Source organism: Sciurus carolinensis, chromosome 2 (genome assembly GCF_902686445.1).
Source record: "Sciurus carolinensis chromosome 2, mSciCar1.2, whole genome shotgun sequence".
Taxonomy (NCBI): Eukaryota; Metazoa; Chordata; class Mammalia; order Rodentia; family Sciuridae; genus Sciurus; species Sciurus carolinensis.
The window spans coordinates 7,831,964-7,976,142 of record NC_062214.1 but is presented as its reverse complement, the minus strand read 5'-3'; the positions used below and the strand labels follow the sequence as shown (position 1 = coordinate 7,976,142).

The window sequence follows — 144,179 nt, the reverse complement described above, 5'->3', positions numbered from 1 at the left end:
GGCACAGACACACAGGGTCTCCAGTTCTTAGTCGCATGTGGAAGCCAAAAGGTTGATCTCAGAAATGGAAGACGTTGATCAACAGAGGTTGGGCAGGGGTGGCGGAGCAGGAGGGAGGGGTTGGCAACCAGGTCCAGAGCCAGGAGGAATGAGTTCCAGGGTCCCACATGGCACAGCAGGTGACTGCAGCTCAGAGTCATTTCCTGTGTGCATATTCCCAAGCGGTGCGAGAAGAGATTTTGACCTTTGCCCCCACAGGAAATGATAAACGAGGTGATGGATATGCTAACTACCTCGTTCTGATCATCACGCACGGAATGCATGTACTGAAATCACACCATAATGCCTAAGTGTCTACAAACGCCATGTGCCAACTAAAAATAAAAACTGAAGAAGAGTTTTCTGCTGGAATGCGTGTGCCACAGCGGCGTCTCCCACTCCATGTCGCTTGGTGAAGATTTGCAGTCCCAGCACGTGTGGGCTTGGGGACTCCCTGACTGTGGGCTCATCCCTTGGCCAAGGTGAGGGCAGTGTTTCCAATGGGCACTACTGAAGAGGCTCCTGAAGGTGCATGGGGACCCCCAAATCAGGGTGCTGTGCCCGCCAGAGGGGGCGCGGGACACCCCCCCCCCCGCCCTTGCTCACCTCCCCAGGGAGGCAGGAAGTGGAAACTCCCTTCGGTCCTGCTGGTCTTTGCTCCCACTTTTGGGGGCTCATCCTTGCTCACAGGGTGCCCAGTGCACTGGGGGGCACCTGGCAGGCCCCTTGCAAGCTGGTGCAGGATGGATTGGCAAACGGGAAAGGAAGAGCAGCCCAAGCACTTAACAGTTGCTTCTAGGTAGTCATGGGACACGGAGGCCCTCTCCAGCCACCTTCCCTGAGTGGGTGCCAGGAGGAGGTCTACTCAAGAGCCCTTCTTCTGCCCAAGTTCTGACAATGAGAAATGAGATGGAAGAGCAAGCCTCGGCTGCTGACATGTGCAGACAGGTCAGGCCACCGGGCTTCCCAGCTTGGACCCAGACTCACGCAACCCCCCAGCTCCCGTGAACAGAGATGCTGGTTCCCAGGGTACCACCCTCCCGGGAGGATGAAGAGGATGCAGGAAGCAGGTGGCAGCTTGTCCCCTTCCTCCTTCCTGGCCCACCACCCAGACCGAATAGCTCCTCCTTGCCCAGAGTACCTGGTTAGGGCAGAGGCTAAAGTTTTAGGAGCTGGGTCGTCTCCATGGGGAAGGAGACACCCGGTGGGGGCACCCTCTCCCCCATCCCAGTGGGCCCCCGGGGCTGGGCCATGCAGAGGAGTGTCGCCCCAGCTGATAAGCATCAGTGCTGCCTTGTGCTGGTTCTCAGTGCGGCTATCTGCTGAATGCTTTTTCACAGCTTGTGACTAGAAAAATTTCCATCACCTGAGACGTGACATCAAAACACCTGGTTTTGAAAAGTGGAAAATTTTGTCAAATGGCTGTTTGTGAGAGTCTCTTAAAATAAAAAGCTCAAAGCCCCCAGCAAAGCCAGGTATAATAATATATTTTATCATCCAGCCTGTGACAGCCGAAGGCTAGCGGAGCTGATGCTGGGGACGGAAAGACTGGCTGGCCGGGAGAGCTGACAGCTTTGGAGTCCCATGCTCCTGCTCTGCTCCTTGCTAGCCGTGCAGAATGAGGCTGCTCTGACCCTCCCGGACCCTGTTTCCTCAGCGGTGGAAGGAGGAGGCTAGCAGCATCCCTTGTGCGAGAGTTTTGGTGAGAATTTACAGAGGAGATGGCTTCAGATGTGCAGGCCAATGTCTGGCACGTGGGAGCGCTTCATGAATATTAGTAAACCCTGTTGGGATTTTTGTCACTAGTGGTGGTGCCCAGGGTCCCTGTGTGACCCTGAAATAAGGATTTGTCCACTGGCATATCACAAAATAAATCAAGATCCACCTGAAATGCATATCACTTCCTTCCTCAGTGTTGGTACCTGGGATGCCTCGGAGCTTCACAGGGAGCAAGTGGGCCAGACAGCTGAGCCGTTAGCAGTCACATGGCCTCAGACAGCCACTTGGCACCAGTGTGGCCTCCGGTGGGGGGCTGACCTTGTTAGGATCCAGGAGCCTTGCCTGTGAAACGGGATGATGGTATCGGTAGAGACCACACGTGGGAGGAGCTGACGGGATTCATAGCCTATGGACTGTATGATCCGACCCGAGGTTTCAGGGCTGACTTCTGTCACTTTGACGTTGAGGCATCACTGTGGTCTCTGGAGAGAACCCCTGCCTCTCAGGGGTGGCTATGCTCAGGAGCTCTGACGAATGCGGGCGGACCCTGAGGTCTGAGTTCACCTGATGCCGCCTGGACATGGGGACTGGAATGCGCCCCAGGAAACTTTAGCTCTACTCTAGACCCCAGCCCTTTTTCTTTTTTCACTTTGAGACAGGGTCTTGCCAAGTTACTGATGCTGGCCTTGAACTTGTCATCCTCCTGCCTCAGACTCCCAGTGGCTGCGGTCACAGGTACTTGCCAACGTGCCCCACCCACCATCCTCACGTTTTGATAGTTGTCGTCCCAGGGGGCGTGGACGGGGCCTCGTTGTGGCTTAGCGGTCATTCTTTTGATCTCTCCAAAGCCAGTGACCCGCTACCGGTTCTTCTCTCCCCAGCGGATGCGGCTCTTACCTTCCAGCTGCTATCACAGCCGTCCTCATGCGTGTTGAACCCGGCCTTGCGGAGTAAGCTGGGAGTTGGCCGCTACGGCCCTAGGATGCAGGCCAGATCCGGCGCTGCTCGTTTTTACGCAGTTAAACAGCTAAAAATGGCTGTTGCACTTTAACTGGCCCAGTGTGTACAATCAGAAAAATGAGAAACTATACTTCACTTACGTACGATTTATCAAAATGTATAAATGCATGCTACTGTCATGTACAACTAATTAGAACAAATAAAAATAATCTAAAAAATCAGAGGAAGAATAATATTTGGTGAAATGTAAAAGCCATATGAAATTCAGATTTCCGTGTCCATAAGTAGTCTTAAAGGACTGGGTCACGCCTGGACATCAGTGGTCGCCTATGGTGCCTTTGTACTTGGAAGGCAAGGGAGGGTAGCTGCGAGGGGGACCCTATGACTGGTAGAGCCTGAAAGAGTCAGGAGGGGGCCTTTACAGAGCCAGTTTCCTGAACCCCACCCTGGACCTGAACGCAGGGACAATATTGTCCTTTCTCCACAGTACCTGACTATTGGGAACTAATTAATACATGGTCCTAATGGTTGGTCCTCTCTCCAAACTAACTCCAGACACAAAAATAAATCTGAGATGGATCAGAGAACTAAATGGAAAAACTAGAAATAGAATCTTCTAGAAGAAAACAGAGAAGGCTATCAATTGCAAACATGGGTTAGGCAGACATTTGGGACAAAAGAGGCACTTAATCATAACACAAAATAAATGAATGGGTCAACATGTAAACTTTCAATTTCTGATGATCCAAGGATCTTACTAAAATGAGTTCACAAGCCACATTGGGGAGAGATATTTTGCAGTGCCTTTAAGTGATCATCTGTACAAAGAATATACAAAGAACTACAAATAATAATAAAAAGACAAACGAACTTTTAAAATGGGCTGAGAGACTCAGAAGTGCAATTAAACACCACAAGAAGATACAATTTCTTGTTCATTAGAATGGCAAAAAAAAAAAAAAAAAGCCAAAAAACTCAAACAAAACAAAACAAAACAAAACAAAAAACCAACAAATGTTGGTGAGATTGAAGAGGAACTAGGAGCGGGGACATTCACTGTTGAGGAATGACTGTTTGGCGGTTTCTTCTAAATTCCACTCCTAGGTATCAGCCAAGAGAAAGGAAAACTTGTCCCCAACACAGATTTAGACATGAATGTGCTCAGCATCTTTCTTTATAAAAGCCACAAACAGAAACAACCCTGATGGTATTATCAGCAAAACAGATTTTTTTAAAAAATGAGAAGCATCTGCCCATCTGTGGAATGTTAGCACTAATGGATAGAAAGGACCACCCATGTACAGGTGGGCCTCCGTGTACAGGTGGACCTCCGTGTACAGGTGGACCTCCTTATACAGGTGGGCCTCCAACTTGCACATAGTGAGAGGCAGACACGAAGGTGCACAGGCTGTGGGACTCCACTGTTATGAAGCTGTGGAAAAGACACGTTTGATAGACAGCAGATCCTTAGCTGTGAGGGGTGGGCAGCATCGCTCAGGCAAGGGCCTGGGGTGCTTTCTGGGGTCCTGAACGCGTCCATAACTTGCATTGGGCGAACATTAGTTACAGGGGTGCATACAGTTGTCAAAACTCAGAACTAAACACTAGAATCTGTAAATTATTCCTTCATCTAAATCAAGAGGGAGGGCCAGCTGTCCTTGGAAGGTGAGAAACATCCTCTGTCACAGACGGTCAGCAAGCGCCAGCCCCTCCTGCTGCCCGCCCTGAGGCCCTCGGACCTGTAAAGGAAGAGGAGAAACCACAGTGCCCTGGTGTCTGCCGGCTGTGAATGAAATGGTGACAAATCGCATTTCCTGTTTCCTATGAAGGAAAAAACAGCCTCGCTCTGTGGGCCCTGGGACTGCGCGTCTGGAAGGCCATTTCCTGGCCTCAGACAACGACAGCACTGCCGACTCAGTTGGGAACTAGTCATTCAGGCTTGTTGAGGACTCATCAGAAGCCCGCTGCCTCCCCAGGCTTGAGAGGACCCTCAAGTAGCCTCAGGGGTCCCCAGCATGGCAGGGGAGGAGCAATGAGGCCTCTGGTTTAACTTTTGGAAGGTGAGTGAGTCAAAGCTGCCTCCAGAGGCAAGTTGTCCTGACCTCCGCCTCCTCCTAGATCTGAGGCCATCTCTCAATCTGGCCTCACTGTATGAGTTTCTATGGCTGCTATAACAAATAGCCTCAGGTAATGGTTGACTTCAAACGATGCAGCTTCACTCTTACAGTTCTGGTGCTCAGAAGTCCAGCATGCGTTTCACTGAAATACAGGCGTTGGCAGGCCCGTCCTCCCTGAAGGAGCCGGGGGAAAGGCCGGCACTTCACCTCTCCAGTTGCAGAGGCCAACCACGTCCCCTGGCTCACGGCTCCTTCCTTCGTTTCAGACCCTGGGATCTCTCTGCGCCTTTCTTCTGTGACCTCGGCTCCTTCGGCTTCCTCCTCTAATTTAAGGACACTGGAGATAAACCAAGCTAAACTTTTCAAGGTCGTCTGGTGATAATCTTCATTCTGTCTCCAACCTTACTTCCCCCCGTCACGGAGGGTAGCAGATTCACAGGTTCTTGGGACGCAGATGTGGTCACCTTTGGAGAGCCCTCCTGCTACACGCGCCCCTGTTCAGGTCTGACTTAACTCACCACCCCGGCACTCTCCTGAAAGGGACCTGGATTGCGAATTTGGTTCCAAGACTTACCAGTTGTGTGGAGAGTGGTAATAGCGATGGCAAGGATTATGGAGACCTGCCCTGAGGGCGTGGTCACACCCGGCACAGAGGACGCCCATCGCGTTTGATGCTATAGGATCCCTGGGAGAAGAGGTCATCAACCCTCCTGCAGGTAGGAGAACGAAGTCTCGGGCAGCGTGCACGACCAGCCCCAGGTTGCCAACTTTTAAAGGGCAGATGCAAGATCGGAACTCGAGCTTGTCTGACTTCAGAGTCTTTAGTCTTGACAGCAAATGACTTATGGCAAACCTCTACCATGTCTCTGAGTCAAACTTCCTCTGAGCAGAGACTTTATATAAGGATTCAAGATGAGGTCTGTCCAATGCTCAGTGTGGGAGAAGTGAAGACAAGGAACTTTTCTAGGTTTTAGTGCCTCTTCATGCCTCTCTTCTTCCTCCCTCCCTTCTCCCTTCCTCTCTCCCTCCCTCCCTCCCTTCCTTCCTTCTTCCTTCTCTCTTTCCTTCCATCCATCTTTCCTTCCTCCCGAGGTATCTGTTAAAGTGGGTGCAAAGTGGCATAATTGTTAAAATCAAGGCTCCAATTCAGGCTCCTGGGGTTCAACCTCTATCACCACATCAGCTGCTTCCAGACGGGCCACATTGCTGTGAGCCTCCTAGGCCTCCGGCTCCTCCTCCTCTGTAAAACCTGGCGTGTAATTCCGCCTACTTCACTAGCATTGGGCGGGTTAGAAACCATCCTGCATGCACAGCACGAGGTGAATCATCACAAATCCCCTCCTTACGGTCCACCCCTGCATGTCCACTACCAGCGCCGGTGGCAGGCCAAAGGGGAGAACGCAGGTGCTTTGCTCAGGAGGACTGCTGTCTCCTCTGTCACACACGCCAATCTGACATGAAGTGTGAAGTCGGAAAGGATTGAAAGCTGGCAGCCAAGACCGTCCAGAGCAGGGTCTAGTTTGTGGCTGAGTAACGCGTGGAGGGGTAGGGTCCACCGTACTCGGGGAAAGGAAGGATCTGCTGGTGAAGACGGAGGAGCCAGTCTGGCCGTCTGCTGCGGCCGGTCGGGCGCCGATCACTTTGCTGGCTATTTCAGTCGCCAGATGTAGCCCACCGGTGTCTCCCGCCGCCACTCACATATGAACGCCAGGCTTACGCCATATCAGTCACCGCCCTGGATAGTATTTACTTAATAGTTTTCTTTAAATCAATCCATTATTTATACTTGGCAGCATTTATATGAAAAGGGAAGTTACGTGGCTACAGTCATTGGGAAGCAGATTTCCTTTTCACGATGGAAAGAAACTGAAAATAAATACACAACTATTAAAAGGAATCACTAATTTTATCCACACCGCCCGAGGTCATCCGCATCCCACCAGCGCTCTGCAGAACACCCTCAGGGCTCACCATTGCAGCCCACAGCCCTAGGACCCTGTGTCTTGGTTCCTTGATGCTTGACTTTCCTGCTCCCGCTTCCTAGGACGGGGGCAGTGGCGTTAATAAAATCACCCACCCTTCTTGCGGAATGAGTGAGCTGAGCACTTTTCCCCCAGGGTCAGTCTTCTCAAAAAGTTCCCCAGTGGGGTTGATGTTTTAGCTCTGAAGAAACCAAGGCACAGAGAGGGGAGTGGTATTGCTGTGTCACACAGCTCCTGCTCGGGAGCACTGCACCGTGAACCCAAGTCCATGGGAACACAAAGCCTTGTTCTCCTGCAGAGCTGCCTCCCTCCTCAGCACCTCATCATCTGATGTGGAGGGGGCGCCCCGGGGGCAGGGAGAAGCGGGCGGCCGTTCACTGGGTGCTCAGCGTGGTCCTGAGACTCTTGCACATACTTTCTCTGAATGCCTCGTCTCCTCCTCACAGATGTGGGATTGCAGGCTTATCAATATTGCCATTTGACAAATGAGCTGTAGGAGTGCAAACCTTTCAGATTAACTTGCTGCTCGTCAGCGGAGGACCTGGCCTGGAACCCAGTGGCTCTGACTCCAGAGCCATGACCCCTCACCTGACACAGAAAGCTCAGCCGCTTACATCACCTACCGGGAACAATTCCACCTCTGCAACGGAACATTTATCAGTGAGCCCCAGGTTCTTCTCTGGACCCTGCCTGGCCACGCCTTGTTTTATTTCTTGTTTAAGATGGTATTAGATGACCTTGGCCCTCTAAGAAAGTGACCTCTGGCTGGGAAAGTGCTATGCATTCGTTCAGCTCTGCGGCGTCCACACTAGGTTAGGCACTGTGCTACTGACACACAGGACACAGGACGGCTGCTCTGTGGCCTGGTGACATCGAGTGGCCAGCACCAGAGGTTCACAGTAGCACCAGCACTCGCAGGCTGTGAGACCAGCTTTCCCTCCTCCTCGCCCCAAGCGTCAGTCTCTTCATCTGTCGAGGAAGGTTCTCCGCCAGTTGACGACTTCTCTCCTCCGCGGGGGAACTTCCTGGGTGAATCCTTCCTTTATTTATACCTCCTAGTTCACCGTCCTCTGTCGAGTAGGGAAATACCATGATTTTCACATCTTTTTTTCCATCTGTGAAAATGATACAGACTCATAATTCTATATCCTAAAAACTATGGACCAAAAAACTCATTTTTTTTTCAGAGTCTAGATGTGTTTTGTTTATATCAGTGTCAAATAACACAGTGATGCTTCTTCAGAGATGTGAATGGGTGTTCACACCATCTGAGAGCATTAAGGACCGCAGGTAAACCCAGAAGGGCCCTGAGTTTGCTGTCAAATGTCTGTGGGCGAAGGAGTATGAGTTGGTGTTGCATAAGCTTATGGTAGAAATTTTGGAAAACCACAGTGAAGAATTAAAAATAAAATAATCCTATTAACCAGAAAGAACAACTGGACTCTCCATAGGTCATGTCTAATTCATTGGGCTTCTCGGCAATATCACTGAACGCTTATATATGTTCGAGGCTAGTGGGTTTCAGCTGGGCAGTCTGGTCCCTCGAGGGACATTTGGCAGTATCTGGAGACGTTTAGCTTGTCACAGCTGGAGCCAGGTGTAGTGGCCTCTAGTGAGGAGACTGCACAATACAGCTCTCGTGATAAAGAAACACCCTCCTCCAGATGTCAGCATGCAAGCTCGAGGAATCCTGGTCCGGGTTCTGGGCACAGAGCAACGAGCAAAAGCATAGAACAGTAACTATCTACGTCACATTTGTAAAATACGTGTTTTATAGACCCCTGTACAGGCAAACGTAAGTGTTTCACAGATTTGGTGTCATTCATAAATACATAGTTTTTACTTAACATGGCTTTATAAATATTTTATAATATCAAAAATTCTAGCCAGGTGCACTGGGGCACAGCTGTAATCCCAGCGACTCAGGAGGCTGAGGCAGGAGGATTAAAAATTCCAAACAAGCCTGGACAATTCAGTAAGACTCTGTCTCGAAATTTAAAAGACATTTTTAAAAAAATAAAATAAAGGGCTGGGGTATGATTGAGTGACAAAGCACCCACCCCTGGGTTCGATACTCAGTAATGGAAAAAAAAAAAAAAAAGAAAGAAAAGAAAACACAGCCTTTTACGCCTAATAATCAGGAAGATTATTTTTAGCTATTCCTTTATGTAAAAATTGACTTTTCCCACTCCTTGAAATACGCCGCGGTGGACATCCGAGCCCCGAACTGATGGCATCTGATTGTTTCACGGGTTCCCAGGCACGGGTCTGTGTTAGCAGTGGGGCGGTCGGGCCAGGGTACGGGCTAGGGAGTCCTGGGTGCTGAAGCTGCTTTGCAGAAATCCTGTCCCTCTTTTCGCTAGTGCAGAAGTTTCCACTGGAAAACCAGAGTCTCCTGGTATCAAAAAACAAGCATAGCTGGAAGGCCGGATAACAAAGAGCGAGCAGCGTCAGTCCCTCCAGCAGCTGGCCATCGCTCCTGGGCACCGGGTGTGTCTCCTCTGGCGGGTCCCAGGGCGCCGGTTGTGTGGTGATCACCCCAGGGTGCAGACAGGTTGGAAATGGTTCAAAGATGGGCAAGCAAACGTCATTGAGAAGGATTAACCTGAGGGAAGAGATGAGAAGAGCGGAGCCAAAGCCAGTCGGCAGAGGACCCTGGAGGAGGCAACCCTGCTCGGAGCACCCGGGGGGGTAAATCCTGGGGAGGATCCCAGGCCCATGGGGTGGACCCAGTGGTGAACTTCCTTGCTGCGGTTCTCTGTAAGAACAACCCCCAGGAAGTGACAGAATCCTTCTGGAGAGTGTCCAGGGGACAAAGCAGGGGCGCAGGAGAATCTGTCTTCCCACCCAGCGGCCTGTGTGAGGAGGGACAAGGAAGTCTCCTTCCTCAGGTGAAGGCGAGCAGTCAGTCCCCTGCCGACCGCGTGGAGTGGAGACCTGCCAGGCAGAGGAAGAAGGCCCACATTTCCTCTTTTTCAGAGGCCAAAGGAGTGGAGGCAGCCTGTGGCTCAGAGCAGGGCTGCCCATTGTGGGAGCCACATGGACAGAGAGTCATTTCTCAGGTGAAAAGTGGGTGTGGCTGCATTTCAAGGAAGCCTCATTTACAAAAGCTGGCAAGTAACCAGGGCCAGGGGTTGCTGACTGCTGAGCTCAAGAAGTGAGCAAGAAACTCAAGAAACTCAACACCAAAAAAACAAATAACCCAGTCGATACATGGGCCCTGGAATCGAGCAGGCACATCACGGAAGAAGAAATACGACTGGTGAACAAACGTGAAAAAATGTTCAACACCCTAGCATTAGAGAAATGCGAATTAAAACTACACTAAGGCACAGGGGTTGTGGCTTACTGCTAGAGTGCTTGCCTAGCATGTGTGAGGCATGGGGTTCCATCCTCAGCACCACCTAAAAATAACCTAAATAAACAAAATAAAGTATTGTGTCTATCTACAACTAAAAATATTTTTAAATAACTACACTAAGATTCCATCTCACTCCAGTTAGAATGCCAATTTTAAAAAATACAAGCCATAATAAATATTGGTGAGAATGTGGGGTAAAAGGTCCACTCATACGTTGCTGGTGGGACTGCAGATTGGTACAACCCCTCTGGAAAGCAGGATGGAGATTCCTCAGACAAGTTGGATGCAACCCAACATTTGACCCAGCTAGCCCTCTCCTCGGTTTATACCCAAAGGACTTAAAATCAGCACTACAGTGACACAGTCATATCAATGTTTATAGCAGTTCAATTCACAATAGCTGAACTATGGAACCAACCTAGATGCCCTTCAACAGATGAATGGATAAAGAAAATGTGGTATATATATATACGCAATGGAATATTACTCAACTGTAAAGAAGAATGAAATTGCGGTATTTGCTGGTAAATGGATGGAATTGGAGACTATGATGCTAAGTGAAATAAGTCAATCCCCCCAAAACAAAGACTGAATGCTCTTTCTGATTTGTGGACACTAACACACAATAAGGGGCGGGTGGGAAGGAAGAATAGAAGTTCATTGGATTAGACAAAGGGGAGTGAGGGGAAGGGAGGGGGGATGGGAATAGGAAAGACAGCAGAATGAATTGGGCAGCTGCGTCATGGCCATGTGACCCTAGACGAGTCAATCGACTGCTTTGGACACCAGCGTTCTGGTAAACAGGGGTTCGCGGAGGTGCTCAACGGTCTGCTCTCAAATCAAGCAGAACATCGCCTGACCGGCGTTCATCACAAGCCAGGCTCAGGAAGCGCTAGCGTAGGAGAGGGGAAGAGAGCACGTGCATCTTGCTGTAGTCCTTACCCTCTTTAATTCGGGTCTGGTAACTCCTTCTCCCATCACCAGGCGCTCCTGGACTTCCGGAACCAGGTCTTGGGCTGGGGGGAACCGCTCAGTGATAGAGCGCGGGCTTAGCACGTGTGCGTCCCTGGGTCCGTGTCCAGCCTGGCAAAAAACAAGCAACAGAACCTCACCACGTCTCCAGCACCTTTCACTTTGACACATGGAGGGTGGCCTCTGGCGAGGTTCGAGAGCTGGACTGGGACGGAGACGGCGGCAGTCACGAAGGGAGGGCGGGCTCCCAGGGAAGGGACTGAAGGGGTTGGGTGAGGGGGTTTCCTCACCCATAGCCTAGGGTCAGCCTGTCCCCTTTGGGGCCTGCACTGCCCCACATCCCGGCCCCCGACCCTCTGCCCTGTATTGCACCACCCTGCAGCCTCAGTCTCACCCTGGAAGGCGCTGGCCTCTCACACCCCTGCACAGTCAGCTGCCAGCTGCAGCTGTCCCTGTGGATCGGCTCCCGTTCTGCTAACAAGAGTGGCTGGGAGCTGTTGGCTGACAAGGCAGCGGGGAAGCTGCTCTCCTGGCCGGGAGATGGGGACCTGGCAGCTTCTGCCGCGGAGCCCAGTCCCAGCTTGTTCCATAAAAGCCCACGTGGTCTAAACTTAGGCTCTCAGCTAGTTTGTAGGAACAGGGAGAAGGGCAGAGCCAGCACAGATGAATCGTCACCTGTCACCCCAAGTTGTTCAGGGACGGCGAGGACTTTGAGTCAAGACTGGCAATGCTCGCATTTGTCAGCGACAGGAAGTGGCTTCTTTTCCATTAGCCTGTGGGTGTTTCCTTCGCCTGGAGGTGTGAGTAGCATCGCCCAGGTGAGGTGGCTGGGATCCTGGGCTGTGCCTGGCAGGCCTATGAGAGTGTCCCTGTGACTTCTGCCTGGCTTCTAACCTTTAGCAGCAGTGGGACCAAGTCCTAGATCCGCCGCTCCAGCCAAGCCACCTTCAGCCAGCTACTGAGAGTCGCTGGGTCTCACTTCCTTATCTGGAAAACAGAGAACAGTTTCCCGATTCATGGGTTTTTCTGAGGATCAGACTTAATACTTATAAATTATTCAGGATAGTGCCTCGAATCTGCTGAAGGCTCAGTTTCGAACCATGATCATTTTATTTTATTTACCGTTGTTGTTTTGTTGTATTTGAGAAACAGCATCGTCTAGGTAATATTTCTCAATTGTCCCTTGCATATTACTTTGGCTTTTTGCCATATCTGTGGCCACCTGACCTATTACTTAAGATACATTAATGACTCTTAAAAATTTTAAATGCAACACAATGAACTTGCAAATGAGACCAGTGCAGTAGTGGTTCTGGGCGGCTGATGCTTGGTGTGCGGGGAGTTTGCTGTCATGAGAGACGTCACCGTCATCACCCACGGTAACACTGAATGACTCTCAGTGTCCTAGCCCACCCGGGAACTCACTGGCCTGCTTCATTCCTTCTTTCAGAACCAAGTCTGTTGCTGTCTCTACCGTGAGGTCCCGGCTTAGCTTCTGCCTGAATGAACCATGCATTCTTAGGGTGGCTCTTCTGGCTAGGAAGTCTGTGCCTAACGTTCAAGGGATTTTTATTTTTTCTCTGTGAAATAACTTGGGGCCCTGACAGATGACGAGGAAGTGGTTACTCAGAGCTGAGTGCTCAAAGCCGAGTTGGGGGAGTAGTGGAAATTCCCCTTCCTCGCTAAAATAACTGGAACCGGAGCAACAGTGCGAGCCTTGTCCAGGCTTGAAACAATATCCGTCCAAGTGCGTTTCGTATGGAAATTCTTACCAACGTACGGCGGCAGTTCTCCCTGACAGACTAGAGAAAGATTAGTCATTCTGTGTTCCAAAGCTAAAAGGGTCATTGTTAGTCACAATGAGTCTCAGGGGAGTGAAATGGAAGCATGTGGACGGTCACCTTGGGCTGACTTCTCCCTGCCTCTTATCCCATTTGATTTCTTTACTATCACAAGAATCTAATCCCGGAAATGACTGCTCTCGTTTATTTGATTATTTTTTATTGCATGCTTGTTCACGGCTACCTTCCCCTGGACACTCCCGGGCCAGTTCGGAGGAAATGAGAGATGGAAATGTTCAGATCCTTCTAGGAGAGCGGAGTGCAGAGGAGCAGCCTCAGCTGTGTGTCTGTGGGTTCAATTCCACAGCAGGTTTTAATCCTGTGCTTTGAGCTGGGTCACAGTTTGAGCAAGGGCAGGTGTGTGTCCTTCATCCGGCTCAGGATGTTTCCATCTGGAATTTAGTTTGGATCAAAATCCTAACACTTAAATGGATATTCTGACTATTGGAGACTTTGAAAAAATAAAGACCGAGCAAGATCTTGTGAAGTGCTTTGCTCTGTTTTAAAAACAATTTCATTTATTATCTGAAGAGAATTTAAGGCTAGGAGGAAAGGGGTGGGAGTAAAAGTGGGAAGCCATAAATAAACTTACGGTGTGTGTTTTGGTAAGCCCAAGAAATTCTGTTAATGCTGTTCCTTTTAACCCAGATGTGCTTCTCAGTTCTCTGACACTGTAACAAAATGCCTGAGATAGTGAACTTGAAGAGAGAAGAGGTTCATTTTGTCTCATAGCTTGGGAGATTCCAGTTCATGATCAGCTGGGCTCATTGGTTTGGGCCTGTGGTGAGGCAGAACATCATGGTTGGGGCAGGGGTGGCAGAGCAAAATGGTCCACCTCATGGTCAGGGAGGAGAGAGAGAGACACAGAGAGAGAAAATGAGAGAGGGGAAGGAGCCTACCATCCCCTTGAAGGGCTTAGCTCCAGTGACCTTAAGACGTCCCCTAAGGCCCCACCTTTAAAGGCTCCATCACCTTCCCGTAGTGCCACCCGGCGCCCTGGCCTTTAACACACGGACCTTTGTGGCACATTCAGCCTGTTGCACGTGATTTATTAAGGAGCATTTATTAATAAGAATGTATTAATTTCATGCCGGGAAATTTCCTTCTACAGGAAGAAGAGGGAGAGTGTAAAGGTCATTTTGACTTCCCTCCTGGCTCAGAGCTCTCGCGATTGGCACCCCACGTGACCGGCCTCCTCCTGGGGAGAGTCTCCCTCACCCACCAGCCTTAGAGCGTCAGGGGCAAAACGCTGGGCAGGGATCTCCTCCGCCCACCAGGTGAAGCTGGCCTCTCTGCTCTCTCTCTGGTCCCGCCCACCAGGGCCGAGCGTCCCTCAGCTCTGCGATCTCACGCTTGGCCACAGGCGATGGCAGCGGGACGAGTAACAACACGGTGGCGCTGGCCAGGGCTCGCACGCGGCGTCGGGGCGCTGTTCTTCCCTGAGGAGGGCGAGGCCTCTTGCTCCCGAGCGTGGGCGCACTGCTGACAGAGGCCCAGTCACCTCCGTGCTGCACAGCACCGCTCACGGGGAGGCCCAAGGAGGCCCGAGGGAACGGACCCCAAGACCGCGTGCCCCGGTGAGCGACAGCAAGCGGAGGAAAGGCGGGCGGAGGGTCGGGGCTCGGGGCGGGGCCTGCGCTCGGCAGCCAGGGAGACGCCCGCCTGGGAATTTGGTTAGAGTGATGGTGACGAGCAGGTGGTTGTCATTCACATGGGAGCGCCTACCTGGAAGTCACTCCAACGTGGACAGGAGGGCCCAGAAGTGAAGAGGGGCACGGTCCTGGTGGTCTGTGCACTTCCCAGATCTGGCTGCGCTACAGTGAGTGGTAAAGGTGGACACTCGCGCTGGACAAAGAGGTAAATTCCTGGGGGTGGGACCTAGGACCGCGTGTGCCAAGCCAGCGCTGGGCTGAACTGCACCCCAGCCCTCCTTCCTATCGCCCAGACCATCACTTGCAACTGAAGTGGTGCCTCTGTCACATCCCCCTCGTTCTGATCCGTACTCCAAGGTAGAGACTTCTTTTGGTCCTTTGAGGCTCACCCGTCTCAAGGTTGGACCCACGGGAGACACTGGCCTTCCATCTCAATTTGCCCAGGGTCTTCCAGTTGCATCCAAATAGCTATTTGTGGCTTAACCAGGGATCAGTCAGCACTTCAGTGTGGAGATCTGTGCTGAGCATAAGGATTCCTTTAACCACCTTTCCTTCATGACAGAAGTGCACACTCGCTCCCGAGTCACTGCTTGGCTAATAGTTCTTTTCCCTCTATGTTGGCTCTTCACCCACATTTTGAGTTCATGACAACACACACTCCTAAATATCCGGCCTTAATGAGCCTCTGGGTAATGCCCTGGCAGGTGGGATGTCACCCTGTCATGCAGGAGCCCAGGTACAACCAGGCACCACTTCCTAGGGCCGCCCACTGAGTGAGTGGCGATTTCATCATCAGAGGCCTGGGTCTTGGACGTGTCTTTGCCGTAGAGATGTTTCACGCCAAGTCATCCACAGAACAGCGTGCAACCGGGGACTGGGCCGAGCTGTCTAGAGAGGCAAGGGAAAGTTCTGTAAGCCCATTGCATAACATCACGCCCTGCTGGAGCCTGTGCCTCAGACCCATATTCCTCTCCCCACTCTCCCAAGGGTGGCAAGGGCAGTGGGGACCCATCTCCTGGAAAGCAGACACCAAACAGGTGCGGAGACTGGAGAGTTTGGGGCCAGGTCCACTCACGAGGCTCCCAGAAGCTCAAGAAATAAAAATGAAGAGACGTCAAAACAAAGGTTACCAAACATTAGGGAGTATCTTCAATGTTCAAACTGAACAAAATAAGAGCCAACTGCCCGCACAGACATCGCGTTACTGTGCGCTGGGGTGAGGCTGTGCGGAGCGCAGGAGCGGAGGACTTCTAAAGTCCTGTCCCAGCATGGGCAGGTGGCCCCTCGGCTTCGCCCCAGTGCAGTGTGAAGCTGCTTCGTTGCTGTGAATGTGTGTGATCCTTTAGGAGATGACAGCAGAAGACCAACGGGAGGCTTAGGCCAGAGGCCACCCACTCCATGACATTAAATTTAAAAAAATTAAACCTTAAGATGTGATTAGATTGAGTCTCATGCCTCCTCTCTGCTTAGGTCTGAAAGAGAAGGGCCATGTGTCAGAAGGACCCATCACTTACTTGGTGGGGCCCCAAGGGAATTCAATGTTTGCTTTGTGGTTTTGCCCCAACTTGCTGTGTGAATTTGGGGAAGTCACTCGCCCTCTCTGGATTTCCCCTTCTATAAAAGGTCCTGCTGGACAAAGGCCTTGTATTTTCCTTCTAAAACTTTGTGATTTCACCAGTTGCATTTGAGTGGTCAGGTATTAGGGGTACAGAGATGAACCCACCCTACACCAATCCAGACCCTAGTGCAGGAACTTACACCCTATGCACAGGTGAGACCCAGGACAGGAAGCGGGTATCCAGGTGTATGTTGATCATCAGCAGAAGTATCAGCTCTGCACAGTCAGAGGGTAAGTGCTGCAGAGACGACAGAGCAAGAAAGGCCTCTGGCCTTGGTGGTTCCCTCGCGCTTCAAGACACTAATGAGGGGTGTTCCATAGAGGGGCTGGAGGACCCGTGAGCAGAAGGGTCACTGAAGGACTAAAGGATACAGGAAGTGACTCTGTGGTGAGTCAAGACTGGGAGAAGACATCCCAGGAGCACCTGTGAGCAGGCAGGTCCGGGACGGAATCTCCACTCTCACCTTTGCCTGCCGTGTGGCCTGGAGTCCACTTCCTCTCTGACCCTCAACCTCTTCATCTGTAGGAAGGGACTAAGAAGAAGCTCTGTTGTGTAGGGAGGAAGGGACTAGGATCACTAGAGTGCTTGGAACAGACCGGCACAGGAATAAAAGCCCTGTCCAAAATCAGGAGAGGGCTTGCTAATATTTGTGGAGCATCGGCCGATATTAGTCAGTCATCCTTTCTGTAGGTGACCTCCTCCCCTCCCCTCACGCGCCCATGAGGCGGGCAGGTCATGACACCTCACTGTGAGTCAGGTAAGTGGTTTCGTCACAGCCTGGGTGTTCTTCATCGTGACGTGTCCTCTGGCAGCGCCACGGCGGGTGAGGTGACCCAGACGCTTAGCAAGAACGTCAGCTGAGACAGGCACCAGCTGCTGAGCGGCTGGGTTTTCCTGGAGGAGGAAAACGAAGGAACATCGCGTGGGACAGACGTGCATCCCTGCGCGCCCGCACCCCCTGACTGCAACCACACTCACGGTGCTGTGCCAGCGTCCGTCCTGAGTTCTGATGTGTCTGTGCGCCCTTGACTGTCCCCACAGCAAGGCACCCTGGCTCGCTCTCTGGCCTTAGCATTTGTCTTTTCTAGATTCCCTGCGGATCATAGCCTCCTCCCACAGAGCAGGCTGCTCCCGACGTGCCTGCGGGTTCTTGGTCTCAGGCAGGCCTTCAGGCCCTGGAGCTGCGCCATGGTTTAGCCAGCCACTCATCTGTCCAGGGACATTTGGGCTCTTTTTAGTCATTCACTGTGAATAAAACTGCTGTGAATGTTTGAGAAAAAATTTTCATGTGGACATATTTTCCCCCCTGGATAATACCTGGGAGTGGGCTTGCTGGGTCATATGCTAAATGTATATTTCTCTTTAGGAGACACCAAACTGTTTGACAAAATGTCCGGGTCATGTTGCATTCCCACCAGCACGGAATGAAAGTTTCCAGTTGTTCCAGGTCTTCACCAATGTCCGGTATTACCAACCTCTTAAAAATGAGCTATTCTAGTGTGTGTATGCAAATAACTCATTGTGGGTTTTAATTTGCATTTCCCCAATGACTAGAACTGGGTGCATATACTTATTTGGTATCCTAATAACTGCTTTCATAGGACGGTCTGTTCGAGTGTTTTGCCCATTAAAAAATTGTCTTCTTGCTAGGCGTGGAGGTGCACACCTGTAATCCCAGCAACTTGGGAGGCTGAGGCAGGAGGATTGCAAACTTGAGGCTAGATTCAGGAATTTAGTGAGACCCTAAGAAACTTAGCAGGACCTAGTCTTAAAATAAAAAATAAAAAGGGCTGGGGATGTAATTCAGTAGTTAAGGACCCCTGGTACCCCCCAAACTGTCTTCTTATTGCATTGTAAGGAGTTCTTTATAGGTATTTCATGCAAAGTCTTTTGATTGGTAAGTATTTTCTCTAATCCTTGGTTTGCCTTTTCATTTTCTTAACAGTGCCTTCTTAAAATATTAGAGCTTTATAGTGATACACAATAGTTGGTTCATCACGACGAACTCCTGCATGCAGGGAATTTGATTTCAGCTCATGATCCCCCGTCTCCTTCCCCCTTTCTGTCCTCCTGCCTCCCTCTCCCACTCTCCTTCCTCTCCTCTACCAGACTTCCCTTCGCTCGTCTGTTTATTATATGTGATCGGTTCTTTCTACCTGGCATAGGGTGGAGTTCCCTGTGGCACATGTGCGTCTGCACACAACATGTTCTTCTAAGAATTCATTCTGCATGGCCTCCCCCACCCACCCCTCCACTCCACCTCTCCATTTCCTTCTACATTACCGATCTTCTCTTTATATTATCCAACCCCTCTCTCCCCTTTTCTTTTATTTTCCTCTAGCTTCTGCATAAGAGAGAAAACATTTGACTTTTGACTTTCTGAGCTTGACTTATTTCACTTACCATAATATTCTCCATTTCCATTCATTAACCTGCAAATACCACAATTTCAGTCTTTTTATGGCTGAGTAGAACTCCATTATACAAATATACCACAATTTCTTAATCTATTCATCTATTCATCTATTGATGGGTTGATTCCATAATTTAGCTATTGTAAATTGTGCTGCTATAAACACTGAGGTAACTGTATCACTGTCGTATGCCAATTTTAAATCTTTTGGGAAATACTAAGGAGTGGTTTAGCTGGGTCATAAGATGTCTCCAACTCTAGTTTTTAAAAGAATCTCCATACTGCTTTCCAGAGTAGTTGTACCAATCTGCAGTTTCCACCAACAATGTACACGTGTTCCTTTCTCCCCACAATCTCACCAGTATTTATTATTATTTGCAGTCTTGATCATTGCCATTCTGAGTGGAATGAGATGAAATCTTAGTGTAGTTTTGATTAACATTTCCCTGAATGTGATGCAAGTTTTGTTCAACATACAGAAATCAATAAACAAAATTTGTTACATCAATAGACTTAAAGACAAGCATCACACAATTATCTTAGTAGATGCAGTAAAAGCGTTTGACAAAATACAGCATTCATTTATGTTCAAAACACTAGAAAAACTAGGGATAGTAGGAACATACCTCAACATTATAAAAGCTGTTGACCCAAAGTCAACATTCTAAATGGAGAAAAATTGAAAGCATTCCCTCTAAAAACTTGAACAAGACAAGGATGCCCTCTTTCACTACTTCTATTCAGTATAATCCTGGAAACATTAGCCAGAGCAATTAGACAGAAGAAAGAAATTAAAGGGATAAGAATAGGAAAAGAGGAACCCAAACTATCCCCCTTTGCCAACTCCATGATTCTTTATTTAGGAGACCCAAAAAAACCCCACCAGAAAACTTCTAGAACTCATAAATGAATTCAGCAAAGTAGCAGAATATAAAAAGTAAAACCCTTAAATCAATCATATTCCTATACATAGTGATGAATCTTCTGAAAGAAAAATTAGAAACACTATTCAATTCATAAAAGCCTCAAAAAATTGGAAATAAATCTAACGAAAGAGGGAAAGAATTCTACAATGAAAACTACAGAACACTGAAGAAATAAATTGAAGAAGACCTTATAAGATGGAATGAGCTCCCATGTTTTTGAATAGGCAGAATTAATATTGTCAAAATGGCCACACTACCAAAAGTACTACACAGATTTAATGCAATTCCTGTTAAAATTCCAACGGGGTTCTCCATAGACATAGAAAAAGTAGCCATGAAATTCGTGTGAAAAAATAAGAGGCCCAGAATAGCCAAAGCAATCCTCAGCAAGAAAAGTGAAGTAGGAGGCATCACAACATACCAAACCTTAAATTATACTACAGACAGAGCTACAGCATGGTATGGGCATCCAAACAGACACGTAGACCAATGGTACACAATAGAGGACACAGAGACAAACTCACATACAAACAGTTATCTCGTCCTAGACAAAGATGCTATAAACATACATTGGAGAAAAGATAGCCTCGTCAACAAATGGTGCTGGGAAAACTGGAAATCCATCCGTAACAAAATAAGATTAAACTCCTATCTCTCACCCTGCACAAAACTCAACTCAAAGTGGATCAAGAACCTAGGTATTAGACCGTAGATCCTGAACCTACTAGAAGAAAAAATAGGCTCAGCTCTCCATCTTGTTGACTTGGGAACTGAATTCCTCCACCAGACTCCTTAAGCAAGAAGTGAAATCAAGAATCAAAAAATGGAATGGTGTCAAACTAAAAAGCTTCTTTACAGAAAAGGAAACAAGAATGTGAAGAAAGAGCCTACAGAATGGGAGAAAATCTTTGCCACCTGCACCTCAAATAGAGTATTAATCTTCAGGATATATAAAGAACTAAAAAAATTTAACACCAAGAAACCCAAATAACCCAATCAATAAATGGGCAAAAGAACATAGCAGACACTTCCCAGAAGAAATATGATCTGTCAACAAATATACGAAAACATGTTCAACATCTCTAGCAATTAGAGAAATGTAAATTAAAACTATACTGAGATTTCATCTCAGTCCAGTCAGAATGGCAATTATCAAGAATACAAGCAACAATAAATATTGGTGAGGATGTGGGGGAAAAGGTACACTCATAGATTGATGTAACCCCTCCGGAAAGCAGTATGGAGATTCTTCAGACAAGTTGGAACGCAACCACCATTTGACCCAGTTATTCCACTCCTCAGCATATTCCCAAAGGACTTAAAATCAGCATACTACAGTGACGCAGTCACATCAATGTTTATAACAACTCAGTTCATAATAGCTAAGTTATGGAACCAATCTAGGTACCTTTCAACAGATGAATGGATAAAGAAAATGTGGTATATATACACAATGGAATATTACTCAGCCATAAAGAAGAATGGAATTACAGTATTTGCTAGTAAATGGATGGAACTGAAGACTATGATGCTAAGTGAAATAAGCCAATCCCCCAAAACTAAAGGCTGAATGTTCTCTCTGATATGTGGATGCTATCCCACAATAAGGGGGCAGGGATAGTAGTTCATTGGATTAGACAAAGGGTAGTGAAGAAAAGGGAGGGAAGATGGGAACAGGAAAGAGAAAGAATTGGACATAACTTTCCTATGTATGAGTACACAACCAGTGTAACTCCACTTCGTGCACAACCACAGGAATGAGTAGTTATCTTCCATGCGTGTATAATATGTCAAAATACAGTCCACTGTCATGTGTAACTAAAAAGAACAAATTAAAAAATTTTAAAAAACCATTTCCCTATTGCTGGAGATGTTGAACATTTTTTCATACATTTGTTGGTCATTTGTGTTTCTTCTTCTAAGAAGTTTGTTTAGTTCTCTTGTCCATTTATTGATTAGTTTGTCTTTTTTGGTGTTAAGTTTTTTGAGTTCTTTAGATATTCTGGATATTAATTCCCTATTGGAGGGGTTGATGGCCAAGATTTTCTCCCATTCTGTAGACACTCTCTTCATGCTCTTAATTATTTCCTTTGCTATGCAGAAGTTTTTTAGTTTGATGACATCCCACTTACTGATTCTTGGTTTATTTCTTGTGCTTCGGGGGTCTTGTTAAGGAAGTCAGTGCTAGCATCTCTTAATAGTGCCTTTTTTTTTTAATGTATTTTTTTGAAATTTTTTTTAGATGTTGATGGACCATTATTTTATTCACTTATTTACATGTGGTGCTGAGAATCAAACCCAGTGCCTCATATATGCGAGGCAAATGATCTACCACTGAGCCACAACCCCAGCCCTTAATAGTGCCTTTTGAAGATGAAGGTTTTAATTTTTATGGGGACCAACCTTCCGTTTTTGTGGTTAAAAAGAATCTTGTGTTCTAAGAAATAGATGCCTGATCTAAGTTCAGAGAGATTTTTCTCCAGTGGTTTCTTTTAAGGAGTTTATAAATTTACCTTCCACATTTAGGCCCGTTAGCTCTATAACCCATTTCAAGTTAATGTTGTACTAGGATTGAGTTTCGTTATTTTTGCAGATGGATTTCCAACTTTTACAGCATCATTTGTTGAAAAGACTCCATTGACCATTTTTATTAAATTAACTTGGTGCCTTTTTATAAAATCGATCGACTGTATTTGTGTGAGTGTATTTGTGGATGTTCCATTGATCTGTGTATCTCTCCTTGTGCTAGTGACAGACATTCTTGTCCCCTGCAGATTTACACCAGACCTTGAACTCAGGTAGTTATTAAAAATCTTCTGATCTTTGTTCTTCATTCCATAACATTTATGGAATGCCGGCTATGTGTTCAGCTTGGCTCATTTATTCAGTGATTCATTAAGGAAATATGGAGCATGTCTATGTGCCAGCCTCGGCTTTGGGTGCTGGAACACAGTGGCGATAAAATTGTTTAGACTCTTGGCCCCATGGAAGTTTCCCAGGGGTGCAGTGGGCGGGGTTGGAAAGGCGATCAGAATATATGTTTACATGTATGTTGTATTTGTCAGATAAGCACTCTGTGTGTGTGTGGCCAGACAGTAATCAGCTCCATGAAGACAGGCCAAGTAAAGAAAGGGCAGACGAGTGGTCAGGAGGGCACGTGCCGAGGAGATCAGTGGAGCCTCCGCCCAGGGCAGGCAGGGCTGCTTGAGCCACACAGCACTGAGTTCCACGGCCGGGAGCTGCTCAGCCTGGCTCCTGCCCCGAGGGAGCTATATTTGTGTGGAAGAAATAAAAAATTCCACTTAATTGTCATTTTTTTGTGGACAAAACAGAGAGGGAGACAGCCCAGCAGACCGGAGGGAGGAGACAGGCAGCCCTGGAAGCCTGGGGCAGCGCTTTCAGGGAGACCACAGGTGCAGAGGGAGGCTCTGGGGCACCGCAGGGCTTGGTGGGTTCTGGGACAGGAAGGCCACAAGGACAGGAGTCTTCCAGGCGGAGTCCCACAGATGCACTGGCTCCAGGCCGCAGGGCTCAGGTAAAGCTTGGGCTTTATTCTAAAGGTCAGCATACAGCATCTACAGGCTCACCGAGGGGTCGTGACATAAGCCAGTCTTCCTCGGAGGGGTGTGTGTTATGCAGTCAATTCAGTGCTTCAGTGTAGCTCAGAGGCCCAGGCGAAGACTTGGCCTGGATTTCAGAAACTTCTGAAGTCCCGGGAAGACACTGGAGTCTGGTTGCACCATCTGGAAGCTTCCAGAGAGCCCCTGACCTGGGGTAATTCATGAACATGCTCAAAACATGGCTATCGCACTGTCTCGGATGCAAATGGGAGCCCTTAGTTTTGCCACCACGAAGTCGGAGCTGTGGTGTGGCAAGCGCGCTTGGCACTCCTAATGCTGCTGCGTCAGGACGCGCTCTCTGACTTTCCACATTTCAACTGAGTGGACCTCTGTTTGCTGTTTGTACTCTTTCCCCAACTTTTAAAATACTTCTTATCTGAAAATAAGGCCAAAGTTACCAAAAAAGTCACAAAGACAGAAAGAAATATACAGAGATCACCGCACAGCCTCTCCTTCCCGGGAGCTCCTGTTGTAGTGGCCACGTGTCCGATGTGCCTCTGGAGTCGGAAGCTGGAGCTTTCTGTCCTCCAGGACAGTCGTGTTTTGGACAGTCTGGCTGCTCCCCTTCTCCACCCCACCCGTTTGTCTGACCTGCCTTTGTGATTAGGTACAGTCTCTGAGTTCTTGGCTGGAAGACTTGCATACAGGGTACTGGATGCATCTCAGGGTGTTGCATCTGGAGGCTCGTGACACCCATCTGTCTGTCACTGGCGACATTAGGCACCCCCAGACCTTTGCCCAGCATTGGTGCCTGAGATGGAGCGGGGGAGGGGAGGGAGAAAGTTGCAGAGACAGGAAGTCGGGGTGGGACTCAATAGCAGTGCAGATCCTGGGTCATCTGCGCTGCTGACCTGAGGACCCACAGCCAAAAGTGAGGGTGTACTCCCAGGCACACACCACACACACACACACACACACACACAACATGATGCCCGGCACAGACACACAAACAGCACCACTGAAACACACAGCACACTCCCAGCATGCTCTACAAGTACACACACAAACACCCCTGCAACATCCTACCTCTCAGCACACACATACACACAACACATGCGTGCACACAATACACACAACACATGCGTGCACACAACACGCAGAGAACACAGATTCAGTTTCACTTTGTGGTTTTCAGTTTTCTTCAACGTCCCGTTTTAGCACAGAGTGGGTCACTGCAAGAAATGACCTGGAGAGATTTTCGAACTGCGCTTAAACTCCGCTGAGCCTCCCGCTGATTTCTTGGGTTTTCAAGGCCTTGCCGCCTGGTGAGGAGGTCTGATGGCTGATGTGTGCATGGGCATAAGGCTCTGGCCTCTGGCCCTGGCAGGCATCAAGTCCTGCTGGGTGTTTCTAACACCCGTGCTGCACAGACCCATCCGAACCCACTGGACGGGGACTCTGAGACAGGGCTCGGCAGGAGGAGCCGTGCGTGCTGGGCCAGTGGGACCCTCCCGGGAACAGCACCAGCGCACCGCCATGCTGGGCTCCATCCTCACTCCCCGGCGGAGTGCTCCCTGGGTGACTGGCGCACAGTGGGCACTTGCTGGAGCAGCCGTGTGTCACGGGAGTCTGTAGGTTTTGTCTTTGCAGCATCCATTTTCCCTGTGACTTCCCTTGGGCTGTCCGCCACCTCCACTTTCAGCTCGCGAGGTTTTGGAGGCACTGACCTGCTCTCTGGACTTTAGGGGCAGACAGGGATTCCCAGGCTTGGCAAATTGATCAGACTCATACCCAGGACTTTCACTGAGAGGATTGGCAAAAGGGTGTCGTTTGGGGTTTAAAACTGAGAGGATATAAATGTGAAATTGCCAGGGGCTACTACAGAGAAGGCACCTACCCAAGGGTGAAACCAGCAAAGAAGAAAGCAGACAAAGATGAACCCTGGGGGACACGGTTTGAGTCCCTGGATCCATCCATGCCTGAAGCTATCAGTCCTGTATCTTTAAATTACAAGTCAATAAATTCCTATTTACTCAAGTCAGTTTGAATTGAGGTTTCTGTCAATTATAACCCAAAGATTCTTGTCTAAAACATATTTAAAACTTTTTAAAATTTTTACTCTAAGTCTAGGAAGTAGCTCTTGCAAGCATCTTCATTTTGTAGATGTTTTATAGATCTGAGGCTCAGGAGGTTAAACTCTCCAGGTGATTCTTCTGTATACTTAAATTTGAGAATCACTGACACAGGATTGGCTGCCTCTTAAGGATGACGTCACTTCACTGGAGTTTTTCTTCTTCGATTTACTTTAAACTTATTTTCTTTTCCTTTAAAAAGTGAGTCAAGAACCTAGCACAGGTCAAGTAAAGGGGCATTTAAAATTGAGAGAGAGAGAGAGAGAGAGAGAGAGAGGGCGCTTTCCCTTCTCGTGTGGCCGTGGTCCTTGTAGGAAGAAGTGCCCAACACACTCTGCTGCCCTGGGCCATTCCTTGCCTCTGTTTTGGCCAGGGCGCATGTCTTCAAAGACCTCGTCTTCAATGTCCTTGTCATCAAGGGAAAGAGTTTCAGTTTGGGAGGAAGGACGATGAGGAGCCACAGGGGGACTGTAAGTGGGAGGAGGCAATGCACTTGATGTTTTTAAAAAACACCAATCCTGCTCCACCCAGTGGGTCCTAAGGATGAGGGCAGGCAGGGATGCTGAATGGACCCATCATCCTGATGTGCCTGGAACCTGCTACAGAGCCCTTTCAGTAATAAACCAGGACAGTCCCAGACACTGGGGTGAATCGGTTACCTAAAGCAGTCGAGAGAGGAGGCTCCAGCAGGTTGTGACCAGAGAGGTATGGTGAGCGTAGACTGGGAACAGCAGTGGGGTGAGGAGGAGCGACTGGGTTTGAGGTACGCTGTGAAGGTATGAGAGCAGCAGCTGCTGCTGTAAGAAGCAGGTAAGACATTGCAGGTACATGGCTAGAGCTGGAGAATATCATGCGGAGAGAAAGAAGCCACTCCCCCAAACCAAAAGCCGAATGTTTTCTCTGACAAGTGGATGATGATATATAGTGGGGGTGGGAGAGTAGGGGGGAGAGAAGAATGGGGGAACTTTGGATGGTGTAGAGGGAAATGGAACAGGAGCCTGTAGGGGAGGAAAGGTGGTGAACTGAGACAGACGTCATTACCTGTGGGCATGTACGAGGACACGAACGGTGTGAATCTACATGGTGCACAACCATAGAAACAAAATGATGTACTGCATTTGTGTACAATGGATCAAAATGCAGTCTGTAAAAATAAAATTAAAAAAAAAAAGAAGCAGGTAAGACTATAGCCTGGTGTGGCCTTCACAGCGTGCAAGACTGATATCATATTTAGGAGCCTGCATAACATTTGGAAAGACTTTGGGGAGGCTGGTAAAGCAGAGGCAGGGGTATTTATAAAGTGGACTGTTCCATCTTTGACAGTGGCAGGGTCTTCTCTGCTTGGGGCACAAGTGAGCAGGACACGGCGGGATGCTGGGGTTTTACTTGAAAAGTGGCCTTCTGCACTCACTGTGCTGTGTTCCAAGTCCTGCCCGGCCTTAGGCAGGAGACGTGGGGCCTCCGCCTGTGTCCCCTCCCGAGCCCTCACCTGCTGCCCGCTGGGACATTGGTTCTACACCTGTGTCATCGTCTGTCAGTGGTAGATGAGATCCTTCCCATTTGCAAGGCTACCTGAGAGGTCTGCATGTATTGTAAAGACGAGGGGGTCCTCTCCCCAGCCACAAATGAAATTAAAAAGAAAAGAAAATCAATTCACAGTATTTAATTACATTATTTGAAATGACTACAACTTTGTACGCCAAGCTCGAGTGCCTTCTTCCAGGTGTTCTCTTTCTTTAGTGTCAGGAAGGACAACCCCTTCTTGGCTTAGACCTAACGGTAACTCGTGGTGAGTTGAGAAGCCCCCTTCTGACAGCACCCAGGCCAGATTCAGGCTCCTGGTCATCAGTTCAGCCTCCTCAGCAGGAATGGCTCCCAGCTGGCCCTCTCTTAACTTCCAGGCTATCTTATCTAGATACCCATGCTCCTATCTATCTGTCCTCTTTTTTAACTATGTATCGATTTGCCATCTTTCTTTCTTCCTACCAATGTATCTGTTATCTATATCTATCTACCTGTCTATCTATCTATTCATACATGTATGTACGTTTGTATTTACCTATTTATCTATCTGGTCAGTCTATCCATTCATGTGCCTATCTGTCCACCCATCTATGCATGTGTGTACCTATACATTTGCCTGTCTGTCCACTCATGTATCTAACCTTCCATGCAAATATTTATCCAACCATTTATCTACCTGCCATTCATGCATTGACCTATCCTTGTATCTTTCTATCCAGCACCCATGCATCTATCTGCTATCTACCTACCAACCATGTATCTGTCCACCTCTATCTGTCTGTCAGTCTGGTCTCCCATGTCAGGTCCCTCTACTCTGTCTCTCACCTCTGCCTAAACTTCCCCAGGCCTCATGTTAGGTGTTCTGTAGGGTGACCTTATAACTTACTCCAACGAGGACAGGGTGGAGAGCGCATGAGGTGTGGTTAACGCTTAGGCATAAATCAGGGCTGCCTGGGTGCTGGGATGTGAGGTGGAGGTGGTTAGGTGTGCACTGGGTGCCTGGCAAGAGTGCCATAGAGGTGCACTGAGTGTGTTTTGTCCACTGTCTCAGGAGTAGTACAGAGAGATGCTGTAGCACAAAGGAGGACTGAGAACCTCACAGAGAGGTCAAAGGTGAGGGCCAACCCTGTCCTGAGGAATCCGGGTTCAGTAGAGCAGATCTGGCTCCACCAAACATCAGTGCAGGCCGGTGTTATTTATTCCTTAAAGAAGGCCTGGTTATTGCAGAAAAAGAAAAGGCCAGTTGCAGTCAGACCAACTGCCCACTTCCACACACTACTGTGGCGGTGGTATTAGACACAGGCAGGGTTCTTCCCACGGGCGCCAGGCTGCAACACTGGACATCTTCCATCTAGAAGTCCCTTTGGAAAGTGTCCCGGGCATCTTAAGAGGAGGAGTTAAACATTCACTTAGAAAGGAACTTTTCAATCACATAAATATGTCCAGTGCAACAAGACACACAAACAAAACCACCCGGCTCTGAACTTCCCGGGTGCGGCTCTGAACTTCCCCGGTGCGTAAGAACTAGCCACTAGCTGCTTGGCGATGGGTTAGCCCACAAGAGCGCGAGCGGGCGGCGGTCACCTGCGTTGGGACTGAGCCTAGGGGACCAGGAGCGAGGGGCTGCAGAGACCACGCGCGGGGAGAGGGGCCAAGGGGAGAGGGGCTCCCGGGGGCGTGGAGCTGGGGAGGGGGCAACCCAAGCAAGTCGCACTGCGTCTCGGCGCCACCCCCTTTCCAGTCACCACCATTTTGTCGCCAGGCAGCAGGGGAGACGCGAGGCGGTTCGGACCCCGCGCGGAGAGCCCTCTGTCCGGTACGCGCTCCGCCTCGCCAGCGAGCGCAGCGGGCAGTCGCGGCGCAGCGGCGGGAGCGCAGCCCCGACCCCTTCCTAAGAGTTCTGCAAAATGGTGTCGTCCTTGTCGCCGGCGCCGCCCCGCCGCTGCGCCCCAGCGCCGCCCCCTGGGCTTCCCGGGACCTGAGGTTAACAGCGCTTCACGGCTGGTCCCCAGGTGACCAGTAGTTTCTGGCACCTATGATAGCAGCTCACACAAAAAGTGTCCCTGGAAGAAAGAAAAACCCCGAGCGATGGTGTGCACGTTCCCGGCCGGGAATCTTAAGCGCAGCTGCCCTCTGCTGGGGACACGCGAGGGTGGACCCGGCGGCGGATCGCCAGGCCCCTGCCGGATCCCGCATCCTTCCTGGCTGCGGGCCCAGCCCAGCCGTTTTGGGCAAGTCCGGGTGTGTGAAGAACGAAACCGAAAGTGCTGACACGGCAATGGGTCGCTTTGGGTTCACCTGGATTGTTTTCCCACCTGTTGCTGAATGGTTGGATTTGACAGGTGGGAATCAGGAAATAGGCAGGAGACCGCAGACCACCCCTAACTTTTTCAGCAAGACAAAGGGCTTGGGGTCTCAGGGAAGTCTTGGCAAAGACCGTGGCTCAGTGGGTAGAGACAGTGGAACATACGGGACATTTTGAGAGTGGATGATGCAGCAGGAGTGTCCCCCCAAATCAGACTGTCCAGTCCAGCACTGTACAGAGGACTTCCCAGGAAAAGAACGTTCTGTTTCTCCTGTCCAAGACGTAACCACCACCCACGAGTGGCTGTTCAGTGCTTGAAAAGTGGCTTATGCAACTGAAGAAACAAAATTTTTGCTTTGTTTTTGTTTATCTGAATTTGTATTTGAATAGTTACATGTGTCTGGTGGCTCCTGGCTCAGGTGTTGGACAGCAGCGCTCCAGCCATTTTATCCACGGGAACTGAACAGAAGCCTCAGCACAATGGTGGAGGCCCCAGGCAGAGCTTGCTGGGGGAGGCCCTCAATACCACTTATTGAGTGAATAAAAACTCAATAAGCAAAAGGCGCTGGGCTCCACTCCACAGTGGTGGGAATTCAGACCCTTTCTCAGAGACGTGCAGGAACTTCGAGGAGCACAATTTCCCTTTGGGAGCACCAAGAGCCCCAGTGACATTTCTTGTGCAGTGTCCAAGGCTGCCCCGGGATCTTGAGTCACGCTCCTCACCTGCGGCTCTTTCATTGGCAGTAGGAAAGGTCATTCCCAACTTACTTCCTGGGCTTTCCTGGTAGCATTGTGAATGTGGGCTGAGTTTCTGCCTGGACAGAAGAGGCCTCTTTCTTGGGCGTTTCACTAACCACTTTCAAAATTTCTTTAATTGTCTCCTGGTGTTACAGATTTGGCATTTTTGTTTCTAATTATACATTCCCGGGTGATGTCATGAAGTCCCCAAACACCCAGCAGGGCTGTACTGAATAGGGAAAGACAATATGCTAACAAGTTATCTGGAGGTGTCAGAAAGAAATGATGAGAAGCAGTATACTTGGGGGAAATGTTTTCCAGCCTGCTCTCTGGTTTTAGCAACTGCTCTGGAAGAGATAAGACACACATGGCTCTTATAAGGAGGCCCTGGGGTCTCCAGGGGACATGAGGCAGAAGAAAAGAACTGGGCAGAAACGTGCAGTCATCGCATATTCACGGAGAAAGAGATTACAGCTCCGCCAGGGAGGCTCTTCGGGGGCTGCAGCAGGGACCTTTGGGGCAGAGATTCAGTGGCTCTGGGACAACTTGACTTCAACTAGATGGTATTTGAATAATCCGCTAGAGAGAAAACAGATATAGCGCACATTGTCACATTTAGCATTGAAACTCTCGGTTTGACTGTGAGTAATGTGCAGCCATGCCCAGAGGTCAGGGCTACACTCACTCAAAAACAAGTGGGGAATTGAAGCAATTATTCAGATAATCCATAGACACAGGGCTATGGCCAGTGCTGCATCCCTGATTTAGCCCCCAAACAGTAATGCTATTATAAACTGGTAGTGATTTGTGGAGCTATCTTGAATGTATTAAGGAAAGAAGATTACAGAAAAATCCAGAATGTCAATGGAGATGCATTTAGGTTGAGTCATACAAAGTGGGAAACTGAGGGCCTCCCACTCCTGAAAGGAACGTCTTGCTTTCAGCCAAAATGGAAATAAAAATCTGGGTTTGAATGTTGCAGATGGTTGCAGATTTGAGGGTTCCATGTCACTATTTTTGCACGGATAGCTGATAATTTTCATGTTGGACTGTATTTGGCCCAACAGACAGAAAATGGTGAAATAGATCATTAAGAATTTTGAGACACTGTGGATAAAATAATATTATTTACAATTGTTCCTTAAGTAGTATTTTCTGTGATTTTTAATGGAAAGGTCAACAAGGGAAAGGTGTTTCTTTTTCCTTCTTTAGTTGTTCAAAGCAGTTTACCTGCCTAAAATGGAAAACCTAAATTCAAGCAGCTAAGATTTATTTTTTCTATCCAATGGGAAATCCAGAAGTAGGTGGCTGCCAGCGTTGCTGTGGTGTGGGTAATAAGGCCAGACTTGTGGCTTTTCTCTGAGTCACACAGCATCTAGCTTGCAGGAAGGGAGAGACACAAAAAGGATCAGAGACTCTGCAATCCTGCACACTACCCCACCTCCACCTTTTCAGAGCTGTTGGGAAGACCCGCCCAGTGATTGGCCAGTGACTGCTGACATCTCATAGGCCAGGAGTCTGTTAAGTGGCTAGTCTTAGCTGCAAAGGAGGCTGGGAACTGTAGTTTTAAAAACCTCTCACAGAAGAAGGATACTTTGTTATCAAGAAAGAAAAAAAAAGACTGGCTAATAACATCAAGTAGACTACCATGTCCAAGAACTTTGATACAAAAGGAACAAACAGAAAAACTATACTTTTTACCAAGTTTTATAAAAATAAAACCTAACTCAATAATTTATTTCAGGAACTTTTATTTGTAACTAATTACCAGGGAGTGAAACAATTATTATGTATAATAATTAAGTATGTATATCATGGAAAACAGACATGGGGAGTGTGTGTGCATGTGTGTTTCTATGCGTTTTGTCTCTGTGTGTGTGGGCTATCTAAGACTATGGGTGACTTTTTTTTTATTTGGTGTAATTTTCTTTATAGCAGTTATAGGAACTTAATAGGTTTGTGATATTAATATCATTGATGATAACATCACTGAAATTTTCAGAGTATTAAATTATAACTCCACAAAAATTTATCATCTATATTAAAAGGATTTGGTTTCTGTTAGGATAAACATCTCTGACCCAGAAATACTCCCTACCCAAACTCAGCCCGCATCCTCAGCATCAGCATCACACCATGGCCGTTGTAGACATACCATGGAGTACCACCACCACAGCACCTGCTCGTGACCGCCACACCTGTTCTTATTTAACCTAGTTCCTCAAAACTATCATTTCATTAAATGGCATCACATTTTGAAAATTGGGGCAAAACTAGTTCTTTCTATCTTTCATATTTAATAAAGTCTGAAAAAAATACACATAATTTAAAATGTCCATAGGGCAAAACTTTCCTCTGTAATTCCTAATAATATTCTCCCAGGTACAGAACTTGGCAATCATGGGTTCTTGCCTCAGGAGATCAAGACCATCTTCTGCGGCCCCTTACCCTCCAGCCCACTTCCAGCCTCAGGTGAGGGCTCTGGGGTGGGGGATGAATGAGGAGTGTCCTTGGGTCAGCAGCTCCTTAGAGTCTGAGCAGAGTGGGATACTCCTGAGCACCAAATAGAGAGCCTCGGCAGTCGATGCTCAAACCTGAAGTGCACTGTCTAGGGCAAGTTCAACTTCATTAGCAATTTGAGGAGAGATTTATTGAGTCAAGGGAAGACCTGTCTGAATGGAGCGTGTCCACTTTGATTAAAATGACTCCAGCAGCCGTGGCGCTGGGGTGGTGGTGAGGCTCAGGTCTGAAACAATTTCTCTGTGAGTCAGCTCCTATTAGCAGGGGAAGAAAAGATGCAGCCGAAGGAAGGTGGGAACAGAGGCTACGGTGGGGCGGAGGGGCCAGATCTCACAGGGTCTTTTATGTACAGTAACAGGCTGAGTTGTATCCTCCCTACGGACCAGGCATGGGGCATGAGGCTGGCTGGAGTGAGGAAGCAGGAAAGGGGGCTGAACAGCAAGATGGCGAATTCCCACAGCCACCGTCACTGGTCACTGCTCAGCTCCAACTGAGACGGCTGACCCAATGCGTAGCCTGTCAGATTTTGCAGGTGAAGTTTGTTATCTGAATATGCAGGTGGAATCTGATTTGATGAGTTTGGATCAAATTTTATAATGCTGGGTCCAATGCAGATTAAATCTGGCTACATTTGGCAATACTGCTTTTGGCCACCAAAGCTTTCATGAGGCTGTGGGCGGGAGGAGGACGTGGGTGCCTCCTCCTCCTCTTCCTCCTGTCTGTCTCCTCTGATGTGAGGCTCCATCTGGTTTCCATGGTGAGGAGGCTCTAGACTGAGGAAGAGGGCAGCACAGGCAGGTGGGTGAGTACCAACTGATGACCAGTAGGATGTCCTGGTGAGAGGATGGGATTTGGTGAGAAATAGTGAAGATGGACAGGTAGGCTGATTCTGGGAGTTTCTCAGGTGGAATCATAGGCTGTGGGTCTGATGGGACAGGCACGAGTTAAGGAAGGAGGATCTGAGGAAGGGGGTGAATTGAGTGACAGTCTGGCATCCTGGCAGCTGACTTTACCCTGCTGGTGTGTGCTGTTGACCACATGGGATTAACACTTCCGATTTTCATCTCTTATGAAACTGTGAGTCTTTACATTCAGATCCAGCCTTGCGGTTCCTTTTGAAGAAAAGAAAACCTGAGCGCATTAGCCTTGGATCTCAATAAAGCCATAGCTGCTGGAGCTGTGGATGGGTTGAGCTTGAGCAGCCGGGAAGAGGCGCGTGGACTCCTGCGTATTTCTTTGACTGGCCTGGCTCCTACAAGGTATCTGAGTCTCTGACCCCTAAGGGGTCAGGTTGTGCAAGCCATAGGAATCCATGCAACCACTCAGGCAGAGCAAGAAGTTAGGAATTCCAGGGAACAAGTGCATTTCAGGACAGATGGAATTGGGGAAAATGGCAAAGGGGATTTAGAAAATATAATCCGGGAGAGAAGAAAAGCAGGAAGAGGGAGAAGTGGAATAAAAAATGGAAGCGGGAGCCGGCTGTGTAGTGCCGCCCAACATCCCGGTGGCACAAAGATGGAAATAAATTGTCTGTGTCAATTTGCACTGCCACTCGGAGGGGTGGGTGTCGATGCCTAGTCACTGAAAAGGAAAAGGCGCACACTCCCAGCCTGCAGGTGCAACCCTCTGTCTGCCCCAGGGAAATGGAACTCCCACAGGAGCGCACAGAGAGAGCGGGTTAAGGGGCGCCCTTTAGTGCATTACTGTTCGCTACAGTGAAGAACTAGAAACGACCTTTTTATCAGTAGACTTACAGGTCTAATAAGCCATGGTCTAATTGTGCTGTGGAGCCCTGAAGAACAGTTAAAAAGACCAGACACACTGACAAACTTCCAAAGAAAATAAACACAGCGCAGCATGTACACCCCTCACTCATCCGCAATGCCCATCCCTCAGATTCTCCATGTCCTTCTTGAAGGGGAAAGTTTCCCAGATTAGGAATAAGAGGCCAGAAGGGACTTTATTGGCCTTCATGTTTAAATTATTAGTAATTATTTTAACTTGGAGCATGCATTTCTATATTACTTGTAAAACTAAAATTTGTTCAGAGCATAGAACAATGAATTTGGCATTTTTGCAAGGACTGTTTCAGCAGAGGAGTGGGAATAGAAAACAGATTACAACACACTGAGGTGTATCTAGGAGAAAAAGAGGCAGAAATTGAAGGTAAGGGGACAAGGAACATAAGACTACAGAAAGGCTGGGGTGGGCACCCAGAGAGTCTAGGGACTATCTTAGTTGGTTTGCTTGTAACAGGGGTGACCCGAAAGCTCAAATCAAGCTGTTGGCCTCTCCTTGGAGGTCATTTTGCTTTTTCAGTGGCGCAAAGGACTCTACTTCTGAGTTGGATCACACCTGTAATTTGCATCCAAACTCTTTCAATACAGAGAAGGTTAGGAGAAGTGGTGGGAAATCAAACTTTCTTTATTGGTGGGGTACATCTATGATGATCTCTGTGTAAGGATTAAACATTCACATGGGGAAAACATTGCTCGATGCAGAATGCACAGGAATGTCTGCCAATAGAGAAATGAGTAAATGCTACCATTGTTGGTGTAGACCATTACTTAGTTATTTAAATCACATTTTCCAGGTTTTCTTCTAAACATGGGGGATTTTAACAATTTAAAAAAGAAACCCATGCTACAAAAAAATCATATGCAGTTGAGTCCAATTGTGCTAAGAAAGAAGTCAATACATGTAAGAAAAAAGGAGAAAAGCACTCAAATGCTCACTCTGGTTCTCTCTGGACAATGGTGATTTTCTTTTTTATGCATTTCTGTTGACACAGCAATTTTCTACCAACAACATTATTGCTTTTATAATTCCCCAAAGGAATTGTTTTTCGAACTGCAGTTTGAACATCGTTTATGAGGAAAGACAGCCAGGGAAGGGTTCCTGCCTGGCAGGGACTCAGCAGGCAGGCCCTTGGTGCCTGGCTTCCCTTTTGCCCAAATATCAAATGTCAGGCTGCCACACAGTTGAAAAGGATTTAGAAGGATCCACTTCCTCAAGGTTGGGTGACAAAAGTCAATCCCGCCCTGTGTCCATTGTGTGTCCTTATGTTTACAAGAGAAAACAGTCCTGTAGCAGATTGGAGTCTCAAGCTGGCGGCAGAGCTGTGGCCAGGATCCCCAGACTGACCCTAAAGGACGGAGAGAAAACCGCTCCTCTCTCTCATGCCAAGTCCCCCTCCGGCCCCCGAGATGGCGCAGGCAATGGCACCTCATGATTAACTTTGGAATCAGATGCGCCCGTGTGGAATCTTTGATCTTTTACCTAACAGCTGTGGCTTCTGGCAAATTCTGTAACTTCTTTGAACCTCGGTTTCTCATGTGTAGAATGAAGATACCCCACTCTCACCACCACCGGGTTTCTCTGAAGATAGAATAGGGTAAGACGCATGGAGTGGGGCATGTGTGATCATGACATCCGTGCTTCATTCTCGGGTCTCTAAGTTTATGTTCTCACTATGTCACGGCAAAATCTGCAGATCTTCTGTGAAAGGCAAAGACTTCCAAATGCTGGGTTGTTTTTCCCCCGGAGCCAGTGAAGGCATTTGTTGCCCCTGGTTGCTTCCATGTTGGGTAGATGACTGGATTTCACAAGGATGATAGGGTCCTTTCATGAGGCATTGAAAGAAATCCTGAAAGCAGCCATTGCCACCACCCCTGAGCAGTCACACAAATCCAGGTCACCCCCTTCTCTTGCTCAGTGATGATGGCCTTCCTACTTTCATTCTTACCACTTGCAGAGAACTTTGGGATCAACTCAAGTAGGAGAAAAATAATTTTTGAGAGCTGGGCATTATGCATGGAAGCCCAGGGGCTTTAAAAATTAAGGGCTGAATCATGTCCTGGTCAGGTATTAACTTTCTATGGTCACCAGGTGGCACGTGGCAGAGCTGCTGTTCCCACAGGGCTGCCTGGCTCTGGAGATCATGCTCTGGGCCAGAGTTCTCAGTTGATGGGCAAGTGAGCGTGGACGTGCAGCCAGCTGGTCTGACCTCGCCAGATTAGTGCCTCTCATGGAGGTAAGTAGATGGTTCCTCTTGGCTTTCCCAGCTCCACAAGGGAGAAGCATGCCCACCCAAGGCGTTGTAAGAGCTTGGGGGTTGCTGCTTTAGAAAACAACACGTAGTTGAAAATATTCATCTTGTTACTGCTGATCTTAGAATGAGTTAGGTCTGCTGAGTTCTTTCTTTACTCAGCGTGAATTTAAAGCATCAATATTAATAAAATACTTTTGTTCACATCTTTTACTGATCTGTAGTGTTGTTTTGAAAACAATGGTATGTAAGAGTAAAAGGCAGTGTTTCAAAATGAAAATCCTATCGTGATGTGATTTCATCATTTTGTGGAGTTCATTGTATTACTTCTTTTGGAAGGAATCCCAGTTTGGTTTAAGCTTTTTTAGATTCCCTTAGCAGCTAACTTAAAGGTTTAGCCTAAAATATATACTTCCATAGTCTACAATTGTCTTAGGGAAATTTGTAAAAATGGGAAAAAAATTTAAAAACCCACTATCTGCAAAAGTATTCATGGTGGTGTTATGTGACACAGGGTGGTCTACAGGACTTCCTTTGATAGCCACACAGCAGAAGGGAAACACCTTCTTCAAGGCTTGAGGTTGACACAAGATACCTGTGGCCATAAGCCATAAACAAGTAGTTCATGAAAAACACAGAACAGAAACCTATGTGATATAGTTGTAGATACACAAAGCATAAAACAAACCAAAAAAATGCTCTATCTTAAGTTGGGAGTCAGACAGGCAGTGAGTACTTTGTTGAGTAGGTAACGGCAGAGAGTCTCCTACGTGCCAAGGACATTTATGGCCACCCTGGGAGTCTGGGTATCAGCTAGCTGGGCCCCTCACTTTGGGCCCCACTATGCGGAGATAGATGGGTTGCCCAGCCCAGTGGAGGATTGACGGGACTATGTAAAGATAAGATTGTGTCCAAGGGGAGGGATTATGGTGGACAGTGTACAACGTCCCCCATAAAATTTTGAAACATGATGGCTTTATAATTTTAAAGAAACTAAAGGAATGTCTGAAAAGGCATGGTGATAAAAATTACAAATGTTAACTTTGTGCTAACTCCATCCCAGCCGCTGCTCTGAGCAGTGTGTGCACGTATCTGATTTTCCTCTACCATGACAGTGCTGTCAACATCACTGCTCTTTATAGCCAGGCGATGGAGACAGGATGCTTCCAACCAAGCCCAGTATCTTCCAGCCCAGTTTGTTGAGAGCTGAGCTCCAGAAATCCTTAATTACTCCAAGCACATCACCCCAGGGCACCGCAGGATCCTGCACCCTCTCCCTTAGGGCGGCCTCCCACAGACTGCTGTGTTCTCTGCTTTTCTTGTTTTTCACTTCCGCAGATCAGGACTCACAGTCCACACTGGGTCAGCTGATGAATAAACCCATCAATATCCTTCTCACGGAAGAGCAGGGAGGAGGGTTGGTTACCTCATTTGTTTAGAGCTGTCTGTGGGCTCCCTGGGAGGTTCCTAGAGTTTTTCCTCTGTGCCCATCATTCCAGACTGAAACAGATGACGCCAGCTCACGAGACAAGCAAGCACTTACACCGAGAAGGCAGTGATAAAAACAGGAAATTAGTTCATCCTGGGAATATTCCGGAATCCAAGTTTGAATAATGGCTGCATGTTCAGTTGGACGTAGTTCCCTCCCAGGTTGCCTCACGTGTGTGAACGCTCCTGGCTACACTCTGCAGTGCACACACGCACACACCCCTCGCCAAAATGCTGAACAGCAGCATGAATGAGTCACTCTTGACTTTGGAGCACTGAGTCCTCCAGGACCAACCTTGGTTCCTCTTTTTCTCTCATCCTCATGATACCACCGTTTAGCGGTGACGAGTTCTGCTCCCTCTAATGTTGAAGTCTGAACACTAGAGAAGCACGCCAAGGCAAGCATAGGAAGCAGGTTTTTCTTAAAAGTAGTAATAATACAGACTCCTCCTGGGAGGGAGAAGGGGGCCATGGCTGATGTTCTAAAGTCCCAGGAAGTGAGTGCACCCTACATCTTTTATAGGTTAAGGTCTCTTGTTCTCCAGTTCTCCCCCTTTATCCCTCCTTCCTGCCTGTGTGACTAGGCCTGGTTTTGCAGGTGAGATGCATAAAGTGAGGAGCGAATGGGCAGGGGGAGGGCCAGGGTGACTCAGGCAGGCGAGGGCCCAGGGGGCATTCATTAGCAGCTCCTTGCCTGCAGTCCTGGATAAGGGCAGGTGAATTTGGTAATCAGTGGGCTCCGGAGATCCTTGACATTCCTTTCTCCCGGGGGCAGTCTCCGACTTCCAGAGGCAGATGGCTTTACTGGCCTCCATTTCCTCCATTTGACTGATCCCCTATTTCTACACTAACTGCCTGTCCCCAGTTCTGGCATCACTCACATCCTGTCCAACAGCACCTGCTGCCCTGCCCTCTCGGTATGTCCAGAATCTCACCCTTCTGCTCCAGTTCCAACCATCTCAGAACTGGAGGACAACCGTCACCCCCAAACCCCTCTCCTGGATTCCTCCATCGGAAGGTTTTGAGCAGAGTTGTGATGTGGTCACATTTCAGAAGAACCCCTCTGTTCCTCCACTTCCCCTACAGCTTTCCGGGCCGCAGTGCGAGCTCTGGACAGCAGGAACTCTACCCGCCCTGCTGTCTGCTGCATCCCAGCTGCTGGCCACCCCAGCACACAGGGTGCACTCACTACCCGTTGAACGAACACCTGTGAGTTCATTTTCTACTGTTGGGTGGCAGATGACTCCCCAGTCCCCATCTTTCGCTTAGATCTCCTCTCTGGGCTTTTAGTCTCACGCCCACGGGCCAGCACGGCAGCCCGAGTTCAGAACAGCAAGACCACACCCAGGTGTGTCACTTTCCCAGTCCCTCCTCTAGCTGCCTCTCCCTCCTGGTGGAGTTAAAGGCACCCACCTCGACCTGGTCAAGCAACCACAGACTGGAGCCATGTTTTGATCCTCTTTCTCTCTGCTGCTTCTCTGACAGCCTAATGGGCGGGTGGAGGAAATTGCCCTCTGAACATCTTCCTGGAATTCAGGTGGGCAGAGGGCTCATCTTTGGGGAGAGTTTGCTCCTTCTTTGGAAAATCATACTAATGGAATTTTAATTACGGGATGAAAAACCCGTTGGAAGAAAAGTGATGAATTGATCTACTTGAAGGAGCAGAGGAAAGAAATATCTTATGAATGATGGGAGGATCCTGCCATTGAAATGTTCCAGCACCTTCCTATCAAAACCAGGCTAAATCCAGGTCTTGTCGTGGCTCTGAGGCCTCTGTGGTGCCCGATAGTCTCTCTGACATCGTCTGCAGGGAGCAAGGCTCTGTCGGATGGTTCCCTTGAGCAGTCACTAAGAGCTTACACAGGACGGTCCCTCAGCCTGGTGTGCTTTCCTGCTCACAGTTTACATGATTGACTCCTGACGTCATGCAACGTTGGTCAGATGTCACCTTGAAGCAGCCTTCCCTGGTCCTTCTCCGTGTTACCTTCTCTTCCTCCTTCACTGCACGGTCCTCTTCTTGCAGTCCATCCTGGCTCTAGTCATTTCTGGTTGCCAGTTTCCTGCACTAACATACACTCTTTGAAGGCAGGAACTTTGCTTTGCTTACTTCCTGTTCTAAGAAATTAGGACAGTGACTTCCAGGCAGCAGAGATTCTCAGTGTTGATTGATTGAATGAATGAATGACGACGAGGATGGATGGACAGGTGGACAGTGGTGCTGCCGACCAGCAGGAAGAAGTGCTGTATCTCTGCAGGGGCGTTTCAGTGTGGGTTTGTTTTCTTTTTTACAACTTTCTTCTTTTTTTTCCATATTTTTAATTGGTGCATTGTAGTTGTCCACATGGTGGGATTCGCTGTCACGTATTTGTACATGCACGCTATGTAGTAATATAATTTGACCAATATGACTCCCCAGCATGTCCCCCTCCCTCCCTGCCTCCCAGCTTTTGGTTCCTTTCCTCTACTGACCTCCCTGTGTTTTCCATGAGATCCCTTCCCATCTCTCTTAGTATGATGACTTTAATTTTTCAGGGTAGATCGGAGGAGTGGTATGGATGGTCATATGGTGTTTCCATGCCTAGTCTTTCCAGAAACCTCCATACTGATTTCCATAGTGGTTGCACTAATTTACAGTCCCATAAACAGTGTAAAAGTCTTCCTTGCCCCCCACATCCTCTCCAGCATTTATTATCATCTGTATTCTTGATGGTTGCCATTCTGACTGGTATGAAATGAAACCTTAGTGTAGTTTTGATTTGCATTTCCCTAATGGTTAATGATGTTGAACATTTTTTCATATATTTGATGACCATTTGTTTTTCTTCTTTTGAGAAGTGTCTAATTCACTTGCCCATTTATTAATTGGGTTATTTGATTTTTTGTTGTAAAGCTTTCTGGGTTCTTCATATATTCTAGATATTACTATTCTGCAGGTTCTTTCTTTCCTTTTTCTTTTTCTATTTTTATTTTGGTGCTGGGGACTGAACCCAGGGCCTTGTGCATGTGAGGCAAGCACCCTACCAACTAAGCTATATCCCAGCCCCTGTAGGTTATTTCTTTACATTTCCTAATTTTTTCCTTTACTGTGCAGAAGCTTTTCAATTTGATGCCATCCCATTTATTAACTGCTGGCATTATTTTCTGGGTTTTAGGTTCCTATTAAGAAAGTTGCTACTTGTGCTTAAGAGCTGAAGTGTTGACCTTACATTTTCTCCTAGGAGTTGCGTAGTTTCTGGTGCAATCCCAAGGTCTTTGATCCATTCTGAGTTGATTTTTGTGCAGGGTTAGAGAGAAGATCTAGTTCATTCTTCTTCATCTGGATAACCACTTGTCCCAGCACCATTTGTTAAAAAGTCTTTTCTCCAGTGTATAGTTTTGGCACCTTTGTCAAGGGTCAGATGACTGGAGATGTGTGGGTTTGTCTCTGTGTCTCCTATTTTGCACCCTTGGTCTATGTGTGTATTTTAAGCCAGCACCATGCAAAAACCATGCAGTTTTTGTTAAAGCTCTATGGCATGATTTGAAGTCAGGTAGTGTGATGCTTCCAGCATTACTTTCTTGGCTTTTAATTTATTTATCTATTCTGGGTCTTTATTCTTCCAAATGAATTTTAGGACTTTTTTTCTTCTTCTAGTTCTGTGAATAATGTCATTGGTATTTTGATGAGGATGGTATTAAATGTGTACATTGCTTTTGATAATATGACCATCTTAACAATATTAATTCTGCCAATCCATGAACATGGGAGGCCTCGGTATGTTCTTTTCTTATTGATTTCTAGTTAATTCCACTGTGGTCTGAAAACATATTGTCTATGCTTTTATCCTTTGCAGTTTATTGACCTGGTCCACTGCCAGTTTGTGACACTTTATGGAAAGTGTTCCGTGTGTACTTAAGAAAGGACACACACCATGTGGCCGTCGGTGGTTCTGCTTCATAAATGTCAGTGAGGTCAAACGTGTGTGTGGTGCTGGTTGGCATTTCTTACTGGTTACTGTCTTTGCTTATCAGCTACTGATGGACGTACAGCTTGTCAGTGAGTATGGTTTCCTTACTTCTCCTTTTAGATCCTTTAGGCCGCTTCTGCTCTGTGCAGGCTGAGGCTGTGTTAGTAGGTACTTGTAGGCAGAATTGCTTTATCTTTCTGGCGGGTAACCTCTTGCTATTATGAAATGCCCCTCTTTATTTATGTTGTTTCTTCCTTAGACTCTATTTCCCTTGATACTGTAAGCGCTGTGGTGACTTTCCTTTGGTCCTTTCTGTGTGTTCATATTCAGAGACACAGTTGGATATTTTTTCACTGAGTGTGAAATCTTTTAATTGGGGTATTTAGTTCCTTTATATTTAATGTAATTACTAAGATAATAGTCATATATATCATTATCTGTTTTCTGTAGTTCTGTCTGTTATGAGTCCCCCTTTCTACTGATCTTTTAAATGAATAAGGTCTTTCTTAGATTTTTTTATTTCTCTTATTACCTTGCTATTCCTGTATTTTCTTCTTTTATTACCCTAGGGGTTATCTTCAACTTCTCAGAGACTAATAAAATAAATGCAACCACTATTCCTCAGACATTACAAGAAAGTTGGGACATATTTGATTCCTTTCTCCTCATGCCTGCCTTCTGGGCTATCTCTGCCACATGTAAGTATACCATCTTTTAAACCCCACAAGATACTGTTTTTATCTTAACAGTTGATATTTATTTAGACTTACTGACAATTTATTCTTCTGTTGCTACATGCTTTCCGACATTTCTATTCTCCCACCTGAGCTCATTTTCTTTCTCCCCAGAGGAATTTTTTTTGAATTTGTGTGTGAGTGCGCATGTGTCTGCTGGCAAAGAATTAGCTCAGTTATTGTTTTTCTTCAAGCATTTATTTCATCTTCAATTCTGATGGGTATTTCCTTCTGGATATAGGATTATAGATTGGCAGGTTTTTTTTTTTTTCAGTTCCTTAATTCCTTCTTTTTAAAAAATATTCTTTAGTTGCAGGTGGACACAATACCTTTATATTATTGATTTATTTTTACGTGGTGCTGAGGATCGCGCCCAGGGCCTCACACGTGCCAGGCGAAGCCTCCACCCCAGCCCTCTTTCTTCCTTCTTTTAGTTCCTTTCTTCCTTGCAACCGTTTCATTCTCCGGCTTTCGTAAGTTCTGCTGGAAAATCAACTGTTTGGCTCGCAGCTGTTTTCAACTGAAGTGAATATTACTGCCCTGTCCTAGGATACCTTAAAACAAAATTTTTTTCTTTTTTCTTTTTTTTTTTTTTTGGTCTACATTTTGCAGTTGTATTCAGTAGTTGAGGTGAATTTACATCGAAAATCGCTTTAACTTTCCCTGGCTGATGTTGGACATAGCAGGTGGAGGGGAAGGAAACCCAGGAAGATCAGAAGGGTGAGAGGTAAAGATGGAGGAGTAGCTATACTTAAGAGGAGCTGACCCCGGAAGATCAGCAGCAGCCGGGACCAAAGGAGACTATGGGAGTCAGAAGGACACCTTCCAGACAGAGAAGGCCCAGGACCCCTGAGACACTGATATCCAATCTGACATCTGGTATTTCTCTTTTGTGTTCTGCTTCCCTGAAACCACTCAGCTAAGGAGGCGGCAATGTTTTCCTCTGGGTCAGGACAGGAGAATCGTTAGAATGGTCATTTCTTGGACAAGACACAATTTTCCAGAGCCGCTCTCTTGGGCTGCTTTGCTGCTGAGGGATTAAAGAAAAATGCATCCCCACCACTCCAGAATTTCCTGTCCCGTCTTGTGGTCGACTGAAAACGTTCTCGACTCCCGCCTCCCTTTTTCTCACCATCTCTTCTTCATGGTTAAAGTGGTTAGAAATTTGCAAAGGAAATGATTAAGCAAATCCAGAGATCTTGGCCACAGGACCTGATTTTTTCAAGGCCCTCATTTTTTGAGAGCTGAAGCAATCTGTCCACTGAAGGATTTTGCACATGAGTTTTTTAGCCTCAGTTGGGGTTGGGGCATAATTTCCTGTTTTTGTATTCTCAAAACTGCTAAGCTACTTGTGAGCAACTGGCCAGCAAAGATAGGGAGGGGCGGGGGTTGTGGAGGGAGGGCTGCGCGGCAGCGGGGAGGAGGGGGCTCCTCCCCAGGGCTGGCAGGACCTCTGTGAAAGCGGAAAGATGTTTGTAAAACATCTAGGGGCAGATTCTAGACACCGAGGTGGGGAGGGGAGGAGAAACGAGTCCTAGCAGGAATGCTAATGGGCTGACAGATGCTCAAAGAGCAGCGCGAACATTTATCAGGCCTGGGGTTGGGGGGCAGGGTGCTGGGGTGTCTGCGGGAGCACAGCCGCTCAGCTCCACAGCAACCCGCTCTGGTGGCCATGGCCACCCTCTCCAGCTCGTGGATGTGAAAGTGAAGCTTGAAGAAGTCGAGAACTTGCTCAAGGCAACGTGGCTAGCAAGCAGCAGAGCTGGGATCCCAACCAAGGTCTTTTGGACCAGAACTTGGGTCCCTTCCCACTATGCTGTTCCGAGGATGCAGAAGGTGACGGGCCCGTCACCAGCACTATCATATAATCTTCACTGATTTAGACCCAGGGTAGGAGCTGGGACCCTAACTGTGGCCGCTCCCTCAATTCCCCCTCTGACTGTGCTGGGCATTTGTGCGCTTGCTCTCGGACCTTCTTTCCAACTGCCCTTCACACTGTTTCCCAGGTTCCGTTGGCAACTGGCTTCTGGTTGGGTGAGGTCAGTGGGAGACACCGATGTTCACACGAAGTTCCTGCCCCTCTTGTAGCAGACCTGCTGGCCCAGCTCCCCTCGGCCTCCCCGGCCTCCTCAGCCTTCTGCCGTGCACTTGGCTGCCCACTTTCCCCAGTGCCCCTTTCCTGCTCTTCTGTGTCTAAGGGTAGCCCGGCCTCCTTGTTTCTCACCTCTGCGGCCTCTCTTGCCGCAGGTTTGCCTTTGGCCTCCTCTAGCATTTTTTTTTTTGCGGTACTGGGGATCGAACTCAGGGCCTTGTGCTTGCGAGGAAGCACTCTGCCAGCTGAGCTAGCTCCCCAGCCCTCGAGCATCTTTAAAACGCCTGTCTGCATTCATTTCCCTCCCTCCAACTCCGAGGCGGGGGCTCGGTTTTCCTGAGGACCCTGAGTGAGAGGCAGACTCTGAGACGGCAGGTGATGCAGTTGTTTATTGGGGAAGACAGAGTGGGGAGGGTGGGGTCAGGAGCACGAGGCAACAGGGGGCGGCTGTGTCCAGTCCTGCTGAGGACCCTGTGGGGAGGCGCAGAAGGACCTCTAGTGTGTCCCTCTAAGAGACGGGGAAGCGGATAGCTCCCTGTTTCATCTCCCATTCCTCCTGGGTTGAGGGCGGTCCCTGGGGGCATAAGATCCCGGTTATTTCCAGGAAGCCCTGCAGATGGACTGAACACGCTCCCGCTGCCCCTACAAGAAGCCGCCAAAAAGGAAAGAGAAGGCTGGGCCGTTGAGGCGGGAAGCTGCCGGTGCTTCTGGGAAGTTCCTCAGCGGTGGGCTGAAGAGCCCCGGGGTGGGCCTCCGCCACTTCTGCTGCCATAGCAACCTGGCTCTGTTATCAGCAGGTGCAATGGAGGAAAGTCAACTACCCTCCCGAAGTTCCACTTTGCCCTGGGGAAATGGCATCTTTCTTCGTCTCCTCTCCTTCCTCCTTTCTCTCTCTGTTTTTGGATGAACCAGGCAACTAAAGACTTCGCGGCCTTCGGGCCCACGAAAGAGGAAACCTGGGTCCTCCCAGGGCAGGTGTCACCTGCATTCAGCAGGAAGGCTTCCTGAGCCCTTGTTAGCTGCTGGCACTGAACTGGAGCACCCTAAACGGCTCTCGTTTACTCTCCTCAGCAGCCCGCTGGCTCGGAGAAGTGTCTTTCTTATTCCCATTCTAGAGAAGAACAAACTAAGAGAGGCAGAGTCACTTGCTTAAGACCTCACTGCCTTAGACCTTGGCTGTGGATCATCTGGGAGGATGGGTGGGTCAAATTCCAAGTCCACGCTTGCGACGCTTGGAAGTGGACATTTATGTGTCCTTTTAAGAGCGGAAGCCACTTAGATTTTATGTGAGCGTTTCTTAATAACTTAAAAGAATCTTAAAAATAAAGCGATTGACTTCATAATCAATATCCGGCAGATGGTCACTCCATGAACATTAGTTGAATTTAGTTGGGATGGGATCCTACCGGCTGTCAAAATACAAATCTGACTACCACTCTCCGGCTCAAGGCTCTACCAGGCTCCTTACTACTCTCCATAGACAACTTTTCTTTCTTTCCTTTTTCTCTTGTGCACACCCTAGGCCGCTGAGCTACATCCTGAGCCCCGACACAGTTTAAACTTCTTACACTGAACTCCTTCCCACGTGTCCTGGCCCACCTGGCCAGGCCTCTTCCGGCCTTTCTGCCCACCGTGCTCTGGCTTGCTGAGCTACTTGCCTTGCCCTCTCTGGACTCTGCTCTGGCACTAGCTGCTCCTCTGGGGTCTCCGTGGTAGCCCTCTTCCGTTCTTTGTCAGTCCGACTGTCACTGTCTCAGGTGGCTGCCCTCCAGGTGGTCTCCTGCCGTGCCTTCCTCTGGGTCCCCGATGTCCCGATGTCCAGCGGCGTCACACCACAACTTTTTGCCCACCTGTCTCTCTGCAGACATGAAAGCAGGCCTCTAAGAGCTGAGGATGGGTTTCCACCTTGGGCAAAGTTGTTTTTTCTCTCTCAGCCTTAGTTTGTTCATCTGTAAAATGATCAGTAAACATGGAAATTTGTGTGGTGTGCCAGCCTGCGATGGCAAAGCTGGGGGTGGGCCTTTATTATCTGTGCATGTTCGGGAGTGCTCACTGAAGGGTGGCCCTTCCGAGACCAGGGGTTTTGAATTCTCTCCTACTTTAGAACCACATGAAGGGTTCCTTACAACAGGACCAGGCCCCGCTCCAAGAGCTTGGATCCTGTGGGTCTGGAGTAGGGCTTGTGATCGGTAGTTCTAACATCATCTCAGGTGAGGCTGATCCTGCTGGTCCTGGGAGCATGCTTTGAGAACCACTGGGCTGGCCACCCGCCGAGGTGGGTGAGAGTGAGCAAACCCTTGGAGCTAAAACATGCTCATACCATCATATGAGGCAACCCACTGGCAGTGGGAAGTCTCTGTGGACTATTTATCCGTCAGTTTGTCCACTCAGCCAACATTTATTGAGCCTCTGCTTCTCCAGACATTGTGCTAGACACAGAGGAGAACAGAGCAATCCCCCAGACAGGCAAGAGGGTTCCCCGATCTTCATGAGCCCACAGCCTAATGGCCGTGCTTTGAGGGAGGGGCTTCATCATTACCCAGGGCCTATCAATCTGAACTTAAAAGGAGTAATTGGTTGGGAAATGGCTCACCTTAAAAATACTGGTACTCATAACAACTGGAGTTCACCAAAATGGTCAGCTGAACCTGACAATGTCCATCCCACACTCCCCTTGCCTGGAACAGTGGCCATCACCTGGCCACCAATTTGAGGATGAAGTCAACCATACAGCAAGGCAGGGTCTCAGGGAACCAGAGGCAGACTGGGACCTGACACCTGCTGTAGGTAACGTACGTTTCCTTATTGTTACCATTAGCCAGAGCAGAGTCTCAGAGCGGAGGCCCAGGCTGTTACCAACCCTATGTGTGAAATGATACAGATCCTCACTGTCATCGTGATGAGCTAACATGGCTTGGGGTTGTCTGTTACTTGGTGCTAGAATGCCCCCTGATAGAAGGGCTCTCACTAAATGCTCCTCGCGTGCCCGCCGTGCACCAAGAGGCTAGAGCATCTCACTCCCTATGCACAGCCACCCTGCACGCAGGCCCTGCTGCTGTTCCACTGGCAAAGGGGGAAACTGCGGTCACAGAGCTTGCCCACTAGGCAGGTGTGGAGGGCAAGAGGCAAGGTGGCTTGTGGGGCATAATGGACCAGTAAGGATGACTGAAATGTTTCAATCTCACAGCCGTGCCTTGTAGGATGGAGCACAGAAGAACGGAAAGCCCAACCACCCAACTTGTCCTGTCTGGAGGGTTGGGAATCATGGGAAGTGATTGACTTGCCTGTTTTACCTCCTTGTTCTGGTTCTCCTCATAAACTTGATTGCTTTCTAGAAGCTGATCAACACCACACTCCAGATGCTGCTTTGGCCCAATTTCCTGGTCAGGCGATCTTGGGAAGAGGCCTAGTTAGAGATGGTAAGACCCCAGGTCCTGGAGCGCCCCCGTGTGGTTGGACTTGGGGACAGTCAGCGGTAAGGAATGACTTTCCTGGGCAATCATTAGCAGAGGCGCAGCTGGGGGCCATTTTGTCCAGAAGTGCTCGTTTGAAAAACAACAACAAAACTCACACTGGCGCCTGCCAGTCACCCCCACAATGAAATGCAACCAAGGAAGCAATTAAACTCGGTTAGGGACCTTCGGCTTTAAATTAGATGATGCATGCAGAAAACATTTTGTAAACTGTAATGCGTTCTCCTTACTCCTGTGAAATTGCCTGGGAGAAGAGAGGGGGCAGAGAGGCTAAAGAGTTAACTCCCCAGAAAATCAATTTGTGCTGAGGGCTGGACCCTGGCGGGGCAGGGCTCTGGGCCTGGGCTGCAGAGCTGCCTTACACGTGTGGAGAATCTGCTGCTCATAATTTCTTTGCTCCTAACGCAGCCTGTAATTTCCAGGGGGCCGGTGCCTCTTCATGTTCGCTGATAGAGCAAACAAAATCTTAACCTCCGAGAAACCGAATTCTACTCACCGTGCAAAATCGCCCTCTTAAAAGGCTTAAGTGGGCTTTGAGAGGATGGGGAAGACCCACCCCCACAACCGCACGTGGCTCAAAGCACCGCCCACCCCCGTGTGGGCAGGTAGACTGGCACACTTCCCGCAGGGGACAGCAGGGGCTGAGGCTGGGCCACCTGACAGGTGGCTTGAGGCTGCGGGTCCTGGGGCACTACCTGCTCTTCCACTGGCTTTGAGAAGGAACCAGAGGGACGTGTTCGGGCCTCTTGGAATCTAATTTAATGGGACCCCAGCGCATCAGGAAGCCTTGCAAACAGTAAGGCAGGCCAGTGTGTGTGTGTGTGTGAGAGAGAGAGAGGGAGAGAGAGAGGGAGAGGGAGGGAGAGGGAGAGGGAGAGAGGACAGCCCGTGTGTGAGAGAGTCACAGAGGCCGAGGGGGTGTGTTTAAGCCCCTGACAACATGCTAGAAAAGAAGGGGAGACAAACAGCAACCGAGAACTTCCCTGGCTCTCTCCTTTCTCCTCTGCCGCAGCTCCTGGCATGTCGCTCCTTCCCCAAGATGGATTCCAAGGGGCTTCCTGGGCTGCCGGGACCAGCTGCTTTTTAAAATAATTCTTCTGTGGATATCAGTCAAAAGTCACCGTTAGCTGGAACTGGAGAGCAGATTGTGTGTGTGTGTGTGTGTGTGTGCGTGTGAGAGTGTGAGAGCGTGTGCAAGCCTGTGTGTGCGTGTGTGTGTGAGTGTGAGAGCGTGCACGAGCCTGTGTGTGTGTGAGTGTGAGAGCGTGCACGAGCCTGTGTGTGTGTGTGTGCATGCGCGCGCATGTGTGTGTGCAGGGGCAGCCATTTCGGGTCACTAGTGCCGTTCCTGGAAAGGCCACATCTTCTTGGCACGGGAGAAGATACACTTCCCTGAGCACCTAAAAATAAACCAGTACAGAAGTCAATGAATCACCCTCATAAAGAGCCACCTTTGCCCTCCCGTGGCCTCATGGCCCTGTCTCCTGGAGGGCAGGCTGAGGTGATAAGCTGTGGCCACTTGGGCTCTGCCTCTGTCCCCCTGGGGGCACAGCTGGCCTGAGCATTGGAGGAGCCAGTCCCTCCCAAGTCCTAATCTTTCTGTGTCCTCAGGGCTCTCCTGAGTCCCCTGCGGAATCCCTGCCCTTTCTACCCTAGGAGTGGAGATTAGTGTGCGCAGGGAAGGGAAGGCGACCAAGAACAAGCAGCAAGCGGGAGCCAGAGACCAGGACAGGACACACGCAACCCAGGGGGACCCCAGCTCGCTGCCTCCACCGCAGCTGGAGCCCCCCGCGAGGCATTTTTTGAGTTCTCTGTGGTTTACGTGCTCTTGCCTTAAAAACAGAAAGGAAAATTCATTAAAAGATTTTTCTCTTCTTTGGCCCTGGAGGAGAGGGCGCCAGTTATAAAAAACAGCTGGCATGCTTCGTGGAGTCTCGTCAAAGAAACTCTCTTTTTCCTGTTTTGTTTTGTTTTGTTTCTGGGCGGTATGGGAGTGGGGGTCAGTCTGCATTAGTGACCCAGCCTGGTCACTCACTCTTCCCTTTCTCCCCCTCCTGCTGGGGACATTTCTCATTTAGGCAAAAAGCCCCCTGTGCCCAGCGAGGTGAAACTTGCAAATGATACTGTCACCTTCCTCAATGGACAACCGCCAGGAGCTCACCAAAGGTCAGAGCAGGCAAACCCCGAGGGGCTTGGGGACAAAGGAGCAGTCAGCTGCCTGATTTCCGGGATCCGTCTCCTGCTCTCAGATGGCCACAGCAGAGGGACAGTCTCCCTGACGCAAGGGCTTCCCCAAGGGGCTCTTCCTGCTTAGTGCCAGTGGTATTCAGACTGAGGTGGCCTGCAAGTCATCAGCAGCGTGCATGGAGGACACCGGTCGTCTCCAAGTCTAGGCAGGAGGACTGGAGAAACCAGTCCAGCTTGGAGCGAGTGGCCTCTGGTCTTTACTGGAAGCTAGAGCCCTGGTGGGCTGCTGGCGGTGCCTCGGCAAACCCTCCACTCAAGTCCGGGTGCTGGGAGAGACGTGGCTTGGGGACACAGCTCTAGAAGCTGGTTTGCCAAAGACCCTGGCCCGGCTGCTCTGGTCCCTGTCAGGAGAGCACGTTCAAGGCTCCGTTTCAAGGCATGGGATGGACCTGGAGGGCCCGGGAGCGCGTGTGGATGTGTGTGCGCTGGGTGTGCACTGGGTGTGGGTGTGAGCTGTGCGTGCCTGCGATGCTCCGTCCTGCACGTTTCTGCTTGTAAACACGCACGGGCAGAGGTGGGCATAAACACGTTTCTGAACATGTCACTGCAGTGGACACTGCCCACGCACACGTCCTCTGGCTGCCTGGGGTCCCATCTCTCAGCTGGATGGGAGCAGCTCGCGACCCGCCACCTCCCAGGACAGCGGGGGTTCACCTCCAGGGCACAGGCCTGGCCTCCTGCCTGAGGCTGGAATGAACCGAGGCCATTCGCCGGCCAGCTGAGACCAGCCCTTCTCTCTTCTCTCATCCCCTTTCCCTCTGCCCACCCTGTGCACCACAAAGCATTTGAACCCCTGTCTTGAGCTCTGCTCCCAGTAACCCGGCCTAAGACAGCATTTTTACATATGTGCACTGTGCACACGCTAATATACACATGCACGTGTGTGTGTGTGTGCGCGCATGCTCTGTGTGCCCCCATACACAGGGAAATCCAGGAGCACCAGAGGGGAGAGAATTATCTTCCAAAGATTCCAGAAGGATCTTCCAAAGAGGAAGTACATTGATTTCACACTGGGGAAGGTCAAGCCCCGTCCAACAGAGTAGGAGCGCCCTGCTTTAAAAGCTGAACATCAAAGGATACTTGAGAAATAAATGAATTTTTTTATTAAATCAGAAAAACAAAGATACAGTATACATGACTGTCCGTCAATATATGCTGCTTTGAATTACATTGTAACAGACTCATCGTCCTATGTCGTCTTCTGTACAAGGATTAAAAAAAAAAAAAAAAACCTCAGGTATTTGAGTACCCTTCTGTAAATTTTTATTAACTGGGGTTACGGGGAGGGTTTTATGAGAGCACATCCCGAGAACATTAGGAAATTACAGACAGACTTGAGATAAGCGTCAGACGGAACAGATGAAGCAAGCCCCCCAGCCATCTGAGAGACATTAATAATGTAAGCTTGCGGAGACCAGATCCTTGTTAGGGACGCAGGATGCAGAATAAAAAGGGAGACCTTGGCGCCCCCTTGTGTTGCAAGACAAACGTGCAACCTCATGTATTTTTGTTTTCTGAAGCTGTGATCCTTTTCCTTGTCCCTGAGCCTAAAGAACAATTGTCCCAAATCATTTCAAGCCCTCTCCAGTCAATCGTTTCCCTCCCGTCAATAACTCTCAAGGACCCTATTTGAAAACCCACTCTTAGTCATTCCTTTCTCATACCCCACACATTCCATTTCAGGAAATTGGCAACCGCCCAACACACAGTCGGTGTTCTCCCTCCCTCGAGTGTGAACTTAAATAAATGGATTTTCCTCTCCCCTCTTCAAACTTGGAGGATGAGCATGTGTTTGCTACAATGCTATTTTTTTTTTCTCCTCGCAGGCAATTTTCTTCTGGACTTCCCAGTCATGCCATCTTTCATAACTTAACCAAGGCATCCTCACCTCCTCCCTGCCCTGCTTGGCACCCGACGCTGCTGACCTAAGGATTCAACCTGCGAGCCCATCCTTACAGTGATTTGCTAGGAAAGACTGGACCAGAGAGAGAAATAATACACCTCAATATACAACAGCTCAGGCTAATTTGTAGGCAGAATTTCATTGGATGGCCATGAGAAGGGAAAAAAAATCTATGTACAAAGTGTGTTTGGGGAGGAGATGGGGTGGGGAGAAAGCATCCTGGTGGTGGGAGACCCTGGTGGGGACCATGGTGATGTGTTTACTTGGATTTGCCAACTGGTCCGATGGATACCGGGTCTGTCTGCACTTGAGCATCTGACATCCGCTTTGGTCCCTGGAAAAGAAACAAAGAAGGTATAGCCCACTGAAGATGTGTGATAGCAACAGCAAAAGTCACTGTTTACTGAGCACTTACTCTGTGCTAGGTGCTGTGCTAAGTGAATGTATCTGAGTCCTGAGTGGTGGTGGAAGAATGGTCTCCATTCAGATGTCCAGGTTCACTGACCAGCGATATTACTTTCTAGCTTTGCCAGATCTTGTATATATTACTTAATGGGAATGATAAAACTTATCCCAGAGGCTCGTTCCCAACACAAAGCGAGTTCATACTTATAATGCAGTTAGAACAGCTCCTGGGGTGTAGACCCCCCAATCCTAGCCCACTTTGGCCACCCCTTGGCAATCACTGTCTGGCACATCACCCTTTTATTCACTCATGAGGTGACCCTGTTTTATTCTCTCCCAGAACACGTCACCATCCGAAGTGAGCTTCTTATCTGTCTTATCAGTCTCACATCTGCCTCCTCACAGGGTACAAGCTCTGAGGGTTCTGTCTGCTGAGTCCTTGGTGCCTGGCAAGAACCTGGCACATAGTGGGTGCTCCTTAATGTTGAACGCTGAGAGGGAGCTGCCTTCAAGACTGTGGTTATTGTTGGTCTACCTGTTCTGTCCGGTAAAACTTACAAAATTAGCACTTTCTCTATATAGTGCTATGAGCGTGGACCAACACCGATCAGGTCACGTTTGCATCACCCAGACCAACACGTCACTTGCTCCACCCCATCTGGTGCTCTTTGCAGTTAAGCCCTACCCAGTCCAGACCCACCCCAGACCCCAGCAGCCACCCATCTGGTTCCCCTTCCAGAGTTGTGCCTCTTCCTGATGTCATGTCAAGGAACCTTGGAGTACACAGCCTTTGAACCTGGTTACTTTCACATGTCACGATGGATCTGAGGTTCACACAGGCTGGGCAAGATCAGAGGCACCAGCATTGTTGGTCCAAAGTGGAGCGCAGTATAACCCCGGAGTGCATATGTAGTAAAGCACGTGGATAGTAAGTAGGGAGGAGTGCAACGCAGCAAAGACTGCATGGCGTATGTAGGTGGGGGAGGTAGTGTAATGAACCAGACAGTGCAACACAGGTGCCGTAGATTACATGGTATATGTGGAAAATATTCAGTAAACACGGAATACACATGTAGCATAGCCTATTGTACTAAAGATAGCATAATGCAGCGTAGTGTTATAGCACATTATGTAAATGGCAGTATTGCCGTGTACATGTAGCATAGCGTCACGTATAGAGTACAGGACAATGTTGGTTAGGGTGGTGGAATACACTGTCACAGGAGCGTATGATCCAGCCTGTGCACAGTGCTGTGTGGTTGGATGTGGTCGACGCTGTATAACAGAGGGTTGTATAATCCACAGTGCAGTGTGGAGACTTCTAATGCACCCATCAGTACGTTATCTCATGTCATCTTCCTGCTGACCCTGTGACGTCAGTACTACTAGCCTCCTTGAATAGGTACCTGAAACTCAAGGCACCAACTTGCCCCAGGCCCCACAGCCACTGAGAGGGACAGCTAGGTCCTAAGCCGGGAGCCAGCTGCGCCCGGTGCACCTCCCTGGTGTCCTGGAACGCACACTCTTCTCTGTCAAAGCTTCCTCCTCAGGAGTCCCGTGACCTCAGGTCCCAATGGGCTGAACACAGCAAATTCAGGTGGCCCAGTGGACTCTGACAAGAAAATGTTCTCTTATTTTAAAATTAAGTTTGACATTTAAAACTTAAGTGCTTTCATACACATGGCTGGTGGTGGTGCTGTTTAAATGGGCACTTGCTCTTTGGGTTGTGGAAGACCCCATGGGGCCAGCTCCCTCCTGCCCTGTTCCCCTTTGCCTCCGGGGCTTGGCCTTTGGATGTCAGAGTCACATATGTCTTGCTTTGTGTATCAGGAGTGCACGTCACCATTTACAATGCCAAAGCCACTCTCTCTTTTGTCCGCTCACCAACATGATGAGGTGGGCGGCCACCTCTAACCCCATTTGACTGATGAGGAAACTGAGGCTCCAAGAAGACCCGGGACTGGACTGTGGAAGACGGCCAGGCTGCCCTGACCGGAAACCTGGACCTCAGCTCACCTCTCCCGGGCACAATCCTGCTCACCGTCCACTCTTTCCAGCCCTCCATCCCAAGCTCCTCACAGTGCAGAGCTGATGGGCATAAGCCTTGGGCCAGGCCCGGTGGAGAGACTGTCCTCCCAGGCCAGTCTCCTGTGCATCTGCTATACCTGCAGGTCACACTGCACACAATTCCAGAACTCTGGGGACCTGGGAATATGAGAAAGGCAGGGAGAACTGGAAGCCGGTGGGCGTGGGGGATGTGGGATCCAATCTTCCACCAATCAGAGTAGCTCACTTGGATCAGGGGTGTGTGTGTGTTTGTGTGTGTGTGTGTGTGTGTGTGTGTGTGTGTGTGTGTCCCTGTGCACCAAAAGGAAAGGAAATACAAGCAGAGGTGCCATCTGAGCCCTCAGGGCTTCCTTCCAGCTCCTTCCTGACTTGGTGACATCAGCTTGGCGGTCCCGGGTGAGAATCCCAGCCGCTGGAGGCGCAAGGAGAAGAACACGTGGGGCAGAAGCGAGGAGGGCCTGGCGGGCACGAGGTCTAAGGCAGGGCCGCCAGGAGCTCATTTCCTCTGGCGACAGGGGCTGCAGGCGCCCTGCAGGTGCCAGTCCTGGCAGCCAGCCCGCCCTTCTCAGGGAGGGACCAGGAACCCGGGGGATGCACCAGCTCAAAAGTCTGGGAGGTCTGATCTTCGGAGAGCGGCGGCAATCCCTTCCTCCTTCCGCCACCACGGCTGCAGGTCTCCCGGCAATGGCCGGATGCAGGACCTGGGGTCTGGGAGGCAGGAGCTGAATCCCAGCTGCTCTGCCCCTAGAAGCCGTGGGACGCCCAGTAGAAGACACCACTTCTGGGCTGACTCATCCGAGGAGTGGGAATAAGTATTCCCACCGGGAGGGCATGTGGCCGTCATGGAGATGATGTCCACAGAGAAGCCAGGTGCCAAGCAGGGACCAGCGACTGTGACTCTAACGAGTGTCTCAGATGCGTCCACCTGGCCACCTCTGCAGGTGTCACCAGGTGGAACCGCCAGCAGCCTCCGGGCCCCCAAGGGCATGCTCTCCCGGCCTCTCCTCCTGGGGCTGCCCTTTCCAGCCACTCCTCGGCCTGGGCAGCGGTCTTCCCAGCCTGAACAGGTCCTGCTCTTCCTGCTCAGCACTCTGAGTAGCCTCCCCGTTTCCACGGGGCCCTGGCCACATTCTGTCCCCGCCCACTCTCTGTCTCACCTCCTGCTATCCACTGGGTCCGCAGCCACTCAGACCTCTGTCTCCTCTTCAAACACGTTGGGCTCCCAGAGCTCCACCCCACCCCAGGGGCTTTGCCATGGCTGTTGCTCCTCCAGGGACATCCCTGCTGGTCTGCTGTCTGACATCTTGACCCCTCCGGTGTCACCTCACCTCAGACATCATCTCTGCAGAGACATTTCTGGATCTAATTCAAAGTAGCACTCCCCTCACCCACACCAGACAAGCTCCTTGCCACCCTGCTCGCTTCCCTCAATGAGCTCACCACTGATTCTTCTTTTTCGGGGGACTGGGGTTTGAAGCCAGGGGGCTCTACCCCTGAGCTACATCCTCAACCTTGTCACTTCTTCCTTGGGGACAGGGCCTTGCTAAGTTGCTGAGTCTGGCCTTGAACTTGCCATCCTCCTGCCTCAGCCTCCTGAGCCGCTGGGATTACAGGTGGGTGCCACCGCCTGGCCACACTTACATTCTTGTCTGCTAGTTTGTTTTCCAATTTTGTTTAATTTGTAGAACACCATGGAAGAAGGAAGGAAGGGAGAGAGGGAGGAGGGAGAAAGGAAGGAAGGAATTTGAATAGTTTCAAAGTGTGAATCAAACCAGGAAGAACGCCAGGTCTCGGGGTCTCCATGGAGAAGTGGACACTTCAAAACATGCAAGAAGAACCCCTCACTGTGCTAAAGCTGAGGATGGCATTCCATTAAAGGGTAACGGATTCAAGTGACTTATTCTATTTTGGGCAGACTATTTTAATACCTTTTGTATTTTCACCTTACCAGCTCATCCCTCTTTTTCCTGGGTGCCCGGGATGGGCTCAGTCCTTGGTCTAGTTGAGTGGGATCCAGCCATGACCCCAAAAGATGGAACCCTGCTGTTGAGAGCTGAGGCCTGGTGGTGGAGGCGGTGGGGGGGTTCATTTTATGGGGAGATTGAAATAAGCAAATCCAAAATACCTTCCCCCCTAGTCTGCCTAAAATTGCAAACAGTGCAAGGGAATTCTGCATCAGCAGCCATTGCCCCCACAGCCAGGGGACCCAACTGTGCATTTATTTCCTGTTAAATTAAATAAACAGGAGGTTTTTAGCCTGAGGCTACCTCCTTACTTTAAGTTTCAATGTGACAAGCCACAGCCTCGCTTAGTGCACAAACAAACCAAAACCTACTTGGGAGTGTAATTTATAAATAACGAGGAGCCGGGTTTCTGCCAATCAGCAGCAGCTGAGCTTGGCAGGTGCGGGCTGTCAGCTAGGCCCATCCCCCCAAGGAAGGTAAGTGCCTCCTCAGGCCATGCGGGATGGGACGAGGTGTCCCTGTGGCCAACAGGCCAACGGGCGATGTCGCACTCTGCCCCTACGTCAGGTCTGTGAGGTCGCTGCTCACGCCACGAGAGGAGATCTGGGGACCTCTTCTGGTTCTAATACTGCCTGACGTGTGGGTTGTTCTTTGCTCAAATAAACTCTCTTTACTTTAATTGATACCGTTTTTCTGTTAACACCCCCAGGATGGTATGACGTAAAAGGGGTACGCTGACAACACATTCGTGCCCCTGTACGGTCATTCCAGGAACGTGTGCCCGGAGCACCTGCCACCTGCAGGACATCGGGCAGCACAGAGGAGGAGCTGGAGGGGGAGGCGCCGATGTGCAACTTTGCGTGGGGCAGTCTGACCACCGGGCTTTGCAGCTGGAGACCCAGCACAATGGGCCAAGAAGCCCAGAGCGAGGAGACACCTTTGAAATTTGGGAAATGACTGGGCAGATGGTCTTGGGAGGGTGTGAGGGAGGAGACCGGATGTGGGCTGCAGGGAGCAGGGAAGGAGGAAGGGGCCCCGGCGAGCGGGGTGAGGCAAGGTCCACCAGTGTTCCAGTTTTGTGGGGTCTGACCCACGTCCCCACACAAGGACCAAGTAATTTAGCCTGCAGACATGGCGACATCCACTACCGAGCTCCTGATTTGTGCCGGGCTCTGGGCCATTCGGTTCCCACAGGAGCATCAGGAGGACCGTGGCTGTTATCATGAGCCCCGTTTCACAGGTGGAGAGCTCAGTCTGCAAGCGGGAGGCGGTTCAACCGAGCTCACGTGCAGGACCTAGTGGGAACGGGACTTCGGCCCAGTGGCCGGCACTGACGTCCAAACACAGGCTCTTGGCTAGTCCTCCTTCTGACCACTGTCCTGAGCTGCTGGGTCAAAACAAGGCTCCCCCACCTTGGCCCTGTGGACACTCTGGGCTGGTCCCTTCTCTGTTGTGGGGACTGTCCTGTGCCCTGTCGTTCACTTAGCCATGCTCCTGGTCACCGCTGACAACATCTCAGAGGACTAACTCCCAGTCAAAAACTTGTTTCTGAGCACTGGCAAATGTCCCCTGGGGACCAAATTGTTCCTGGTTAAGGACCCTTGGATTCGGTCCCCCTCCCCACAGCCAGGGCTTCTGTGGATAAGGAGCGAGCACAGGTTACCTCGTGGATCTCTGGCCGAAGACACATGGACCCAAAAAAGAGGAAGTTGGCTGTGGACTCAGAGGCACCAGGTCCCCACCCAATGCCATAGCTTGGCAGGGACGGGTCCCCCAGAACCCTGCACGGGGAAGGGGAGCTCCTTTCTGAGGAGCTGGAGCCCAGAACGGAGACAGATACTCCAGCAAGATCACCCCGCGGCCGGCGACCTTCACGCAGCCCCCTTGTGACCGACAGCTTCTTTTTGTTCCCAGAAGGGCTTTGCCTGAGGAGCAGGGAGAGCTGGGCTCACATTGCCAGGCAGCCTCAAATCTTGGTTCTTAATATCGCCCCAAACTGGGGTCCCCCTGCACACTCGAGGGTACAGGCACGGGATAGTGAGAGGATGACATTCACCACGGAACCTTAAACCTAGGGCCCGAGATGTGGGTCCTGACAAGCTCCCCAGAGGTGCTGCTCTGGGACCCACGCTCAGGGCAGGGGCGAGAGCGCACCCACCTAACTCCATGCTAGCGGTCACTGACGACCCCTGCTATCTATGGAATGGCACGGGTAAGAATGAATGAAGGGTCCACACACCAGCGCACTGTGCGTCCCCCCACCTAGGACGAGCCGTGTCCCCAGGCCACCCTGGCCTGCTTTCCCGGCTGAGGCGAGGGCCCGCCTGAGATGGAAACTGCCGGCAGAACCGCCCTGTCCCTCCTCTCAAACCCGAGACCAGCCCCCCATTCAGCCTCCCGTCATGGGCCACCTCCGCGCTCCCCGCCACCATACTCAGCACCTGGCGACCCATCCTTCCTGCACCTGTGACCCTGAACGCTGACACAGCCACGGCCATGCCTCTTTCTGCTCCAGAAGTCCAGCCAGCCCGCCCTGCAGAGGGATGGAACCACATCCCCTGCCCCAGAGTTTAAAAGAGGGAAAACGATCCACCTACCAGACCCTTAAGGAAGCCCCCCAGGGACTGCCGCGGCTTCTCGGGTCTCTTCTGCGACTTGCCCCCGTTCTGCAGCAAGTTCATGTCGGCCGGGGCCTGCGCCGGGCCCTGGGCTGGTTCTTTGGCCTCCTGCTTGCTGTTCTTCTGCTTGCTGGTCTCGGCTGCTGGCCTCTTGTCCTTGGAGGAACCCTCCTTGCCCTTCTGGGCCGACCCCGAGGGCTCGGGCTCCGGGGGCGTGACGGGCTTCTCCGTGGAGTTGGAGGTCTACGGCAATTTCAGACAGAGCCCTTCTTAGTGACTGCAAGGCAGATCTCAGAAGCAGGGGAGGGAGTGTGGCAGAGCAGGATGTTCGAAGGTGGGGTGCACGGTCACAAGTGAAATGAAATCATGCGAGGCCAGGGGTGGGGGGACACCTGCGTATCCACTAATCCGTGAATGATTCTGTGCTTTCCCGGAAGCACTCCTCCCCCTTTGTTGGTACCAGAACTTGGATTTTCCTCAGGAAACCAGCTTTCTCCCTTATTTCATGTGGTCTAAGAAAACTAGTTCTACCCACGGGCAAGGGCATGTGACATGGGCCCGGCCAGTTGGAGCACCGTGTGGTTCAGGAGAGCCAAATTCGCAAAAGCTGAGCTGCTCTCAGGACTTTGGGAATCAAGAGAAAGGCACAGTCCCTTTCTATTGGATTTGAAGCTGTGAATACGTAAGCCTGAGGTCCAGAACCAACACCATTTCTAGGGTACATGTGCCTGGAAAGGAAATCAAGGCAAGAAAGCAGGGCTGAGGGAGGGAGAAAAAGACAAGGTGTTGATGGAATCATGTGTGACCCCTGGATCCAGCTGTTCCTGAAGCCCCCTTTGTGCTTAAACCAGCTTTGGGAAGGTTCTTCCCTGCTTACAGCCAGATGGACTTTCCCCCCCCGGGGATGCCCATTATTTTCTTTATGATCGTATCTACCTTAATTTTTGTTGCGAAATTGTCCTTTTGCTTCATGAAATGGTGGCAAAAGGAGATGACTGGCTTATTTTTAGCTTTGATGTACATTCTCCTATGCCACAACAAGAGATTCACAATTGCGTGTGGTTCCTACCGTCTAGAGGGACGAAGCTATAGAGTCTAGAAAAGGGTGGGCAAATTCCAGAATTCCAGATCAAAAACCAAAAAAAATTAGGAAATAGAAATCCTTCTCGAATAATTTCTTCAATGCAAATGGCTGCCAGGGCAATACAGATAATGGAAATGCAAAAAAATAAAAATAAAAGGGGTAGAATAGCCACATGGAGATATTATTTCCCCTGCTCTGCAAGCAACACGGGTCAAAGAAGTATTTCTCCAGTGTGAGAAAACACCCCAGTTCGAGGAACGCTGGTTTTGGTGGTGGGGAGACAAGCTGGAGCGGGGGCTGTGCTGAACTGGAAGTCCAGTGCCCTGGCCAAAGAGATCCCAGCGGGGAGGCCCTGGGTGGGCTTGTGGGTCTGCTGCTGTCAGATCTGCTGAATTTTCAATGGAACCTTGAAACTGAATCTTTTTAAAATGAAAAATACGTCCACTTTAAAATACTGACTTCAAAAGTTTTAAAGCCTTGGTCGCAGCAAACAAGAGGAGCCACTGAATACATGGTCACAACCTGATCCATCAAGTTATGCACTGTCCCCAGGAAAGAAGTCCCCTGACAGAGATGCAGCTTGGATTGAGAAGGTCGCAAGCCAAGAACTGTCATCTTGCTCCTGTGAACCCTGCACGCCAGTTAGATGAGCACCCCAGCCCTGAACGTGGCCTCAGGTGGCCACTCTCCAGGACACAGAAGCCCCTGGGGAAAAAGCAGGGAGGGCCAGCACCTGGGGAGCCGGGCTGCCCCCCCACGGCCTGCACACCCTGTCCCAGCCCGGTGGCCAGGCTGCAGCAGGTGCCGAGACGCAGATGTCTGTGTAGCAGGGACCTCAGAATGACACAGCACGTCCACCCGGTGCTCCTGAGAGGTCAGAAGCCAGTGGCCCTGTTCCAAGCCCTTAGTCCTTTCTGTTGGGCAGAAGAGATCAAGATCTAGGAAGGGCTAAGGCTCTGGTTCAGGGTCAGAGGGACCTGGTGTGGATATAGCTCCATCGCATCCTTGCTGTGACCTGGAATACATGGTCCCACCTCTCAGTGTCCTTGTCCGTATGAATATTAAAAGAAAGACACCTTGAGGAGTGGCGAGGATCTGACTAGCCATGAGTGGAAGGCCTGTGTGACCCAGCGTCTAGACCAGGTGAAATGCCAGGACACAGATGGCCAGCGAGTCACCTTTGTCCGTCCTGGAACAAGGAGGTTCCAGGACAGGGAACTGACAGCTTTACAACCAGCAGAGTCCCAACCCGGTGGGGACAAGTGGGTCACACTGGTTTAGCATCCCCAGTGGTTACTCTGTTTTAAAAATTTATTTAATTTTATTTTTACAGACGGAATTTTGATTCTTTGTACACAAATGGGGTACAACTTTTCGTGTCTATGGTTGTACACGATGTAGATTCGTGTAGATGTACCATTTGTGTAAGGGCTACTCTTTTAAAAGGCCGTGTGGCTCTTGAGTGCCTTGTACAGAGGGAACACCTGTAAATAACTGTGACACGACAGAGGGTGCTCATGCCTCTCCCGCCTCTGCCCTGTCCCTTGCCCTTCTGCTCACCCTGCTCAGCCACAAGACCTCCTTTCCTCTCAGAACAGGGCTTTGCATTTCCTCCAACTTCTGCCCCGTCTGCTGCCAGGGTTTCCTGCCAAGTCTCATCTCCTGGGGGACGCGGCCTGGTCCCCTCTCCTGGAGCACAGCATTGCTTTTTTACACTCGCGGGGACTCAGGCCTTCGTTCACTTGATACTGCCTGTATCTGGGGAATGGACGCCTGGGGACCCATTCCAGTGCTGGGACAGAGTTGGTCTCCAACGCAATGTGTTGAATGAGTGGCTAGCAACTCACCCTCCAAATGCTTCCCAAGGATGGACCGTCCCAGGTCACCGTGGGGCAGGAGGTGGGAAGCACAAGGACCAAGAGGGAGCTTTAATAGCTGAGGTCCCTCCTCCACATGACTGCCCCTTCCCTGCCAGGCGTACAGTCCTTTGCAATGACCTAGGAACTAACTTCTGAGGACTGTAATAGACCGTCTCCTTGTCTATGCGGTCAGTTAAGAATCAACACCGTGCAAGGATTGCTTTGTCATCAAATGAAGAGATCGAAGCCTTTGCTTGGGTTTTGACTCTGTCTCCAAATGTACACGCATTTTCTCATCTGAGCTATCTGCTCCAACCTTTCCTGGAACCTCCTGGACCCCCGCAGAGCTGGCAGGAAGTCACGGGACAATGCTCAGGAGATTCTGGCTCTGGAGGCCCAACTGGCCAGAAGGGTCTGGGCTTCCACCCCTGAAAGCATCAACGAAGGTTTTACAACCTTAAAGGGGAGAATCACAAAGGAGCAGAGAACAGCTACTCCCACCCCCAAAACTAAACAAGCCTTTGTTACCTCCCAGTGAGCAAGCATCTGTCTAGTCTGGATTCAAGGTCCTGAAGACAGAGTTCTCAGAGGGACTCTCGAGGCCCTCGCAGGTGAGCCTGAGCGGATTGCCACAGACTGCGTTCCGTTTCTGTGTTTGGTTTGGTTTGGGGCTGGGGGCGGAAGCCATGCCCTGAAGCAGGCCCAGCACAAGCTCACCACTGAGCAACACTCCCAGCCCCCACCACAGTTTTAGAACCACCAGAAAAATTGGCCTAGTGGTTTCATGGAAGATTCCAGACCAAACACACAATCACATTTAAGGTTTTTTTTTTTTTTTTCTTTTGGAATAAGGTAAGTATCACGTTTCCGATGTGTAAACTTGGAAGTTTGGGTTCTAAGACTCTCTGTTTGCAGGGGGGTGTGTGTGTAGCGGTACATGAAAAAAGAAAAAGAAAAACAAGTGTGAAATATATGAAGAAAACCCCCGATTATTATGGGAATAGAAATACTAAAAGTGCTCTCAGCGGCGGGAGGGCAGGTCCCCACCAGCAGCACAAGGGTGAGAAAGCAGCAGCGGCTGCGGACTGAATGTGCGCATGGGTTCCAGTGCCGAAGCCCCAACTCCATGTGACTGTGTTTGGACTAAGGAAGTCGTTCAGGTTAAGCGAGGTCACAGGCTGGGGCTCTGATTCTCACGGATGAGCTAGAGACACCCGCGGGCTCTCCCTCCCTGCCCGGCCCTCTCCTCTTTCTGCAGCGTGAAGGCAGGGCACCGGGGCAGCCACCTGCAAGCCAGGAAAGGAGCCCTCCCCAGGGACCGAGCCCGCCGGCACTAGACCTGGGCCTTTCCAGTCCCCAGAGCTGCTGCCTGAGCCCCCAGCCTCTGGCCATGGCAGCTCTTCGTGGCGCCAGGTGCACCAGGACCGTTCTCAGGGCTGGGTGAGCGCTGACTCCTCTGAGTGCTACGCCCTGTGGGGTCTGCTTTACCAAGCTCCGAGCTCCGTTGTGGGTGAGGAGATTCAGACGCCGGGAGATTTGGTAAATGGTCAAACGTCACCTGCTAAAAAATGCCTGTGCCCGGATTGGAACCCGGGCAGTCTGCGTCTACACCTCAGGCTCTCAAGCATTTCGTTACCTAGCTAAAATTAACATGAGAGTATTGGTGACGTTTTTTCAGAGGTATATTTTTAAGTTAAAAGGAGGGTGCCGGTTGTAAAATAGGATGCTGTGCATGATCCCATTTTTTTTAAAGGAACACCTGAGATTGTAAAAATGTCACAGCTGTGTTTCTCTAGAACAGAGAAATCATGGAAACGAACTCTGTGACCCCATGTCTTTCACTCCCACGACGTGCCAAGCACCCTCCACGTGATGGGAAACAGAAGTGAACGCTTCGCAGATGTTCCATGAGTGGCGCGAAGGGGCAGGAGGGACAGGCGGCCAGCAGACCCACGGATCGCTGCAATTTGTGACTGGAGGGTGAGGCAGAAACACAGAGCGTGATGACTGGCAGGCTCGAAAGGCTCTTGGAAGGGGTGACACTTCTGCTGACTTGAAGGACCAGAAGGGATTTCCGTGTGCAGAGGGTCCGGGGCGGGTCTGCGGAGCCCAGCCCGACTCCTGGTGCACAAGGGGCGCCTCATTGGCAGCTGGTGCGCGAGTTGCTGTGAACTGCGCTGAGCAAGGCCGGGCAGAAGAGCACGCACCACTAACCCACCACCAAAACCAAGTTCAAGGTCACTTACTTGGCAGCCGGAGTCTTTCCCACTTATTTCTTCTGCGCGCGGGCTGCCTTCATCCCCCTTCACTGACTAAAATAACAAACAGACAAGGGCCTTTCAGCTCCTGCTTTCAACACCGCAAACCTGGGGGTCTCGAGCGAGTTCTGAAATGATGACCTTTGCCCTTCATTCTTGAGATTCAGATCAAGACAAATGGAAGGCCAATGGGAAACCCGAGAGTCTTAGGACACGTGGGTTTCCCTATGTGCAACCAGGGTCTGATGGGATCCGAGCTGTTGGCCTCCAAAGAGAACAACAGAAGCTCTCGAACCTGGGTCAGGTCATTCTGAGACAAGTAAACCATGGCAATACGAGTGCCAGAACCAGGAGGTGGTCGAACGTGTTGCAAGAAGGAATCCCCGAAGGAGCAACCCAACCATGGAACCTTCACTGGCACCACTGAGGTGGCGGGGTAACTAAAATAGAGATTCGAGTTAGCCTGAGCGTTCACTTTCCACCCTGCGGTGGCCCCTACAGCCAGTGGTGCCCACGACAAGGCTGGCCGGGGCCGAGTCCACAGCCCTGGTTCCTTAAACCCCAAGCTCTGAGCTAATTTTTCTAGAAGCATGGCTCCAGCACCTGCAGCATCAGCCTCACCTGGAGCTGTTTAGAAGTGCCAACTCTTGCCGCCCACTCCAGATGTATTGAATCAGAAACTCTGGGTCTAGGGCTTAGCCGTCTCACCAGCACCCCTTTGGTGCTGAATAATGCGGTAATTGGAGCATAGCACTGTAAGCTAATTGGCCACAACTGAATTCAAACCAGTCCTTGGGTCTGGAATTTTAACTGTGCATTTAGTAATGCCCTATTATGGATGCTAGATCAATCTGCTAAGGAATCATTCAGTTCTCACCAACAATACTGACTCAGGTCTTGTCCCTGAATATCTGGTCAGTGCTTAACATCTACCTCCTCCCAGTTGGCGAGGGAGGGCAGGGACGGGGTCTTAGGCACAGTGGGGCCAGGAAGACCTCCGATCGTACTCCTGTCACCCTGGCTGTGCTCTTAGTGGACACCAGGAATCCAAAATATACGCAAAAAGAAGAGTTGGAAACGTGGCAGACACTCAGATGCACCTGGACTGGGTAGCACCATGGCCTCCTCTGAGCTATGACTCTCGTATCTTCAAGCTAATGGCAGGATTACCTACGGAGGCTGACTTTTACCAGGTTCTAAGTACCAGGCATGGTGCTGAACGAGAGAACAACTTGCATCGTTCATTCATCACATCAGAACCTTAGGAGAGAGGAGCGACGATTTCCGTCCCTCAATTTCTAGGCAAAAATAAATAAATAAATAAATAAATAAATAAAGGAACCTCAGAGACACCTGGGGCCCTGGAACTAGCGGGGTAGAGACTGGGTTCACGCTCCATACTCGAAATCCTTCCCCTGTCACCGACCGCCAGCAGGCGCTGCTCAATCGACAATGGTAATGGGCATCTGCTGTCAGGTTGGTCACGCTAGCTTCAGCCACGCCTTCAGGGCTTGGACGAGAGGGAGCTGGTAAGCCTCACGGAAGGGCGCCTGTGGCACCAGCCCCTGCCCAAGGTCGACAGCACTCTTCTTGGGGCCGCTCTCCAGTTCAGGAGACGAGACCAGGACCGTCAACCGTGTGACAGTGAATGCGATCCTGTGTCTTTACCCAGAGCAACCCGGACAGAGCCGGGCGCAGGGCGGAAACCTGACGCGCCTCTGATTGCCGAGGGATGGAAGAAGTGGTGTCGGCCAGCTCCCCACGCTTTCCCTGGGGACAGCACTGTGGGATTCCCCGAGGAGCTTTTCATCCCGAAAGCAAATAAGAATCATTCTGTCCTCCATCTAGAATTTGGATGCGTGGACAGGGGAAGCGCTTTCCCGCGCTGGGCCTCCCCGTGTTCCGCCAGGCCCCGCCCTGCTGGAGAAGGTTTGGAAGAAGAAACGGCCTCTGCTGGCTGTTGCCCTCAGCCTTCCGCACACACGAGGGTTGGACGGTGGGGACTTCATGCCGCCTCTCGGAGTCCGGCTGCATCCTTAGGGTGCTGCCTACACGGACACATTCCTGGGTGTCCTCAGAATACGCCTGCATGTCCACCTTAGGTGGCCTCTGGGGAATTTTGAGTGGCAAAAAACCCCCCAAATAAATACACAGTTTTTCAAGCAAAAAACTGAATGGATGTCAGGAGGCAGGCACGGCCCTTCCCCCTCCTCTTGAAAATAGAGCTTCGCCCCCAAAGAGGGAGGGATTTTGGACTTCCCATCAGTTGTTTCAATTTGGTATTCGTTAGGTCCTGCACTGGTTTAAGGTTTCAATTTGCTCTCTTCCTCTCCCTCTCTTTGATGGTTCTTGGATGAGAGTTTGTCTTGAATCTAAATCATGCTAAGTTGGCAGCAATGAAAACAGACCTTCAGGCTGTCGGGAAGATCATGGCAAAGTTCAGCCTCTTTATGAGAAAAATAGGAGAAGCTGCCTCCAGCACTTCAGCAATTCCTCTCTGTTGCCCGTTTTGAGGCACAGAAACCTCCGTGTGGGCAAAGCGACCGGTGGCAGCGTTGTGACTCAGGGTCTTATTTAGTGCATCTGAAGTCATCTGTGGCCGTGATATTAACAGTCCCCAGCCCCCACCCTCCCTCTTCACCGCTCCTTCCTCACTCTTGGCAGAGCCTCTTTCAAAGACAACTCAGGGTAACCAGGTTGGGCTCAGCCACTGGAGGGGCCAAAAACACACAGGCTTATTTTTTCCAGCTGTCAAAAATAGCACAGTTACCGTTAAAGAGGCTAAAAGTCCTTCAGAGACCATTGAGCACTTTGAAGAACAGTTTGAAGGCTATTAAATTAATTTCCAAAATTTTCCAGTGTGACACTGTGCAACTTTCTTCCAGGGTTGTTTTGTCCCTGAGAATCCACAGGGAAGTGGCCTGTAGTTTCGAGAGGGAATCTAGCTGTGGCATCCAAGCCCTGCATATTAATGAAGTCACTTTTTATTTCTTTCACTGGGTCCTGCATTCGGACAGCTTGATAATGCCGAGGAATATCTGAACCATTTCCAATACACGGAGTTAGATATTAAAAATTCTAGCAGAAACATTTGGAAAGGGATGGAAATATATTTTGATGACAATTTAGTTCAACCAGAGCTGAGGTTTAGAAGAAGAAAAATTGGGATGAAATTTTAATGTACGATGAGAATATCAGCAATGCTCTTTACTAGATCAACCTCATTACCACAAATCCAAAGAACTAATCCAATTTCCAGGGTCCACAAGGGTTATGCGTCTGAGCTTTCCTCCCTCACCTTCCTGCCCTTGTTGGTAAGAGCAGTAACCCAACACAGGAAAACGATCTTTCCTCAGAAAACACCATGGACCGACACACAAAAGAAGCCTCATGTGCTGCCGAAGGCTGGGATGTAGCAGTGGCACTCGAGAAACGGCGAGTTCAGCGCTGAACCCTGTCAGTGCCTGGCGCTCATGGAGGCCGGTAGAGCCCCAGCACAGCGCTGCCTTGTGGTGGGCATGGGCGGGACAGGGGCGGTTGTTAGAGTTGTCAACTATGCTAGTAACCTAGGAGTGCCCAGCCACGGTAGTGGCCCTGAGAGGGTTGGAGTCGGTGGAAACAGGAATTGTCCAATAGTCGCTTCTTTCAGAAACCTGTTCTTAAAGAGCAATCAGTACTAACATTTTAATACTCCAGGAAAATCTGAGAGCAAAACCTTGACTAGAAGACTTCTGCTTTTTTGAATTATAGTTACCATCACAAACCATTTTTTTCCCTCCAGAGAGTAAATTTCAGCGGCCCTCAGCTTATTAGATGGCATGTAATCAATGAAGAGCTCTGATTCCTCGACTCTTTCCTCATTAGGGCCTTTGCTTGGCCCACTATCAAAGCTCATGGTCTTTCTCTGAGCCTGAGAATGTTAGATTTTCATATAAAACTAATGGTCCAAAGAAAGTGCCAAGAGGCGGATTAAATGAAATAATGTATGTGAAAATAGTTTGGAGGAGGAAGGCACTTTTCGAGTGCAGGGTGTTATTATATTGACAAATGATAAATCCAAAATCTATCCATTTCTGTCTACCACCTTTGTGGTTTCAAATCTGCCTACCTGGTTTGTGGATACATGAATACTGAACTCGGCCCACTCATTTTATAAAAATACACTAGTGCTTCAGATATTCAATTTCTTGACATACAGCTGAATTAATATGTATAAGAATCTTTTTCTATTTAGGGCATGACAGATGTGTTAGATGTTCCTTGCAATTATTTTGAAATCCTGTAGGAGCTGATAGGATTTTTGCAAAGTGGTACATCTACATGCATTGAATGCAATGTTAGGACTTCTATTACTGTTTTCATTTACTTGAAATACAGTTATTTGGAAAATGATATTCTATTTTTTATTTTCATGAGAGGTTAATTTCTGGAAAGAAAATGGCCTCTTTAGAAATGAATTGGGCAATGCCTTTATTTTGAAAAAAAAAATCAACTGAGAGTCAATTTGCCATGGGATACTAAAATGTGCTCTCTGAAAGAGACTGAGGAGAAACAGAGGCTAGGAAGTGGAAAATCAATGATCTGATGAATGGAGATATGGAACACAAAACAGAGGTTTTGCCATTCGATTTCTTTTCTATTAAATCTTTTTTAAAATCCATATGTTGCTAACAATATGTAAAATTAGTTTGGAAGCTTCACTTACGTGGCTCAAAACATTCTCCTGGAATCCTTAATCGTAGGCCAGCTACTGTCTTTATTTCAAACCTTTCCTAAAGCAGGAACATTTTTCTTTTTCCCTCCTCTGCATAAACCCAAAGACTTTAAATCAATTGGGAAGCCATGAATGTATTGCCAGAAAGCCAGCTTCCAGGAATCTCCCTGATGGGAATATTAATATGTGTATAAAAGTGCGTGTCTGAGGATCTTAGGAAGCAGCTGAGATCCTGTGTGTGCTGTGCTCAGAGCAAGCTCACTGATTGTGACGATGGAGTTAAAAATGTCTATTTTCTTCACGAGGCTTTATTCCCCTGAGGCCAGACACTGCACCTATCTATGCTCTCCCTTATGTCCCTAGTGCCTGGAAGAGTGTGGTCACCCAAAGATTCTTTGTTGAATGTCTTCCATGCATTTGATTAGTCACAATGGCAATATGATTTTCTAATGAAAACAAAACAGAAAAAAGACAATAATTAGGATATCTGGGATTCTAGGGGAAGTTCCAACAATCCAAACGTATGCTGCTTTCCCCCCTGTAACTCCCAGCTGTATCCAGAAAAGGAAGGCTTTTCACCCTCAATATTATGATGCGCTGCTTGAAGATCTCATTTGACATGCAGAGGAGTTGCCAGAGACAGACTCAATGTTCTTTTCTTTCTTGGTATCATGTGAAAATTGGTTTAAGAATCTCAGATCTTGATCTCCATTTTTAGTGCCAAGTTACAGAGTAAATGATCAGCAATATAGACGGGGTTTCAGCAATACTCATGGGCTGTCTACTCTGTATGCTGATTTTGTTTTTTTCCTCCAGGAGAATCCAGTAGGAAAATAAAATGATTCCTGCCAACAATTTCTAACAGAATTATTTCTAATATGCCTCAACTCCCACTGACAAGAGTTTTATTTTGTTTTTTATTTTTGTGGACTAAAATGAATTCTTTTAACAGGCTGATCTTGTGAAATTAGAGAATTGCTTTCTCAAAGGATTAAACTTCCAAATACTCCCCCAAATAAAGGCACACTGTAATGAAATTCTCACTTTTCATTAAAAGAGAATTAAGTCAATGACCTTTTACATGAGTTTTTTATTTTATTTTATTTTTTTGTTCTCCAACTGATTTGGGTTTTGTTTCATTATATTATTTAAGTTCCTGGCTATTTAGAGATTGAAAGTACATGATTCTTCACAGGCACCAAAGATATATGTCTACATTCTTTCCATTGTATACAAAGAAAAAAAAGCAGGGCAAATTTACCAGCTAATCTATAAATATTCACTATGGCCATGTCATGTTATCATTTCCATATTTGAATTCTCTATGTCAGCTTTGTCTAAATTTGAGTCACACACATGTCACCTTCAGAATTCTTGATCCCTTCATGTATGACTTGGACTATTTAGTATTTAATACTGACAAATGCCTCGTGCTCTTTATGTAAATAAATGCATTTTCAAAGGAAACTCCATGTTATTACTAGACTGAGCCTAGCAGCATCATTTGCCACCAATAGAAGGAAACTTGAAAAAATAAATAAAAATCAAAAGCAAGCCACAAAGTTAACTTTTAGGGGGACGCTCTCGTGTGTTAAAACTCAGGATCCAAAGCCAGCTCACTCTTTATCAAAAAGGGAATCGGCCAGCATTAAAGAACATTAGCAATCCACCAAGGCTCTCTCCGCGACTGAACCGGAGGGCAGTGGGTGAAATCGCATTCACATCACATGCCATGTGTCTCCTGACAGCGGGCACTGCCCTGTGTTCTGGGAAGCGGAGCTAGGCATTTCACAGCAGTACTGGAGGAAGGTGGCTTACCATTTGTCTGAACAGTGCCCTCAGGGAGGCCCTCCGCGGCTTGCTTTCTTCTCTTCTGAGTTTTACTTCCGAGGGTTCAGGTTTAGCCTCTTCTTCTTCACTGAGGTCCACTGTTTGTACGGCTGATTCTACTTTCTCAAACTTTGTAATTTCTACTGGTGACTCACACACCACCTGGATATTTTGCCAGGTATTAAGAAAGTGAGGAAAACAAAACAAACAAAACAAAAAATAATTCGCCCAAAACTCGTTTTATAAGGGGGCCCTGGCTGTCCCTGTCCACGTGGGACCTACAGGTCTGAACCTCTGACCATTCGTACCCAGGCACAGCTTCCTGCTGTCTAAAGTGCTTTCTGAACCGCTAACGGACTGATGTGGAAGTGGCAGGTTCCCTTCCCTGAATCTACAGGGCATAGCGGGGTCCCTCTGGGGACTCTCTTCCATTCCACCAAGCCCACCTCTTCCGGCTGCCACAGTGGTAAATCACACCTGGCCGGTGCAGAAATCAGGAATCGTCATTTCCTCAAGTTCCACCTGAGAGGTGGTGGCTGTGACACCTGCCATTCCCCAGGCTTTGTCCCTTGCCACTGTGGGGCAAACTGTCCTTGCAGGAAGGTGTAGGAGCCCCTTGACTTACTGGACTCGACTTCCTCCTTGTTTCCCACTCTCTAGTCATTGCCATTGGTACTTGACTGAGGTTTGTGCTTTCAGAAGAAAAACGAACTTGACAACAGAGCTGCGGCTATGTTGGTGACAGCCCCTGCGCCCTACAGGTGACCACCTGCTGGGGAGAAGGGTGGCCGGCAATGGGCTCACGTGGACACCGGTGGACCAGCACACTGGCCCCAACTTTGTTCTTTTGCACAGCCACATGCCATTTCTGTGGCCTCAGTCACTTCTGGGCAGCCTCTGCCTCTGGAGTGGCCCCTGGGGCAGGACAGGTTGACGGGCCAGGGGACAGTTTCACTTTCCTGTTTTCCCAGGCAGGTCTGGCGAAGGCCCACCAACGCAGCCCCGTGTGTCTTGCGTGGCCCCTGAGCTGAGGGTGGCTTTTACATGTCCAAAGGGTTGTAAACAACTTTTAAAAGATGAAACTATGGGATGCAGACCAAAAATGGACCACAAATCCTAAAATATTGACTCTCTGGCTCCTTTCATCCCAGGTTTTCCATCCCCTGTCTCCAATAAAAGCACTGCAGAGCCAGGAGCCTCTCTGTGTTGTCCCTGCGGAGCCAAACACCAGCCTCCTCAGAGTCCTGTTCTCAGCGTCCGGGTGGGAGAAGCGGATCGCATTGTCTCCAAAAATACTGAATGCTACGGACAAACCTCCTCTGCTTCCTTCACGTAGTATACACTACTGGTTTGCAAATAAGCCAGATTTTCCAAATAGAGAACTTTAATCTTCATACAATCAACAGAGGCAGAGAGCTGTCCATCAACAAGTCAGCATGCAGAGCACCCTGGGATTTGGCAACGAAATCACAGTGGTCTACCTGTTCCTCACATTTCCTAAAAGATTGACATGATTTGTGGTATTATCCCTTTGTAAAGCAATGTCTAAGCTCAGGTGTTATAACTCAAAAGGCCTCAGTAGGTGAGGGAGGGGCGTCCACGTGCATGGATCAGGTACCGGGGCAGAGCTAAGGGCTGCGGTGAACGAAGCCAGGCTCTGCATCTGAAGACATGAAGGGGGGCTACCCACCTGGCTGCTGATTTCTGACCCCAGACTGGCTTTAGGGAGCCAGGATGAGAATGGAGCCCATTGAGAGTCTGAACATGGACATGGTTTCTGCATTTAGGCCTGTTCCATCCAATTGCATTTCTGGAAAATGAGCGTCAGCCACAAGACCCCAGGGGCTGAGCCTGGAATGCAGCTGTCCCACAACATGGTCAGAGAGCACAGGCACTGGGCAACCTGCCGGCCTGTCTTTACCCCTTAGCAGGCCTCATCGAAGGTCAGGGTTTCATTTTCTGTTCTGGGTGGGCATAGTGTACCCATCGGAAAGCCGTTCTGAGTATTAAATCAGGCAATGCATGTCAGGTCGTAATTAATATGGGGGTTCTGATTTGTTCACACCTGTTTACTCCATGAGCAAGAATTATCTGGAATCACCATCACCACATGTTCATTATTTAGGGATGATTATTTTAATAACTACTTCTCACTGTGCCTGGCATTGAGAAAGGTATTTTCTGTACATAACCTCAGGAATAGTCATAGAGACAGCTCAGGAAAGATAACGTCCCCACTTTGGAGATGAAGAATGTGAATGAACGGATGACTTGGCCGAAGCCACAGTACAGAGAAGAAGACATTTCAAGAAGGAGGGTGCTTTCTGCCAGTAACTGAATATCTAATAGTGGACCAATTGATAAGGACATGCAAGAAGTTTGAAAGCAGGTCATTCTGGCACTGGTCCAGCAGCTCTGATTTTCTCTAAGGGCTAAGGACCGTCCAATCCTCTGGCTCCACCATTCTCCGCATGCTGCATTTTTGGCCTATTATTTGCTACCTCATGGTCATAAAATAACTGTTATAGCTCCAACATCACATCCTCATCTCAATGTCCTGAGATGGAAGAGGGACCCCATAAGAGATGTGCTCGAAATGAACTTTGGAATTCAGATGCTTTGGTGCAGGGTGCACAAATCTCATTGGTCATAACTAGGTCACTCCCTTATCCCTAGACTAATTATTGGAGAAGAGATGGGATTGGTGACTAAGACCAATGGAGGGTGAGAGGGTGGAAGAGTGGAGTGGCCCTGAATAGGTAATGAGCAGTTTGACTTGCTGAGCCTGTGTTCTGAACTCTTTGACCTTCCTTTGAAACAGCATGTTCCTTTTCTTGTGTGCAAGGGCCTGCAGGGAAAGTCACGTCTGTAATGAAATGACAGATTGTATGACAGTGACTTTGTAAACCAACCTTGTTCCAATGCTAGTGGTTCCCTCATGGGGTCTTTCCAAATGCTGAGTGGTGTCAGCTCGTAAATCCTAGGCCACAGGTCCATTCTCCAAAACACAACCATTTCAGTAGGCAAAACAAATGAGGCTTCTAGAGACTTCCATTAGCTTTGAAGTCAGGCCAAGAAGTTGGCTTTCAGTAGCCGAGGAAAATCCACTGACATCCGGTGTGGAAACCCAGAACAATTTGGACTAAGTAAGGATCCAATTTGCATATACAGACATAAGAATTCAATTTTACTTGGATAGTTTTCTGACTTCCTTTCAGGCTACAGCTTTGGAAAAAGTCATTCCCTATTTAGAATATATGACTGCATCTGTACATTTTAGTTTTGGGTTTGATAGATATAATTAAAATCATGTGCTATATTTTACTTTTTTGTGCTATAGTTTAGAATTGAATCCCCCTCGCTTAACTTCAATAGGGAAGAGGTATACATTGTATAGAAATGGCCAGTATGATTAACACATAAAATATACCTTTTGGAAAAGGGTGTTACTTATTACTTCAAATTTTATACCATACTTATTTTTGAAATCTTGTTTGTATGGTTTTTACTAGAGCTGTGAGATTTGGGAACTAATTTATAGTAAAACAGATATCCTCCACTTAAAACTTCAATAGCCACATAATAATATTGGAATTTAAGGTTTTTATTTTATATTCTTTTTTATTGGATTTATAATGTGATTATTTGGTTACAAAGACTTAGAGATTTTCTTTCTTGCCCAGTAACTCTTTTTTTTCCTCATCAGTTTATAGCAGCCAGGTTTGCTTTGGGGGAGTGATCCTCCCTGAGGTCAGATTGTGTGATTGGGCTGAAGCCGATTGAAAAAGTCTCAGCCAACCAACCTGGACTAGCTCTGAGCACATTGGTTTAGGGGCGGCAGCATGGTGGGGGTGGTGGTGGTGGTGGTGCAGGGAATAATTTCCCCAATGATTCATTCCACCTTCCTGTGAAAGAACCACACACCTGTGCCCCTTGCCAGGTGACTCACTTCAGTGAAAGGAACACGAGTAAGTAAGATGTTTGCCACACCTGACCAGAGGCTTTAGGAGACTCGGCCATGGCGCTATTCTCTCCAGGCAGGTCCTTGTTGAGGGGCTGCTTATTCACGCTAGATCTCAGCAGAAAGAGGCCACGTGAAGTAGCTGTGGCAAACTTACAGTTGACTTGTAGCATCAGTGAAAAAACAAAAAGAGAGAGAGAGAGATCTTAGCTGTTGAAAGTCACTAAAATAGGGGGTTTGGTTGTTACTGCAGCAAAACCTGGCAAAAGCTGACTAACAGAGCACATGAACACATTTGAGCCAATGAAGGAGAACAATTCCAGGACACATGGGCTTGGTCCTGGACAGATCTCTCCTTCACTCTGAGTTGGGTGCTGTGATGTTGGAATGCTGAGAAGGCACCCAGGCCAGGAAGGCTGAGCCAGGGGAGAGCCCAGAGTGGAGCTTTACTTGAAACCAATTCTACTTTCTAGCGATGAGGGCCAGTGAATTCTGAATTCCTTTTTCTTTTTCATTCAGGTTGTGCTTGGGTTTCACCAGTGACTAAAAGTTCTCTTAGTTAGAGGGAAATGGAGCAAGTGCCCGTTGCCTTGGGAAGGAAGTTGTTTTTCTTAGTTAGAATGTTAACTCAGTCAACGAACAGCCCAAACCTTCCCAGATCACCATGGAAAGATTTGATAATTTCTACAATCAAGATAGATATTATTTCTGATAGGACAAGAATCACATTCTAAGAAAAACAGTGAACTTCCATCAGCGTTTAGACTTCATTTTCTTCTTATAAAACTTTGGGGAATATTGAAATCACCGAACTTGTTTTTGGTCAGAAATGAGAGGGCCTTTCTGGTTGATGGATTGGTTTTGGAAAGTTGGGTGTAGAGAAATTTAAAATAATAAACTCAATTCTATTAGACCTGGAAGAAGCCAGGAGCGAGAGTCCCCTTGTGATGTGGTCAGTCGCATCAGACTGCTCTGTGTCCAGGGTCACATGGTGTTTTGACAGATGCCACCTCTCCCATTTGGGAAGTGGAAATTAACGTATTCCTTTAGACATACCCCTTCTCTTCACAGGGACTCCCAGGCATCTCAGAAACATGTCATTTCACTCGGAAGTTTAAACCTGATGACTGGGAAGCACTCAAATACAGCCTTCCAGCCTGGTCACTGTGATTATGTCAGGGGCACCCAGCTTTTCCTGCAAAGGTCCTGCCACTCACGTGGTCTCTGCGGACCCAGCTCTGCTGTCCTAACAGCAAAGCAACCACGGTGACATGGGAAGGAGTGAGCGTGGCCGTGTCCTAATAAAACTTTATCAGCACACACTGAGATTAGAATTGTATATAGATTCCACATGTCACGAAATGCTATTCTTTCCATTTGTTTCCAACCATTCAAAGATGTAAAGACCATTCTTGGTTCATAGGCTGTTCAAAAGCAGGTAGTGGGTTGGACTTGGCCCAGGAGCTACAGTTTGCTGATGCCTAAATTCCTGAGTGCTTCCTGAGATTTGGGCAGTGAGGTGAGCACATTACATGCCCTGTCTTGCTTAAGTCTCTCCAAAATCATGAAGTGCTGGTAATGTTATTATCGCCATCCATTGGGTAAACAGAGGCTCAAGAGGAGATGATGTGGCCCACATATCGCTACTACTATTTAACTTCATTCCCTCTGGGGGAAGGGCAGTTAGAAGATGAAACTTTAAAAATAGAAAAGTAATTTCTAGGGCTAAGCACATTAAAACAAACTTTATGGTGCTTCTTTGTTTATTTAGGAAACTATTTGCTTTCTTTCATATCCTGATCAGCTTTGTGCTATCTTTTGGTATCATGATTTATGTTGTAATTCACATTTATACTACAGTTTCAAGCTTCACACTAGAAAATGAAATACCTCGTGTTTCAGATCAACTCTGCATTTTAGCATCTGAGCTACTGCAGTCATCCTGAGATGAGCAGCTACATTAAACATCCCCAAAGAAGTTTCTCTTCAGAAACAGAACCTCAGCATTAACTGATGCTCCCAATCCAATCTGAAGCTTTAACATTTAAACTTCATGGAGAGAAGGCCTGTGGGATTCCTCATTGTAAGTTCCTGAGGGTCTAGAGACTTTGGCTCTCTAGAAAATAGTCAATAAATTCATGAGAACTTTCTGGAATCATGAGAAGCCTGAACTTTGCTGAGCTACTACGTTTGGCTCAAGAAATAAAGGAAGAAAGGAAAGAAAGGATGGAGAAAAGTAACGATACACAGCAAAAACAAGCAGATTTAAAAGATTTTCTCCTCAAAAGAGTCATAACAGCCGTTCTGATTTTCCTTCCATGTCACGGATAGTGTTTCTGGAATGCGCTTGGATTTTCAACATCTGTTCAGTTCCAGTAACTAAATAAAAATGAAAGTGCACACCCTATCCGTGGCAGTAAACAAGAGACACCAAAAGGATCCAAACATATTTTGCTTTGGCAAAACGAAGATGTTTTGCTTCTGCCTTAAGGAACTGTGGATTTGCTTATCCTCACTTCTAGGATTATCCAAAGACTGCTTCCTTCAGGAACGAGAGCTGCTCTCTTGGGCCTGAAACTCATAAGGCCCATTCATTAATCTCCCTGGAAAGCATTTTTAAAAGATAATTTTCTGTGGCATTTCATGTGTCACTATCTCTTTGGACATGAATGTGCTATCTTTAAAATTTTGAGTATCTTTCAAGGCAGGAGTGTCTGACCTTGGGTAAAGGTAGAGCGCCCCCTGTCTGTCAGGTGCAGACCCAAGGAGTACCCTCTCCCACTAAAACAAGCTTCTACCGTTGCAAGATGTTCTTATGCTTGATTCAACTGCCTGTCCGGGGTACCGCCCAACGTTAGTAAGAATCAGGATCACCATGGAGATGAAGGTGAAGGAGCAATCGAGGCAGAAGCAGAAGATGCAGCATCGTTATCCCTTACGGAAGTGCAAAGCCGTTCGTGTGTGCAGTAGACTCTTTCACCACTAAATGATAACAAATTACACAGCGTGCTCGTATTCTGCAATTATTTTGCATCAATTCAATGGGAGTTAAAAAAATTCACCCAGTGTTGTTCCCCTTTGGTCCCTAGTCACAAGACAGGGTGAAAGAGTCTAGAGCAGATGATGGCACCTGAGCATGCAGGAAGACAGGATCCCAGGGTTGAAATGCCAATCATCCAACAGGCCAAAAATGAGAGTGGAATGATTCTTTCATTGAATGTCTCACTTACATTTTCTTCTGCACCTGGGGGGACTGAATCCTCTTTAACTGACTAAAGGAAGATAAAAACAAAAGTGAGAATCAAGATGTTATCCCCCCAAAAGTCACACAAAAGCAAAGGGCTCTTTGGACTGGCAGTTCTCTGCTGTTGAAATGCTCGTCTAGATCTTATTCCAGAAAGAACTTGGAAGAGGCTGACGAATGCAAACAGTACAACAAGATAATGCAGATTATGCGTTTTAAAATGCACTAAGCTTACAAACACAGCCGGGACCAAACGGAACACAGAGAGAGGCTGCCACAGCAAACTCAAACCACGAAGCCCTGGCTGTGGGAGAGCAAAGCCTTGGCCTTCACATTTCCTAGTAGCTGATGAAAAGAGGGAATGATTATTAAAGGGCTCCATACACAGTCACTGTTAGGTGAAAGCAGATGAGTTGCTCAGGAATATTCTAGCAGCAAACTGAGAGGGGCACGTGTGGTCCTCAGGTCCTCATGACTGTCCCATCAGGAGCAGGTCCTCAGCCTTCTCCTGACCATGACATCTTATGTCAGCCCTCCGTCTGGACCGGTGTCCTCGAGCTGGAGTTCGAACGCTCCGAGGAGGGCGGAGGGCTGGGGTCTGACCCATCCAGCCTCAGGAAGTTGCGCTCTCTGGACTGATTCCTCCACATCCAGTCCTGTCCTTGACGTCTCCATTCTATTCCAAAGCTCCAACTCTGGTGCTTTCTTTGCTTCTTTTCTTGGTGGTTCTTAAACTTTTGATGGGGAGAGTGTTAGTGGTTTCAGACGACTTTGAGATTCAATTAGTAAATCTGGACTCTCCCCCATAAACAAAGCACTTTCTAAATAACTGCAGGGTATTAGTAGACTTTCTGCACCTCTCCTCTTTATTCCAGGGTAAGAACCCTTCCCTGTCTCTTGCTGGTACAAGACTGCCCTCCCCTGTAACGTGTGGGGTGTGAGCCAAGCAAGGGAAGTGGTATTGACAGATGTCTTTCACAGCAGGCGCCTTGCTTTCGTTACCCCCCAAATGCCTCCAAAGAACACGTACTGAGGCGTCCATTCACACAGTACTCAAGAACAGCACGGAGGGGCCAAGTCCCTTGTTCAGGCTAAACAGCTGAAAACGTGGAATTGATGTTTCCAGAAGCCATGTTTCTCTCTTGCCAGCATGATTTTAAGGATCAAACGGTGTTTTTTATTGTTTTATCTTTCTATGTTTGCCTGGGTACAAACATGTGCTTGGAAAGAATTGTGACATTTCTGGAAGCTTCTGACTGTCAGGAAATTATAGGACGCACAGAAGGAATTTGTGAGGAGTGCTATTTTCTTGGAACTTCACCTGATTGGACGCTATTTAGCACCACACATAGGTACAGAGTCAAATGGTGTTTTAAAGCCAGACCTTCTCCAGTCTGAACCACAGAAGTTTCAGGAATAAATAGACAGTCTATGGTAGACTGAGAAAAACCCTCTCACTATCTAAAAATAGACCAGTGAGGGTTTCAAACCCCCTTCCTGTCCTAGCGAGTTGTACTGAGATTTCTTTGCATCTGTGATTTCCTTGTTTGGAAAGTCCCTGGCTTTTGCTTTCTCACTGTGTTCTTGAGGACACTGAGAACCTGGTGCAGGTGATAGACGGGAGTAGAAGGGACTCAATCTGAACACTCAGATTTCCTTCATCTTCATTATGGTTTCAGACTTCCAGATGTTTCTGCCGTTTTGAAAACTGGCATACAAATATTGACTGTCCCAAACGAATGTTTTTAGAAGTTATATTAGCAGCAAAACCTTCCTTATTTTGTGAATTCATCTGTCTGAGCATCTATCAAACGGCAATAATTTTCATAGCATATTCTAATCCTTGGCTTGTCAGTGTGGCACTTGATATTTTCTACACACTATATATTTACTTAAATATATTTGAAAAGAAAGTTTCTTATTATAACATTAAATGGTATCACACTAATATTGTTGCTTCTTATATTAATTCTTATTACACATTGATGGTAATAATAAGCTAAATAATAAATAAAGCACATTTATTGTGATAATAAGAAGATTTCTTTTCAAATATAATACCATTTACTGTAATAATAATATGTACATAATTTATATTAAAATAAATACAATGAATAAAACAAAACACTTATTAAGTTCTATAAGATTTAAGTCTTTGTATAAAAGGACACCAGCAAGTGCTAACACAGTGATAAATGCCTACTAATATCAAGAAGGGACATTCTTCTTGACATCACCAGAAGAACTGGAGTAGAATAGAAAAAGGAGGTAACTGTACTACATCCAAGAACTGCCCCAAATTGTTCTGATCTTTTTGTACATTTGCAACTGGGCTCCAGGTACAGCCTGCAGGCGAGCAGTGATTGACAGGTGCACTTCATGTAGAGAGTCCAGGTTCTGGTCACCCTTTAGCATGTGGCTCATCTGGGGAAATCTGCTCAGAACCCACACCTGGAACACGGCGACTGTAGAGTCAGGTATAAGTTGCGAGTTTCAGACGTGTGACCTGGTTTGAGTAATCGCACCTCTCTGAGCCCAGGCCCACTGACCCAAAGGCTGATTGTGAGCCTGTTTCCCGTCGTGGGATGTTTCAGGAATAAGCATTCAGCACGTGAACCGAGTGAGACGCTGACTGGGTCCAGCCCACACAGTCCTCCGGAGCCTCACAAGAAGACCTTGCTTACGTGGGGCTGGAGAGCCTGGAAGAGGACAGGGGACAACTCGAGTGACGTCTATAATTAGGGTTCAGTTTTCTGTAGACTCTTCTAGAAACCAGAGTGTATGAAGTAGGGCAAGAAGATTTCAGGAAATTGGCCCTGGAAGGAGAATTTACCCGTGGAATTAAGAACTCCAGGTGAACCCCTTCCCTCCAGGGCCAGCACAGCTGGTGGCTGGCAGAGCCACTCAGGCCAGCTCAGCTGCTGTCGAGGTGTCTGGGGAGAGAAGGGCCCAGCATGGTCTTGCTACGTGGTGTCACTCTGGGGCCGAGCAGCTGCAGGGGGCTTTCCCCCAGCTGACTGGGACATGGGCCTGTGCTTTCTTCCTGCTACCTCGCAAGCGGCAGGTGAGCTGGCTGCTGAGGCCCAACAGGGGTGACAGCGGGGGTGGTGGTGAGTTGGCACGCGTCTTTTCCTTGGTGGCTCTGATGGCAGTGGTGTGGTTGAGGTGATCACTCCGCAGAGACATATGGCAGCCCAGACTGATTCACGGTTCAGGGTTCCTGGACAGGATGAGTGGGGCATGGGTTTATTTATGAATCATGAAGACTGTCGATGTTTGTTTTATATGCATAAAGCACTTAGCACAGTGAGTGCTTACACATAGTGTTCAACTAATGGTGGCAATTGTTAGCAATGCTGGGACGAAGTGACATCAGCTAGGTTTGTTACACTTAAGACTTCTCTTGATTAAGTCTGTGTTGTTCTGGAAAGTCTTTAGGTCTGCTCAGGCCAGCGGTGGGTTTGCTCCTGAAACCCTCCTGAACAGATATTTTTTTTTGACACTGCTTCAGGTTCCCGTTGGCATGGGGTAGGGAATGATGTGGGTCTCAGTTACCATCTGGGTGACTCACTCTCACAATGGCACATTGACCGGTATGAAATAAAAATACCAGCTCACACTAACTGGAGCCCATTGTGGCAGTGTTTTGAGATCTTTACTGTGGCTTTATTTACTATCTTTATTTTGGGCTGCCCTAAGGAGTCCACCCAACGTGTAACTTGATCAGAGTGTGTTTTAGTTTAGTTTTGTCCAAGTCACTGAAAAAAAAAAAAAAAAAAATCAACAGGACTGAGACCAGATCCCAGAGAGCTCCTCGCCATGTTGATTTCCTCCTTAATAGACTCTCTTCAGTGGCCTACACCCCTCCGCTGGACTAGCAGCTTGAGATACCACTGCAGAGAACTGAAGAGAGACAGTCTTCTACTGAGAAAGATAAAAATAGTGATGGCAACCCACGCTGTGGGGCTAGGTGGCAATGCTTCCCGTGTGTTCCAGGCCATTAGTCGAGACGGAAGCATCTAGAAGCTTTTGCTCCTACCCCAGCATCTTCCTTCCCCTTGAGGTCTCAGGTGCATCTCTGCTTCTCCTGAAAGCTGACTCATGCGTCACAGACTGCCCACGGAGCCAGGTCTCTGAGCCAAGCCTGGATCTCCTGTTCCATCTGTATTTGTCCCAGCAAGCCTTCCACGCTCAGTCCACTGTGACAAATGGAGGCCTGGACAACTTCCTGCCCCTTCTCTGTCTGTTCAGAGAAAGTCTATGGGGTGGGGGAGCCGGGGGAGCCAGGAGAGCAGATTCCCATTTGTTATTTCCACTGCCAGTGAGCACACTGCGGTGGGTACGCTGGGAAGAGGAGAGAAGCTGGACTCTCCCACACGGGACCGCGTTTGGAAGGGACTGCAGAGACAGGAAGAAGAATTGGACGCGGAGGAAGCAGCTCTCTGAAGTGTAAGCGAGAGAATGGTTTTAATTCCTCTCAAGTTCACGATGTTTAATAATCCACTGAATAAAGGCGCCAAAGGCCACCAGCTTGATGAACAGAGGTCCCGCCCTGGGAGAGGGTTTCACGTTGTCCTGATGGTTGCTTCCCATGTGTACACGGGTCCCCAGGGCTCTGGCATGCAGGAGGAGGTATGCAGGAGGAGCTCAGCAGCTTCCCTACTGGGCGGCACAGGATGGAGCGGGTGGCGGGTTTCACCCTCCTGCTCAGAGGAGTCCACGACCCACCACAGCGGCTGTCCCTGGTTGCTTCTGTGCCAGGCGGGTGCCCGGCACTTCACTCCAGCATGGCTTCTGCCTCTCACTTTATTTCTCACCAGGGTGTTGGTCTAATTCGTATTTCACAAGCGAGGAAGCAGGAGAGATGAACTGGAACTCAAAGCCGGGTCTGTCCCAATGTCCGACTCTTGCTGGTTGGTCCACCACCCGTGGCGGTTGCCGTCGGGCACGGGTGGTCTGGCAAGCCACAGAAGCGGGCTGCTCAGGCTTCCAGCGGGGACAGCCTTGCCCTGGCACGACGGCAGCTCCTACTGCTGATGCCCAGCCACGTTCTCCTGAGACAGATCATGGTGGCCTACGGAGCCACCTGGCCAGGGTGGACTCTCCATGTGGGCAGCTGGACTCTAGGATTCCCTCTGGTTGGGCCAAGATGCACCACGGTCCGTCTAGTCCTCTCCCTCCTTCCTTCTTGTCTCCCACAGGTGACAGCCCTCCTTGATCCATCGAAGGCCGTTTCTTCCAATAAATCTCTTGTATGTGACTTCTGCCTTGGTGTGTGCTTCTTGAAGGACCAGTACCTAATATTAGAGTCTTTATTATATAACACTGTCCTTTAATTGGATTCCTTTTTGGGAGGAGCGGTAGCAGGTACTGACCTCAGGGGCGCTTGACCCCTGAGCCATATCCCCAGTCCTATTTTGTATTTTTATTTAGAGACAGGGTCTCACTGAGTTGCTTAGTGCCTCGCTTTTGCTGAGGCTGACATTGAACTCAAGATCCTCCTGCCTCAGCCTCCTGAGCCGCTGGGATTACAGGTGTGCATCACCCCACCCGGTTAATTGGATTCATCTTTAAACTAAATACATTTATTCTCTCCCTGAGCAAAATGCATGTTAAATCACAAGTTTAATCTGCTACCTTTATTTTCTGTGATACACACGCATGTGTGTGTGTGTGCATATACCTATACACACATGTGCATAGGGACACATATGGACGTGAATGAATATGACAATTATTTAATTAAATGTACAAATATGGGTCACCTAGATCATCTCTCTAGTCCCCAATATATGCATATAACACATTAGAAATTGTTTCCTGCATTATATTTTAAAAGACTATTAAAAAAAAAAGAGAAAGAAGGATTGGAACAGAATGTCAGCTGACCTCTTCCAAGGTTTCCATGAATTATTGCACTTTGTGTTCTGAGAAGAATCTGGAAGGAAGGTTTCTGTACAACAGGAAACAGACTGGAAAGAGGCTCAGAAGTCCAGCTGGAGTCTGGACAACAGGGTGAAACCGACGCCACAGGGACATCTGGACCTATCGTCTGCTTTGCACAGGGTGCCAAGGGACACAGATGTTTTAACGAAACTGCTAAGTTGGGGTTTTCAGCTCTATGAATTTCCACTTCCCCACACCCCCAACTTCTTGCTCATCTTTCGCCAGAGTTAAGCCAGGCAGGAGTCCTGGACAGGAACGGCTCTGGGGACAGCTCCGCCCGCCCCCCACTTCCTGGCACAGCACACAGCCCCGCACCTGAATTTCAGAAAGGGGAAATGTCAGACAGTGGTTTGGCTTTTCCTGTCCCAGAATACAGTCTGCACTTGCCCTGCTGGTGACCAGGTGGACACACCGGCTTTCCAAAAGGAGAGTGGCTCCCGGTGACTGACTCTGCCAGACCGGGAAGGGACGACCAGGAGCCCCAGGCCGTTCATCTGCCAGGGCAAGAGCCCTGGGAAAGCAGGAGGCAGGCAGGGCTGCGCGAGATTTTAGACGTCCACAGAGAAACGAAAGACCACAACCGACTCTCAGGAACCCAAGTCATTCAAAGAATGAGAACTTCTACTTGTGCATTTCTGTTTCTTTCCCACGAAGCACCTGTTCATGACACAATAAGCATTTCATTCTTCCTGTGAGTACAGCGGGGTCCTGGGTTCAGTGGCAAGTTGTCATTTTGGAGAGGAAAGCAGGAGGAAGGAGGGAAGAGGAGGAGGAAGGAGAGGGAGAAGGAGAAAGAGGAAGAGGAGGAGGAGGAGGAGGAGGAGGAGAGAAGGAGGAGGAGGAGGAGGAGGGGGAGGAGGAGGAGGAGGAGAAGCCTCTACACATGGTTGAATACAGCCACTGGACCAATAGAAATAGATTCTCAAGTCATCCTAGCCTCAAGGACACTGCACCTCTTGAAAATCCGACTTACCTTTTTCCAAAACAGTTTTCCCAGAGGCAGAGAGGTGGGCCCCGACTTCTCCTTGCCGCCTTCCTTTGCTGTTTCAGCCCCCGTCACAGACGGCCCAGGACCTGAAGGGCTGCAGCCTTTAGGGCTCCTGGCTGCCCCTGGAGTCTCCTGGGGTGTGAAGTTGGCTTTGTCTGATTTGAGGTTGGCTGGGGTGGGTGACTTCTCAGCACCCTGTAGAGTTTTTAAAAAAGCCAGGAGGAAGAATTCAGAATGACTCGATCATTTCAAAAGTGAAAGGTCTCTTCTTTGTACACCTGGGCTAGGGTGGTGCATAATGGTCATTTTTTTTTTCTTTATAATCTTCTGTATTTTCCAAATTTCAATTGTGAATATGAATTTGTGTTCAAATCTTGAAAAAAGGTCAGGCTATTTTCCTTTTGGAAAACAACTAGAGAAGCATCATGCATCTGGGAGACGGAAGAGGCACTTTGCTGCTAGGATGTGGGCGCTATCTCCAGGTGCTTTGGATCATGTTCTCCTCAGGACACTCTTCGCGACGTACCCCAGAGCATGCATATTTGTTGAGAATTATCTTATAATCATGTGCTGGTTTACTAATCCAAATGGGAAGTTAAAGAAAGGTGAAGATAAATGTAATTGCAATAGAACCTCTGAAGTCCTTCCCCACGCTCTACTTTGGAGATCACTGATCAGCTATGAAGTGTAAGGCAGCTAGCCTGGAACTTGGTGAAGGGTTTTGAATTGCAAGTGTCCACAAAAGGATTTCTTTACTTTTAGGTTCAGCTCCATGTTATTCCTTTGGTCTCTGCACCCTCTCTCCCTCCTTCCCTCTTCCCCTTCTCATCTCTCTTTCTTTCCCTCTCCCTCCTCCTCCCTCTCCCTCCTTGCCCATTCTCTCACACCCTCGCCTCTTTCTCCCCAAGTGACTGTGCTAAAGTCTGATCCAAAGACATTTGATTTCTGCAGGGAGGTGCTATTAATTCCTATGCTCTGTCTCCCACTGAGTCACCGGATAAAGATTTATGATCACATTTTTTTCTGGACATGAGTGAATACTGGCATTAAAAACTTTAATATCAGGTTGATCTGACCTAACTTCTCCATCCTAAACATCTTCACTTTATGATTTTGGATCTGGGGGGATTTGTGACTCCTTTAAATTCCCAGGCTGTCATATCTCTGGCTACATTTTTTGACTAAAAGAAAAAAAAAAAAAAAAAAAACAGTCTGGCAGTGGAAACAGGGTGCAGAGGAATACAGGAAGTTGAGGAGTGTTTTTGGGACTGGACAGAGTCTTACAGACCACCTGGCCCAGAGATCGAATTTTCAGATAAGAAAAGCAAAGCTTACGATTGGGCCCGCCCAGGGCACAGCCTGTCCTCACGTCTGGACCGCGGACCCTCGCCCCTGCATTGCGCACAGCACGTGTGCTCCCTGGAGTGTGTGTGCACTAACGTGAATCTTCTATCTGGTGCAGGACACGACATCTTACTGAGGTTCTGAGCTGCTTATTGAGCAGACTCTAAGATCAAGTCAGGACAAAGGACTGGAGGGTAGAAACAGTCAGTACGGGGATAACCCAGTTCCATTCAGTACATGCAAAGGGCGTAAGGCCAAGGCCAGAATTTAAAATGACTTCTGCACCTTATGGAGAGTGAACCTGTCATTACGATTCAGCATTAAGAATGCTTCAAAGGTGCTTGGGCCCCTGGTGCTATTTTAGCCCTCGATGGCCATTAAGTTCAAGGGGAAGCACCCTCCCATCTCCTAAGCAGCTTGTTTTCTGTTTTAGAAAATATAAGGAAATATCATTTATTCATTAACAAACACATTCCGTTCTTCCCTGAGCCATGATGTATCCTGGGTACTGGGTTACGGGTCCTCATGGAGAGATTGATAGCAAACAATTCCATAGGTCTCAAATTTCAAATGGGATAAGCGCTGGAGGGATAGGAAGATTTGGTGCCACCAAAGGACAAACAAAGCACTCTAAAAAACTTAAAGCAAGAGCTGGAGCTACATGGGACAACCACAAGGGCTTTTCTCAGGAGGGTTGGTTGCTTTGGCCTGGAGGTGGCTGGAAATCACAGGGAGGAGCTGCCCTCCTGCCCTCAGTCCCTGTCAAGGGGACCCCTTTTCTGGGGGTGATAATTAAGGTTGGACATTCGCATGGTCTGTGGTGCACAGGGTCCCAGAACATAAGCAGATTCACAGTGTGTCTGGTATTAAATTCCACTGGGCGACGAGTGGTTAGGGGAGCATGTCTAAAGGCCTTCATGAGAGAGCTGAGGAGGGGGGTGACTGAGGAACACCTCTACCCTGAGGGGCTTCCCTGGGAAGTGGCCCCCTCCTCCCACTGGGTGCACCCAGAGACCCTGGGCAAGCATTATATTCCTAGTAACATAATAATTCTTTTTTTGGGGGGGGTACCTGGGATTAAACACAGGGACTCTTGACCACTGAGCCACCTTCCCAACCCTTATTTATTTTGAGACAGGACCTCGCTAAAGTGCTAGGACCTCACTAAATTGCTGAGGCTGGCTTTGAACTTCTGATCCTCTTGCCTCAGCCTCGGAGCCGCTGATTACAGGCGTGCGCCACTGCCTCTGGCTGTATCATAATACTGCTAATGCATTTGTATAATCGTTGGTTGGCTCCGAGTCTCCCCTCTTTAGACTTCGAGCCCCTTGGGGGAAAGAGGGTCTTGATCTCTATGACACCCCTAGTTCCACTCAGGACCAGAGCCTGGTGCAGAATAGATATTCACTCACTGACAGAATAAATGAAAGAGGCCAGAGAGAGTTACCCACAGGGGGCCGCAGGGCCCAGCTTCCTGGGTCTATCGTCCATTCATCTTTCCATCCCTGCCTGCTCCTTTCCTTACTTCCCAAAGAAGTTCCCCAAATGGTGTCCATTCAAATAGTCATTAGCCAAATCAAAGGCTTCGTGTGCATTATGGGAGACTACAAAAATTCTAACGGTGTTTTCAGAGGTAATCTCGTGAATGGGGTTACCAGAGTTGAAATAAAAATGAAAATATAGACTAGCCCATTAAATTTGAATTTCAGATCAGCAAAGAAAAATTTTCTAGCTTAAATATGTCCCCAGGATCTCATGGGACATATTTGTATTTGTTTAAAAATGATTTCTTGTTCATCTGAAATTTGAATTTCACGGGACACTCCATGAAGTTTATCTGGTAACGGTACCCAGGGAATTCTAATGGATCAGATTTGAAGATGACACTAAGTGACTTTACCTTCTCTGTAATTTGAAAATTCTCAGTAATTTGTTCACACATGGAGGTGTGGGAGAGGAGGTGTTAGGAAAAGGGAGACTTTACAAAAAACCAATGAGCGAGTGGCAGAGCGTAAGTCCCCTGAGCCTGCTGAGGGTGCCCGAGAAGGCCAGGAGAGGGGCAGGTAGCACAAAAACATTTGAAGGCACACCTGCCTCACGTGCCTCTTGTCACTGAGCCTTGGAGGACACAAGACACCGTGTCACGCTGAGGCTTCCCATGCAACAAAGGCAAAAACAAAGATTCTGATTCAGCAAAGGGAAGCGGGTGCTTTGCTTTCCTTTGGTTTAAAAGGAAAACCTTTGGTTTATTAATTCCAGCTTCTCTATTTTTTTTTTTTTAAACCAAGAAAAGTCTTTTTTTAGGAAGGAAAATTTAACTGGGGAAATGAACACAGAAGTCAACCCGATTTCTCACGGCAAGACTAGGAGGTAGTGCTCTCTCCTCCGCTGCCCGGCTTCCCCTCTTCTCCCTGAGGGGACCACCCAATGGAACCCCAGGGTACCTCTCCTCTTCCAGTCATGCAGCAGGGGTCATGCATTGGACCTGGCTGGTATTTTAATAACCCTGTTTTCTGTATACAATAGAATAATTGAAAGATGTAAAGAAATAGAGGTGAAAGCCAAACTACTGCATAAATGAGATTCCAGAACGTTTGGGAATAGTCCTCTTACTTTAATTCACTTTTACATAAAAAACATACTGGATGTAGCTCCAGGCAAAACTTAAAGTCTGCATGCCTGTATTATAAAATCCGTAAAAAGAATGTCCCTTATATCTTCCCCAGAGTCCTGAATCCTGTCCTCCCCGCAGCGTATCTTGGGGGCAGGATGCGAGGTCAATGACTGGAGAACCCTAGGAGTAATAAGATTGAACTTGGGCCATCCATTTATGGGCAGACAGAGATACTGCACAGAGTGAAGGCCAACGGCAATACAGATCTGGTGGGGGAGACACACACTCCCTAAACTTTCCATGGGAACTCCAAGTGGGAGCCAAACTAGGTTCCTTGGCATGAAGTCCGTGATGTGTTTCACTGGCAGTTACTAAACTCTCACATGCCCAAGTGGCCCTAACACTGTCTAACGTTCCCTCCCTCAATGCAATATCTATTGCTCCCCCTCTTTCTCTCTTTACTGAACAAAATAAGCCTGTCTGGAAACTGAAGGGTGGCTTCATAACGTGGTTTGCTTATGCAAATATAGATTCAGCTACGAGAATTTTCTGTGGGACTTTTATTTGCATACACAATCCTAGGACTATCACATCCAGCTGGGGAAGTTTTTTAATAAGTTCATTCAACTTGGCAGAGAATGGTTGATATTTTATATAAATTTCCAAGCTTGAGGACCCAGTGCAGAGATCTTTTTAATTGATGGTTTCAGGCACACACTGGCATATTCTTGGACATTAGAAGAGTACCATCTCCCAAAAAGGCTTCAATTTATTCCAATTCTCTCCCCTCCTGGAACATGGAGAAATAATTACTCTGCCTTCATTCATTGCTTTTTTTTTTTTTTTTCCCTTGCTTGGGTTTTTATGTGAATTCAGTGTAAGCTTTGTTAATACTGGAAACAGATGGAATAGACCACACAAAGGTAACATTGTTATCTTCAGGTTAGAAGAGTGTTTCCCAAATGCAGGCAGCCTGCTACCGCTGGGCCGCTGGGCCGCTGGGCCGCTGGGCCGGTGGTGAAGTCAGGTTACGTGGAAGGGCGACATTAGACAGCATTCGAACAGTGGGTATACTTTTCCAACTCTCATCTCTGTCTAATAACAATAGTCCAGGGAAAGACAGCTCAGGCTGGTGCTGCTGTGGCCTTCACATTCTCTCCCCCTGGCCAGTGGCTTTCTAGCTAAGCTAGCGAGGGCACTGTTAGAGCTCCCTGCAAACCAGGCAGCGGGAACTTCAGGACCCTTATTGAAGGTCACCCTCCTCTTAGGAGAGGATTCTGGTTCCCGTGTATGCGGGAAGTCAAAGTGTCTTTTGAAGGAACATTTACTAGCACGTGTTCGATTTCTATTTAAAAATATCAAGTGATTAATATGACCTCCAACCAGAGTGTCAAAAGCAGTATGCATGCGGCTGGCATTTGGGAAACATAGCGCGAGAGGAGCTGCAGAACCCTGGTCCATGCTCAGAAAAACTCAGCCTGCCAATGTTTAGAGCGATGGCAGCTTGAAACAATTCACTGATGCTGAGTCCTGACATTTCAATCCCCCCTAATGATCTCAGCCCTCGGAGGCTCTGTCTTCACTAAGGCACAGGGTGGGCCCAGGGTGCCTGCACCTGGTATGGCGAGGACCAGGGTTCTTCCTTCTGCTAGTTGAACGGGATACAGACCTTATGTCTAAGGAATTTCCTAAAGGCGAGGCCCAGCCGGGGGCTCTCCAGCTGCTTCTTGCTGCCCTTCGCCCGGGTCTCAGACGTCTTCTGACCTGCTTGCCCATCGCAGATGCTTTCTGCTTTGGAAGCCTTGTGGGCAACAGCAGTCAGCAGCTTAGAATTTTGCTTTTAAACAAAATCTAGTTTTCTCTTGTTTTAAGGGGTATTAATACACTGTGACAGTTGACTGCTGGCACATTACTGCCGTCTCCCACCCACAAGACACGAGAATGTTATCTTTTTAAGATGATTTGGTAAACAGCACATTCACAGGCAATTTCAGGCACGCATTGTTTTTCAACAGGGTGACCTATTTACATGACCCAGATCCACACATCTCAAGAAAACCCTATGACCAAAACTAAACTACCCGCCCCCTGCCCCATCTGTATTGGCTAAACACAGTCACAGGGTAATTGAACGGACTTAAAATAGCAAATGAAAAATTAATAATTTTAAAAGATAACGTTGTCCCTGCTTAATAACTTTAAATACCTAAATGCTGTTGTCACATGCAAAGGACTAAAATAGACCTGCTGCAGCCATTGAACATGGTTGACTCAAGTTATAAGCAGCGTAGGAGTTTCTGTGGGTGTTTAGAGTGCTGAAAATCTCCCAGAACCAAATGGGACAAGATACCACACTTTTCAAAGGCACACATTCAAGAACTTGAGCAGAAAATGATGTCAGAAGGGCAAGGTGCAAGAACTGGTTTTAGGAAAGAGATCTACTTGTGGGCATCTTGGACAACCTAGGTGAAGAGCCCTTATTTGAGACCCAGGTCCAGCAGCAGGGACCCCTTAGCCCTCTGGGTTGGGAGCACTTTCTGGGTGGTAGAAGGGTCTTGGTGCCTGGGCAGCTGAAGAGAATGAGTATCTCAGGTCACTTGGGGAACCACACAACACACCCACATTCCCAACCATTTATGGCCACTCTGCTGACTATGTAGCTTCCAACAAAGCAAAACACAGAACCAAAAGAGAAACATTTTGACCCAATCATTCATTGAACTTGACCCTAGCTGCCTTGTAGCAAATGAATAATTTTAAGGAAAATGCATGTAGATGCCTTGGAAATCTACTTTTCAACAGGAGAAAAAAATCCAGAGGAACCCAATGAGTATGATACAAATGTAATCACACCGTCCAACCTGGCTTGGCGGTGCCTATGGGAGCAGGGGTAACTAACATTTGAATAGAGTGCTCCCCTGTCACACCTTTATTCAGTACCTGGGACCGGGAGAGAGTTTTTACTGTTCCAGTTTTACAGACGTGGAGACTTGATCCAGCCAGGTCAGGATCACACCACTATCTTGTTGCAAAACTGGAGCGCTTACAGGTCTTCTGAGGCCAGACCTAGCCCGCCTTTGTCACAGCTTAGCTCCTTCGAATATAAGGAACAGATGTAGCGGGCTGGCTAAGCCATTTATTTGGTCCTAGTGTCTTTCGAAGGATACAGGACAGTTAGTTATCTGTTACCGAGTTAACCCTCCCTCGAGGTTCCTCGTGAAATTTAAACCATGTGCCCCACCAGAGGTGACCAGTCCTGTCAGGTGCAGTGGGAAAACACCACTAAGAAAATAGTGGCTCCAAGACACCTTCATTTTTAGGAGAACTGGTTGAATTTCTAGGGAGACAATGGAAATTCCAGCCTCCCAAATCCTACACGGCTCTCCATTTGGCTTATGTCCCATGGCAACTATTTTATTTCAAAATGGTCTTTGCGGTAGAGACTTTTTTTTTTCAATTTTTTTTTGAAACAAAGAACACATTTGCTTAAAAAAACAAAACTATAGCAACTTCCGTCTACTTTAATGGAGTCTTTTTGAACTATATTCCCTGGGTCTCTACACATAACTAAAAATATTAAGATGGCAGTGTAATGATTAGTTATTCTATATAAGAAACTGGTTATTCCCACCTTTATGTACAACTATAATGCACTTATTAAAAATGTGGGGAAAAAAGAAATTGCTTATTGTGGTATTATTTAACCAAAATTGGTATATGATTTAAGTTTCTCGCTACAGTTTCATTACAATAGCATTAACCTAAATGAAATATTTAAAAGACAATTCAACAGCACTAAATTGCTAGCTATATATGTCCATACATGTGTCTATACATATATATATGTATATATGTATAAAAACATAACATGGACACACATCATACAGAGAACAAATAAGCAGACACCCTCTAAATCCAATTCTGTGCACAAACCCATACTTTAAAGGACCTACCGTATCTTCTGGATCCTTTTTTGTTTCAGCTTTGTTAGGTGATACCTTAAAAGTTTGAGAAAATCGAATGTTAAAAATCATAGCTCTTGAGGGTGACTTTAATTTCATAATTACATTATTGTTTAGAGTGGTCCAGTTTGCCACACTGCCAAAGCAAGAAATAAGAAGCACTTTTAGTTCAGTGGAAGGACCTCTGGGTAATGAAATGTTAACAAATTAATATTTGATAATGAAATGCATCAGATTGTATGCAATCTGTAACAACATTCAAAGTCACCTCCTGGAGGGCACATCTCTCACGGTGTGACCACACTCCACACCCAGGGCGACCCGTTGGGGTTTATGGCAATACTGTTGCTTGTTTTGCTTTCTTTTTGTCTTTTGAAGCTAGCCTTGATATCTGCAGAGAGCCCAAACACTTCTGTGGCTGTTTTTTATGAATCTCTCACCCATTCAGCTCTTTTTTGACTATCTGGCATATGCCAGGTCAGAGGGTTTTGGCCTGGGGGGATCAGAGATGAGCAAGCAATGCAAAGACATGATCTGTGACCTCATCTAATTAAAACCATAGAGGTAGATGACACAAGATGGACAGCAATTTCAACAGTATTTTACTTGCCATTTGAGTGTCAAAATTGCTTTGATAGGTCAATAGCTCAAGGCAGTATTTTCCAATAATTTTTATGATCAATGACAATAAGACATTCAATTGCAATCAGATTCTATTACAGTATAGCTCGTGTCACATGGTCTGGGCTCCCAACTCCAAGGGCTCTCTCACCAGGAGCCCGATGGACATGATCCTTCAGGAGACTTCCTCCGCGTTCTCTCATGTTCCGGCTGCGCCATGATGGTAATGCATTCGGTACGGCAGCACTCAAAGGTGCATTGTTCTAACAAGTAACCCAAATTTTGGGCAATAGAAATGAGCAAATGACTCACCAGAGTTTTGAAGAAACTCATGATGGAATTATTATTCTCAGTTGTATTTGTGGTCTGTGAGTCGTCCTTTGCAATCTCCAGTCCTTCTGTGTCCCCAGAGACAGAGCAACTCAAGGTTTCAATCTCTCGCCCTTCTGTTTCCTTGCTGTCGACTATGTCCTAGGAGCAGAACAGAGTTTTCACAGCTGCGACTTGTTGAATGTGGACTCTCAAAGCAATTCCTTTTCTCCCTTACCCCCAATTCCAGCCATACTTGTTCTGCCCACGGGTATGCAGAACAATCAGGAGCTTATGAGAGTCCCTCTTCCTTCCCTCCCCCTCTCCCTGACATATTCAGCATTTGCAGTTGGTTGGAGGGACACTGTTTGGTGCCAAAGGGTAATAAACACAGCAGTATATGACACATTTCAACACAAACCCTTTTTTCCCAATTCTGCAAGGAGATTGTATAAGATGCCAATGCTTTCCACCTTTGTGGTCACCTTGACTCAGGATGTGTATATTAGCCCCAGAGATGGTTTTATCTGACTTCTTTGCTGTGGAGAAATCATATCAACCAAAGGAAATTAAAAAAAAAAAAAAAAAAAAAAAAACCCGGTGTTTTAAAATAACTGTTCTTCTTTACAGATCTGGGAGCTTATTGGTGCCAGGGATGTGGCATGTAAATAGATTTTCTCCTCTGACTTGCCAGAAGGGTAGGATGCATTCAGAATCCAACTTCCTTGCCCCTTTCCGTCTCCCCATCCCTGGGCAAGACCCTGTCATCTCTCTGCTTCATGATTGCCACGGCCACCGGTCCTGTCTGCTTGGGTTCTGGGTGCCCTCCACCCCTTCTGCATGTCCCAGGCCCCATCCTCCAGACCTTCTCTGCTCCAGTGGCCTCCTCTGGCCTTGGAGTTGGCCCAGCTCCGACACAGCCTCCCGGATGTCTTAAGGTGTGGCTCATGCCGGAGTCCACCCACTTCACTCACTGGCTGCTGCTCTTCCCTCCCCGTTCATTCACTGAGGACTTCCTCAAACATACTTGCAATGGATAATGTGAATTGTCGACTTGATTGGATTAAGAAATACCGAAGATTAAGAGGCTTCTGGGCGTGTCCATGAGGGTGTGTCTAGGAATGATTGGCATGTGGGATAACAAACTGAAGTGGAGATTCTCCCTAAGCATGAGCAGCACTGTCCAATAGGATGGTGGCTTGGATAGAGTAAAAGCTGAAGAACAAGGAGGCAGATGCAGACGCAAGCTCCATTCTTCTTGAATGGGTTCTTGATGGCTGCTTGGATCGCCTGAGGATATTGCACTCTTGCTCCTTCACTCTTCCAAAGCGGACTCTGCCAGAGAGTCCAGGGAGTTTCCAGAAGCCTTTAGTCTCAGACTAAGATAGCACCGTTGATCCCTCTTGTTCTGGGGCTTCTGCCTCTTGGACTGCACAGCTGCTGGTTCCTCCAGCTCTCCAGCGGCAGACGGCCATGTGGACTATGCAGCTTCTGGTCGTGTAAGCCAATCTAATAAAACCCCTTTTTATATCATACTTCCTGTTGATTCTGTTCCTCTAGGGAACCCTGACTAATAAAATACTCCAAGTGATTTCCAACTTCACGGCTCTTTGTCTGGAACATTCTGTCCTCTGTGTGCCTGTCAGCAATTCCCATTCATCCTTCAAGTCTTAAGTGGCTCCTTTTCTAGGAGTCTGCCCCTGAACAGCCACATAAAGCTCTCCTCCCTGCAGTGTCCCCTGCACTGTCCCGTCTTTTCCACCTTCACTGTTGCTATCATGGCTCACTCGATCAACATCGTCTGGTCTGCCATACCACGCAAGACGGTGATGCGGAGATGGGTTTCTCAGGTATGGAGGAGGGCAGGGCCCGGAGAAGGCACTTCATCAATATGTATTATTTGACTACTGAATAAACAAAAGGAGGAAATGGAAATTTTGCCTAAACGAGAGGGGGCTCTCGGTACCAACTTTCGTTCGTGATTAAAGAGCAGAGGCCTCTCCCCCGGCCACGCCGTGAGACGGGTTCCGTTCTGTATGCCTCCCGTGGCTTTCATTCTCTGATTTGGTTGTGCAGTAGCCTCCTTGACGGGCATTTGCAGTATTCATAATTTCACGTCTAGGATGTCAGATGCAGTGCGAACACAGGCATGTCTCACTTTTAGTTTTAATCCTTTTTGCGGATCTTTTCTTTGAGCCAATTGTCAGACGTGAAATTTCTGGGACAAGAGGTATGCAAATTGTATAACTTGATAAGAATCTTGCAAAAAATATTGGAAGACTTTTACTAGGAAGATTTCCTGCAGGTGTGTCTCTGCATCTGGTTATTTGTCTGGTGGCAGTGACGCCGCAAATATCCAGAGCGGGCGGGCCACCCTGGGGGCTATAGTCTGGCAGTGGCGCTTGGTCAGCGGGTGGGTGGAGCGAGGGAGGCCAACTCCACTCTCACCTGGCCTGAGCATCCTCTCCCTCCCACCCCTGTGCAGTGCTGTCCCTAACCCCAAGGTCTTGAGCTTCTGGTGTCCCCAAGCCATGTTCCATGCCCACTGCTGCCAGTTCCCTGATTTTAAGGAGAATGGAAGGGAAGCCCTTCGTTTCTGCATGGGGGTTTCTAACAGGACTCAGTGTGCGAGGTGAAAAGCCCACAGAAGACCTGGCACCTCTGTCTATGTTGACTACTTCCTCCAACAGTGGAGGGTGGAGGGGGGCAGCTCTGCCCTCAGTATCCCAGCTGTTATACTTCCTGGAAGGTTCTAGAAACCCAGGATAAACTGATATGTGTTGACTACCCAACCACTAAAACAATTAACTTAAAAGCAATGGCAAATCGTGCAGCAGTACACGTGTCCTCTAGTCTTTTAGGTAATATAATTAAAACAAGGACATCTAATCTTAGCATTTTGTTATCTATTATAGAATAATATGTACTGTCAAATATTTTGCATTCACAGTATACAAGCCACCGTACAAACAAATGCATTAAACCTAAGTTATTTAATCTTTACAACAATTTTTTGTGATAAATGTTACGATTTACAGTTTTTCCAACAATGATATGAAGCTCAGAGAAGTCCTTTGACTTGTCTGAGAGAGGCGAACTTGGAGTTGTAACTCAGAACTGTTGGAACTGAACATCTGAAGTGTTATGACCCATTTTCCCCTGCATGTCAACTTAGCAAAACTTGAGTAGCACAGCAGTAGTCTTCAGTGTCATGTGAATTAAATCCAGGTGCTAGGAAACCAAGATCTTCAGGAAGAGTGTATGCAAGTTTATACTAAATCCATAAATTCTCAGAAGGACTTTCATAGCTTAAGTCTCCCCAGAAGAACAACACTTAGAATTGTCTAAACCCCATTGTCCAGATTTCTCAAACAACACTTTATGATTTCAGAGACTTAGTTATCAGGTGCCTTCCAGCATCTGCTGTGTCATTTACTCTCTGCAGAGACTGTGAAGGGAATTTCACATAGGAGGAGACTGAGGCCCAAAGAGGAGTAAGAGCATGTTCAAGGCTACACTCCTCACAAGTGTAATTAGTGCCTGTGGTTCTGCCTATCCGGAACTCCTTGTCCTTGTGACTCCAGGACCCTGCTCATCCCTAGGGAGCGGTCCCCATTCCTCCCAGTCCAAGCCTCTGCTGACCTGGTCTTCCCTGGATCACTCTCCCGTGGCCTCAGCCTTCTTGCAGTTCTTCAAACATGACAGTCGGGATCCTGCCACAGTGCCTTTGCATCTGTTTCTGCCTGTCTGGTGCGCTCTACCTCACGTCCTTTGTCTTTCCCAGATGCCACATTTTTGTTGAGGATTTCCCTCACCTTCGACCTTAAATAGCCACAGCTCCATCCCAGAAGGCCCTGTCGGTGCCCACCGTGTTATTTTTCTTCTCCTAGCAACCTTCACTTCTAATGTGTCACGGGTCCCCTCCCCCGGGGGACCCTTGGCAGTGTTGGAGATGTTGGCTGTCACAGCTGGAGGGTGCGGCGGCTGTACTGAATAAAACATTCACATGCTCATTTTCTATTGCTTCTTCCCACAATAGAAAACCAGACGACGGTGGGAGCTTGTTCTTCTTCTCTCCTGCGTGTCTCCTACACCTGGACTCGTGCACGTGCTGATGCTCAGTAATTACAAATGCATGAATGAAGCTAATGAGACGAGCAGTCTTCAGCTGTTACCGCTCTTCACGTATTCTGTCTTCCCTCCTCTCCTTCACGGGCTCCAAGTCCGCCTATGCCAGTCTGCGTGGAGTCGCTGTCCAGCTCACTGACGTCTCTTTCTTCTTGGAATTCTTCCCCGCCCCCCCCTTTGCTTTTGGACAGCTTCTGCGGCTGTGCCTCTAAATCTCGAGTCTTCTGTGTCTGCTGTGAGTCTCATCCGGGGTCTTGCACCTCACACACTGCGGTTTTCATTTCTGGAAGTTTGATTTTGATTTTTAAAATATATCTTCGATGCCTCTACTCAACTTTTTAAACATGCAGGATACATTTATAATGATTTTTTAAATGTCCTTTTCTTTCAGTTCTAATACCCGAGACAGATCTTGGTTGGTTTCAGTTGACTTTTTCTCGAATCATGACACATTTTCCTGCTTCTCTGCTTCCCTGATGATTTTTGGTGGATGCTAGATAACTTGAATCTTACCTGGCCGGGTTCTGAATGTTGTTGGCATTTCTAGAAACATCTGGAGCTTTGTTTTGGGTGGGGTTAAAATAGTTGAAAGCACTTCTTTCAGTTCTTGCATTTAAGATGAGTCAGGCAGGACCAAAGCCCCATGGCTTTGTCTAGAGAGGGCAATTCCAAGGGTAAGGAGCCCTCCAGGCCTCCTGAGGAACCAGGCTCTCTGGCCTGACCTGGCTGGCTCCTGGCTCTGCACAATAGTGGAGGGAGGACCTCTCCTCAGGAGCCTTTGCCTGCGCGGTCTCTTCCTCCTGAGTGTGACCCCAGGAACTACCAAGAGCTTGGCCTCGAGGACTCTGCTGGGCTTCTCAGAGCAGTGGGGAGGGGCGGTCAGGGTGCATGCCTGGTTCCTGACCCCCAGAGATCCCTGGGGCTTGCTGCCTGATACCCAGTGTCTGGGGAGCTGTCTTTGGGTCCAGGCTCCCTCTGTTCCAGGCAGGAGGGTGAGGCCGGTTCCTGTCACTACACCTTGGCAGACAGCTTCTACTCTGCTTTCGTCAATCGTGGACCAGCTACTGACACTATTTATACATGAACGGATGAAAAATGTCAGTGGTCAGTGTTTTGGTTCTGCCTTTTCCCCCAGGGACTGGGGCTGATCAAGGCAATTTGGAAACAAGAGTGCAGCGGCCCCGGCCCCAGCACCACCAGCTCGCGGAGCCGGGGGATCGGTCAGCACTCCTGCCTGGACTGGGAGCTCTCGGAGGACCGGTACCCTGCCTGAGTTCCTCACAGCAGGACCAAGAAGTCCACAGACACACTCACTCGAACCCAGGTGGACTCGTCACCTGGCCCACTTCCTGCAAGTTGAGGGACCTGGCCCAGCCAGGGTCTCAGCCTCTCTGGGACAGAGTCTCCTGATCTCACATGGGACTGATAATAAACCCGACCTCATTAACTTTGTTCTGAGTTTTCTTGAGAAATAATGCACGTACATTCCTTCCCACAAAGCTTAGCCTAACAGTGTTGGATAAAAGCTAAAATGACGACATGAAAACTCTGCGACCTGCAAATTTCCCGAAGCAAAATAAACCTGCGAGAAACACTTGTAACTGGAGGCAAGGCGTTCCCCAGCCTCCCCGCCGTGCTGCCTCCTCTGGCTTCCCTGGCTTCCCACACCTGGTCCCTGTGGGCTCATCCATCCTTCAGCCCTGGCTCCCGCTTCCTCCCAGGGAAGCCCAGTGGGCAGCGCCCCCTAGTGATCCGTCTCCTTTCTGAATTGCCATCCACTGTCCCCTCTGCACTCACGTGGTACTCAGTTCACCCACCTCGGCCAACCTACTGCTGCTGGTCTGCGTTAAAAACAGGGCTCATGTGCTACAAAACACATAAAGCGCCTTTTGGTGAGTATTTTAAAGCAATCCCAGTGTGCGCGTTCCACGGGGCTTCCTCCAGCTCCGAGCCGCGCTGCAGATGGAGACGTACTTCTTGTGAAATGCCTCACACACAGGCGGAGCGTCATAAAACTACAAGCAAACAGAAACCAGGGCCTTGACGGTCTCTTTAGATTTTCTTGTTAGATCCGTGCAAGGAGCATTTTGCTTTGGAAGAGAGGCGCTTTTGTAAAACAGCTTCTAATGGGAGTTACACTTTTTCTAATTACAAGCCGTAACTAGGACCCAATGCTGAAACTTCTGTGGAGAGCAGATGAGGCTTGGTGGGCCCCGCTTTATTTTGGGTGGTACATGGTCACCTCTGGTCACTCTTCAACTGTGTGTCACGGACTGAAAGTTTGTGTCCCTTCAAAATTCACACGGTGAAATCCTACCCCCCAGTGTGACGGCATTAGGAAGATTAGGGCTTTTGGAAGATGATCCACGTCAAGGAGTGGAGCCCTCGTGGATAAGATTAGGGTCCTGACAACAAGACACCCCAGAGACCTCGCCACTCCTCTTTCTGCCTCTCGAGGAGACGATGAGAATCCGTCAGTCCGCGAGCCGAGGGGGCCTCCCCAGAACCCACCCGCACTGCACCTGCTCTCAGGCCTCCTGCCTGCAAGACAGCAGAAATGGGTTTCCATTATTCCTCAGGCACGGCACTTGGACAGCAGCCTAAACTAAGACAACAGGCATCAGAAAAATAGCGTCAAACCTCCGAAATATGAACGTGTTTGCTCAAGTGAAGTTGAGTATAAAGTAAATTTTAAATAAAAATATCATGTAAAATTGAACAGGTGTTTTGAAAATGAGCCATTATGGAAGTGGGACAAGAAATAAATCTGCGCTGAGCCACCCCCGCTGGGCCTGATTAAGGTGTCCCTGGGAACGCACCTCGCTCCCGACCATCTGTCGTGCATCTTCATCCCACACCTGCATGGGACACTGGCTCTGTGTAAGCTGTGCAGAGGCCACACAGCCTCAGCAGGGCTGAGCATCCAGCTGGCCCAGATTCGACTTTGCGCCTCCACTCAGCCCCGTGCCATCCTGGCAAGTGTCCTGACTTCTGTGCTCCTTTGCTTGTTTGTAAAAGTGGGGAAATGAGGAGCACCTGTCTTTTAAGGGTGCCGGGGGAGCAAGTGGGATGATCCACATCAAGGACTTAGAACCATGGGTGGCATACAGTAGGCACTTAATAGATGTTAGCTGTTATGATTTTTAACCACCAGCATTCTTTCGAGCCCTGTGAGATTTGCAGGGAAGAGTCAGACGTTCCTCCCCTCTAGATGCCTGGAGTCTCTCCTTTTTATTAGCCTACCCCTCCTCATCTCTTGTACCCTGTACCTATCACTCCCAGACTCCCAGGGGTGGGAAGTCCCTCTGTGAGTCTATCTCCCACTTCCGTTCTTGGCCAGGATTAAAAGGCTCCCTCACTGCCTAAAGGCTGCTCTGTTTTGTTCTTGGTTCCATGATTCTAAGAGGGAAAAAGGATCCCAGCCTTTGGGGTCGAAAACTGGAAGCAAGGACAGCGTGCACCCAGGTTGAGGGTGACTGAGGTAGAGACGAGGGAAAGCTTGCGGACCCAGCACCTTCCTGGGCCGTGGAGCCGAAGACGGTGTAGACGTGCAGAGGTGGGTGGGGCGGAGAGAGGGGCGTGACACAAATGTGGAGAGGACAGGCCGGCCTGGCTTTGGGGGCCGCGGGGCCTGGGGGCAGGGTCTTCAGGGCAGCTGAGCCACAGGGTATGAAGGCAAGGTGGCTGGAAGGACAATCTGGAGTTGGACCCAGGAGGTGCTGAGCGCCAGCTTAGGGAGGTGTCTGGGGAGCACGTGGCACAGGGAGGCTCGAGTGGAGCGGCTGTGCCCCAGAGCCCCCAGGTGGGTGTGCACCACGGAGCTGGGCCCGACAGTCAGGGGAAAGCCCTGGCAAGGCAGGGAGACATGACCCTTGTCCTTCCCCTCGTCCTTCCTCCCGGAGCCCCAGGCCTGAGGGACAGGAGGGAAAGGGCAGGAGCTCCCGCCCCTGGTCAGGCCAGGGCTTGGTTCCAGAAGGGACTGGAAGCCACGTCAATACGCACGCGAGGTGACATTTTGACGTTGGACGTGCTGGACTTTGGGATCATGGCAAGTGGATCTGCAATGATACCAGGAAGGTGAGCAGAGGAGCTATTTATCAAATACAGACCCCCTTGGTCTAGGCACTGGGAAGAGGGGTGGCACATTCCTGTGCTTGGGAGCTGAAATTCTAGCAAGGGAGGAAACCCAACCAGACTCAAATACAGATGAACCAGTAAGTGCAGCAGAGCCCAGGTGGGAAACCGGAGGCAAAGGGAACGCGGGGCCGTGGACTGCGGGTACTTGAGACAGTGCTGAGTCCTCTAGGAGGAAGCTGGGGTGGGCTGGTCCACGGCTTGAGCCACTCTGTCCCCTCCACGGGCTCCCCACCGCACGTCACCGAGAATGGAAGGGGCTCACCTAGGCTGCCCCCAGCTCCTGCCCAGACCTGGACCTTCCTAAGGTCACAGGAAGCAGGGATTCTTCTCTGTGATCCCAGGGCAGGACACACAGGGACAGTCACCAAACCTCCTGGGAGTAAAATGGGAGGCAGTGAGGTTGACTAACGGGAACGAGTCGCGAGGCTCAGCCGTCAGGAGGAAGCTGCAGCCGGCGGCGTCTGAACAGTGGACTGATGTGACCTCCAAGAACCCTGACCGGAAAGGACACGGTGGACAGAGGCCCAGGGGCAGAGGGCCCCCAACTTCATGTTCTGCTCTGTACCACCTTCTGAAGATCCCTCTAAAGGGGTCCCCTGTGCTTCCCTGATGCCCACCCATCACCCTGGCTCATGGTTTGGACAACAGAGGACAGAGAGAACCTGCTGGCTCAGTGCCTTGGGCTCTTCCTGGGTGAAAGTGTTAGGGCCCTTCAAGTTGAAATTCTCTGCTTAAACCTGAGCCCTTATTTTGCAGTGGTTTTTCCTGGCCTTCCGGACGGCAGCGGAAGCCTTCTGGAGGAGGATATGCAGTTTCTCCTGCTCCTCCTACAAGGGACAATGAAAGACGTGAAGGAGCAGGCAGACCAGCTGGGGACCCGAGGAGCCACCCAGCAGGGAGACCCTGGGTCCTATTCTGTGCATCCTGGATTTGGAGTGGAAGAAGCTGGCAACCTGGAAACACCAATGGGTGCCGGTCCCCCAAGGCCTCCCAGACTGTTCTCGGTAAAAGACAGGGGCACCCCAGGAAGATAGGGAACACCCAGCACTCAGAGCAAGCAGCAGAACCGAGAACCCAGGAAGAGACCCACGCAAGGCAAGTATGCCCAGCTGGTTTTTGACACCAGCAAAAAATCAAAACAGAAACGCTCTTTTCCACAAATGGCGCTAGAGTCACCAAACAGCCACAGAGTAAAAGAAAGGATTCGACCCGGTTCACACCTTGTGCAAAAGTTAACTCAAGACAGACCAGGGACTTCAATGTACAATGAAAAACATAAAACTTTTAGGAAAAAATAAGATAAAATTTCCAGGATTCTATGGTAAGGCAAAGAGGTTTTAGATTTTATACTGAAAGCACAATCCTTAAAAGGGGAAATTCATGAGTTGAATTTCGTCAAAATTAAAAGATTCTGCTCTGGGAAATATCCTGTTCAACAAATGAAGAGACAATCTGGAGAGTGGAAGGAAATATTTGTAAACCATGGATCTGGCAAGGCACTCACACCTAGAGTAGGTAAAGAACTCTTAAAACTCAGCAGCAGAACCAGAGACAAAAATCCAGTCAGAAAACGGGCAGGTGATGTGAAGAGACGTCTCATGGCAGGGGACTTAGACAGGTGGCAAACAAGTGCATTCCGGAAGCTTTCTGACTTCGCAAGAGAAATGCAAATAAAACCAAATGAGAGATCACTGCACGATCTTAGAAAAGACTGAAATAAAGAATAATGTCAATCCTAAAGGCTGATAAGGACGCAGAGAAACTAGATTGCCTGTAGGTTCCTGGTAGAAAAGCGAGTGATACGGCTGGGACAGAATGAACTTAATAGTTTCTTAAAAAAAAAAAAAAAAAAAAAAAAAAAGCTAAACATGCAATCATGGAAAAACCAACAATTGCACCCTGGGTATTTCTCCTAGAGAAATGGAAACTTATATTCACAGAAAACCTCTTCATTAATGTTCATAGCAGCAGCTCTGTAGGTAACAGGCCCCACGTGGGAACAACCAGATGCTTTGCAGTGGATGAGAGGTTAAAGGAATGGGGACGTCCAAGCAAGGAATACCACCCCGCAATGACACAGGAAGGAAGGGAACAGTCTCTATTGATGAACTCAGTGACCTGCCCCAGCCCCATCTATTTACACACCTCCACGGAAGAGCGGGAATGGAGGCCATGTGAACCAGGGGTGCTGGGGCTCAGGAAGAGGCGGAGGTTGGAGGCGAGTGGATGTGCCCACAGCAGGGCCCCAGAAGTCCCCGGTGGTGTTGGCGGTGAGTGCCAGCTTCCATCGCTGGTCGTGGTGCTGCGCCACGGGTCTCTAAGACGCTACCATCGGGTGACAGTGGACAGAAGGCTCTCTCTGTGCTACTTTTCACACTGCATGTGAGTCTGCAATGACGCTGAGATTACACCGTTAAAAAGAAGCCTTATGGGACATGGGACCATGCCGGGAGAGTGACATGAAGAGCCACTCCAGAGGTCTGGAGTAGTTCAGTAAGTTAGCATGTGGTGTCAACAGGTAAAATTAACCTGCCACCATGTAACGGGCCAGCTGGGAATCGTTTGGGGAATGTGAAATGAGAGGGGAAAGTGTCCATGATAATAAAAACGACCAAACTATATGTTGGGTTCAACACTAAGCTAGGTAAAAAGGATCCCATTTGGTATTTAGTTCTTTTTTTTTTTTAAACTTTTTTTTTTTTTTTGTATTGGGATTGAACTCAGGGGTGCTTTACCACTGAGCCGCATCCCCCGCTCTCCTTGTTTTTTTTATTTTGAGACAGGGTCTCACTAAATTGTTTAGGATCTCGCCAAATTGCTTAGGGCCTTGCTAAATTGCTGAGGCTGGCCTTGAACCTTCTATCCTCTTGCCTCAGCCTCCTGAGTTGCTGAGATTACAGGTGTGGCCACTGTGACTGGGCCCATTTAGTTCTTGATGAAGGAAAAGAATAAATTCTTGCCTGAGGTTGCAGAGCAAGCTGGGGGCAGAGTCCAGGCCCAGAGGCGAGAGGCTGGTGAGACCCACGCTACCCTGCGGCTCACGTCTCTGCCCTCCGATACTCATTGCCCATCACCTCCTTGCTGGGAGCCTTCCTGTGATGAATTCTCAGCCTCCCTCCCTCTGCCCAGCTCAATACTTTCCCACATTGTTACCATGAACATTGTAACCTATTTTACCCAACATAAGCAATAGAGATGACACCTTCAAGGTTTGGAATGGAAGAACTTTTTAATAAAAATGTAGGGACAGCAGAGCAGCCATCTGGGGGGAAAAGTTAACTTGGTGTCAACTCGACCCTACACCAGGACAAAATCCAAATGAAGGAAAATTCTACAAGAAAACATGGGGAAAGTCTTATAGTTTTGAATTGAGAAGATTTTTGTAGTTATGACTCAAAATCTGAAAGTCAGGAGAAGAAAGATGGGAAATGTTTACACAAAGACGTGCTGGGCCCCGGGCAGGCGGGTGGAGAACACTCCTGGGCGGGGAATCAGTGCACATTAATTCAGTCCTGAAGGAGGGCAGTTTGCATTGCCCCACACATTTTTAAAGAGGATGTGTTCTTCTACCCAGCAATTCCACTTCTAAGAGTTGATGCTGTACCTAAATTCATATGTGTGAAGTATCAGATGTTACCAATGAGGAAGTGCTTTATGTGCAGATATAGAAAGTCTTATTAACTGGAAAAAAAAAAAAAGAGAGAATAGAGTGCATGTTATATTATCGTTTGTGTAAAAAGAAGGAATAAGAATTTGTGATTTATTTCCTTGCTTATGCTCAGAGAACTCCTAGAAAGATACACTTAAAAAAATATAAACCAGTGATTATCTATTGGAGAGATGCTCATGGACAAATATAGCGCTTTCTAACTTCTTATTTTGATTCAAGTGAATGCACTACCTACTAAAATTAAAATTAAAACAGAATGTGCATGACTAATTCAAAAAATCTAAAAACATCCAAAGGGCCAAGCTAAACACAGTGGGAAGGAGGACTCAGTCTTCAGGCTGCCGGTTCGCAGCCTGTACCTTAAAAGTGTTATTTGTCCTTGACTGCAAATAACGTGTCTTCCCTCGTCTCACCGGGTCCTCAGATCATTCTCAGCAAACAGAAATCTCACATGAAGCAGAAACGCTCTTCAAGAAATACTAGAAACGCTTTTTAAGGATGCAGGAGTTCTGGTGTCAATTTGTCTTTCCTCTCTAAGAATCTCATGTGTTTTCTTTTTCTTTCTGTTGGTTTCAAAGAGCAGGCAGACGGGAACCCCGGTTAAGTGATCACAACATGTGACGCTGAAAGAGAGCGCTGCCTGATCATATGTGAGGTTCTAATGCAGCCCGTGTGGAACTCAGCTGGGGAGGTCCACTGGACTGAGCGGGTCAGGCAGGGCCTCAGGCCGGCAACCTGAAAACACAGGGAAGGCGGGGACCCAGGCTGAAGCTCCTGTCTGGGCCTGCTGGGACCCTGCTGGATTTCCTATGCACCGCCTCCCTCTGGACCTTCAGACCAAGGGCAGAGTACAGACCAAGATGGGGCCAAGACGGACCCACGTCTGAAGAGCAGAGTCCCCCCAACCCTTGACTCCATTCCTTTGCATCTGTTGGAAATTCCAGTCACATGCTTCTGGGATGCAAGGAAAGAGGGGTCTGTGTCCGCCCCCCCCGCCCCCTTGGACGTCCCGGGTTGGACCTGCCTGGTGGCTGGTGGTCACTAAGGTTCCACTTTACTTCGCGCAGAGCACTGTCACAGACTCAGGGAGAAAACTAAGTTCTCCAAGCTAGAATCCGTCCTCCAGCTTGCCTAGGAAGGAAGGGAAGTCAGCAAGCAGGAGGGACCCTAAGACCAGACGCTGAAAGCATTTTGTGGAATCCCAACCTTCCCTAAACAGACAGTATTTTTCACATTTTTTTAAAATACAGAGCTCTAAGCCACCTGAGGAGCATCAGTGAACGTGTACGACGTAGGCGACGTCACTTTTACTTTCCCCACAGTGCCCACCTAATGCGACGGTGTCTCTTAAGCCCATGGCCAGGACAGGCCCAGAACACGAATCGTGCCCCGCATCAGATGCCGACTGAGAGGGCGGTCCCCGAGCCGCCCCTCCGGCACAAGATCCCTTTCTTGGGGATGGTTTCTCAGCAGCCATCAACGTGTTTTTTTAAGGGTCAGTGTTATTTGTGAACAAGGAATTGCCACGCGCACTCTGCACCGATAGGTTGGGCGTTGCGGAGAGAAGGCAAAGCCCGTTGGAGCCACTGTGACCAGGTCCGCGATCCCTGGGGCTGCGGGATGTGTCAACCTCACAGCGCCGCCTAGTGGCGGAGTCGGGGAATCGCCCAGACGGGGGCACGTTCCTCGGCTTAGATGGTCCACTACGGGGCTCCTTTAACAGAAATGAGACAAAAATATCAACGAAGGAAAAGTGGGAAAGTGTATCCATCATGTCATTATGGAAAGACAAGTGCTATTAACACTTAGCAACTTTGCATTCCACACCCCTCCTGGGGGGAAGCGTGGATATATGTGGGCAGGCAGGCCGGCTCTGCTGCTACCCCAGAGGTCACACCTGCCATGTGTGACTGCACTCTCACGTCAGCCTCAGTCTCCTCGCCAGCCTTGTTGATGGGGTCTGACGCATGGCGCACCGTCACCCTCAGGAAAGCCCTATCATTTCCTTTTACAAACAATACTGAAGTGGGTTTTTTTGCTGTTTTGATTTTTGGCCTTGTGGACAACAGTTTGCTCAACTTTTCAGTCCACTCTAAAGTGTAGAATGTCCCAGTCAAGAAGCATGCGTGTTTTAAAACTTTAAAATTTTGTATTGGTGAAGTCCGTGGTTGAAACGAAATTCCCAGTAAGATCCAGGTACTAACTGGGAAATTGTCAGAAACTTCAGGGAAAATTTAAATAAAATATTAAAGTATAAAATCTAGATTTTTCATTGCTCTCTGCTATGTTTTCTAAGAAGGGAATTTACAGCCTAAGATTTTCCATTTACTCATCTTTCTTCCTCTTTTGCAGGAGGAGAGACATGATCTTGTTCAGTGTAGCCTCTTGTACCCACTGAGCCAAGACAGGCTAAAGGACCCAGAGCAGGGCTCTTTGTTGTAAATCACATCACTGCCATTTTACCGCTCTCTAGGCCTCGTCTGAGTGCACCGAAACTCACCTCATTAGCACACTCATCTAGCATGTGGAAGGCCCGGGGTTCAATCCCTCCGACCATAAAACAAAACCCCAACTCATCTCATATCTTCTCAGCGGAAGTCCAACTTGGGGCTTCTACAGGGTAGATCCTCATCAACCCACACGGACAGGTTGTATTTGTAGGATTAAATAAACCAGTTGCTTGTGTGGGCGGGGGGGGGGGGGGACGGACAGGTATCTGTCTAAGAAAGCTATTTGCACGCCTTAGGAATTAGACTTTCCATTTCCTCTCTGATTACTCCCTCTTTGAGGGAATGACTTACAATGACTTGAGAGAGTGGCTAGAGAACTGGGTCAGGCAATGTCCCTCCTGTGCCCCTTTGTGGCAGCAGTCACTACTTTGGGGGATGTTCCAGGATACATGAGTGAGCACACTCTTGAATACGGTCCATTGAGGTAGGATCAAATTATACATTTGCTGCTGGCAAGGGGGGCCCAGAGGGATTCCCAGGATGGCCCACAATGGGTTTGTGGAAGATGCCTCTGTCCAACACCTGCAGCTTATACATTGACAAAGGCACTGCACAGTTATTAGAGGAAAATCACCCAACATTTTAAAAGCTGCCTCAAAAAACAAAAGCTAATTCCCCACGGCTAGAACATGTTTCCCTTCTGTTCAGCCAACACTTCCCAATAGCAAGAAAGCAGCTTTGAATGCTGCCAGAATCTAGCTGCAGACCTCCTTAGAATTGTTTGGCCTGATGCAAAAGGAGAAAGAAACCACAACCTTTCCCTGCACTTTTAGGTAAATCTCTTTCCTGACTCCGCCCTACCAATTTTAGCCAATATTCCCCTCTTTTCTCTGTGTTCTATTTTGAAACTTACTTTATTTTACTCCTATTCTTTGGCTCATGTCTTGCCTTGTTTTAATTGTTGAACTTTGACCTAGAATTCCTGCCCATGTTGGAATCTAGAGTTCATATTTCGGACACAAAGAAAGCACTCATGTGTTTGCTGAATGACTAAGTGAAAGTACGCCCCTCCTGTTTATTGTTGAACATCTGCTGATGGATGGCTGTTCAGGCTGGAATTGCAGGCTCCTAAGCAGCTTCACCTTGTGGTGAGCTGTATGGGGAAATAGTTTGTGATGGATGTATTTTACTCAACCCTTGACTCTACCACATTTGAATGCTGTAATAAAAGACGGGTCAGTGGCTGCGCTGTTAGGGAGCACTAGGGAGGGGTGGGGACTTGGGTGAGGTGGTGAGTAAATACGCCATTTCAAGAGACAGTCATCCCTCACTTCCCAGCTGGCTCTCAATGCCTGACTGGTGTTTGCTAGAATGTCCCCCCAGAAGGTCTGCTGTACTTGTTAGATGGCTCAGAATCAAATGGGTAGTTAAGTCTGAAAACACTTGGTGAAAAGTTAAACAGACGTGCTTGTTGCAGGACTTCTCAGAGCCTTTAGAAGGCTGATGTCTCCTACGCATCTTCAGGAGGAAAGAAAATAGTATTTCCTGAAAGGTTTTGGCGGTGAAGTCCTATTTCTTGGCCAATCTCATTGGATAGAGGTTCTGGGGAATATGGACTTTAGAAAAATTAAAAGATATATGATATTTCCAAAGTCTCAAGGCATTTCCTCATTTTGAATTTCCAGACACAGTGGTTAGGCATGTGGGTACTGGTAACAAATTCCATCTCTGCCACTTGCCAGTCAAATGATCTCCCTCAAGGTATTTCACCTTTCTGTGACTTAGTGAACTCTATAAATTCACTATTATTATAACCTTTGAAGGAATGAGCCAGACAGGCTAACCCTGGAGGGAAAAATGACTCAATTCACTAGATTTCAACTTGGTCAACACCATAACAGGCTAAAGATGAAATGAAGAGTTCCAATGTATGAGGGCAGTTAATCCCAGGGAAAACATATATACCATACATGCATTTTTTTTAGCTCTCTCTCTCTCTTTCTCTCTCTCTCTCTCTCTCTCTCCCTCTCTCTCTCTCTCTCTCTCTCTCTCTCTATATATATATATATATATATATATATATATATATCTTAGATATATATCTTTTTTATTTGTTCATACATGTATTTTGAAACCACTTTCTATTTAAAGTTATGCTAGGCAAAACATAATATTCCAATAGCACATCCTGATGTTCTTCAAAAGGTAATAACCATTGGGAGTGCCAGCTGCATAAGAGACACTTGCACCCCTTAAGATCACCATCTGGGTATGTGCAAAGGGTTGTTATGATAGAACAACATTCTTCAAACTCTAAATTGTTACCATTAGTGGACTGGAAAATGATTTAGGGAGTCAAAACCAGCATTAAAACATCAAACAGAATAAAGCAGAAAAATTAGAAAATACTAGCCTGTGTCACATGGTGGAAAAGTGGAAGTACTTGGTGACCCTTGTTTGTGCACGTGCGTGTGCATTAGGTGAAGAAGTGGCATCTGCTTCTTACTGTGGGCTGTGCTCATGGTGGAAGCTAGTCTAGGGAGAGAACTGGAGCTGTTCCTGGAGGCTCCAGCAGCTCCATGCACTTAATGACCTCCTGATGCCAAGCGGGTACGGAAGGTCTGCCTTGCGTTGCTATAAGGCTCAGAGCAGACAACGGGTGCAGAGCGCCTGCGGCACAGCCTGCAAGTTATGAACTCCGAAGCAGGACAGTTACAACCGACTCCACCACATGCGGTGGTAAAGTTTGGACTTGCTCAGGTCACTCGGCTCCCAGCGTTTCCACGTCACCTCTGCTGCAGGAAAATCTCATATCTAAGGTTTCCCGGAGGTACCACAGAGAAGCAGTGTGGAGGGTCCTCAAAAGATAGCGTGGGACCACTGCGTGACCCAGCTGTGCCAACCCTCGGTATTTATCCTAAAGAATTAAAGTCAGCCTACTACAGTGCTACGCGCACCCATGTTTACACAGCACACAGTTCACGGCAGCCAAACGATGGAGCCAGCCTGGGTGTCCATCGGTGGATGAGTGGATAAAGAAAATGTGGTACAGATACTGAACTTTATTCAGCCGTAAAAAACGAAATGATGTCATTTGCTGGAAAATGGATGGAATTTGAGAACATTATGTTCAGTAAAATAAGCCAAACTTAGAAGGTCAAGGGATGTATGTTTTCTCTCTTATGTGGAGGCTAGAGAGGAAAAAGGGAAAGGAAGGGAGGATCTCATGAAGATCAAAGGGAGATGAGTAGAGGAAAGGGACGGGGTGGGGAAGGGAGGAGAGAGGGAGAATCGAGGAGGTGCTGGGGAATGGCATTAGTTAAATTAGACCTTTCTATTGTGTTCATGTGTGAATATGTAACAACAAATCCCACCATTAGGCACAACTATAATGTACCAATAAAAATATGGGAAAAAATGTTTCTTGGTGCTAAATTCATCACAATTATAGAGTTATGCAGAAGACTCTGCTTGCTCCCAACCTGCCTAATTTAAGACGGACTTTCCTTTTGCACTGATGAATCTTTAGATGAATAGTTTTCTTTACTCATCAAAATGTCAAGCCTGGGGGCCAGACGGTATAAAGCAAAACAAATTAAAAACCACAACATATAACACTTGGCCTTCTGATGTGGGAACTAGGCGACTCATTTTTTAATTTTTAAATTTGGGATTAACTTGGCATTTCCAATTTTGCATATATTAACTTTTTCGAATCACACTTCCTCAAATTAATATTATTCGATTTTGTATAAGTTGAAGGCTTACTGCACAAATTTCAAATAATTAGTAAAAACATTAGTGTTGAGTGTTTAAGAATGCAGATTTTGCGAAGGCAGGAGGATTGGAAGTTTGAGGCCAGCCTCAGCAACTTAGTAAGGCCCTAATCAACTTAGTAAGATCCTGCCTCAAAATTAGAAATAAAAGTGTGGGGGATGTGGCTCAGTGGTTAAGCATCCCTGGGTTCAGTCTCAGTATTTAAAAAAAGGAAGAGAGAAGAAAGAAAAAGAATACAGTCTTTGGAACTAGATGATTCTAGCTAAAGCTGGGTGACTTGGAGTGAGTGACTTTGTTTCTCTGAACTTTTGATTTCTTTGTCTGTAAAATGGCGAAAACAAAGGAATTTTATTGTAAGTTTTGATAGGTTAATGAGACGATTCCTTCAAAGAGATTTTATCACAGAATTTGATTTAACATAGAGCAGAAAGAAAAATATTTGAGGGCTTCATATTGTCAAAAACCAGCTGGGAATGGGGACATCTGGTCACTTCATAAAGAACTTTATACTTGAAGCTGAAATAAATTTTTGATTAACTGAAAAGGGGAGGGAGCAAGGTAGAGAGAATCGTGGGAAGCAGATGGCCACCACCCCAAGTTCTACGTTGGCCACAGTGCTGGAGAAATTCAAGGGGCCAGGGGAAAACACAGTTGGGAGAATGGGCACAGGAAAAGATTGTGGAAACACCCGAATGTCAGACTAGGGAACTGGGCCTTTGTGTATGGGCATTCGAGTCCCAGAGTAACTTCATGACTCCCAGTTAGCCTCACGCATTTAGTAACAGCTCTTAGATTAGATCCCATTGTGAGAGATCCGGTTGAGAACTGCAGAAATGAAAGGTAACAAGTATAAAATATGGAGCAGTAGGCAGGGAGAAAACCCATATACTAATAATAGCTTTTCTCCTTTTCAAACTGCAATTTCTCTGTGCTAAATATATAACTTATCTCATTTAATGTGTGCGAGTGCGAATCATGTGAAAATGTGCTAAAAACTATCATGATCCCCACTTTACCAATAAAAAAACTGAGGCCCAGAAAGGTTAAGTAGTTTACCCAAGGCTGCGGAGCCAGCAGGTGACAGAAAGAACACTCAGGTTACTTGACTTCAGTGCCTACATTTTAATTCAGTACTAATCCCATGTGGAAAAGGACCCTGGGAACCTCGGCCCTTCGATCCCCATTGGACCACTAAGCAGCAGTGGTGGGGCAGCTGCCACTGACCCGGATGAGCAAGGCTGTGGACCCGGCCCAGGGCAAGCTGCTGGGGGTGGTGAGTGCAGCTGGCGACATGCCCAGGCGGAGTCTGCAGAGCATATTCACAGGGAGGTGCCGAAGTTCAAGCAGACGTACAGAAGAGGCGGCTGGATACTGAGGTCCGACTTCAGGGGTAGATCTTGTCAGCAGGTCAGGGCATTCAGACCGGCGAGACCCAGGGGATTTTCAAGGAAGTGGGTGTAGTTAGAGAAGGCACCCAAGAACAGGCACACAAGGAGCTCTGACAATTGGGGGATAAGTTGAGAAGGAAATCCAGGAGCAGTGGCCAGGGAGGGGGAGGACCTGGAAACCAAGCGAGGAGGATGCTTCAGGAAAGAAGGCGAGGCCTGCAGCAGAGAGTCAACTGACATTGGATCCTCTGGGATAAGTGCTGAGACTTTCGGGATTTGGCAGCTGCCGGGAGGGTAGGGGGCAGGCGCAGCATCATGGCAGGCTCCTCCAAAGCTTGAATGGAGTGTGTTCAAGGGAGAAAAGAGAAGAGGAAGCAGGAACATTGAGTGTTGCTCTTCATATCCGTGATCTGAGCGAATTTGAGGTCTAACGTGCTTATCATCTATCACTTAAGATATGATTTTTCTTTTTAGGTGATATGCTTCTTGAAGGACTAGAAATGTGACTTATCTTTCGTGCTTTGCACAAGGTAGGGGTTTAAATAACAATTGCAGAACTTAGCTAAAATCTTAAAAGAAAAGGAGTGTTCTGGGGCTGGGTTTGTGGCTCAGTGGTAGAGCATGTGTAGGCACTGGGTTCGAGACTCAGCACCACATATAAATAAATAAATAAAGCTTCATCAACAACTATTAAAAATATTTTTAAAAAAGAGAAACATTCTCTTTAATTTTGTCCAATGATACATGGCAACATTTTCTGCACCCCTACCGGGCACAGACACCTCTGGAAGGACCATGTGGAAAAGAAAAAGAAACTGAGTGTGTTTTTTCTTTTTAACCACAAAGGTCAAATTTCCATGACATGGTCACTGTGTGCATGCATGAGGACTCTCTTAAATGCTTATCTTAGAACCCTGGTTCAGTAGGGGAGAGGGGAAAACCTCTGCTCTGCCAGCACGTTGGCTTGTGTGAGTCACAGCTCAGTGGAATCTTTCAGGCATATAATTTATCTTTTCTTTGGTCTGTGTAGTAAAGGCTTCATTTGTTTGTGAATTCTTGCCTTGTTTTAATGATGCTATGCTCTGAATGTAGTTTTATGAGGCACAAAAATAAGATTGTCATTCTGCAAACACAGAAGATTTGTGTGCTTTCCCCAGAATGAAATGGTGGCATCTCTCTCCCAATTCACAGCGCTGTGGCTTTGTGGCTGGAATTCCAATCCACTGAGGAGCAAGTGGTGAAAGTGGGGGAGGGGGAGGGCAGGGGAGAGGGGGAGGGGGACAGCTGATGAGCCCAGGGTATAATTTACCCTAAGAATTCCGAATCAATATATCACTGCCTATCTATGTCCAGTGCAGTGTTCCCACCCAGAGTTGACTGGAAAGTTTTATTCACCTCACTGTCTGAGGGTTGTGTTCTCTCAATGCACTTACAGACCAATCGGTTTCCCCCCAAATACAGGACAGTGTAGCCAGCGAGCAGATGAGAAAACTTAACAAATCAGAAGCCGATTTGGGGGGGTTAAACATTCTCACAGACGTATGTATTTGGAAATCCACAAGTTCCCAGGTTGATGGAGAAATGCCTGTTTCTTCTTAATTTTCATGTTTTATGTGTACATAATGCAGGTTGGGCACAAAATATTTCAAAATGACCAGCAACCCAAGGTGGAAATTTGCAGCATATTGTAACAGAAGCCGATGGAGACTTTGTTGGTAAATCGAAGGGTGCTAGCTCACTTATCCAGAAAGGAAAGCAGGTTACGATTTTGGGGTACCCTGAGAGATTACTATGATTTCACGTTTCCAACACAAGTCCCACCTTTGGACTCAGATCTCACCTTGAAATCCACTCAGAGTCACTGTCCCCGGGAGGGTTTTTTCAATAAAGGAGGCTGAGCTGAACTTTCCTAAGTTCAAGGCTAGCCTCAGCAACTTAGCATGACCCTGTCCCAAAATGAACTAAAAGGGGCTGGGAGGCAGTCAGCGGGAAAGCACCCCTGGGTTCAACCCCCAGTACTGCAGAGCAGAAACCAAAATCAAACCCCAAACGGAACCAAACCCTGGAGCTTTTCTCAGATGAAGGGTGAGTTGAACATTCAGGATCAGTTGTCAGATGCTGAACTGGTTTACTAAGATGGCGACTTGGATGGGTCACTAGGCAACCAGGCAAAGATGGGGACAGCAGCCCTTCATTCCTTTCCCAATAACCCAGCCTTTTCCTGACTCAGGCAATGGCTGGGCTTTGACGCCCACACCCCAGAAACATGCAGCTATCAAAAAATCGCAACCTCAGAATAGATTAGGAGCCAGAGCCAATAATGGTAACTCCACAAGTGCTTCTCTGCTCAGGAAAAGGGAGCAAGCAGTCTCCCAGCCCTCGGAGCACGGAGAGTAGCCGAGAGCCCAGGCCAGGGCTCTCAGGCTCCTGGTATGTCCACCGGACCTACTGCTCCCTGGTTCAGTGGGGCGCATCTTCCTGCGTCAGGCACCCTTCCAGCCCCGCTTCCCCGGGACAGCGCCGGGCACCCTGCCCAGCAATCCCAGGTTTATCTAGCCGTGTTTTCTCATTGGACACCCAGGTCCTAGGGAGAAAAACCCTGACCCTGTCCACCATGGTGGCTCTGTGCCTAGGCTGCTCCTGGGCACATCTGAAGACTCACTTTTTACTATATAAAAGCTATTCAAGTGACTCCTTGAACTGGCACAGCTTGGGAAGTGGCCATCTGAAGGGACTTTTTTTTTTTTTTTTTAAATTTCTGAAAGAAATTTTGAAAATAACTTCTTTCGGTCAAAATTTATGGAACTAGGCATGGTGGCACATGGCCGTAATCCCAGCCAGGAGGCTGAGGGGCAGGAGGATCTCAAGTTCAAAGCCAGTCTCAGCCCCTTAGTGAGCCCCTGTTTCAAAATAAAAAATGAAAAGGGCTTAGTGTCCAGGTGTCCTGGGTTCAATCCTCAATACTGCTCCCCTCCTCCCAAATTTATAGGGACAGCAAAATGCTGATAGCAAGAGCCCCCACAGTGAGCTTTACTAGGTTTTCCCAACTTCAACTGTCCAGAATTTTGGGCTGGTATCTAATAGTCACAATATAATTCTTGACGTCACCCCAGATGCATTAAAGCCACTGATTAATGTGACACTCATTTTCACTAAGAAAAACAATATATGCACAGAGCTTAGAACACAGCCTGAAATATTATAAGTGCTAAAAAGATGAAAGCAAGTGTTATTAGCATCTTAGCTGTACATCATTACATTGTCATTAAGACAAATATATTGACAGTGGCGATATTTAACCATGTCATAAAACTAATTTTTTCTTTGTTCTAGATTTAACTAGAAGCTCTTACTTTATGTCTAAATTTTGAAAAATATTGTTATTTAAAATATCTATTAACCAAGAAAAGGAGTGTTTTAAAAATACAGTGTATCGACTTCTATTTCCTTTCACATTCAAGGAGTTATTTTCCTGCTCAGAATACAAACAAACTCTTTCAAGGTTAAATGCTCTCTTTACTGTCAAAAAAAGCTTGCCTTTCTTTGCTAGGGAAAGAAAGGAACTGATTCAGGATATGGCTTTTTTTTTTTTTTAATCTATTTTTTACAAAGTATTACTCTAGCTTGTTGGAAAATAACCAATACATAAAATAGTCTGTGGAGCTGTAAACTACACCTTCGTGCAAAAGATAGTTAAAGATCAATCCGGGATCTTCTGAGCAAGGCATGAAATGTGTCCCAGCTAATGCCTGTAACCACACCGTATGTCAAACACGCTGCTGAGACCAGGCAGGGGATTTAAGTCTTTTAGGAACCATTTTTATTCCACTAATGCCTTTCTGTCCAGACTCCACTGATCATAAATGCAACCTGTCTCCCTCGCCATTGATGAATGGAGGGACGGGTTCATCTGTATGTAACTCACCTCCTCTTTTCTTGTACATAAAACAGATGTCACGACTGTTATTGTTCTGCCAGCAGATGTTTCTGCCCCCGGGAGCCTCTGCGCTGCCACCGCTATTTGTCCTAGGGGGGTGTGCGGCTTGGTCCCGGCTAGGACTGGGTGACAGCAAGGTGACGCACGTGCCCCGGTCCTGGCCCGGCCTGCTGCCGCGCGCTCTGGGGCGCGGGGTCCTGGCGCACTCTTACCTTCCCTGCAGGGACCGCATCGCCCTGCCCCGGGCATCCAGGGGTCTCCTCGGCCTGGTCCCCGCACTCGGCACTCCTGGCTTCCTCCTGGATGTCAACGGCTGCCTTGTCCCGTCCCTTGTCCAGTTTGAATAATTTGTCGAAAAAGCTGGAGTCCTTGGCGGGGGCCGCCCCTGACTCAGGTGCCCCGGGGGCAGAGAGGGCCTGGTCGGGGCCGGGGGTCCGCCCTGGGGTTTTATCCGCGGCCCCGCCGGGTGCAGCTGCGCCCGGAAGCGCAGACTTCTCACTCGGGTCTTTGTTCCCCGGAGCGTTATTGGAGCTGACATCAAGCTTCGCGGGTCCATTGGATGAATCTGTGCCTTGGTCTCCGGTACGTCCTGGTACAGGCCGAGAGAGTGTCAAGAAAAAAACGAGATTTAGCAGCTGTTGCCTCGGGTTTGGCCTCTTTCCCAAGATTCTTTCCGTTGGCATCGGCCACAGCGCTCATCTCCATTGTCTTGGGGGAAGAAGTGGTCACATTATCCTTCTGGATGCTTATTCCCAGATCGACTGTAAACACAAACATAAACAGAGGTTATTCAGCAAACCAGGAAATTCCAGGATGAATAATGGACTCCAAACTGTTGATACACAAAGGCCGCGATGCAAACCGGGACCTCGCTTTCTCCAGCTGCGCTGTGGAGCAGAAGTTAGCCATCCAGATGTCCACTGACCTGCCTTTCCCGGGAGCGGGGCGGCAGGTTGGCGGGGAGGCAAAGTCCCTGGCTGCCAGGCACTGCATGAGTGACACTCAGCTTCAGTTGTCCTCTATCTCCACAGGAAGTGGGAAGAAGCATTTATGCGACAGTGGTTAAGAGCCTGGAACTCCAGAAATAGATCAGGTTTTGGAAGTTGGTAATGTTAACTTTTGGGATCAACCATTCTTTATCATGGGGGATCCATTGCAGGTTACTCTTGTGACCACCAAACACATCTCCAGATATTGCCCAATGTCCCCTGGGGTGGGGGGACACTCATGTTTGAGAACCACTGAGTTAGACTATATTTAAATCCAAGTTATTTCATTTTTCTCTGCTTCTATTTTCTGGCAAAATAAGGCAAATAATAGAACCTACCTTATAATTTTGTTATGAGGATTGTATGAGATAATATGGTAAGGTACACAGTAGGGTGTCTGGACTAGACGAAGTGTTCCACGAATGATGTGAACCTTAGCTACTGTCATTACTCAGGAGTGAGAAGCTGACATCCAGAGAGGTTGATCAACCTTCCCATGGCTGCCCAGCAAGCTAGGAGGTAGCTGAGCCTGGCACAGGCAGAAATCAGCTCCTAACTTCATTGCTTTCTCTTGCTTTCTCATGTTAGCATGGAACTTTAAAAGTGTTGCAGATTGATACCAGAAATACTGGCAAAGTTTGCTCTTTGAAGGCCAGCCAAGCAGGGGTCTGCCCAGGAAGGCACGGTGGACGGCTGACCAGGGTGGAATCAGACCTGGTGTTGGGGAAACCATGTGAGTGGACACAGGCTCCATCCCCGCCTGGAGGAGCACTTTCCAACACCTGCCTGTTGGTGCTTTGCCCTCTGCCTTGACTTAATTGAGCGGCTTCCCCCCTCCCCAGACCCTTTTCTATAAAGCAGTGTGATTTGGGAGGGTGGGGCGGGGAGGAGGATATCAAGAATTTTGGAATCACCGTTAAAGATCTTCTGGATCCTCTCCTGAGGAACTGTGTGATCTTGGGCAAGTCCCTAAAATTCGCTGTGTCTCCTCATTTGTAAAATGGGAACATTAGTAGCTTCCTCACAGGCTTGTCATGACGGACGCCCGGGGAACCTTGCATGGAGGACCTGGCCAATGCCTTTTCTATGATGTACACGAAAGTGACAAATGGCCGGGTTACCACTAAGATTCCTCCCCTTCCTTCAACGGAGCATTGTGTATGACACACTTGTAAGGAGACACTTCTTAATATGTTGGTAGGAAGTCAGAGAAGGATAAAGGGAAGGGGAAGACGCCCTGCTTCTGCTTATATTGCACATTAATTTGTGGCGATCAGCGTTCTCGCCCTCTCCGCCCCCCTCTCCCTCCCCCTGCCCTTCGTTGGCAATTGTTTTGGCCAAACTCTAGTATCCCACAGTGTTTAAAGACAGGAGCAAACACACAGGAGGACGGAGCTGGAGTCTTGCTGGGCCTGGCAGCCTCCTCCCTCAACACCCAGGAGCAGGAAGTGGTTCAAGACCAGGCCAGGGGCTGCCGAGTGCTGCACCCCAGCCTCAAAGCCCCTCGCTCTCCTCTGGCTCTTCTCCACCTTTACCTGTGGCCCAGGACTTGGTGCTGGAGGTAAGTACTGCAGGAGGGAGGGAAGCAGAGAGGGAGAGGGAGAGTGACAGACAGACGCAGCAGGGCACGCAGGGAGCACAGGGGGCAGCTGACCTGTCAGAGAGGATGTAAATGACTGTGGGCACGGCCACACCAGGAGCAGAGGAAACAGTTGACAAAAAGGGAGAGGCTGTGATGCAGAACAAGGAAGGGACTTTCAAAATGCCAAGAACATCAACTGACTCCTTTCAGGCTTTTCTCTCTGTGCCTCGCCCCCTGGCTGGGAACCAAAGAACTGGTTGTAAGCGTGTTAATGCCAGAGAAAAAGTCTTTGGAAAAGAAACCCAACTTCTCATGGATAGACTTTTTTTAAAAGTGCCAGAATTTTGCTTTGCCAAAGACGAATCCCATGTATGTTAGCAGATGTAAACAACAGCTCTTGGTATCAGAGAATAGGCAGTGTTTTCAATAACTTATAAGAACTCAGTGTCCTTAGATGGTCCGTTCCATGACCACTGAAGCGCCAACTCCACCCTTGGGGATGCACACCCCGAGTCCTTCACCTGGGTTTCCATTTCCCTTGCTAAGATGCTCATGTCCCAGGTGGGCACCTGACCTAAGCCAAATTAATAAAAATGGGAACTTTTGCTGCACCTACCAGAATAGAATTGTACCCTTTGTGTTGGGGTCAGTAAGCCACCAGGTCATACATCTAGAGGTGGTGCTGGCTTTGACCACAACATGGGGGTGGTAACACTTAAGGATCAACACAGATCAAGGCAGAGCCAGGAGATCCAGAAAGTAGATGTCAAATGATATCATTTAGACATCTGGATCCAGCTGTGCCTGAAACTGGATTTTAGTGTTGCATGAGTCAATATTACCTACACCCCCCTCCTTGCTAGCTTAAATTGAGCACATGCTCAGTGACTTGGAGAGAAATTCAGGGAACTGGTCAGTACCTGTTTCTCTTTTTATTCAGTAAGAATCAACTCTCCCCCAGGGGAACTATCTCCAAGCTCTTCAAATGTGTCCTGCAACCATTAGGACCAGAGAAAGATAGCAAAGAATGGGTGAGCTCTGGGAAGTCTAGGAAATACACTCACTAACATTTCATCTTAATAAAAGTCAAGGAAGAAAAATCCATGATGGAGAGAGATCACAGCCATCTGAGACCTTGAATAAACTCTAAAAACGGTTAAAATAGATTCTAAAACACTCAGACACACACAACCACTGTGTGAATTGCGTTGGGAGAAAAGCTGTTGGAATAACAGACTGTCTTTTTACCAAAATGGGGCATATTGACATGCTTCCCCACATTATCACCGAAAGAGTACGTTCCTTCTAGAAGACTGGAGCTAAGCTTTCAGTTCCTATGAAAAATTTTGGGGGAAACCCATCTTAAATCTGGCTTCAATAAAGAGTGCTCTTGTGAAGCAGACAAACAGATGACATAGCAAAGAGATTTTACTTTTCACAGAAAAAAAAGTACAAGAGTTTAAAGAAGATTAAAGGAAATCAAGTAAGAATACTTGCAAATGGCAGCTCCCAAATACTTAGAAGATGAAGTTGAAAAATTTGACCTCCTTCGTGCAGAAAAAGTAATTTGTACTGTGCATGTGTTCTTTTAAAGGAAGTAATTTTATCTAGATGTGTGATTGGAAACATTTCCAGGAGCATCTTCAGGTTACTGTAAAGAACTTAGATTGTGGATCAGAGGGACACGATTTTGACTCTCAATCCCTCACTCATGAATTAGGTGACATGGTAAGTGACATCGAATCTTTATGCCTCCGTTGGTTTTCTTATAAAATGGGCATGAAAGCAAGAGAGCCTTCCTCAAAGGCCAATTGTGAGAATTAAGTGAATTATTTCCTATCAAGTACCTGACATACGCTGGTGGGTGGTGGATGTTCAGGAGTCAGTAGTTGTCTTTGTTCTATTTTTATTCTCTTACTATGATTATTATTTTCTATTACTAAATCTAGGCCAGAAGGGGAGAAATGATTCAAGTGACTTCACCTGAAAACTTGAAAAGTCTGGAAAGACTTTTAAGAGTAAGATGATATGAATCATAAGTGCAGAACTCTTAAGCCAGAAATTTCCAGAATGTTCCCATCACTTGCCAGCACCGGGTCTTCTTTGTCTAGACATCGGGCTTCACCCAGGCTCTGATGTTGCATTTACACACACGTTAGTCTTGCAGTGTTCAGAACTTCTGGGGAAGGCTTGTCTGTGGTCGTTGCTGTTTCTCATGTGTCAAAGCTGAAATTTTCACTCCGTGCAACTGCAAAACCATGAGTCCACGTTCTGTGAGCCCTGGGAACCAGCCAGACCTGAAGGTGCCGCAGGAAGAGGTCTTTAACCAAAGCACCTCCGCATCTCCACAGCTTGGGTGCTGTTGCTCTCCCACTGCACAGGTGGGGAAACTGAGGCCTGAGGAGACGAGTGTTCAACATTGTCCAGCTCACAAGGGTGGAGTCAGGGTTAGACCCACGCTTGCCTGGTTGCCAAGTTCAAACTCATGACAAGGGACAGCAGCAGCAAGAGCAGGAAGGCAGGAGAACGTGAAAGGAGGCAGGAGGGGGAAGCAGACAGAGTTTGGTGAGCAGATGAGTGGCTTTCCAAGAAAGCTATCCACCTGGATGGAGGTGGGGCTGTGCATTCTCACATCCAGGAAATACTGGGATGTGATTTTTGTTTTAAACAGAAATTAGGTCAAGTCATTTTCCTGCAAAAAAATCATACAAAGAGGGCTTCACCCTGCCTAAAATCCAATCCTGACACCCCTGGGCCCCAGCTTCTAGAACCTCAGGTCACACTGTTTCTTCCTCCCACATTCAGTTCTCCAACCATTTCCCACCTGAAGCTCTTCGGATGCTGCTTGTTCTTTCCAAATGGGAATGCTGTCCCCCAAGATCTTCCCACGGCTCCCTCCCGGTCATTCAGACCTCAAGTCAGGTTGAGCCTTCCTCCACCAGCCTACCTGAAGAAAGCCACCTGCTCACCCTCCTTCATTCTCTGGAGTACACAGAACATCCGTTGCTCTCTGGTTTGATTTCAGAACAATAGTTCCCACGTCTGCGGTTTTGATTTTCACGGTTTCGGTAACTTATGGTCAACTGCAGTCCCAAAACATGATTACAGCACAGTGCGATGAGAAATTAAAATAGCTTCCGAGAGACCACATTGAAGTGACTTTTATTACAGTACCGCATACTGTTATACTTGTTTTATCCTTACTCTCTTACTGTGCCTATTTATAAATTAAACTTCATCATAGGTATGCAGGCACTGGAAATAACATAGATTTGGTGCTGTGGGAGGTTTCAGGCACCCGCTGATCAAAGAGCATGTCACCACGGATAAGGAAGTGCCACTGGAATTCCTCTTTCCCTGCTTCCTCCCCACTCATATGGACGCCCCAAGTGGACAGGGCCTGGGTGCATCCTGATTACAGCCCCAGTGCCCACAGCAGTGCTTGGCAGTAGGGTTAAGTCAGGTAAGGTGGTGAGGGCAGAGAACCCAGAGCATAGCCTCACAAGCACGCGGCCACGGACCACAGAAACAGCCCCCCTTGTAACCAGGCTGCTGCTGGAGACGGGCTTCTTTTTGTCTGAGAACTTATTGTCCAGATCCTCCTGGTTCTGAAGGTAAAAGCGGGAAGCAGAAACTTATAATTTTATTTGCAAAAAAAGGTGTCTACTTAAGAAAAGTATTTCCCTAAAGTCCTCTTGTATGCTACACTGTCCTATGTGTCACTATACGGATCAGTCAGGATAAAGGATTGAATGCCCATACGCTCACTGCAAAGGGAAATTGTAAATCTTGCAAAAGACACAGGAGTTGGTAGAATCATGTGAATTCACATTGGTGAGTTGCTGGGATCAGATACGGAGCCACTGTTGGGAAAGATCTGGCAGTGTGAGAGCAGTTAGTCCAAGACCAAGGGAAAGTCGTGATGAGCTCTTCAGAAGAGAATTCTATTTGAATTTGATATTTGAATATCAAAGGATTCTGATAGGCCCTTGGGGAGACTGCTGAAGACCTCAAAGAGTTTGCATACTGACCCTTCTGCACTCATGTTGCAAGAGTCAAATGACACTTTGAACAGCTGTGGCTTTCTGAGTTGTGCAAATGTGACTGCTCTTGTAAGCCTTCAAGTCAGGACTCAAGTGGGAGATGCTCATGGCTTGGAGGAAGGCGTTGGGTTTGAACGTTTCACTGAATGATCGCATTTCATGCTTTTCATCTCAATATTAAAAGCCGGGTTGTCTTTGCCAAGAAATTCTATCATAAATAAAAGAAGGAAATTGGTTTGGGTGAGGAGGAAGAATTCCTGACTATCAGCTTAATCTGGATATTAAGGAAAGAAAATGCTGGATCGAAATGGAACAGGGGTGAAGGGTAATAGCTCACCCACTCTGTCCAGACAGACGCGCTAGAGGCGGCCATGGGTATCAGTCACTGTGGGTCAGGACTGTGAACGCAACATGCCTGGTCCCCACTCCTCTCGGTGTACACATTCACTATCATTCACATGCCTCCAAAATCTGCAATGTGCAAAGTTAATTCAAACTAGCCTCTGCTCAGCATGAAGCAGAGGTTGTCAAAGACACATTAGATGTTTGAGTTGGTCTCAAACTTTTAATAAGTTGGATAATAATAATACCCATTTAACACATGTGCTTACTACTGAAAATGATTAATCTCTCTTAATCCTTTCCCTTCCCTGCCTTACCTTCCGCCCTATTGCAATAACAAGCATCAGCAACCTGAAGTGCCTTATCAAACTTGGATGTGCAAACACATACAAGGGTTCAAGGCATTCATATATGGTGGTTGTATTTGTCATTGTCATTTTTATAAAATTGGATCATGTGAGAAATATATTCAATTGCTTTTTCACATCATGGTTTTTCCTCATAGTCAACCTGCCAAATCCCTCTTCTTTTTTAAGAGCTGCCTAATTTTCCTGATCTACCAAAAGTATTTAGACCATTTCCTGATCTGTGGATACTCTGTTCTCTCCACTGTTCCTTTCAAGTTTACTACAAACAGTGCTGGAATGGGCTTCCATGTTCATAAATCCTAAACTGGTTTTTCCACCCTATAAACTGGAGGCAGAAATGTTGAATTGCTATAGCAATGAGCAGATAATTAAAAAAAAAAAAAAAAAAGAAAGTCAGATTACTTTTCATGAAAGGTTCTAGAGACTCACATTTCCAGCAGGTTTCGACGGTGTATTCTTTCCCACTGACACAGTGTGAAGCACCTTCAAATGGAAAGCAGTTCACTCTTAGAGCCCCCAGCTGCAGACAGGGGGCCCCCTGTCTGGTGAAGATGCAAGAAGACTGCCAAAGACTGACTCTGCGAACACTGGCCAGGAGACAGAATGAGCACGGGCTCTGGGGAGAAGCGCAAGGAGCAGCCACATCAGGATGGCCTTGCTGTCCCACAGAAGAGGCACAGATGGTTGATGGACACATAGAAAGGGGCCTAGCATGGCTGCTCATCAGGGAGAGCAGAGAAGACCACCGCAGGGTGCCACGTCACACCCAGGAGGCTGGCCCAAACCAAACAGGCAGACAGCGACCGTGCTGGTGAGGACGGGGGACGCGGCACCCCCACACAGTGCCGGTGGGAACGCGAGGGCTCAGACGCTCTGGTCCTCAGAGTGAAACCTGGCATGAGCCCGCACTTCCATCCTGGGTGCACCTGAGAGAATGAGCGCGCGCGCTCGGGGGAAACTGTGCGCGAAAGTTCAGTGTAGAACGTGTCATGACAGCCCAGAGGGGAAACAAGCCGCTCTCCAACCCCTGGAGGATGAATAGACAAAACGAGGCCCACAGAATGGAGGATTTTCTAGCCAACAAGCGGCAAAGCACGGGCACAGGCTGCCCCAGGATGAACCCCAAGCACTGCCCTAGGATTGAGAAGATGGTCCCGCTCAGCAAGGGCGCCTGGGGCGAGGCTGGAGTCTGTTGTTCCCGGCTTCTCTGGACTGCTTCCAGGGCGTGTCGTGGCATGAAGCAACGTCCACACAGCGAAAAGAACAAAGTAACAGGAGAGACTTCCAGAAAGGACAGGCAAGATCCAAAGCCGACGGAGGGAACTGACCCACTTCCTGCTTTTCCGAGGTGGGTGCCCAGCAGGGGCAGCTCTGGTCCGGGGTCCTGATGTGGACCTTCCATCGTGGAGTGGGACATCTCCATATTCCAGCATCTGGTTTTGTGCTTGGAAAATTCAGGAACTTGAATGGTTCAAGTTACTTGGAGCGATGTGTCCCCCAGAGGTCATTTCTAAAAGGCCGACGCGGGAACCTGGCAGGCAGCTAGATGGTGTAGGATGAGACCTAAGAGCTGTGAGGCCAGCTGGCCCCTGGCAGTGTCCACCGTCTCTGGTGGTGGGAAACATTCACAGGGAGCACACACGATGGGCAGGATGTCCAGTGAGCCCCGCCACCCCACCAGCCCACTTGGAGTTGGCCACAGGACACCAGGCTAGTTCCTTCCAGTTACGGTAACCTGAGGGCGATGGGGGGATTTTTTTAAAGCTGTCTCTGTTGATCCGTGTACAGCAGCGGGAGGAACAAGGCAACATCAGAGGGGACCAGCCGTGAGATCTGCTTATGTCACAGCACTGTGTGTGGCTGGCACAGGGTGGAGGCTTTTTAGAATTGGGGAATTTAAAATAAAATCTTAGATCAGGCTGTCACTGAAAAGCCTCGTTATCTGCTAAGGGATTCTCACAGAGAGCCGAGGCTGGAGCGACCTGGAAACAGGCAGCAACCTCCACAGTGCCCAGAGTGCTGCTTCTCAGCACCCATGAGCAGCCTCGGAGTCCCCTGGGGTTCAGGGAACAGAGCCATCCAAAGCCCTGTATATCTGATACCCTTTGCTGAGTTCTGTGTCGCTACAACAAAAGGATGCAAGCTCTCCTTTTATTTGAGTTGTGGAAACAGTTTTGTTTTGTTGTTGTTTTTGTTTTGCTTTTTAAAGAGCAGCCAGGCATGGTGGCACAGGCCCGTAATCCCAGTTACTAGGGAGGCTGGGGCAGGAGGATACCAAGTCCGAGGCCAGTATCTTCAACATTGAGAGGCTCCGTCTCAACAACAAGGACAGAAGAGCAATCAGGGGAAACAGCAGATGCTAAGAGAACACACATATTTGCTCCCATCCAGGCCAGAGACGCTGCCCCCTAGTTTTCCCTGTCTACGTAGCAATGATTTATGATGTTTGGTCTCCCACAACACTTTGCCCAAATGAAATTGCATCTATTCTCACTCATTATATCATCAGCAGGAGCACTTTACTCAAGAAAGAAGTTGCAATTAAAAAAATTCCATATATGTATGTACATATACACACACACACATAGGTATATATATGGAATCTTAAAAGCCAATTCAGGCAATTCTTCTTTTTAGAAACAATTGACTGCAGACAAAAGGGAAGATTTTAATTTAGAGACTTCTTATCCCAGTGAAACAGAGACATTCTTCTGCTTCTGAAAAATGACGTGTCCCGGCAGATAAATGGCACGTTAGTCTCTGCCATCCATTAGCAGTGAGCACTGGGCAGTTTTTTTTTTTTTTTTTCAAGAGGGGACTAACACCATGGATTTGCTAGAAAAGAATCAGAGAAAGAAAAAAATTGGAGGCATTTTCATTTCCGTAAAGATGTGGAAGTTTTCAGCATCAGTACTCGGGGCGGGGAGTCTGGCGGTGATAGGCCAGGGACCTCAGAGCACAGAGTGGGGGACAGTAGACTGTTCGCAGTTGCCTTGGCTCCTGTGTGTCATCCCCTTCACCCCGTGCAGCTGTGGTCCTCAGAGCAACCTTACGAGGTTAACAGGTCAACGTCATGGTTCCCGTTTCCAGATGGCTCTCGATGGCATGAAAACCTTGCCTGGGATACCTGGGGGGTCAGTGGCAGACCTGGGACCCCTGTCCAGGTCCACGTCCAGGGACCCGTGTCCAGGTCCACCAGACTCTGCTGCTTCCATGCACTGCCGTAACAAACGACCACAGACGTTGTGTCTGAACACATCTGGATAAGTTAACCTCCAGTTCTGAAGGTCATAAGTATAAGATGGGTCAGCTTCTAGAAGCCCGAGGGGCGAGCCTGCCTCCTGTCTTTGCCAGCATCCGAGGCCGCCTGTGCTCCTCCGCTCAGAGTCCCCTCCTCCGCCTCAAGAGCAGCACTGCAGCATCTTTAAGCCTCTGTGTGACATCTGCTCCTTCTTCACCTCTTCTTCTCCTGTTCTGTCCCTCCTGCTTCACTCCTCATACGTCCCCGGTGAGGACATTGGGCCCAACCTGGTAACCCAGGATCATCCCCGCATCTCAGGATCCTTCATCACGTCTGCAAAGTTTGCTTTTGCTGTGAGGTGACAGTCGCAGGATGTGGAGCTCAGATGGGGTCATCTGGGAGGAGGAGTGGCCTAGCTCTATGTCCCACACCTATCACATTCCCTGGCCTCATAAATATGGAAATTGCATAAATAAGCCAAGTTCGCTAGTGCACATGCTCAGTGGGTGCTGGTGATCCCAAGGGCACAAGAACGGGTTCTGCAGGGAGGATGAAGAATCGTGCTCTTCCTGTGCACAGAGCCCAGATGCGCCCCTCAATGTGGCCAGCAGGGTCCTGTGAGCTCTCAGCGCCTCGCCTCCCTGAGTGCTGGAGGTCTCCTGTGAGGCCCAGCGTCCTCCCCACCTGGTCCCCTCTGCCCTGCTGCCCACACCTCAGGTCTGCCTGAAGGAGAAGGTGACTCCAGGTCTCTCAGTGGCCATATTTTTGTCACTAAAAATGCTGGCTCCATCACAGCAACTTCATCTCCTCACTCAGAGTTGGGTTTATGCTAATCCTTGCCATACTGCTCTCAGGGGGCTGTGTGGCAACTTTTGTAAAAATAAGCTGGAAAACAATTATCTTCCGGGAGATGAAAGCCTTCTGGGTATTTCCTCCCTGGAATATCCAGGCTTAGTCTTTATCTCTTCCCTTTAGCTTTAGGTGGAAAGGTGAGTGGCTGTCATCTCAGACGGGGCCAGAAAGTGATCGCTGAACATCACCAGGGGCTGTGGCCTCTCCGGGTTCACGGCTTTCTAAATGGAACGCTGTGTTCTCTTTGTAGGGTGATTAATTGGGTCTGGCCTGGCGGAGGGGGAGGGACGGCATGTTTCTTGCCTTCTAACTCTGGGATTTCTGGGCCGTTAGAGATTTTGCTTTTCCTTAGCAGTTCCCAGAATCTGCATGTGAACACACACTGAGAGCCCTGTAGTCAGGGCAGGGGGTGAGGCGGGTCCCCTCCAAGACGGCCTGAGTCACCAAGATGCAATAGATTCACACGTCACCCATGTGAAAGGACAGGTTCCATGTCACACGTTTGGAGCAGGGAGTCTGACGGAGGTCTTCTGCCTCCAAAGTCAAACTCCTAGCGTTTTCCTCTGCTGCCTCATCTATTGTAATTCCCGGGCTCTTCCAGCTGTCAGTCCTATCTACTCAGAAGAGGTGAGGACTGTTCTGGGTTGAACTGTATCTGCGCACCCTGCCCCCTTAGATACTGAAGTCCTAACCCTGTGAATGTGACCTTATTTGGAAACAGGGCCTTTGCAGATGATTAGGCCACGAAGGTGGGTCCTGATCCAGTATGATTCCTTCCCTATTAAAAAGGGAGATTCAGACACAGAGACAGAAGTGTACCACGGGAGGGTGCGGGGAAGGTGCAGGAAGAGGATGCATCCACAAGCCAGGGCACAGGCCTGGCACAGCCCCAACCCCAGCCCTGCCCGTGCCTCAGTCCCAAACTTCTGGCCTCTGCACCGAGACCATACATTCCTGTTGGCTAAGTGGCACAGTTTATGGTAATTCGTTATAGCAACTCCAGGAAACGAATTCAGGTGAGCTTCCCAAGGGGGCCTACGGTTTCCGCCTTCCATTTTGTTGGCTGTGAATGGGATTGAGATGCCCCAGACTGAGAGGCGCACCCCACCCAGCGGGGTACTGACCTTCATCGTAGTGCTGAACCGTGTGGGTCGATATGATCGCTGGGATCCCGTTCTGATCGCATGCGCTGTCGGATGCCTGGAACAGACAGGTGGCTGTTACAGGAGGATCTTCAGGGAAAACTGAAAGCTCACAAGGAAGAGTCTGACGAGCACATCACAAAGTCCAGGTTCACCCCAGGACTGCTTCTAGCTACTCCTGAGCTTTCTGTCATGCCTCAGAGTTCCGAAACCACCTCTCCAGCCTGGATTCCTGCCGTCACATGCACTCTCTGCTTTCTGCCTGTCTTAGTGAGCCTCCCAGCCAGGCAGGCACTGGCTGTGGGGCACCGAGGCTCACGGACACTTGCCTAATCAGGGTGGGGCAAGAATTTAACATCCAGGTTCCCAAACCTGGGGGCTTAGCTCACTCTATCACCAGGCACACAAACACAACCATCAGCCAGGACTCTAGTCAACAAACCTGTCAGGTACAGGAAATTCATTGCTCTGTGTGTGTGTTGCGTGTGTTGTGTGTGTTGTGTATTGTGTGTGTTGTGTGTTGTGTGTGTGCGTGTTGTGTGTGTGTGTGTTGTGTGTTCTTCTCCATACTCCCTCTCTTCATCTTCACTGTTGTAAACACTTTCTAATTTTATGGGTCCTGCCCTGATTATTTTCCTCTTCTGTTATTTAGTATAGAAACTTTAAAAGATTATGAGGACACATGTACACACAAACATTCATATTCACATGGGAAGATAAGGTTGCAAAAGAGAATGTCATATAATGCCATTTTGTGACCTAATAATCTAAATTATACACCTGATAATTAATATCAATTGAATATTGATTTCATGATAAGTATTTAACTTGGTGTCTTGTTACTACTATTAACAGGAAGAACACATGTTAATAAACACAGAAAGTAAAAGACTAAATGCCAACTCTAAAGGTAGGCATCTCCTCCTAAGGAGGGGGAGACAGAAGGCTTTCCTTAATTTATGTTGGTAATGGTCACAATTGTTTAATTTGAGTTCTCAAGTTCATCATTATCATACCAAGAAAGCCTCGACCATGTGGCCCAGACTTGCCACCAGCTTCCCCAGCTTCATATTTGTGTGAATTTGGTGTATTGAGTCAATAGTCTGCTTTAAGTATTTCAGAATCAATTGCCAATTTTTAAAATCAGCAGAGTTCATTGGCCCTGTTTACTGCTTCCTAATGAACAAGGATCCGAGAATGCCAGCCGTCCTGACGGTGTGCGTTGTGTGGGGCTGTGGCCATCCTGCGGATGCACTGGCCGGCCCGTCTTCGGGGCCCTCAGTCTCCAGTGCTCCTCGGCCACCCGTCCTGCTACGCTGCTTTTCTCATGCCTGGCTCCTGGAGGTAAGCAGCTTATCTGAACTTGGAACCACTTGGAGAACTTGAGAAACCCCCAGTGCCTGCCCCACAACCAGAGATCATGATGTCAGGTGGCCTCAGGCGGGCCCGGCGTCAGGAGGGCACCCCAGGTCGTGCTAACAGGCTTGCAGGTTTGCAGGCCGTGCGGTCAGCATTCTCCTGCCCAGGCTTCCTTCCAATCCAGCCGTCTGCGCTGAGGAGGAAGCCCTTCCTCTATGATCAACTTGCATCTGCGGGCGTTTCTCCTGGAGGGACCTTCTCATGTAGCAAGGCTCCCTGTCTGAGGCTGAATTGATGTAAAAAGCACTGATGGTAGAAATTTAGGTCATTTACTTTCTGGAAGTAGAAGATCCAACATCCAAGGAGAAACATTGAATGTCCTTGGCCTCAGCTCTTGAGAGCAGCCTTGTAAGGGGATCCCTAGCGAGCATTCTCCACCCTGACTGCACACTCCGACAGCAGGGGGCTTTGAAAGCCCCCAACCTGCCCAGCTCCCCAGCTTCTCGCTTAACTGGTATAGAGGGCAACTCGGGCACTGCAAGCTTTAATAGTTGCCCAGGGGTGTCTAACGTGCAGCTGAGATCTGGAACCACTGGTGCAGATGTAAACCCTCTGCCCCGGGGACGTGTTGGGCCAGGTAACGGTTTGCTATAGAGTGGGAAGGCCCCGCACATTGTACCGTGTGTAGCAACAGCCCTGGTCTCTGTGCGTTAGGTGCCAGAACCACCCCTCCCTGAGATGTGACTACCCAAAATATCTCCAGACCTTGATGGGTGTCCCTGCAAGGAGTGGTGACTAAAGATACTACAGTTGAGAACCCGACCGGGAGTAGGCACCAAACTGGCCTCCTCGGGACCCCTGGGTGTGGCCTTAAAGACACGAGTAACAGAGGCATCCATCGCTGCAATTTCTGACTGAGTCTTAAGTGGAGCCCCAGAATCTGCATTTTTAACCAACTCCAGAGGTCTGACTAACTGAACAGCAATGAGGACAGGAGTCCTCCTCCAGCATCACCCTGTGGTCAGCACTGGGTAGCCCGTTGCTTCTTCTGTCCCCGGCTACCTAATAGTGAGTGGCCAGCGTCCCTGTGTCTGCAATGGCTCTGTACCTTGTAAGCATTGGGTTCCGTTTCATTCTCTTGGTCTTCGACTCTTTGTGGGACGCTCATTTGGTTACCCATCGTTCCTGTATTAGAGAAAGAAAGAGACGGGGGAGAGAAAGAAATCAAACCAAAACCAAACCAAAGTCTTATACAGACACTTGCAGGCCCAGAGCAGATACCCAACTGGTTGCTGGGGGACATCACCAGCAGCCCAGGTTAGAACGGACTGTTTACATTTGCTTATGGAATGAGGGGAGATTTTGGACCCTCGTGAACAACAGAATTAAAGTCAAATACAGCCCTCGTTTTCAATTGCATTTCATTGCTGGGGAAAACTATTTATCACCATGCAAAGTGTCAGGGGCAAAAGACATTTTCACCCACTTGTCGTGGGACTCCAGCTATTCTATCAAGGAGACTTTAGAATAAGATTGAACTAATTGAACTAATACTTATGATTTCACTTTCCTCTGGTCCTCACTAAACGAGTCCCATTAAAACCTCTCCTAGTGTTGGCATTTCTGTGTGTTGCAGCACTTAGTGCTGCTGGTGATTTTATATTTATTTGGGTAAATTTTCATTCATTTACTGATTCAAGAACTAGATAGTGAGCAGAGCCAACACTAGGGCCTCTAGCTGCCCATTAAGCAGGCAGGGCTCACTGAGTCACGGAGTTGAAATCTGCTGGGCAGACAATAAGCAAACAGACAATAAGTCTACATACAAGGTCATTGCACTGGTTACAGGTAGAGTTCATCGCAAGACTGCCCAGCTTGAGTCCTCTCTGCCCTTTTAACTGTGGGTCTTTGGGAGAGTTGGTTAGTGTCTCTGTGCCTTATAAGACTGCCACGGGGACTCAACAAGTTAATGCTTGTAAAGTGGTTAGAACAATGTCAGGCTCATAATAAACCATACACATGTGTTTAAGAGACAAAAACACAGGGTCCTATGCTATGAGTAAGAGCAAATCATCAGCGTTATGTGGTAGAGGGCAGGGGTGGCCACATAGGGTAAGAGTGTTCTAGAGTGGCCATTGGTGTGGTCGCGGTCCAGTCTTGGAGTGCTAAATGGTGTGTTTATGTCTCTTTCCTCAATACATTGTGCGTACCCGTAGGCCAGGGTCCAGTCTGCCTTCTCTGGCTTTTTATCTCCTACTTCTAGTAGCGTGTCTGCATTTACTAGGCGCTCCGGAATTATTTGTGAGTCGCCTGGAGGGAGGAACCACCGTCTCTTGTGCCAGACACTGACCCAGGCAATGCCACATCCTCACCGACCCCCTCAGAGCCTGGTAGGTTGTAGTGACGATGTAACCCACTGGTCCAGCGGGGACTCCAAGCCTGGTTTCCGAGTGCTTGGCCCACATGGCTCATTCCTCCCTACAGAGCCCCGGAGCTCTGGTAGGCGGACAGACAACCAGCAAATAGACAACGAGGCCAATAAAGACCTGCAAAACAGGTATCACCGCCATCTCATTCTTGACATGAGGAAGCCAAAGTTCAAGGAGCTTAAATTGCTTCCCACAGTTAATGGGTAGAGGCAAGAAATGGGTGCTGTCTGCTCCAGAATGTTCTGCACATTATTAGCTCCCCTTGGAAAGAAGGGAATTGAGCTCCAGAGCTCACCAAGGACACAACCATGGTGTGACCCTATGGGACTGATCCTAGAACTAGGGCCCTTTCCCCGCCCCACTTTGCCGTCTCACTACCTCACATTCTTTTTCACACAGGCAAAGATTCCAGTTAGCCCTTCTCCAAAGTTGGGCACTAGCTTATGTGCTCCAGTGGCTTTCAGAATAAAAACCAGGAATTTTGGTTTCTGACTGAAAGCAGTCATTGTGTCCACGAGGATTCTGTGGGTTTCTTCCTCTGGACATGAGTTTTTATTTCCCGGTAATCGATGCGTCAAGTAATCGGAAATGAGGGAGGCTAAGGAAGGGACTTGGATCCCTCCACCTGCTCTCTCAGGGGAATTTGGCACATGATCACATCTGGGGACATTATGTGTCTTCTAATTATACCATGTCACACAGTGAAGCACTGCTGAACCCACAGCATCTTGTTATTCTGCAACATTTCCCATTTATAAACTTCACAATGTGCATACTTACAAAGGACCATCACTTCCATCTATAAATGGGACATGATGAATATAATGCCAAACTCTCAAGTCCAGGGTCAGTAAACAACAGCTGTAGCCAAATTGAGCTTACCGACTGTTCCAGCACTGCCCATGAACTCAGGATGGGCTTCACGTTTATAAATGGTTGAAACAAGTCAGATAAAGAATCATGAGGTGCAACACGTGAGCATCATGTGAAAGTCAAATTTCAGCATCCCTAAGTGCAATTTTATTGGGAGATGGCCTTGCCCATTTATTTATGCATTGTCTAGGACACTTTTATGCTACAGTGGTATAAAAGTGTCAAGTCATGACCAAAAACGTGGTCTGCACAGCCTACAGTATTTACTATCGGGGCCTCTCCAGAAAGGTTACTGACCCTGCTCAGGATCGACCTTGGGGATCAAGCGAGATATCTGAGAGATTAAGTGCTGCCCTTGGTAAGACCAGCCAGGATTTAAACATACCATACACAAAAATAATGGCAGGAAAACTCTAGCAAGCATAGTCATAATAAAACAATAATAGCAACATCATTTGCTGAGAGCTGCCCTATGTCCAGACAGGAGCTTCATTTGTGGTAAAGTTAATTTATACCTTGTAACAAATCAGCAAGGCAGCAGAATTATCGTTCCAGATTTTCAGATGAGGAAACCGAGGCCTGTAGGTTAAATGTTTCAGCCAAGGTCATGCATAAACAAGTGCATACATACGTACACATGCAAGAATATATTTATACACACAAGTGTCTCCACCTAAACTTAAATTTTAACAAGTTTAAATGTGATTACTTAACGACCAGTCTACAAGTGTTATAAGCTCTTGCTATTCATTTGAATTCGATCCCTTTCAGGAGATACTTTCAATGAATACGTAAGGTTATGACGTACCTGAGGCTGGGAGGTGGGAATGTCTGCAGGTAGGAGAGAACTTTTCTCCCCACAGAGCTGGGGTTACATAATCCTGATCACTGTGCATTTAAGTAGCCTTTCAGCAACTTCAGGGCCAAGGGTTCGGACTGAAAGAAGGAGAATCCAGCCCCACATCTTCTGCAGGGATCACCTGGAATCAGGTAACACCCCTTCTCACCAACTGTTACAACTTGGGAAACTGCTCCTGCCCCACCTTCAGTTTTTAAAGAGCAGGATTTATATGGGACAAAAGTAGAGGGCTGCTGCTGCCACCTACTGGCAGATACATGAGTTTACCCTGCCTACAGGTGGAACTGAATGGGGTGGGCCCCGGGGAGGGGGTTGGTGATGAATGGCAATTATGCCCTCTGCTAACCCTTGGCAAGAGGACCACAAGTCCTCTGATGCCAGAAGGTAGTTTACCTAATAAAGCAGTAATGATCACCACAGTTGATGGGCATGGTGAGCCGCCCACGGGCCGCCGGACACCCTTGGTATAGCACAGTGTGACTAAGGATAGAGATGTGGGCTCTGGAGTTTGGAATCCTTGCTGACCACATATTGAAGGGGTGCCGCTGGGCAAGTTTCTGAGCCTCTCTGGGCCTCAGTTTCCTCCTCTGTAAAATGTGATAGGCCTCATCTCAAGGGGTCGTTGTGCTAATTAGTCCAGTTAATATACACAAGCTGCCCCAAGCAAGGCCTGCAAGTGCTTGTATTATTGTTGTTACTGTTGTTGTGGTTTCCAGTCAGTTTGCCCCAAAGTTCCCTGGCAGTAGGAACCCACTGAGGAATCTGGCAGCCTCTCTGATTCCCATGAGCCTCTCACCCGAGTCAGGTTGGGGTCCTGGAAGATGTACTTGTAGCAAATGCTGCAGTGATTCTTGTTATCAGTTACCTATAGACCACACAGGAATGGTGACTGTATTCAAGATTGTCCCAGGAAGGAGGACCTTCTGGGATTACAGGACTTCTCTTGCTAAAGCCACAAAGTCCTGGGAAACCAGAATGGCTTGGGTACCACAAGAGGCACTCAGGACTCTGAGGCAGGCACTCTTTATGCCCATTATACAGGTGGGAAAACTGAGACACAGGCAGCCTAGACAATAATTCCTATCTGTGATGAAGTTCTCACCAGTCCTCTCCAAAATGAGAAAAATAAACCAGATAGTGAGTTTTTTCAGATAAACTTATTCAATAGAAAGATCTGGCTTTATGTTGAAAAGAGAGAGAGGGAGAGAGAGAGAGAGAGCAAATTAAATGTGTGATGTTTAAGTGCACTTTCCTCATGAAGCAATGGTACTCCTTGTTTTGATTTTATAATCTGATTTGACATTCAGCCCAGTAAGTCACCTAATGGTGGAGCTTGGTTTTTGAAATTGGATCCATGTTTGAGTGTGTTGAAGCTACTACTGGGGCTCAGGGGAAAAAGCCTCTTCGCTTCCCCCTCTTGCCTTGTGTTTTGGGACTGGTGCTCAGACTAGGCAGCACATAGAGTCACCTGCATGTGGAGTCTTGAGGCCTCTGTGCCCAGGTCTCAGTCAGACTGAGTGCAGTGGATTCTTAGCCTGGGGTCCCACACCAAGCTCCCTAGCTGGTGCCTATGGTTGATTGTCACTGCTGTGGACATTTGGGGGTAAGCAGGCGAGCATCCTCCTGGCTAGAGCTCTTTTCCAAATGCTGCCTACCCTGACACAGCGAGCCAGGGTCAGGGATTCTCAAAAGGAATAATGACCTTGGCCTTCAAGAACAACAAATTGTGGCCGGCCCGGGCACCTGGAAACATCCACTACTACCCTTCTGGCGTACTGTGTTTCTGGACACCATCTTGTCAGCCTGTAAACCCAGAGAAACATCCGCCTCTGCTTCCCTCCACCCAGGGCGGGCATGTGGATCATGCCTGCTGCAGGGCCTCTGCCCTTCCAGCTGCTGCTTCAGAGATGGGTCGGGCCCTGAGGGAGGAAGCCGGGCTGCCTGGCTCCAGCTGTCCTGCTCCGCTCCTTCCTGGGGAGAAAATGAACGGAGCAGACAGGCCTCTGCGCTGTCCCTGCGTCATGAGCCTCGGCAGGGCACCTCACCCTTCTGACCACGTCTTCCTTGTGGAAAATGGTGGCGACAGTAGCGTGTGTGGGGGCTTCTCTAGGCGCATACAGTCCCGATTCCCAGGTGTGCCTTCTCTTGGTCCTCCAGGTAACCCTCTGGGTTACTTTATTTTCCTAATTTTCTGATAAGAAACTGAGGCAAGAAAGGTTTCGGTACTTCCTGGGCTGTCCTCCAATGTCATGGTACTTTAGGGAGGGTTAGGTGAGACATGTGCCTAACGCACATGTGACTGAGTTTGAAGGTCCGGCCTGTAACCAGTCAATCAAGGTGGAATGAAATTATAAGGGTGGGGGCCTCCCTCCAATGGAATCAGTGTCCCTAGGAGATGAGACACCCAAGGGCTCCCCTTCGCTCACTCTTCCATAACTAGAAGGCAGCTATTGCAAATCAGGAAGAGGCCTCCATCCAGAACCTATTGACCCAACTTTGATCTTGGATTTCTAGCCTCCAGGACTTTGTGACAGTAAATGTCTGCGGTTTAGACCTCCTCTCATCCCTCCACTGCCCATGGTATTTTTGTTATTGCAGCCCCCTTAGACTAACACTGACCATCTGCTATTAAGTGGGAGAGTCAAGACCTAAACCTCTGGGACCTGGTCCCAGACTTTCAGCTTTCACTTTCCTCCCTTCTCCTATTTCTCCTGCATGCAAATTACGCTGTAACAATTTAAAATATCTGCATGTAATACAGTGGAACATAGAACATAAAATATTCACGGCATATCCATTTTTTGGTGATAAGAAAATTATAACTAATCCAGGAGTATGGTATGATCTAAAGTGAGGAAGGCAAAATGGAAAGTTCCCTGGTGATGGTATGTTTGACACAGGGCTTGGCAGGAGACAGACGTGCAAACGTTAGCTATCGCTAGCAGTATTTGTTTCTGTTGGTAGCCTTATGATCAGACCTTGGTGTTTTGATTCCTGAGTCCATCTGCCACTCTGGAAGTGGCCTGGAGCCCCGCCTCTTCCACACCAGTGGGGGCGCCTCTGTCCCCTCAGTTATAGATTGACAACCAGCCGTCCTCCTGGGAGCAGATCAGTGCCATTCAAGCCAGCCTGGAGAAAGAGCCTTTCCAAGGTCCCTCAGTGGTGGCTAAGTGACTGTGGAGTGGAAGGAGGAGGCTCTTGAAGGGTGAAAGGTGACAGAATGAGTCACCCGGTAAACAGGAAACACCTTCCGTCAAGGCGATGGAATGCAGGCACACCGTGGGCCCTCCCAGCGGAGGCCATGCCAACATGGCAAGGCTGGCACGCCCCTCAGACTAGCCCGCTGGCCCCAGGGCAAGGTCAGCATGTGGATGAGTAAAGAGAACAGATCCACTCTGCCAGGGCCTGAGTCCTGCGTCTGTGGCCCGGTGAGCCACAGCACAGAGCCAGGAACTTGGTGGCAATTGTTCAGAGGAGCAGGCTGCTTCCTGCTCAGGGGTGCAGAGGACTGAAATGCAGCCCTCGTTGGGTCCTCCAGCCCTGAGCCCTGGGACGGGTCGTCCTGAGCCCAGGGAAGGGGTGCTTGCTCTGGGAACGCCTGCTGATGATTTCATAGCTACTGGAACCCTCGACTGTGTTCATAAATGGTGGCTGATCCTAGGAGGCTCGGCCCTCTCCATCTGATTCTGACATCTTTAAGCTAATCATGACAGAGGCGAGCACCAAGTGAAGGCCTGCCTGTGCCAGGCAGGGCCAGAGCCGTAGCCGTGAGCAGGACGTGGAGTGCAAGACCCCTCTGGGGCGGGGCAGGAGCAGAATCAGCCCGTAGAGTGAGCGCCTCTGTGCTGTCTGCCTCCCGGTCTTCCCTCACTTCATCCTCGTCCTGGCCCTGGTGCCAGGCGCACCAGGTGCAGGGGCTCCTTCTCCCTTACAGAAGCCCATTACCCCATTCCCTAGATGGAGAGACTGAGGCAGCAAGGGCAGTGCCTTGCCCGGGCACAGGAGTCCTCGCGTCCCATTCGTCGATTCAGTGGATAAGGAAGACCATCGGGCAGAGAGTGATGGAGACTTCATGTCTCGGGACTCGAACCCAAACCTTTAACCACCCACAACACAGCAGTTGACGGAGCAAGAGAAGCTGCCCTCACTCTGATAGTCAGCACACACTGGACACTCAGCAGGACAGTGGAGCCCAAACAGGGAGTCGGCCCCCCGAAAGCCTGTGCACCCCTCTCACAAGGCATCTTGTCATACCTCAGCCAGGAGGGAAGGGGTGCGCAGGCCTTCTCCTTTCCCAAAGGACCGAACCTTTTTCTAAAAAGAAAATGATCCTAGGGTCTCAGACCTCTTTGGAAAAAAGAATCCTCTGTGATATGGGACACTGGTTTGTCTCTTCCACTCTTCCTGAAACTGGAAAGGACTTTAGGTTGCGCCTCTCGTCTTTTATTTAGGGGGAAGGCGTGGTGTACATAAACACCAGGGCTTCAAGCCAGCTGGGGCACAGCAGGGCTGGGATTGGGTGAGGCACTGAAGGAGTGCCCAGCACCTCAGTTACAGAGATGGGGGCAAATCAAAATTCATGTTGTCACTCATCTTATTTTTACTAAGATTTTGTTCATCATGGATAGCTTGACATTAATGTTTATTTTGTAGATTTGTCTTAGAATGGATCTTGATGGCTGCGTTTTTTGGTGGCTCTTCAGTTTTGCCTGCTTGCTTCCCTTTCCCCACCAGCCTGACTGGATCCCACAACTTCCTTTCCAGGAGACCCTGGGATGGGTTCCCCACCCTCCCAGCCCAGCCTGCTCCTCCTGATTGTAAGGTGGAGCCGAGGGCGACCTCAGGAACCAAAGCAGCAGCTCAAGTTACTAAGGCTCAGGTGTCAGTCCTGGCGTTAGTCGCTCAGTCCTGCGTTACACCCATTGTACAGATGAGGAAACTGTGCCCCAGAAGGCTGAAGGAATCTTCCCCAGGCGCCTGGCCACGCTGTGGTGGGGCTGAGGCTGGCATCCTGAGGTCTGTCTCCAGGGCACCAGGTCTCCTCGCTCTGGCTCTTCCAGGTAGGAAAGTGGCTCAGAGGCCGATGCAGACACCCGTGGTCGCGCAGCTGGGGTTTGACACCAGCTCCTGCCTCACGGGGTGATCTTGAAGGCAAGTAAGATAATTTGCAGAAAGAACCAGATTGACTGACGACACTGAATCTTCTCCTGTCTCCCCTGTTTCTTAGACAGGTGCAGTCTCAAAATGGGCTTCATTCCAGGGAATTCTTGTCCTGACAGAGGCCCCCAAATTACACAGCCTCCCCTCCTGATTGCTGCCCTGCCCCATGTCCAGCAACGACCCTCAGTGGTTCCAGGCAGATAGGAGCAGTTTCTGTAGCCATGGGCCCAACTCTGCTCACGCTGCCACTGAGTCCTTGCAAGACTAAAACGTTTAGGAAGTGCAGTCTTTGAAACCATTTCACAGATGGCAAAACCAAGGCTCCGAGCCACGTACCTAAGACGCGCAGTAAATAAGCAACAGAACAGGGGTCCAACTCAGCCCTCCAGCCCCCACCTCTACAGTCTACCACCCATCACCAAACAGCAGATCCTCCCGTGTTGCTGCAGGCTCTGCAAGGGTTACCTGTGGAATCCCCGGTGGGAGTAACTTCAGTCTCCGGGAGTCGCCTGGAGCTTCTCCTGCTCTGGGTCCTGCGTCTCCGACTGGTGCTGCCCAATACCAGGCTAGCAGTTGAGCCCTCTGCTTCCTGGTCTGCTGGGCCTGCTGCTGAATACACACAGCAGGCAAACACAGGCTTGGGTGGAGTCGTCCCCTCCCCGGCAGGTCCTGTAGAAGCAGGAGCTCTTCCTGAACTCAGCTTCCCTCACCTCTCCAAGAACAACACGCTCTGAATTCTCACACTCTGACGCCTCCCCGGCACTGCAAGAGTCTTGTCCAGAGCCACTCGCCAGCCACAATGCTCAGGTGGACTTGGGTAGCTAATTCCCTTCCCCAGTAGCTGTGGGTCTTGATCGGACCTGGGAAAACATGGTCCGTGAGCGCTGGCCATTCTGCCCGCCTCGAACCTTCCTGTCTCCCAGAGCACCCTCTGCACCCTGACCTGACCCCTAAGTGGAAGGAAATAACAACCTGCTGCACACTAGACCTGAATTCTGTGTCCCTCCAGGGCTTTGGACACTGGGAGGCAGGCGACCTGGAGGGTGGCCTTCTTTTTCTCTGCAGGCTAGAAGCTCAAGACAGGTCACTTAATCAATTTAATTTCATCAAGGATGTTTATTCAAGGCTCTTGCGAGAACATAAAGAACACAGTATGAGAGCATAAATTAAAGTACAGCAAAAGAGACCAGGTGTGGTGGTGCACGCCTCTAATCCCCGCCATTCAGAAGGCTGAGGCCGGAGGATGGCAAATTTGAGCACAGCCTGGGAGACTTAGTGACACCCTGTCTCAAAATAAAAAACTAAAAAGTGCTGGGGGTGTAGCTCGGTGGAGAGCGCTAGCATGCACAGGACCCTAGGGGTCCCCAGCACCCCAAATATTAAAGCAAAAGAATATAGAGACGCAAGGTGGGGACATCAAATGGGAACAGGATCAAAAATAAATTGCGTGTTGAAGTACAAACTTGCCCTGAGGCTGCACAGCATGACCTGAGCTTCCTAGTAGCCAAAGCAAAAGGAAAGCATGGTCAGTTCCACTGCTCGGCCCTCGGGAACACATCGGAGGGAAGTGCAACTAGTAATTACCGTGGCTTCACCCAGCGTCCCGCTCAGCCCAGCACTCACCTTGAGACATGGGGACCTCGGGCTGTCCATAGGCCAAGGCGAAGAGAGGCAAGTCAGGGAGGCGGGTTGCCACCCGCCCTGGGTGCATTGTGCATTGTCTTGGAACACGCGCATGCACACACACACACACACACACACACACACACACACGGCACAGCATCGTCCTCAGGGTGAAGGAAGAGCCCGGCCGTGGGAGGAGGAGGCGTCTTTCAGAAACCGACTTTACGGGGCGAAATACTATTTCAATGACAGAAGCAGTCAGGACTGGGCACCGAAATTAGGGCTGTAATTGTGACTCCAGCTCAGCGCTGTGCACTCAAAGCTGGAACGTGACAAACCCAATTATTAGGCAACTGATGTGTACACACACTGTGCCAGTGCAAGCCTCGGAGGTAGCCTGGCCTGGAGGTTCAGGAGCGGGGCCCGGCTCTGGGCTCAGCTCCTCTTCTTACAGACCAGCTGTGATTCTGAGCAGGTTATATGAACCCCTGGTCTCTGTGAGCTCCCGGGCTGGGAGTTCCTTTGTGTTTCTTCTGCACCTGTTTTTGCGTCTCTGACTCACTGTAAACCAGCTTGGTGATCTGTCTGCTGTGGAGTAGGTCTCTGGGCCACTGGCTGTTCACTCTCAAGTTACACATGACAAGGACTGTCACTTTACTCTTTGTAAATCTTCAGTATCCATCCATCCATCCATCCATCCTCTATCCATCCATCCATCCATTCATCCATCCATCCATCCATCCATCTATCCATCCATCCATCCTCTATCCATCCATCCATTCATCCATCCATCCATCCATCCTCTATCCATCCATCCATCCATTCATCCATCCATCCATCCATCCATCTATCCATCCATCCATCCTCTATCCATCCATCCATCCATCCATCCATCCATCCATCCTCTATCCATCCATCCATCCATTCATCCATCCATCCATCCATCCATCCATCCATCCTCTATTCATCCATCCATCCATCCATCCATCCTCTATCCATCCATCCATCCATTCATTCGTCCATCCATCCTCTATTCATCCATCTGTCCATCCATCCATCTATCCATCATCCATCCTCTATCCATCCATCCATCCATCTCATTTATGCTTAGATCATCATTGGGGTTTTCTTGCACCCACTTTATGGAATAAGAGGTTCAGGGCTAGGAGTGATTAGGTAGTGAAAGAAAACCGTCCAGGCAGGGCGCTTAGCAGCGTGTCAGGCAGGTGGCACACCATCACCAGGTACCGCCTGCATGAGTCGGGAGCAGAGGCGGAGGCTGTGTAGGAGCCAGTGCAAAATCAAAAGGACAAGCCCCTTCTTCTAAACACAGGGGAAGGTCCTACTGAGAGATGCAAAAGCAGCTTCCTCTTTAGTCCATGTTCTGGCCCTCTGTACTTTTCACATATCTGTTATTCTAAGTCATTCCAAGGAAAAAAAAATAAAAATTTAAGTTATCAGAATGAAGTGTTTTGTTTGCATTTACCACGTGCACTGCTGACTTGACCTGCCCTGAACTCCCGTGTAGAACCACCACCATCATCACTGTACATCAGGCTGGCACGCGCATCAGGCTGGCCCACGCGTCAGGCTGGCACGCGCATAAGGCTGACCCATGCATCAGGCTGGCACGCATCAGGCTGGCACGCGCAGGTGTATTCTGCTCTTACCAAACAGCGTCAGCGCCGCACAAGACTGCTGTGGCGTTTCTCCTTCCCGCCTAGACCGCC

General features: G+C 48.5%; 1 protein-coding gene across 1 annotated transcript; it reads right to left on the bottom strand.

Moving 5' to 3' along the window:
- Positions 1-51,495: 51,495 nt before the first annotated feature.
- Positions 51,496-141,415, bottom strand: Bcas1 (brain enriched myelin associated protein 1). The gene is given in 14 exon segments (XM_047539181.1): positions 51,496-52,646; positions 59,346-59,609; positions 64,556-64,621; positions 71,100-71,273; positions 78,303-78,344; positions 85,236-85,445; positions 90,878-91,009; positions 93,162-93,206; positions 94,104-94,262; positions 117,800-118,207; positions 118,209-118,348; positions 130,129-130,204; positions 132,614-132,690; positions 141,292-141,415. Coding segments are annotated over 13 exon segments (1,863 nt in total). The 5' UTR covers positions 132,686-132,690; positions 141,292-141,415; the 3' UTR covers positions 51,496-52,571.
- Positions 141,416-144,179: the final 2,764 nt, after the last annotated feature.